Raw genomic sequence first — 121,896 nt, 5'->3', positions numbered from 1 at the left:
GCAGCCGGGGGGCCTCGGCACGGCCTGTCCGTGGTGTCTCCACATCTGCGTACGCACCGCCACGTCTGCACAAGAGCCATGAGACCTGCCGCGACCGGCCGCGCGTGGCCATCCACAGCACCCACGTGGGCACGGTCCAGACAGCCCTGGCCAGGCCGGACCCGGCAGCCGCTCCCCGCCGCGCACTCAGAAAGGACGAGCACGGCAAAACCCAGTATAAAGGATTTATTTAAACTCAACGATTAACACAGACCTTCCTTTAAACTTCGTCTTACAGTCAATAAAAGTGTGTGTATCTTACGCCTCGCCATGCATGATCACTGTGTATTAATCTACAACTCTTATTTTAAATTGTGAAAAAATAAAGTGTCTCCCCTCTTGTAATCGCCCTGGGAACACCGGGTCTGGCATCAGCGAGAAAGGGCAGATCCGCTCACTCCCGGACTGGCTGTTCGGTTAAACCCTAAAACGTCAGGTCAGAGGAATCAACCACCCAATGAAAATAAATACCGCCTTTCGAGACGTGGAAAGGACTCCCGATCCCCTCGCGAGGCCCGTCCCGAGCGGCCGTGGCCTCGGGATTTGGCACAGAGCAGCCGCCCCGATGCTCTCCGGGACACCGGTGGCCGGGCCACCGCAGGACGTCCAGGTGGTGCTGGCTGGGCGGCGGCCACCCCCCACGCCAACGCCAGGGGGCCTCCCGAAGCAAACCAGACACAGAGGACAGGGAGAGGGTGGGAGCGCGGCAAGGCCCGTGCTTTATTGTGGTCAGTCTGGAGGTGCAGCGCGGCCCAGCCAGCACAGCCGCGGCGGAGGCGCAGCCCGGGGCGGGCGCGCAGACGCCAACGCGGCCACGGCAGCCGCGGACCGGGAGCCCCCGGGCGTGGGGGCCCGGGCTCGGGGCGGCTTCGTGCGGGCCGCCGGGCGGGGTCAGTCGAGCTCGATGGGGCTGCTGTCGTCCTGACTGTCCTCGCCCTCCTGCTCCGAGGCGCCCATGAGGCTGCTCAGAAGGTTCCCTGGAAGCAAACGCAGGCGCCGTGAGGCACAGCGGCCCCGCGTTGCCGGCACCCCTGCCCGGGGAACCCCACCTTCCACGGCACCGCGTCCCAGGGCCCGGACGGGAGGCGCGGGGGCCCCACCACGCGTCCCTGGGAACGCGGATGCCTGTGCCCGGAGCCCTCGGAGTTGTCAGTAACCCGCGGTCACAGGGACGTCACCATCCACCGACACGAGGCCGTAGATTACACACGTGCTGACTTAAAGGTATCCAGAAACGGGTCGGGATGCGTCAGAGACCCCAGGGCCACACGCGGAGACGTTAATGGCTGTCGCCCACTGACGCGGTCACCACGGACACTTTGCCTCACTCTGATCTCACCCACGGAACCACTACTGTGTCACCACAGGGTCAGCAGTTTACAAAGTCCTCGAAGCCAAGCCACCGAGAAAGTAAGAACACACGCACACGGGAACGACGTTCTCGGGACAGACTGCCACGAAGGTGCAGAATCGTCCCCGATCTGCCACTAACCCGGGTCCAACGAACACACCAGCAGCACTCTGGGCGCCGGAAGGGCCGACTCTGAAGTTCTGGTGGGAAACGAGCGAGCACGAAGTATGAGGACCGCATGGCGAGGACGGAGGCTGGACGTCAGGCCCGACAGATGCAAACATGCAGCCCCCAGGCCCGGGTGAAACCACAGTGCACCTACACGCAGCTGGCACAGGAAGGAAGGTGGGTCTCCACCCCCCGCCTTCCCTGGCACAAATCCGGACGCCAGACACACAGTTTACAACGAGAAAGTCAAACCGTGTTCCCCAGGAGACGCCTTTCCACACAGTCTCAGGAAGACCTTTCCACGGTTTGGCCCACGTGCATCAAAATGGCAAACGTCCACCCAGCCCAAGCCCGAGGGACCGACGAGGCAGGGTGCCATGTGGATTCGGACAGCAGGACGGGGGCAGGGTCACGGAGCTTTGCGGGACGAGCCCGCGGCTGAGCCCGGCACCTGGGGCAGCCTCAGCTCCATCAAGAACCAGGCGCGGTCAGTGTGGAGGATACGTCGCCAGGGCACACAACAGCCATCTGTGTGTTTTTGCAGTTACTTCCAGAAGGAAGCTGAGGAAGGGAAGAAGTCTGAGCGGCAAGGCGGATTTCGGTGCGTGCTGGCGAATACGAACTCCACGAGGCAACACCTACCCGCTCAAAAGTAGCAGCACATCGAGGCTCGTAAAAGCCACTCTCAGATGAAGGGCTACAATGGTCCCTGCCCCGGTGGAGGTCGAAGTTGACATGGGACCCCAGTGAAGGCGACGGCACGTGGTGTTGAGGCCTGGGGCCGCCAGGCTAGACAGACGAGGGGCGGAGGCCTGGCCTTGAGATGCCGGGTCAGAAACCTGGCATCTAACAGCGGCCAAGACGAACCCTTGAAGAAATGCACGGTGTGCACGGGCCGGTAAACGAGTCAGGAGCCCCCTCGGGAAACACCCCCGCCCCCCGAACAGAGCAAAGTCCTGGTCCCGACGGCCTCACTGGCGAGGCCCGCCGAACGCTTCAAGGACACCCCACGCCGGTCCTTCTCAGACTTCTCCAGAAACGCTGAGGAAGAGGGAGCGCGTCCCGACTCCTTCCAGGAGGCCGGCGTAGCCCCCATACCAAAGCCCAAGGCGCCGGGAGGAGATCGGGGACCGCCACCCCTCGTGAGCGCTGATGCAAACGCCCGAGCAGAGCGCCGGCAAACAGACCGCGACAGCGCATGCACGGACGACGCGCCCCGAGGGGCCTCGCGCCTGCACCGCGAGGAGGGCTCCCCACGACAGGCCGGCGGGGGGGAGGGGGGGGGGCGCGGCCCCTGGGCAGAGGGGGGAAGACCCACGCGATCGTCCACCTCCACGGACGCGGGATCGGCCCCTGGCCGGCCCCACGCGGTCATCACGGCACTCAGCCAACCGGGAACGGGAGGAGCCACCTCCACACGGTCCCCGCCGTCTCCGGAGAGCCCACGGGGGACGTCATGCGCAGGGGCGAGACCCTGAGAGCTCCTCCTCGAGGCGCAGACAGGCGAGGAGGCCCTCGCCGCCTCCATTCCACACCGAACTGGAAATTCCAGCCAGAGCAAGCAGGGAGAGAGAGAAGGAAAAGGCACCCGCGGCGCAAAGGAAGCAGCAACACCGTGTTGGCGCAGGACGTGGTCCTGCCACGCCGAAAACCCCAAGGGCTGCACGAAACAGCCGTCGGAGCAAGTGAATTCAGCAAAGGAGCGGATACAAAGCACGTGGAGATCCGTTGAATTTCTCTACGCCAATAATAAATAACCGGAAAAAATATCAAGAACAATTCCATTCACAGCAGCATCCACAAGAATAAAACACTGAGGCACTGGCTTTAACTGAAAGGCTGAACGACTCATGAATGAAAATGATAAAACACTGAAAGTCACTGAAGTCACAAATAAATGGAAATGCTTTCCGTGTCCACGGGTTGGAAAACGTGATACCGTGTAAATGCCAATACCCTCCAATGCCATCTACAGGATCAATGCAGTCCTTGTCAAAATCTCAAGGACGTTTTTGCAAGAAAAGAAGAACCCACTCTAAAATTCATACAGAACTACAAGAGACTCAAACAGCCAAAACTACCTTGAACAAGAACAAAACCGGAGAGCTCACGTTTCCTGATCGCGTGAGCTCAAAGCGGTGTGGTGTGGGCAAAGACACACACACACACGCACGCACGCACGCACGCAAGCAAAGACCCATGGAACAGAACAGAGAGCCAGAAACAGGCCCGAGCACACGGGGGTCAAACAGATCTGACCAGCGTGACAAGACCACTCATGGGAAGATCAGTCTCTTCAACAAACGGGACACTGGACCCCGACCTCGCGTGCACACAAAAAATAGCTCAAAGTGGATCAAGGACCTAAATGTAAGCCCCAGAACAGTAAAACTCGCAGAAGACACAGAGTGAAAGCTTCCCAGCACCGGACCTGCCGAAGACTGTGGCTGGGACACGCAAGGCCCAGGGAACGGAGGAGAAACAAACGGACTTGGTGAAAATTTTAAGTTCTGCGTCAGAGGACGCTACCCAGAGTGAAAAGGCTGCTGGGTGTTGGGAGGGGCGAACAGGCAGAGCACAGAGGGTTTTTAGGGCAGAAACCACTCTGAATGACTAATGGTAGGTGTGTGTGTCTAAACCTATAAATGTATGGCATTAAAAGTGACCCTGAATGTAAACCATGAACTTCAGGTGAGAGTGATGTGTCCGTGCAGGTACAATTTCAACAAGTCCCCCCTCTGTCGTGGGATGCAAGTACCAGAAAGGGCTGTGAGGGGCAGGGAGGTACATGGAAAATCTCGGGGCCTTCCTCTTTACGTCTGTGAAACTTAAGCTACTTCAAAAAAATAAAGTCTGGGGGCACCTGGGTGGCTCAGTCGGTCAAGAGTCCAACTTCAGCTCAGGTCATGATCTCACGACTCATGAGTTCGAGCCCCACATCGGGCTCTGTGCTAACCGCTCGGACTCTGGAGCCTGCTTTGGATTCTGTGTCTCCCTGTCTCTCTGCCCCTCCTCTGCTCATGCTTTCTTCCTCAAAAATAAACATTAAAAACATTTATTACAATAAATACAGTCTTAAAAAAAACAATCCACAAAACGGGAAAAAATATTTCTGAATCTGACATCTGCCAAGTGTAGAGCATTCGTCAACTTGATTCAAAAATAAGCACGTGACTTGACCAGATACACAGGTGTACAAATAGCCAAAAAGCACGAGAAAACATGCTACGCGACCCTCGTCATTAGGGAGATGCGACCCAGCCACAGCGAGCTCCCACCTCACACCCTGTAGGACGGTGCCAGTAAAACACAGGAGACGGCAAACGTGGGCGAGGACGTGCAAAAACCAGACCTCGCGCGCAGCTGGTGGGACACGTCTGTCGGGCACAGTCGGGTAGCGACTCCAAACTTGAACACGGAACTTCAATGTGACCTGGTGAGTCCAGTTTGGGGTGTACTACCCAAAGCACTGGGCGCAGGGAGCCCAGCAGACAGGTGCACCCCATATTCACAGCAGCAAATTTACACAGCGAACAGGCGGGAGCAACCCGTGTGCATCACAGATGAAGGTAACACGACACGCGCCATCCACCCACGAAACACTATTTGGCCTTAAAAGGGAAGGAAGTTCTGGCACCTGCTCCAACATGGGCGGACCCTGCAGACACCATGGTGAGTGACACAAGGCAGACACAGGAGGACACGTACTGGGACCCACTCACACAAGGCCCCGGGGTCGTCACACTCACGGACACGGGAGGACACGCACTGGGACCCACTCACACGAGGCCCCGGGGTCGTCAGACTCACGGACACGGGAGGACACGCACCGGGACCCACTCCCACGAGGCCCCGGGGTCGTCAGACTCACGGACACGGGAGGACACGCACCGGGACCCACTCCCACGAGGCCCCGGGGTCGTCAGACTCACGGACACGGGAGGACACGCACCGGGACCCACTCCCACGAGGCCCCGGGGTCGTCAGACTCACGGACACGGGAGGACACGCACCGGGACCCACTCCCACGTGGTCCCGGGGTCGTCAGACTCACGGACACGGGAGGACACGCACCGGGACCCACTCCCACGAGGCCCCGGGGTCGTCAGACTCACGGACACGGGAGGACACGCACCGGGACCCACTCCCACGAGGCCCCGGGGTCGTCAGACTCATGGACACGGGAGGACACGCACTGGGACCCACTCCCACGCGGTCCCGGGGTCGTCAGACTCACGGACATGGGAGAACACGCACTGGGACCCACTCCCACGAGGCCCCGGGGTCGTCACACTCACGGACACGGGAGGACACGCACTCGGACCCACTCCCACGTGGTCCCGGGGTCGTCAGACTCACGGACATGGGAGGACACGCACTGGGACCCACTCCCATGAGGCCCCGGGGTCGTCACACTCACGGACACAGGGTAGGTGGTGGGACTGTGTCTGGGGGAGCGGGTGGAGGTCCATGTATAACGGACAGAATCTCAACGTGAGGAGATGGAACATTCTGGAAATGGACGGTGCAGATGGCTGCACAGCAGCGTGAACGTGCTCAGTCCCCTGAGCTGTTCAGTTAGAAGTGGTTAAAACAGCAAATTTCACGATACGTGTGTTTTACCACAAAAGCGAAAGATAAAAGGAAACGCCCACCGACGGGGCCCTGGGACGACAGGGCCCGCACAGCTGTGTGGGAGTCTACTGGGAGAAGGACCTCAGGGCCGAGCAGACACGGAGCCCGGGAGAGGACCGCACCTGCGCCCGCCCCGCTCCCTTCCTGCGCCCCCGCCCGCCCCCCCACTCACCCAGCAAGCCCCCGTACGAAGACGTCTGCTTGGGCGGCACCCCAAAGAACAGCTGTCCTATCCGGTCCAGGTACTGCAAGAGGCAGAGGCACGGGCTCAGCGGGGCGCAGACACGCGGGCGACACGACCTCCCACCCGCCCGGTCCCCGAGGCTCCCCGTGCCCTCTCCTCCTCCAGCTGTCGCCCGGCCCCACGCGCCCCTCACCTCATTGTACATGGGGTCCCGCCGGAGGGATGGCTGGTACTGCTCACACAGCACCGTGAACACGGTCAGTTTGCCCCTGAAGCGACACGGATGGCAGCACGGATGTCCAGGAGAGTCCAACGTGCAGGGCACACGCACGCGCCCCTCCACACGCGTGCGCATCCCTCTGTGCGCGCTGTACCCCCTCCCCCCCCCCACACACACGACCCCTCCACGCACACGCAACTCACCCATCTACGGCCAGCAGCAGAAACCAGATGAAATTCAGCAGAGGCTGCACAAACGGAGGGCCGTTCTCGATGGACGGGTGTTTCTGTGTGTACGTTGTGAACACCACTGACGCGCTGCTTTTGTTCTTTAAACAGAGAAACCTGGAAGGGACGCCCTAGTAAGCAGGGTACCGAGGCAGAAACAAGGGGACTCGCACAGACGCTCACGTGAGCACCAGACCTGGGACGCTTCTGGGGGCACAGCAGAAGGCCGTCCCCAAACAGCACACGGGGGCCCCCGCCATGCACGGCACCCCTCCGCATTCGCAATTTCCAGGCGAGGACGTGGAGCTCGCGAGGGTGACCGTGTCTGTGGCGGGTTCTCGAACTCCAGACCGCGCGCACCCAGCAAGTCAGCCCAGGGCCCTGGGGAGCGTGCGGGGCAGTGGGTCAGGCTCTGACTCCCGCCCCGTGGGGCCATCTCCACGGCCTTCCCGTTGCCGCTTGTCCCTCCTCGTCAAGGTGCGAGCGAGGTGATCGGGTGGTCTCGGGATCCACACACAGGCGCCGTGCACCACACAGCTGGGCTCGGGGGCTCTGGAGTCCCCGAAACTCTCCATTTAGAGGCACAGACACATATCAGGCCGCCGTGCGGCAGGGCGGGGAGCTCCGAGGTGCCGTCAGGTCCAGCGAGCGTGCTGCGACCCCCCTCCCATTCACGTGCACAGAACGTGTCCTGTCCCGACACCTGGCCACCTATTCCGGGGGTTTCCGAGGCGGGAGCGCGGGCCCACCCTGCCTCCCTCCCAAGCTGTGTGCGTGCTCGACGGTCCCGAAAAAACCACTGGCGAGGGGGCAGGAGGCGGTCCGACGGGAGCGGGGGAGCCTCACACGAGACGTCCGGGACCCACACTCGCTCCTCGACCCGGGACACCTCGGACATCTTATTAAATACGCACACCCCCCGAATGACAGCGGCCCGCCGCCCAGAAAATCTAGAGAGAATGGAACACGGGGAGGAACGGCAGGACGCCAGTCAGAACACTCCCTTCCGCGGCCGCCCGACTCAAATCCCACAAACGGTCCGGGGGACCCGGGCGACAACACACAGCCTCCCCGACAGGTCTGCGGCAGGGTCGCAGGGTGGCGACCCTGGGTGGCGTCTCGGCCAGGTGACAGGAGGCCGAGCCAAGGCGGGTACCTACTGTAGCACGGCCTGGGCCACGAACATATCCACCTCGCTGCGGAAACCCCTGGACGTGGAGTACTCCACCAGCATGTGCGCACAGCCCTCGCCGTCCGCTGAGTGCAGGAAGTGGTACCGGGACTCGCAGTAGTTCTGCTCTGCGGGAGGGAAGCGGACACCGTGAGCCCCGAGCGCTCCGCACACCCGCCCTGGACACCCCTGCACTCGGCACACCCGCCCCGCCCCCCCCCCCCCCCCCGGCCCCCGCACACCTGCCTGTGCCCTGCACACCATCCCTGCCCCCCACACACCTGAGTGCGCTCGGCACCCACCCCACCCCGCCCCCCTCCCGGCCCCCACACACCCGCCCTGGGCACCCCCTGCACTCGGCATACCCGCCCCGCACCCCCCCCCCGGCCCCCGCACACCTGCCTGTGCCCCGCACACCATCCCCGCCCCCCACACACCTGAGTGCGCTCTACACCCACCCCTCAGGCGTCCCATTCACCGCCTCCAATGCCCATGGTGGGAGGGCACGGCTTCGGGCTGAAGTCCCCACACTGGCGTCCGCATTAGCTGGCTCACGAGAGCGGGCCGACGCGAGACCCCCGGACTCATGCTTCTGACAACTGAGACGCAGGCCCCGCAAACCCCGACACGCAAACGCAGCGAAGGTCAGAGTAGTGCCAGGCCCAGGTCGGGCCCGCCTGTCCCCCAGGCCACACGAAGGCCCCTGCCGTCCTGACGGCCACCCACCCTCTGTCCACCTTCCGACGCACATTCCACATTCACTACTTCCCTCTCCGTGTTTGTGGTCCGTCCCCCTCAAGAAGCCCTGCTGGACGAAGGACTGGATGTTCCCACCAGGACTGATGTCCCAGTCAGGATGGACCCGTCCTGCGAGTGGTGAGGACACGGCTCAGCCCCACTGTTTCCCAAGAAGGGCCACACTGTCCCGCTCAACGCGGAGTCACCTAGGAGCCGGACAGACACGTGGAACCTCAGGCCCCAAACTGGAACCTGCACCCCAACAGGTGAGTTTGGGGGCACTCTGGCCTCGACTTTCTGAGCCTGTTCCCTGGGGCCACACCTCTCATCAGGGCAGGAAGCTTTAGTGCTAACAGCACAAAAGGGGGCTGGAAGGACCTTCCAGGAGAAGTGTGCTCCAACTAACCTGTTCCTGAAGCACTCCTATTGTACACTGCTCGTGGGACGAGCTCTACTGGCAGGTTTGTTAAAAAAATAACAAAAATCCCAGCCTTCCCAACGCCAGTAAATGACTCCCGCTGTACCCCTGCTCCCCGCACTCATTGCTCGGAAACCTGTCTCCCTGCCTGCTGGCCCTCGCAACAATGACGATTCGACACCCTTCGCTCTCACCAGGCGCTGGCAACGCCTGGGCACCCCTGGCTGCCATGGCTAGGGGGGCGGGGCTCGGCATCCTACAGAGCACAGGGGTCCAGAGCGTCCGCGGCGCTGAGGCACAGCCCCGACCTAGACCAAGCACCTCCTCACACCCTGGCCCATTTCCCAGAGTGGACTGGATCACGACCCCGTCTCACTCACAAGGCCTCCCGGCTCCCACACCTTTCCAGGGCTAAGGCGCCATGCCCCAGCCACCTGCCACCTTCTACCGGGAATAGTGGCCCCCGGCTGGCCAGGACTGCTTCCTGCCATTGGCCCCAGCCCCCAGCGCCCCGCACACCACCTTCCGGAGCTCAGAATGGTTCGAGCCCCCATTTCTTTGTGTACTTGCGCTCTCTTCTCTCCCTCAGACCATCCAAAAATAACTTCCGGTTTTAGAGCATCCACAGGAACAGAAAAATTGGGCAAAACCATGCCCGGATGTTCTGTCCCAGAACCAGACTGGCTCCAAGAACCGTACTGGACCCTGTATAAGAGCACCTCGGGGATACTGGGGGTCAGTTCCAGGTCACCACAACAAAACCAAGTTTTTGGTTTCCCAGGGCACAGAAAGCTGTGTTCACAGTCTGCTAAGCGTGCCCTAGCGCTATGTGAAAACAAGAAATAGAACTCAAATAACAAACGCTAACCATCACCCAAGCCTGCAGCGGGCTGTAACCTTTCTGCCGGTGGAAGGTTTTCCTGGAGGCCGCCGGCTGCTGACCGTCAGGGTGGAGGTTGCCGGAGGCTGGGGTGGTTCTGGCAAGTTCTGAAATGAGACGATCAAGTCTGCTGTGCTCTTTCCCGAAAGGCCCCTCCGTAGCGTGCGATGCTGTTCGATAGCATCTACCCACAGGAGAACTTCCTTCACGCCTGGGGTCCAGCCGCTCACACCTGCTGCGGCTTTAGCGACTCCGTTTACGCGCTGTTCTCAACCCTTTGCGGTCATTTCGACCGTCCGCGCGGCGCCTTCACCAGGAGCGGGTTCCGGCTCCAGAAACCTCCTCACTTGCTCACCCGGAAGGAGCGGGTCCTCGTCTGGTGAAGCGTGAGACGGAAGCCGTCCAGCCCCACCCGCAGGCTCCACCTCTGGTTCTGTTCTCTTCCTGTTCCCCCACATCTGCACGGACTTCCTCGCCCGTGTCCCGAACCCCTCGAGGTCGTCCCTGAGGGCTGGCCTCGCCTTCTGCCGAACTGTCACAACTGGTATTTTGGCCTCTTCCTGCGAATCACGTACGTTCTTAGTGGCATCGAGAACGGTGACTCCTTTCCGGCAGGTTTTCTGGCATCGAGAAGGGTGACTGCTTTCCGGCGGGTTTTCGGCGGACTTTTCCCAGCAGAGGAAGCACCATCCGTGGCAGCTACAGCCTTACGAAGTGCGCCTGTTAAAGAAGTCTTGAGGACCGAAACGACCCCTCGGTCCACGGGCGGCAGGACGGATGCCGAGTCAGGCATGAACACCACGCTCGTCTCACTGCCCGTGTCTGTCCGAGCTCTCGGGTGACCAGGGGCGTCGCACACAGACGCGCTGCCATCCGGGCGGCGGCGTCCCGTCGGCAGAGGACAGGCAGCGCCCACTCCGCGTGCTCGCTCGGGGCCCTCGGACTTGGGATGGGTCGCTGGGCACTGGCCCCGGCTTGCGGTCACCGGCCGCTCCGTCACCCCGGGACGGGAGGGTCGGCCGGTCCCTTGAGGCTGGGAAGCCAGGTGCCGACGTCTCTCCAACTACGCACGTCCTGACGCACGTCCTCGACCCGTGTGGCGTGCGGGCCCCTTCGTTAACGGTCGCAGCTGGATCTTCCGGACCCCCTGCGGCCGCGTCTACACCGCCGTGCACTCTTCCGTCTTGGACGCGGCGTCTGCTGGCTTCAGACTCTCCTCCCACAGCTTCCTCCCCGCCTCAGCCTTCGTGGAACTGAGGCAGTCAGCACGTGGCTCTGGGTTAGGCTGTAGCTTACGGGGATGCCGTGGCTGGTTCGCTCTTCTGTCCCGACCGCTAAAACGGGGAGGCTGATTCTTTCCCATGCTAATTTCCTTCCGGAGCGTGTCCTTTGCGCCGACCACCCGGCTAAGCGTCCGGGACGAGGGGCCCGGTTTCCGCCTTCCTCACCGAGCTTACTCGTCCGAAGCTCGTGATCTGACGTCAGAGACGTGAGACTCTTCCTTTCGCTGGGACCCCGGGGGCCTCTGTAGGGTCATTACGTGGCCCAGTTTCAGTGTTGTTGTGCCTCGGGAAACAGGGAGGCTCGAGGACGAGGAGGGAGACGGGGGAGCGGCCGGTCGGGACAGCGGTCAGCACACACACACGGTTATCGATTAGGTTTGCCCTTACGTGAACGCAGTTCCTGGTCCCCAAAACAATCACGATGGTAACGTCAAAGATCACGGTCACAGATCACCGTGACACATTATGAAAAAAAACCTTGGGGCATCTGGATGGCTCAATTAGTTGAGCGTCCAACTCTTTATTTCGGCTCAGGTTGTGGGATCGGGCTGAGCGTGGAGCCTGCTTGGGATTCTCTGTCTCCCTCTGCCCCTCTGCCCAGCTCATGCTCTCTCTCACAACTAAAAAAAGTTAACTTTAAAAAAAAATAATAAAAAAATAAGAATCTCGAAGTATCGTGAGAATTAGCAAAATGTGACACAGGGACAGCAAGCAAGCAGGCGCTGTTGGGAAAATGGCGCCAATAGACTCGCTCAACACAGGGTCACCGCAGACCGATGTGTGGGCAATGCGGGATCTGTGAAGCGTACCAGAACGAGGTGTGCCTCAATCAGCAGACCGCCACAACACAGCAGAACTGACAGCGGAGGCAAGCCGTGGAGGGCCAATCACCGCGGCCGCAGACCTGTCCCCAGGGGCCACAGCCGCACAGACATCCCTAAACACAGGCTCTGGACACAAGCCACGGACGCCGGGGCAGGACAGGACGCGGGATCTGTGCCTCAGGCACTACGCATAACTGCCTATATCCTGAATTTTAAAATCACGTTCCTAAATATGAATGCCTTAAAGCTGGCTCTCAACCCCTGAGGCCCCTGAAGGACTCTTTTTTTTTTTTTTTAATGTTTGTTTACTTAAGAGACAGCGAGGGGCGCCTGGGTGGCGCAGTCGGTTAGGCGTCCGACTTCAGCCAGGTCACGATCTCGCGGTCGGTGAGTTCGAGCCCCGTGCCGGGCTCTGGGCTGATGGCTCAGAGCCTGGAGCCTGTTTCCGATTCTGTGTCTCCCTCTCTCTCTGCCCCTCCCCCGTTCATGCTCTGTCTCTCTCTGTCCCAAAAATAAATAAACGTTGAAAAAAAAAAAATTAAAAAAAAAAAAGAGACAGCGAGTGAGCACATGCGTAGGGGAGGGGCGGAGAAGGAGAGAGAAAGAACCCCAAGCAGGCTCCCCAATGCCAGCACCGAGTCTGACGTGAGGCTCGATCCCACGTACCGTGGGATCGTGACCTGAGCTGAAACCAAGAGTCAGGCCCTCAAGTGACTGAGCCGCCCAGGCGCCCCCACCTCTGAGGGTCTCTCGGAGCCACAGACGCAGGATCACGTCTGTTTTCTGCCTGGCATCTCCCCATGGACCCCCCAAATAGACTGGGCAGAAGGGGCGCCAAATAAATGCTTGCTAGGAACACAGGTTTGCTGTAGCCGCCCCTGATCGCAGAGCAGGCCGTCCACCTGCACGTGCACACCCCAGGCCGGCCCCTGCAAGATGGGGCGGGAGTAAGGGGCAGGGGCCTCAGGGACCCCCCACCCCGCCGGGCCGGCGAACACCGACGGTCTCTCCCTGAGGGGCTTCCGGGCACCCACAATGAACGAGACACTCCAGCATCGGGTGGGTGGGAGGGCGTTCTGGTGGGGACAGACGACAGACAGAAAATGCATGGGGCCCACGCGAGGCTGGAAGGCCAGGGCGGCCCGAGGGAGGGGAAGCAAGGCGCCCCCAGGGAGTGCATGCCAGCAGAGGAGGGGCCCAAACCGCCTCAGCCCCAGCGCCCAGCTGCTCCTGCTTGGGCCCCCCTCCGGCTCTGGGTCAAAGTGGGGAAGGGATTCAGCCGCCCTCTAAGGAGAGCGTCCTGACTGTCTGGCCTTTGAACTCACGCACATCTGACCGTTATCCTCCCAGCAGCCCTCTGGGGTGCGGGCAGGGCTGGCACGCCAGCAGCTGAGGGGTCTGAGGAGCCCCACTCGTGGGTCACAGTGGGTGGGGACACGCGGACCAGTGAGCGGTGCCACCCCGAGAGAAGCGGGGAGGGGTCTGTGTGCTCACACAGCCGGCATCCCCGTGTGGGCGAGGGCTGGGTTCGTGGGGGGCGGCCACCACACGCGTGCCGCCGGACGAGAGGCGAAGCAGGGACGCGCTGGGCCCGCCGGCGTGGGGAGCAGGCAGGCCTATCTGACCACAGAGCCGCCTCTGGACCCAGGCTGCTTCCAGGAGGAGCCGCTAACACAGACGCGACCCGGCGGAAGGCCGCCTGCAAGTGAAGGAAGGTGCCTCTGTGCCCCCACCAAGGCACCTCCCCCCTGCCCAGCGGACGCCCGGTGACGACCCCCGGGAAGGCTGACGCGGTGTGAACGAGCTGCCCGCAGCGCTCACTCAACAGGACACAGCTGTTCAAACCCTCCTGAACAAACGCTGTCCAGGTCACCAAACCGAGGGTCTTTCCCGGCCCCTGAGCACCAGACTCAGAGCTGAGGGTGCGAACCACACCCAGAAACTGCCTGGCATCCCCCCCGGCCCCCTCATCAGCCAAGTGCTTAATCAGAAGCGGAGATTTAAACTTGAAGACGACGCAGCACGCCGGGCCATCATAGGGCCCGCCTGGGGAAGATGTCCCAGAGAGGAAGCGGGGGTGGCGGGGGGCGGACAGGAAGGGCCAGACCAGCGGAGGGCAAATCCTCCCCTCTTGGCTCCCCGCGGCCCAGGAGTGCGACTGCTGACAACAGCTAACACCAGTGAGAGCCACCAAGGCAGAAACAGGGGCGGCTGTTTGGGGACGGCCTGCACCCTCCCGCCGAGAGCTTTCCCCGCACCGGGCCTACCTTTCCACAGGGTGAGGGCCAGCAGCTGGTGGAGACGGGGGTGGCCCAGCTTCCCTGATCCTCCACTGGACCACTTCAGGGCTCGAGACACAAAAGCCACTCGCTCTGGGGAATTCGGGTCCATCAGACTGAACAGTTTAGCCAGATTTTCTAAAACGACACAAACACAGACCCTCATCCAGAGAAGCGCTGCCGTTCAGCGCCCCACACGCCGCAGGTCAGGGTTCACCGAAACAAGAACTATTCCGCCCCGGAGCTGAGAAATGGCGTTCTGGTGTGTCCCAGAGCCCCCCACCGCTGACCTCTCGGCCGCAAAGTCAGCAGCCTGGAGGCTCGGCCTGTGTCCTGGAGCAGAGGGGGAGGTGGACTACAGCAGGGAGCTGGCCCCCAGGGGACCCGCCCCGATGCACGCTCAGCGTGCGGGCAGGCTGGCGGGCGAGGTGCCAGCGTCCACCAGAGAGGGCGCGCTGGGGCGTCACTACTCCATGTGCACAGGTACCTCGTGCACAGTCAGAAAGCCTCACCCAACAGGTCAGCGGCCACCTCGACTTCTGCCTTCTCCAGCGACTCTAAGACCAACATGGACAAGTCCGCAGCGCTGTTTTGCTACAAAACACAGAAGTGAGTAGGAATCACAGAAGCAGAGCCCTGGCTGGTCTTTAGAAGCCCCGGCAGAGCTGGACGGCTGCTCCGGTGTCCAGCCAGAAACGCGTGGCGGGGAGAGGCACGGGGCCCCCCGGGCGGGGCGCCTGGAGGACGGAGACCCTGGCCGGCGCGGCACCCGGCACCCTCACACGGCACCCCGGACACAAGCACACCCGCCTGGCGGTGGCCAGCGACAGGGACGGTCCACGGTCGTCCGCCACACCTCTCCCTGGACGCTCCTTTTCCAACCCGCAAGCCCCAAGCAGAGGGGGAAAGGCAGGCCCGCCGCGTACTTGGCCGTGGCTGAAGAACAGGAGTGCCCCCGAGCACATGAGCTCCCGCGCCTCCGTGTGCTTGCTCTGTGACATGTACCTGTAAGACAGAGAGGAGGGCGGAGCCCCAGTTAGGTCCAGTTATGCCCCGTGCTCCCCCACAGACGTCCTCCACAGTCTGACACACTCTCGGAATCACGCTCCCCCAGCCCAACGGCTACGGTTTAGAGAGAAAATGCAAAAGATACGACGTGTGAGTAAACACAGGAACTTTATACGGCAAACGATCCCGGAAACACGCGCGTGCGCCTGCGTGCGTGACCGACCAAGAACAGAGTCGAGCTGTGTCGTCGCCTGAGGCCTGCCACCTCACCGGGTGGTCACGGCACCCCGGCCCCCACCCACTGTGGCAGAGAGTCCCTGCCGTCAACAAGGCAGGCCTCAGGGGACTGGCAGACCCACACCCCCCATCTGACAGCAGCACGGGTGGGGGGCCCGGCGCAGCTCAAAGGTCGCAGCAGAAGGACCCAGAGAAAGGCTGGATGACGTCCACCCCGAGCACACAGGCCCCACTTCGGTGGTGGGACCCGCGTGAAGGACAGAGCGACATACTGGTGTCCATCGGAGAACCAAAGGTCAGGGCCCCGCTCGGGGGTCGGGACAGCAGGAGCTCACTGGGGGACGTCGACTCTCTCTGTGGTCCCCACCCCCTCCACCCCACCCTGTCCTGCCTCACTTTCCCATTTTGGACACATTTCTCAGTTTCCTTAACTGCAGAGAGATAGACACACCGAGAAGCCGGAGCCTGGCAGGCAACTAAACACAAACGACAGGATGGCGGTCTGTCTGCGACAGGCGACATTTAGCGAAGCCGAGCTGAGCCCGAGAGAGAGCCAACAGCAGGAAGCAGCTCCCCGCAGCCCGGCGCAGAGCTAAGCGCGCGACCCGACGCTCCACTCGCTGGCCGTGCGTCTATCTCCGTGATTATCAGAAAAGAAACAGAACCAAAGCAAATTGAAGAAAGATACCAAGTGAGCAGCACAAGGTGCTCCCAAGACAGGCAAACAGCAAGCACGGAGGCCTGGGAGCCCGTCTGTAGCTCGCCCCGACCGGCAGGCCAGGGGGGACGTGAGCGCCTGGCTATTCAACTAACCACAGAAACGGTCTTTGCTTCACTAAGGTTCCACGACCGGAACCCCCCAGGAGAACACGGCCCCGCCGCGATCAGCACACAGAAGACCCATCTGCCGGGTGGGGGCGGCACCGGTGGGGGGAACCCGCAGCCCGGCCAGAAAACCACCGCCAGCCTGCGGGCTGCGCCCCCCCCCCCACGCCCAGCTCGTCGCAGCCCGGTCCTGGGGGGGCCCACACTGCCACGGGCGGTCCCGGGAAGGCGAGTTCCAGAGGCGCGCAGCCCCACACTGCCACCGGCACGGACACGCGGAACCGCAGGCACCTCTCCGTGACAATCCTGCCAGCGTGTCGCTGCTTACACGAGACGTGACAGGGCTCTAGACTCTCCCGTCTGAGATAACCTCTCAGAGCACCAGATGACAGAAGTCTCTGGGACAACAGGGCCTGCCTTCGAGCACCCACAGCTCCAGGGCTGGGGGCTCCAGGGGGAGCGGAGCAACGCAAGGGTTCCACGGCGCACACGCCCGGCTCGGGGAGCTCGCGTGTTGCAGATCAAGCAAAGCTGGAAAAAACGGAAACAGTGAAAGGCGATCGTGAGAAATGCACGTGCTTCTGTCTGGAATTCAGGGGATGGGAAGGGATTTAGTGCCGGGGCCCAAGGCGTTGGGGGGGGGGGGGAGCTGAGAGCAGGCGGGGCACCATCCACCATCCGCGTGGCCCTGACGTCAGCACACATGTGTAGGCACCAATGGAACCCGCACCTGGCCAGCACGTGATTGGGGCGGGGGCGGGGCCGGGGGGGGGGCGCCCCACCCAGCCTCGTGCCTTGTCCGTTGATTCTGCTTTTTATTAAAAGAAGCAAGCAGAAAGTAACAAAAACGTTAATACTAGCAATAGAAATTGTGGGGTCAGAGAGAGGCATGTCAGGTGCCAGCTAACAGCACCCCATGCTGTGGAGCTCAGGAGGGCTCAGCATCACCGCAGGGTCACCCCGAGAACACGACCGGAACCCCCTGGAACCCCCTGGCACAGCCCCCTCCTTTAGGAAAAGTTCCTTATTTGCTTGGAGGTTGCAGAGAACACGTGTTTTAAGTTTTTCTTTTAAAAATTTTCATTTGATTTGGGAGGCAAAACAGTGACACAAATGTCAGAAGGCCCCTGGGAAGGAAGGCGGATTTTGATGAAATCAGAGGGACGCAGGCTGGATGCAGAGGGGCCCCCCCGGGAGGTGACAGTGGAGGCACTGGGCCAAGGGAAGCCAGAAGTGGGGGGCTAGAGAACTAGTGAGTACCCATAACCCAACAGGCCTGGAAAAGAGACTCCCTCCTAGTCCCAGAGGAGCTCTGAAGACACTAAGTGGCCACCTGCTGGCACCCCAGGGGGGTGGGGTGGGGTGGAGAGGGGGCAGAGCGTCCAGCTGAACGACTGGACCTCTGCCACGGTCCACGCCTAAGGGACGCGCACCAAGTAAGCCCGACCCACCCGACTGCCCGATTCCGGGCTCCCTTCTCCGTCAGCTGCCCTGAAGTACGACAATCACAAGTGTAATTTGTGAAAGTCTCTGACAGGTGAACGGGTGCCAAGCTGTGGTCCATCCGCACTACAGAACACCACTTGGCCACAGAAATGAATTAACGCTACGCACTGGGGTAAATCCTGAATGATCATGCTGCGTGGACCCGAAAAAGACAAAAAGAGGATATGATTCCACTTACGTCACATTCTAGAAAAAGGGGAATCCATCTACCGTGACCGTGATGCAGAGATCAGGGGTTGCCTGGGGGCGAGGGGTACAGATGAGAAAACTTAGGCAGTGACGGAAACTCTTAGTATCCTGACTGCTGACGGTTTCGTGCGAGCACGTGCCAAAACTCATCAGAGTGCGTGTTCTACGTAAACTCTTACACAAACGTGTATTTACTTACACAAAGACCAAAAACCTAATGTAACTCAGTGAACCTGACTTCTCCCAGAGCCACACACCCAGGAGGAGGGTTCTAAACAGGTGCGCACGGACTGTACCCTGGGAGACAAGGACAGCTCCCGGCTGTTTCACTCAGACCTTGTGGACGCCACAAATGCCACCACCGACTTCGTCCCCAGGGAGGCCAACGGCAGATCATTTACTTTTCCCAACTACCAAGAGGTGAAGGTACACCCCACTGCCCCGCGACCAAGCCAAGGCTGAGACAGGTTCAGCAAGATGTCGTGGGTCACTGGTCACAGAGCAGAGGTGGAATTCGAAGTAGGTCAAGGCTGTGCTGGCAGAGAGCATGCTTTCTGTCACCACCCCCGGCCACTCCAGACACACACCCTGTGCAGAGACACTTGCCTCTTTATAGCTGATCGACACCTCCTTTCCCCACACGGGCAGAAGTGTCTCAAAACAAGAAACACTGTTCATTTTCGGGAAGATCCTGTTTCGCTGATTAATCACTGGGGCAAATATTTACATACAAATCCCGGAGAACAGCGAGCACCGGGGCAGATCTCCAGGCCACATGGATATCTGATTGCCAAGCGGCCAGGCGGAAGGCTTCATGTTGCAAACTTCAATGCCTAGCCTACTCAAGTCTTTGGCTGATGCCCTAAACCACAACCAACTCACTCCTACCTGGTCCTCTAAGCCAACAGAGCCCACCGTCGTCTGGGACGTGACGAGCCGCACTCGGAGCACCTCTGAGTCCCCAAGACCTTGATCCAACTGGTTATTTAAAGAAAATTTAAAAACCTAGGCCGAAATGGTGAACAGGCCTGACTCTGGCAGTTCGGAAAGAAAAAGCAGGCCACAAAACAGCTTTAACCACCTATAAAATGGTCTTTAAGGCCTATCCGACTCGCAACGAACGGCCCATTGCGTTCTGGCCTCAACAGTAGAGAAGCGGCAGAACTTACCGGAATGTGCCAAGAACCACCCAGAAATCACAGCAGCGGACGTGTTACAGCACAACTACCGAAAGAAAATAAACGCAGGCCACGCGACACTCGCCAACGCTCCAGAGCCGCACCGGAAAAGCACATTTTATCGCCCGCAACCCGCAGCGGGCCAGCTTGCACGCGTCGCGAGCCCTGAGCGCCCCCGCGCCCCGCAGCTCAGCGCCTGGGACACTCACCGTGGCGCCGGGGCTGCCGGCCGCGCAGGTGCAGGCGCAGCGCCGGGCTCGCGGGCACGGCTGGCCCAGCGCGCGGCGCAGGGACCCCGGGGCAGAAAGACGCTTAACCCGGACGACCGGACCGCCGGGGGACGCAGACCCCGAGGCTCGGTCCCGGGGTGGCCGTGGCTGGGAGAGGCCGGCCAGGGGCCCGGAGAGTGGATGTGTCGGGCCAGGCATGGGGCGGCCGGGCCGGGACTGGGGGAGGCCCGGCTGGCGGGGAGCTGGGCCGGGGCACGGGGGAGGCCGGGCTCGGCGTCCTCAGTCCTCCGCCTCCCGGCCGCCCGCCTGCTCCGACCGCCGCGGCGACAGGCAGCGGCGCGGGCCAATGGGGGCGCGGGGCGGCGCGGCGCGGCCAATGGAAGGCGGCCGGGGGCGGGGCGCCAGGCTCGGCGGAAAGCCCTGGAAGGCGGCGGCCGCGGCGCAGCGGCTACCTGAAGAACAGGGTCCGGTACATCTGGTGCGCCTCGTAGTAGTCACCCTTCTCGACGCTGGCGCGCAACTTGCCCTCCACGCGCTGGACACCGCCGCGATTCCGGGCGCCGTTCCGGGCACTCTCCTGCTCGGCCATCGCCGCCGCCGCCGCCATCGGGCCGGCGCTCCGCGAAGGGCTGACGCTGTCGCAGGCGCGGTCGGCAGCGCCTCTCGGCTTCCGTCCCGGCGGCCGTCCGACGCCCTCTACGGTGGCCCGCGAGGAGCCGCGCGCAGCTGGAGGCGGGCGCGCCGGCGGGCGACCACGTGATTGCGGGGCGGGGCCGTGGAGCCAGCGGCAGACGGCCACGTGACCTCGGGGCGGGGTCGCGGAGTCTGCGGAGGGCGGCCGCGTAGCCGCTGGGCGGGGTGGAGGCGGCGCGCACGTGACCGCGGCTCGCTGGCTGACGCCACAATGGCGGCGGCACGTGACGACCGGGTTCTGGGGCGCTGCGGGGGAGAAACTGAGGCTGAGCGGCGCGGGGCTGGGGAGGGTGGCCTGAGGTGAAACAAGCGGCATTTCCACCATCGTTGGGACGCAAAGATTCCTAAATAAAAGCTGTGTTTTCACGCTTTCGGGCGCGGGTACAGGGGAGGTGAGGGTCCTGATTTGGCCCGGGTTTGGGACCAAAGAGAGGTCGAAGTCGAGATGACACGTCATCGCTCGAGTCGCCGGCTCGCTTGGACGCAGAAGCACCTGTTAACACAGAGCTGCAAGTCTGGTGGGAGATGGGGACAAGGACAGGACAGGGATGGGGGCAGGGGACGAGGACACATACGGCGGCTGTGGACGGGGATGGGGAGAGGGTGGGTTTTGGGGACAGGGATGGGGACACAGATAGAGGCTGGGGACAGAGGATGGGTTATGGGGACCGGGACAAGGATGGGACAGGGGATGGGGACTGGGACAGGGGATGGAGATGGGATGAGGACAGTGGATGGGTTCTGGGAACAGGGACAAGAATGGGACAGGGGATGGGGACAGAGGATGGGTGATGGTGACAGAGATGGGGACACAGATGGAGGCTGGGGACAGAGGATGGGTTATGGGGACAGGGACAAGGATGGGAGCAGGAGATGACACAGATGGAGGCTGGGGAAGGGGATGGGGACAGTGGATGGGTTCTGGGGACAGAAGGATGGGTTCTGGGGAGAGGGAAAAGCATGGGACAGGGGATGGGGATAGGGACAGCGGATGGGTTCTGGGGACAGGGAAAAGGATGGGACAGGGGATGGGGATAGGGACAGTGGATGGGTTCTGGGGATGGGGACAGGGACTGGGGGTGGGGAGCACAACTGCAGCCCAGTTGGAGTTCAGTGTCAGCCAACATCAGACCCCGGAGGTTGTTGATTACAGAGTCCTTGTTTGTAACCTATTGTTCGTATAGATGATGCAAACAAATGTCCATAGATCAGTAACCATTAAATCCCCAATGGTATTGCTATTTTCTTTAAAGTTCCTTTGTGACAGATCTCCAGGTATTTTTCACAATGGAAAAAAGGGAGGCACAGCGCTGTTAAGTAGAGTACGCCGTCATTTGTCTCCTGTAAACAACAGCGAAGTATACACCTATTTTTGCTAGTGGGCATAGTGTTTCCAGAAGGGCAAAAAGAGAGTGGGAACCCGAAAACCGACAGGGAGACGCAGGTGCAGCCTTCCCCTGGGGGTCCTGGCCTCCAGGGTCCCTTCCAGGCGGAGGCCTCACGCCCCGCCACGGAGGTGCTGTGCTGCTTCCTCCCGCTTCAGCTCTTGCCGAAGAGGTGCTCTGTCCTGGCTCACTAGGGATCCTCAGCCCAGGGCCTCCCGCACACAGTAGGCATTCAGGAGGCGTTGGCTGAATGAACCAATCCCGGGTCAGACTTACAAATGAACTCCCGTCCCAAACCCATCTTTGGCAGCAGGTGCCCTGATGACGCAGATGTCCCTTGGAGGAGAGCCACCTCCTCTTTTTCCCGATTTTCTCCCTGTCCGGCCACCCTCTCTACCGTTCACCTCGTTTCCCAAGGGGCCGTCTCTAGAACTCGCAAGCGTCATCGCCCCACACCCCACGGGCAGGAACAGAGCAAACTGAGAAAAGACACCATTTATTATGCATTCGAAACATCACATGCACTTTTAAAAATTTAAACTCTTTATTTAAACATTTCAATAGCATCTTATCAATTTGGTGGCAGCAAAAGCAGCACTACCAAAGACAAGTGTTTTGAAAAGCATTTACAAAAATACCGCGCACAAAGTCCTATCTTGCATCTTTAAAAATAAATATTCAAAATACTTCCACCCAACTCCCAAATTTAGTTTTATATAGGAAATTTTGATTTATAGATTTATCCCGTAATATATGAAACATCTGTATACATTTTATCTGACTTAACTGCATAGGCATTAGTTAGTCCCAATTCTAAGAAGAGTGAAAAAAATGCTACTTTGTGTAGTTTTTATGTATCTGAGGACTGTTGTGCAATATACATAAAACTCTTCAGAAAACCAGTCAGCACCATCATTTTCTTTTTCTGAAAATACAGTATTTATGAGAACACCAAAAGAACGGTCTTAACCAATAAAACTTAAATAATTTTTAAAACATCTGTAACACTTTAAGTGCCTTGCAGATATCTCATTTATAAAGTCTGCTCAGTAAAATAGTCTAAATATTAAATATTAACTATAAACAATGAGTCTCAAGGAATTGAGAACGGCCGACAGCCATAGCAAGAGGCAAATCCCAGCTAGAGGCGGGAAGAAAGTGCCACTGTGAGAAAAAGTATAACCACAAAATGTAATGGTTTCAAGAATTTGCTACCCTGAACAACCCCCTTGGATAACCGTCAGTGGAGGAAAAATTTTAGACTCGGAAAGACAGGGAGCAGGTTAGTTAGTGTTCAACTCTGCAGCAAAATTCAAACCAGACGCAGACGACACCCACAAGCCTGGGTGTCCCGGCTCCCTCGGACACTGCGCAGACTCGGGGACAGCCCCCGGGGGGATGAGCCTCTTTGAGACCCGAGAGCTCGACTGATGTGTCCATTTAGATCCAGACCGCCCCCTTTCATGTGAGACCCCCCCTTCAGCCCACAGTAAAACAGACTAAGCAGAAAAACACATTGCAGGAATTTCCCCACCTGGTGCGGGATAAAGGGAAAAATCCTACCCTGGAAAAAAGGAGTTCACAACCGAAACTTGGTGACGCGGTTTTTCCCTGAAAGAAACGTGTGCTGGATCGAACACATGAAATCGATCTGCCCCCGAAAGTCCTTGAGAAGGGCCAGTGAAAGGCTAAATATCAAAGCTTCAAACACTTCGACCTTTTAATTTGCTTTGTTCCTGATGTCAAGAAAATACAAGTATCAAGAGCTTCATGTTCAAAAACAAATCCCCAAAACAACACATGTGTCTTTGTGACCCACACATTCAAAGGAATCTCCACAGAGATCGGCTGTTGCTGGCAGACCTCGGTGAAACTACGCATTCGACATGCAGTGTTTTCTGTGGACAGAAGAGCAAGCAGGGCGTCCACTCCCAGTGGCAGTCGGTGGCGTTTATTTAGGGGTGACAGTATCCTGTTACTCCATGTGCCCTGGTTCACAAAGGGTTCCAGTGTGTCAGGCTGTCCCAGTATATACAAGATGTACAAGAACTGACAGCGGGATCTTTACTTGATGGGTTCTCCGTGGACTCTGAACCGATAAAGACACGTGTATTCCGGATGGCCCCAGTTAGAGAAAATCCGAAGTTCCACTATTTGGAAAGCTCTCTCGGGTCTTTTCTGGAATCACAACGTGGGGAGGAAATCACGATTATCCACATGAACACCCCAAGCCTGATCACTTTCCCGACCACGATATTTGAGAGTAAGCGGTCAAGCTGGAGGATTAAGTTCTCAGTATGAACTAAGGCACGTATCCTAGGACACGTAGCTCAGGTAGAAACGGGACTCCTAGCGGGCCCCAGATTTACTTTCGGCTTCCGGCAACGGGACACATGCACATGGAACCAAATATACGCTAAGAAGGCTCCTCTGGGAAAAGTCAGGAGGCTCAGGGTCACTCGCTCGGGCTGATGCCCACGGACCCCACCGGGCAGCTTTGCTGAGGCCAGCGGGGGGTCCTGCTGAGCCGAGAGCAGGCGGAGTGCGGGTCAGGCCTCGGGAAGCTACGGGCCGGGCCGAGCCGCGCAAGTGCTTACCGGCGCGTGGAACATCTGGAGGGACTCCCCGTCTTGATCATATGTAAACCGTCCCAGGAGCCGTCCTTCCTCCTGGTGTTCGTTTTCTAGTCCCTGAGACCAAAGCCACACAGTCGTTAACAAATGGAAAAACGACACCGCGTTAACGGAGACTGCCCTCCTTCTACACAATCTGGGAAGATCAAAGCAGGAATAAGGCCTTCGCCAGAAGACCTGGTAAATGCTGGGCATTCCACAACCACACAGCTCACGACAGGCCCCCGAGGGAGGTATTGTTCCTCTCGGACGCGGACAGGGAAAAGCACAGCTGGAACCGGCAAGCTAGCAAGAGAGGAGGGACTGACCGCAGGCACCCCTCCGTGACCGCCCGGCCCGCGTGGCGCTCCACACGCCACAGCGGAGCCCCAGGGCATCGGATGAGCCTGGGAAAAGGACGGCGGCTCAGCAGGCTGTGAAGCCGCAGGAGGCCGACTCGCACGAGGGCAGACGGGGCGCCAGGAGCTAGTGTGGAACAGGGACGGAGGCTCGGTTTGGGAAGACGAAGTTCCGTGGGGATGGCGCGGCAGCGGCACAGCCTCGTGAACGCGCCGAATCCGGCAAACCACACGCTTAACGTGGCTAAGGGGTGACTTTGGTTTGTGTTTTGGCGCATCGAGGAAGCAGCCAGTGGGAAGTACGGGCGACTGTCAGAGTGGGTCAGAGCGGGAAGGGACTTCCGTGCGAAGCGTGGAAGCAGTGACAGAGGACGAGCAGAGGTGGCTACGTGCAGCATCAGGACGCACACTGGGAAGCGTGTCTGTAAGAGGGACGCGTGACAGGCGTTTCTATGTGGAAAAAGCTCAGATGTGCTTAAGGAAACTAAGACTCCCGGAAGATAAATGAATAAAAACAAAATGAACCTACAAAAGAGGAAACATGCGTGTGAAACACAGAAACGTAGACCAAGTAGGCCGTTTTTACCGGCCAGGCTAGTGGAGGTTAGGACCAGAGGGCTCAGTGAGGTGAAGCACTGGCCAGGGCACGCTCACGCCCCCCTTCCGCCCCCCGCCACGAGGTACACGGTGGTGCCACTGTGAGCGTCCAGTCTATGGGGGGGGGGGGGGGGAGGGAGACCGCGGGTACGGCCGCCAGCCCCCAACACAGAAGCTGCGGCAACAGCGGGAGAAGTGGAAAGGTACGCGAGCGCCTCGCTACGTGACGGTGTTTCACGTATTTAAAGATGCGTACAAAGCGTTTATCGCCATCACAAAATACAAACTGTGCCGTCTCGGCTGTATCTTTTACAGGGAAAAAAGTGGACAGGGCAGAAAACGCCAGGATATGAACAATGAGTTCTCTGGGTGCTGGGATTCTGGGGGCTCTTTCTCCAACTTTCGTGTTTGGGAGTTTTCTGTAAGTTCAGCAGCGTATAGTTGTCACGCCTGCCTTTATGGCCGAATGGGCAAACGTTCTCTAGACACAGAACTCTCCGGGTCGGAGGGACTGGTCCTGAGGGCAGCACTCCCACAGAGCGGGGGGGCAGCGAGCACAGTCCACACCCGCTGGCCTCCCTGAGATAGACTGGACCGTCTCCCTCCGCACGTAACCGGCTCAGAGCACTGATGGGGGGACAGGGGCCGGTGACACAGACTTGTGTCGACAGCCTTTTCTGGGCTCATCTGAGGGAGGTTCTGGAACTGAAGGGAGGGGAGAGCCGGGACGAGGCTCACTCACATAGACCGCGAAGTCCTTGGGGGCGCTGGTGATGTTGCCTGTGGGCGACAGCGTCTTTGGTATGTGCTCCAGAGTGAAGGTGGTCGGGTGGATCTCCATGGACAGCCTCACCACGAGGTACCCCTGGGAGCCCCTGAATGCCCAGCAGTTGCCTGGATAGATGTCAGGCTAGGGAAAAGGCAAAAACCGAAAACTTAATACACGTGACCCTAGAACGGCCCGGGGGCCGGGGTACTAGCTGCCTGCACGGTGAAGACCCCACGAATAATCTCTGGCTCCCCAGCACCTCTACTGACAGCCTACAGGCGGCCAGAGGGCTTGCTGCATGGGCATCACACACTTTCTGCATGGGCGATACACTGCACTCTTACAATGAAATAAACTAGAGAGAAGCAGCACCACAGAGCTCATGACGGGGAGGACGGTGCAGAAGCGGACCCGCACAGCTCAAACCTGTCGTTGAGGGTCAACTGCAGGTTGAACGAGCCCTGAAGAACGTATCTTGACAATCTGAAACTTAACACACAGCAACGACAAGATACTAGTAATACCGATGTAGTAATAAACAAACTTCTACACGGTAAACAGCCATCATAAGCAAGATCAAAAGACAAAATGCGGAAAGGCCTTCGCAACTTAAACGCCAGAGGGTGACGATCTCCAGTATGTTAATGAGTTTCATGAAAGTTAAGGTAACCAGCGCCTTAAACGAAAATAGACAAGACAAACTCATTTTTTAAAAGAAGTAAATTTAAATGGTCCTCAAACATATGAAAAGATGCTGCATGCTACGTAATAACAATAGAAATACAAATTCAAACGACAGGTGGTTACCCTTTTTCACCGAAAGGATCAACAATAATGCACGGGTTTGACAGTGTCTGTCGTTGAACCGGGGGCAGCGTCGACTCTAACACACGCCAGTTAGAACGTGCCCCTCCGTAACCTGGCGCTATCCAGCAGAGCCCGTCCTGGCATCTACCCTCTGACCCAGCTACCCTCTGCTGTCCCTATGATACACTGGCAAAATACAAAACGACACAGGCGTAGGGATATTTTTGTGAGAGAAGCCACCATGCCTGTGACGGGGGGCCTGGTGCATGCACTGTGCTGGCCAGAAAGCACCAAGTGAACGAGGCAGGGTCCCTGGCAGGCAGCTGCTCGTGAGCTGGAGCAGGAGGGGAAGGGACAGACACAGTGACACCTGTGTATTTGCTCACGCCTGTACTCAGTTTTGGTTGATCCCTCGTTCCTGATTTATCTATCCTCTGTACCTGCCCTGTGCAAATGGACTGGGACCTCAAGGGTTAAGCTCTGTGCACGGAGGGTGCCCTCACTGGGAACAGCTTCCCCAGCACCCTGGAGGGTGGCACCATTCAGTGAGCCCTGGCTGTGCCCTCTACAAGAAGGTCTGGGCCTGAGCCCTGGGGGGCTGGGGGACACTCTCTCGGCTGCCCTGCCTTGGTTGTGGAGGTAGGAGCCGGTCCTGTGTCTGCAGGCACCAGTGCCTCACATGCAGCCTCCCCGTCCAGGTTCCCGTGTGGGTGCTCCTCACAGAGCAGTCCCTTCCTCACGCACGCCTAACACAGAGTGCCACCGATCCAGTCGGCGGAGCAGGCACGACTGCCGTGGGCCAGTGTGGTACCGGGGGGACGACAGGAACATCAAGACCTCTGAACTGTTATGATGGCAAACGGCCCCACCCTGCAGCCAAGGCAGCACCTGCCGGGGTCCCGGGAGCACCCACAAACCGGTGCAGGGGCACGCGGCCGTCCGCCCCGCGCCTGGGGGTGCGCGCCCGCCGTGGAGTCCACCCGCCCGCAGCGATGGGCACCCCGCCCGACACGCACTCAGGACCGAAGGGAAGCCGGTCCCGCGCACCAGACCACAGCCAGGCTACCAGGACAGCACCCGAGCTCCGAAATGTTAAGTTTACCGATACTTAAACGTTCACGGTAATTCACGAATTCTCTAAGACTGGATGTGTTTCCAAGTGAAAGACAGCTATCCTGCGCACAGTTCCCACAAAAGGAATCGTTGGACCTTTCTTCAAAACTGTCATTAACACAAGGCAGCATTTCAGAACTGAAGGGAAACCAACATACAGTTGAAATTCCTCCCCTGAGTCTTTGGGACGGACCGCGTAAAATGGGCGCGGAGCAGCAGCGTGTGCTGAGGGCAGCCCGCGGACACCCCGGACAGAGGCAGCCGCAAATGCTGTGTGAGCATGGGCCCCCCAGGCCCCCGGGGCTCAGTCCCGCGGAGGCACCTTCCTTGAGGTGCGACCGTGTCCACCTGCTCTGCCTCTTTAAAGACCGAGAAAGCGCGAGCTTGTCTCACGAGGGAAGGTCCTCGGCCGTGAGCGCGGCCACAGCGGAGCATCGCCACTGCAGGGACTGCGGGGACAGACTCGCGGACGAGGGCACACGAGCACAGCGAGGGGATTGGAGGTATCGGGGTGGTGCCGGGGGCTGTGCGCAGACCCCGGGCCGGCCGGCTTACCTGGATCACGACGCGGGGGGACTGGGAGAAGTACCAGAGCGGGATCCCGAAGAGGCTGATCAGTGCGGTCTTGGTCTCATACGTCTCTGAGCAGCGAGTGCTCAGGATGCTTCCACCTGAAAGCAGAGGTCGGAGCTGCCTGGGTGTCTGCACCGGCCGCCGGGAAAGCGGTCACGGGGGGCCCGTCCCCGCCACGGGGGCTCACGTGCAGCTCTCTGTGTCCACAGGGAACCGTCTACTCTATGATGGGCCCCAGGCTCGCTCACTCTTCTGCCAAGCCGAGCATTCAGAGTCTGCAGCCGCTTCAGGACACAAGGGAAGCCCCCCCTGTCTGCACTACGGCGACTCTCAACGAGCTTTTTTTCCTCTTTCTAAATAAATGACAAATCAACAGGCCCCAGAGCTGCCTGACAGGTGCGCACGTGCGTCTGCTCTCAGAGGGCCTACTGTGGACAGGCCACAGCGATGGGACACGCTCGATCAGCAGCTGCTCAGGGAACGGTGGCGGTGGAGGGGGGGGGGGAGCGTGTGCTACCAGGTCCAGGGGTCTCCTTGGAGTAACACAAATATTCTGGAGCGAGACGGCTGCACGACACAGTGACACAGTGACCACGAACCCGCCACATCAGACGCTTTTCAAAGGGTGAAGCTTAGCTTATGTGAATTGTATCTCCATTAAAAAGAAGTGTTAAAAAAAAAAAAAAAGAAAGGTCCAGTTTGCCCCTCAACAGGAAACAGGGCAGACAGGATGTTGGTGGCAAGGCACATGAGCTGGCGTGGGGAACAACAAATTAAAACGTCATACAAATGCAAATACAAGCTCGTATTCTAAGAGGCCGTGGCTCCCGAGTGTGGCTGTCCATCAAACCCCTCAGGACACCTACACAAGCGCGCACATGCGGGCACTTCCCCTGACTGTGGGGGGCAGACCTGGGCGCTGGGAACTCAAAAAAGAAGAGAAAGTGATTCCGACCTCACTGATCAACAGACTTGAATTTCTGAACCTTTGTATTGTGTCTTTAAACATCCTATTCTCACTGAAAACAAAAAGCGTCCTTAAGTACAGACACCGTAAAAGATAGAGTCGACAAGTGCCTTGCATAGTGACAGAACCTTCAGTTCAACCTCATCAAAACTGCCCAAATTCCAAATTAATGACATACAAATCTGTAAGGATTAGTTATGCTTCTAAGAAAACAATGACCCAGCTGAATGGTTAGAAGAGCATTTGATGTCTCAGAATTGCAAATAGTTTCTTCATAAATCACTGAATTTCAAAAACGTGTTTATCACGATATTCTAGAACAGTCATTCTCAACAAAATACACACACAGAAGAGCCGACGGCCTTCCTGACTCCCATTCAGCACCAGAAGAACGTGGAGGACTTTGCTCGCAACAGAGGCTCCCGGCCAGCACGCGGCGCCGCTGCAGAGACACAGACGGCCGGCGTCACGGCCGCGGCTGCAGCGGGGCCAGCGGGGACCAGGCTCCTGACCAGGGGCGGCGCTCGGGTTTCCTCAAGGGCTGGGTTAGGGTAAACCGTGTCCCTGCTGCCGTGCAGGGCTCCCCGACGCTTGCACTGTCTACCGCGTGGCAAGACCCTGTTTCAGGCACCTGGGTGGCGCAGTCGGCTGAGCGTCCCAGGGTGATGGGATTGAGCCCCGCGTCGGGCTCTGTGTGGGTGTGAAGCCTGTTGAAGATTCTCTCTCTCTCCCTCTGCCCCAGACCACACGCGCACACCCTCGCTCTAAAAAAGAACCTCCTAAGAGAAAATGTTGGTCTGCTAACCCTTGGTCTGCAATTCCTACATTTTAAAAACTCAGAAAACTAAGATTTTCTCTTACACACATTGTGGCCAAACCTTCCCCGAACAGACATCATGTCACCTGGAGTCTCGACCTGTCTCGTGTGGCATGGATATAGGCCCATTTCTTCACAGAGACGCTCTGTGTTTGATCCAGGCGCTGTCCCGAACGTCCCTGAGGAGGCAGGTGACGGGAAGCGTGCGAACCACTTCACCAAACCACAATCCTCTTAAATTCTTTGTTAATTTTTTTAATTTAATTTCACTTTTTAAAGTAGGCCTCACGAAGCATGAAGCCCCACGCAGGGCTTGAACTCATGACCTGGAGATCAAGAGTCCCACGATCTACCAACAGAGCCCACCGGGTGCCCCACTAAACCGCAATTCTGTTCCTCCAAATACACCCGGGCCCTGAGCCTGGGCACGCGGGCACGCAGCACCTCCCCGACTTAATGGACCACAATTTTCTCCTTGATGTCTTTGCGGAACCAGAACAGCATCCCCGTCGCTCTACGTATTCAGCAGCCGTTTTCACGGACAGGTACCACTGGCTACTTCCTGTCTGTCATCTGTGTCCCCTACAGAGTGACAGCTCCCGTAGGGCCGGGACCCAGAACAGTCCTCACACGCAGCAGGCATTTAAACATCGCTCACTGGACACCTAAACAACACGTGTTCACGTATCGAGTGCTCTCGGAAACCATTTAAAAACCACTTTTCTGGTATCAATTACTGTACTTCATTACTTAAAAAAAAACACACCTTACAATGCAAAACATCGCAAATACTTAAGCAATATTTCTGTGGCAGTAAACTCTGATGTAGCTAGAAAAACCTAAAAGCTACTCAAATGCCCCCAAATTGGGACTTTGCTGATGCCCACAGGTACACGGGCTCACGCCCATGGACGTGTGAGCATAAACACCGGCCTTCTGTGGGAGAACCTGACCACACGCTAAATCAAGAGCACCGGGGACTACCTAGTTCTAGCAGGTTCAGGGCCACATGGAATCGGGGCAGGTAGCAGCGGTCGCGTCTGCAAGCCCGCCAGCAGGTGACCACCGTGTTCAGTCTACTCACCACCAGACTCCAGGGCGAAGTCCACCATCCCGGTCTTATCTTGGGAATACAGCTTCAGGGCGTTGTTCACAAGGACACGCGCTTGCTGGACGGAGGCAACGTGCATTAGTGGGGGCCAAACAAGGCTCAGGTGTCGATAGAGAAATGAAGGCCCGATGTCTTACTAGAAAGGCATCTTCAGTTAACTGTAGCAGAATTCACAGGCACGGGGAGTGTCAGCCCTGCGCCAGACCACAGGGCCGCCACGTGGAGGTGGGACGGCACCACCCTTGACCCGGGGCTCACACACAGCCACGACGGTCACTGCTCCAGAGACGAGGCCCCCAGGCAGCGGCTGACCGGCATCGAGAGCAGCCACAGCCCGCCGAGCTGGCACCCTCTCCGCACCCCACACGGCGCCAAGCACCTCTGCGACCACAACCACATCCCTGGGGGACCCTCGTCGGGTAAGACCTCAGGATCTGCCAGCTCGGTAACCAGATCATCAGTTCCATCACGATACACGCCTCAAACATTTCCCATCGCCTACTTACCGCTTCCGTTATCCCAGAAGCCCCGGCCTCATTCGCAGCAGACGGTGCGGTCTCAGGGCCGGAGACCCGCTGTGTCACAGAAGTGTGGCGGGTGACGCTCTCCAGCACCTGCAGCTCCAAATCCCGCAACAAACCCTGCAAATCACCCTTGCTGACGAGCCGGGAAGAAAGTTTCTGTAGCAGCCATTCCAGAGAACCGCCTTGCTCATCGGAGAACATGAGCTTGATAGTTTCTCTGACTTGGGCGTCCACCTAGTAAAATCATTAGTAAGCAGAACGTGAACTTACTGTTTTAACCAAACCATCTAAAAGCTTCATTTCTGTCACCTTAACACCTCGAAAGGACCACAAACCTTCTCCAAAACCCATAACGTAACTGTGACAACTTTCTCCCTTCACGTTAAACTCGAGGAGCTCTCCAAAAGCGTTGGAATACGTTATAGGAGGGCCGAGGGAAGGGAGGCTCCTCCAACGTGGTCGCCCTGCACGCACCCCTCAGCAGGCACTCACTGGGGGAGTGACTCATGGGTCAGGTGCACAGAGGAAGGAGCCCCCGCTCTGCAAACTCGGTGCGGTAAGGAAGCAGTCACGTAAACAACAAACGTGTGACTTTCCATGTGCCAGAAATGGCCCTGTGCTCTCGCTCTACCCGCCCTGGCTCTGTGATGGATGCGGCACGGACGGATGCACAGGAGAAAGCACAGAGTCCCACAGCAAGGCCGGGAGGCCCACCTGGCCCCTCGCACAGCTCCGCAGCGCTCCGCACTAGGGACACCCTGCTCCCGCGTGAACGGCGGCCCTCGTTCACAGGCCACAGATGTGCCACGGCCTCCAGCCCTGCGAGCCCTCCAGCACTAACCCTGCAAGGCTCCTCACGGCCTCTGTGGTTCCGTCTGCCTGTCGCTCTCATTGCTGCCGAGGGCCCCAAGCGGGCTGCTGCCAGGTTCGGAATATGCATCTGTGTAACTGGCTGATATCCCAAGATCTCCCCCACGAGGGTGGAGGTACCCAGTCCCACCAGCCACAAGGAAGCCGTCTCCCCGAGTCAGTGCTGGGGGGGTGGGGGTGGGTCTGTCCTCCCTCTCGCGGCCACTTTGAAGGCCGAAGGACAGGTGTTCACTTTTGTCTGCAAACCCGAGGAGTGGAAACGAGTGACCCGCTCACATGCTTTGCCCACGTCCCCACTGTCTTTGCTGTGGCCAATGCCAGGAGCTCTTTGCAGAGCAGAGATGATTTCATCAACTGTATCGCAGACACTTTTTCCCAATCTACTGTCCGACTCTGACTTACGATAGCTTTTGCCATTCAAATGTTTCTTTTTCCATTTTCATGCAGCATAAATGTCTGGATTTCCTCTTTTGCATAAAGAAACTGGGGCCTGAAACATCACCGGGATATATGGCAACAGGAAGCTAAGCGTCAGAGTGCCGTGCGAATCTACTCTGGTGAAAAGACGTACAAAATGGCCTGCCCCCAAACCAACATTGGCACGTGGCCACCTGCACACAAAGTGTGGACAGACGCACACCTAGGTGCTAATGTGCTAGAGGAAATTCCAGGAGAGCTGAATATTAACTATTTTATGTTAAATGTTAAATGCTATCTTAAAGGTTTAAAACTTCAGATGTAGGGTGACTCATGCGGTTAAGCGTCCGACTCTTGACTTCAGCTCAGACTGTGATCTCATTCATGGTTCGTGGGATGAAGCCTTGCATCAGGCTCTGCACTGCACAGTATTGACTGTATGGGGCCTGCCCGGGATCCTCTCTGCCCCTCCTCTGCACATTCTCTCAAAGTAAATAAATACGTACATAAGTAAATAACTTAAGATATAATAAAAGTTCTAAAGAAAGTTGAAGTTCATGAACATAAAAGTTCAACTATAGTGTTTTATTTTCTACGATAAAACATTTTACAACTTGCCTTTCCGTGTATCGTGCTGACTTCCTCACAACTGGTTTTCAAATGCTGCCACCTGGACAATTCTGATCTCAGATGACCCAGCTCCAGTTCCAGCTGCTTAACCATGGAAAGGAGGTGCGGCTCTTCCTCAAGCCCGCTGGGAAATCGGGAGGAGGAAGGAAGTCAGGCGTCCCCAGTCGCACATGCTTAAAGTAAACGCATGCGATAAACACGTGGAGGGACCCACAACCCCACAGACAAGTCAATACTGTAAACACAGCGACCTGTCCCACCTTAACATGGAAACTTAGAAGTTTCAAGTCAAATCCCAAAGAGACCTTCTTCCACAGCAGTGCACGCATGAACACACAAATGTGCCCTGGTGTTCGGGTAAGACGTCTAACACATGCTACTTACTCCCAGCGGCTGTCAGGAGCAGGAGAAAGCTCTCAAAACTACTTAGTACTTAAAACCCACAACTCTAAAAGAAATAAATAGGGGCGCCTGGGTGGCTCAGTTAAGGGTCAGACTTCAGCTCAGGTCATGATCTCACGGTCCGTGAGTTCGAGCCCCACATTGGGCTCTGAGCTGTCAGCACAGCTTCGGATTCTGTGTCTCCCTCCCCCTCTGCCCCTGCCCCGCTCGCCATCAGGCACTCTCTCTCCCTCAAAAATAAACAGACGTTAAAAGAATAATAAATAAATAAATAAATAAATAACCTGTATCTATCTCCTCAAAACTATAAAAAAGACATCTAAAATCAGACAAATTTATCAACAACCATTACAATGTTGAACATGAAATTTTCATGCTAATGGAACAGGTAACTGAACTGAAAAACGTACGGCTTCAGAGTTTGTCTTAGTAATTCCTATTTTTATGTAGAAATTGTAAATTGTGACGCAAAATATTGTGATATTGTATTTGCTTAGAGGCAGCTGTGGTTGGTAAGCCACCAACACTACATGTCTCCAGGCAGGAGAGTCCGGGAAAACCATTTTAGCATCCACATATTGGCATAGCAACAAACCTTCTTGTGGAAATACAGGCTCTGAAATGGAATTAAGATGTGCTGTTAACACTCATATCCATCCTGACGGAAGGATATATGGGGTCTAAAATAGTGATACGGGATCTAAGAGCCAGAGACAGGAAGGTGCAAAGTTAGAACTCATCGTCTGGTCCCCCACGTGGAGCCACAGGAGTGACAGGAGGGACAGAAGGGCACAAGTGTCATGTCACAAACACAAATGGGGGGGGGGGGTTGCACAGGGACCACATGGATAAAATTGGAGGGTGTGGAAAACGACGTGCAGCTTCGAGCGTATCAAGGGAAGGGAATGGCGTACTTCCAGAAGAATCCAGGGGAGCCGATAAAGGTGCCAGAGAAAAGGCCGGGGCAGTGAGGACCCCAACAGCATGCCCCCAGAAACTGCTTGGGGACAGGGTGTTTAGGCGGCCAAAACACAGCCCAGAGGTGTGGCACAGCACCCCCGTCCTGTATGTGAGGAGGCCCCTTACAAAAGGGCGGTCCTGGACGGCCAGGGGCGGCCCGCAGGAGAAGCTGCTGAGGCGGTGCGCGTCCAGGCCCAGAAGCCCACCTCCTACCGGGGCCCCGCAGGGAGCCTCTCTGTCGTCAGTGCCGCCAAGGGTCGCCTACCAAGATGCCGTGGGAATGTGTTCACCCACAAAGCCCAGTAACTAGAGGTGCACACGGGGTCCTGCCAATGACCGCTCTGTCCCACACAACAAGGAAACACAGAAGACAAAATTTTAATTTATTCAAAATTATCCTACCTAGCTGTTCTCAGCTTGGTCTGTTCTAATTCCTTCTGGATGGCCTAAAAGTGAGAGAAAGAAATCTGTTTATATACAAGAGTTACATACTAGCATTTTATAGATGAGACACTCAATTAACCACGTGTTTCCATATGAAACTACACATATTTATCTGTGAGTTTTCCCTTTAGTTCAAAGCCCAGACCTGCCTGCTAGCTGGCAGGGGAGGGATGTTCATTTTTTCAAAGAAAACTATTAACACACACACAATGTGTATTCAGAGAGCGGTGCCCGTCACATGGGACAGCCTGATGGATTTTCCAAACAAGCAGCTCCCGTAACCGGCACCCAGGACAAGGAGTGGAACACTGCCACCACCTCTGGCAAGTCTTTTCTGAACGTGGCAGGATAAGGAAATGACAAATACACACACAAAGATGTGATGATGAACAGGGTCCGTTCAGAGACGCGGGAGCTAACGAGACCACAGCGAGTCGAGAACTGCGCCTCTTCAAACTGTAACCGAACGGAGGGGGGGCGTCCTCCCGGCACAGAGCGAAGCGAAGGCCGTCCCTGCCTTCTCGCTTCCTTCTCCGGCTGCCCACCTCTCCTCAGTGCCACAGACACCCTGGTCAGCGGGTGACCTGAGCTCGCCTGGCTCCCCTGGGCAGGAACACGGCAGCTGCCCCAAGACCCCCAGGGCTGCACCACGGCTCACGCTGGGTCCGAAGGTGCCCGCTGACCCTGAATCTGAGCGCCCCATGGTGTTGCTGGCTCAGATCACTGCAAACATCCTGGCCTCCCTCCTCTGCCTTCACCAATACCTGATAATAACAGCTCTTCCACCAGAAAATTAATCTGGTCTGTCAGACACAGTCACTCTGGGGGAGGCTGTGGGACATTGAGAAGAAAGAGGGGCCCTGGAACCTGGAGAGCCGGCCACAGCTCGGTCCCCCCGCTGCCACCTGAGCGCAGGGCCCCCTCAGACACCTCGGAGTCCGTGAGGCAGACACGCTAACGCGATGAAAGGGAGCTACCAGGGGTGGGAGGCAACAGTGAGAAAGATTTTTCTGTTTTACAAAGGACAACAGCAAGCCCCCTAAAAGAGGCACTTTAAAGGCTGAGGAGCGGGACAACCGGGGCCGACCCCGATGTCCTCTCACTGCTGGGGCCACAAGTGAAAGGTCGAGAATGCAAACCTCGGATTTTTCTGTCAGCTTTCCAAGAACGTCCTCTAGGTTTGAGATTCGCGATTCGTGCTCCCGGTGGAAGGTCACGGAGTCAGTCTTGGAAAGGATTGGAAAGGAACAGGAGTGAGCACATGGTAGAGGGGCGTTAACAAGCAGCCAAGACCTGGCAGTCGTTTCTGTACGGAACCCCAAACACTCGAGGGCGCCCGGTCACGGCCTGGCATCCTGGGGTCCCTCAGGGTCCTCACCCCACCCCGAACCCCGGAGCTCAACACAGTCCCACTTCTCCAGATGCGAGCGAACGTGTGGACGCCTTGCGACTCTCAGGGGACACTGCACGGACAGCTCCTGCCGTGTGAGCCGCTCCCAGTGTGCGACACACAGCCAGGCGCCACACGTGACCTGGCGGGAGCACTTCCCCACCAGGCTGCGGAGCGCAGCCGGGAGGAAAGGGACAAAGTGCTGCACAGATGAGCTCTCCTCCGCGCTCACAACACGAGAGATGAGAGACAGACAGTTGCATCAGATGAGAAGAGTTTTCCAGCACAGGTGAACCCCAGAAAACTGCAGTTCACACTGCACACAGGTAAATACTGGAAAACGGTGTAAGACGAACCCGTGAAATCTGTACGTATGCTAATTTATAACCTAAGTTTAATAAGATGAGCCCAGAATGCGTAAAATTTGGTCATTTGTACTACACTGAAACGGACTCTTGGGTTTGTTTGTGGGTTTGTTGTTTTTAGCTACCATTTCTTTTCTCCACAAGAGAAGGAACTAAGTCAGAGGCAAAGGAGCTCGCCACTGTTTTATCAAGGACTTCACGGTCCTCTCGCCCCGCGGTGGTGACAGTATTTCAGGCTGCCTCAGCTAGGAGCACATGCTACCTGATGGGACTCTGCTCACCCACAAACGTTCTGCCCACGGGGACAGCTGGACTGTTGTCGGTGGTGCATCACGGATCCAGTCCAGCTCCCTCGAGACGGACGCGCTTCAACCCTTCCCACTATTCCCGTCCCGTCTGCAAAAAACGGGCCAAGTTCCCATTCACCCTTTCCATCTACAGAGTTCTCACCTGGCCAACAAGAACAGACCAGTCATAACTGTGCCAGCGGGACGTGACTGAAGTCATCCCAACTTTATGGTCAAGAAAACAAAAAACAAGCAACGACTGAGGAATCAATGAAGGACGCCAATGCTCCTTGAGCAGGTACAAACACTCCAAGCATGGCAAGCTGGGGGACAAGCTGGGGACAAGTGGGGGGAAAGTGGGAGACACGCTGGGGGACAAGCTGGGGACAAGCTGGGGGGCACGCTGTGGGCAAGCGGGGGACAAATGGGGGGCAAGGTGGGGGACAAGCAGGGACAAGCTGGGGGTCAAGCAAGGGACAAGCTGGGGGCAAGCGGGGCACAAGCAGGGGACAAGCTGGGGGGCAAGTGGGGGGCACGCTGTGGGCAAGCGGGGGATAAGCTGGGGGTCAAGTTGGGGGGCAAGTTGGGGACTGGCAGGGGGCAACCAGGGACAAGCAGGGGATAAGCTGGGGGCAAGTTGGGGACAAGCTGGGGGCAAGTTGGGGACAAGCTGGGGGGCACACTGGTGGCAAGCGGGAGTAAGTCGGGAATAAGCGGGGGGGCAAGCAGTAGGCAAGGTGGGGGGCACGCTGGGGGCAAGCGGGGGATAAGCTGGGGGGCAAGTTGGGGGGCAAGCGGGGACAAGCAGGGGATAAGCTGGGGGCAAGTTGGGGACAAGCTGGGGGGCACACTGGTGGCAAGCGGGAGTAAGTCGGGAATAAGCGGGGGGGGGGGGCAAGCGGTGGGCAAGGTGGGGGGCACGCTGGGGGCAAGCAGGGGCCGTGCAGAGAAGGTGCAAACTGTGCCCTGTCACCTGAGCGTCCTCCCATGTTATCAACACATCACAATGAAAACTAGTGATGTTCCCCAGGCCAAACCAGAGTTGAGAAAAGGGTCACTCACTCCACTAACATTCCTTTTGGTCCCCATCAGGTGTGAGAAGACAGTGACTTGAAAGGTGGGTGGGGAAGGTGGTGGGCGGGGCCATGGGGGGGGCAGTGCTCCCCCGAGGCCCAGCGTGGGGGCGCTGGCGCTTAGAGACAAGAGGCAGGCTTGCCCAGGGGCACGGCAGGACCAGGTTCCGCGCAGGGCCTTGGGGGTGCCCAGGCTGGAGGCCAGCGGCACCAGTGAGGGAGGGGAGATGGGCTCACGCCTTGACTCTGGTACTGAGTGGGGAGGGGGCTCTTGGTCGAGACCAGAGACGTGAGGGAACAGCAGGTTGTTAGGGCAAGGGGCAACCCGTATTTGAAAGATTTCAATCCAAAGCATCTAAACACTGAATAAACACGCATGTTGGAACCTAAGAAAATAAACATCAGCCGTGGGGAGAGTGGACTGACAGGTCTCTCCTTGAGAACATACCAAATAAACAAGACTCTCTTCAGGGTTCCGGACAGAGAAGCAGCTACTCTTAACCGCTTGATGACCTCGAGACATTTTACATCAGACTTGAACTTTTCAAATCAGTGTTGACAGGAAGTGCAAAGCAAATCCCTACTGAGATGAAACGTCACTGAATTGTGACAGGCCATTTTCAGATTAAGACGCAGGCCAGGAGCCACCTGCAGAGCGGGGTACCCGGGCACGAGATCTCCGCGCTGCCCGCCGGAGCTCCCGGTCACGGGACAGCACACGGCTCCCAACGACCGATTGGCACGGCCACCTGTCCCCTCCGTGCCTCTCCCACTCTTCATCCCCACGAAGAGAACAGACCCTGGGGAACTGCTGGGCACAACCTCGGAGCCCGACAGTCCGCCAGCACGTGTGGCCCCTGAAGGCCGCCCCACCGCTCTTCTAACCAGGGACAGGGTCCCGCCGCCGTCTCCGTCCATCTGGTCCACCCGCGCCTGCAGTCTCCGAAGCACAGCTGCCAGCTCTCGGAGCTTCTCGTCGTGGCCGTGACACTGTCCAGACAACGAGGCCACCTGCCTTTCCACCTCGCTCATCGGATGCCGGGGGAAAGCCTCGCTGCCGACCTACAACAGGGACAGCAAGTTCCAACCGCAACACAAATGGAGAACTCCGTCTGGCGTCAAATAATCTGAAGTGCAGTTTTGAGTCAAAAGCACAAACCAAACACTGCAGTGAAAGGTCCCCTAAATGCTACGGATACACAGCGTGACGATGGCCGTCATCAGGGATTTTCCCCATGTGGCAGACATGGGGGGTTATATTTTCTTCTTCATACACTCTGTATTTTCCAAAGTAGGAAACGCTGTTGTTGTTTTTTTTTTTTTTAATTAAAATTAACAGAATGAGAAAATTTAAATAGGCATTACCCAAACTATCTCCGAACATTTAAGGAGCAAGTCTTAAGCCTTGCCTATCGGATGTTTAAACATACTTTCTGACACAGGGCAGGGCACCTGTTCCCAGCAGTACGAAAACCTACTGGGAGGACTACGGATGGGGAAGGCCGGAGAAGGGGGCTTCCCGGGTGGCTACCTCTGGCGGCTGGCTCAGATGAGGGGCATCAGGTGTGAAGGTGCCCTCAGGGATGTCCACCCTCTGGGTTCCGTGCGCACGTGTCCAGTTGAACACAGGAAGGCCTGACAGGAAGTGTCCCTGGCCACACAGGGACAGACCTGCACCTAGAAGAGGAGAGGGACCAGCTGCACGTGTATGTGCAGACAACGCTCTGCACAACGTGCACCGAGGTCCGCAGCCCTTTCCCTCCTTTCACCTTTACGTGTATCTGTTAATCATCTGAGGTAAGTAGGTCGAATTCTACTTACCTAGTAAAAGCAATAATGGAATGAACAAGATTAAAAACTTGCAAATGTTTCGAAGGCACCTAGGAATAAAAAGAAAAATATTACCTTGGGAAAAAGAAAGGGCAGGATCACCGTTCCATTTTACCTCTCTGTGTAATTTCATACCAAATAACCCCACTCTTATTTCAAAATGAAAGTCGACAGTATTAGAAATGCAGTTACAGCTGTCTGTCCGTTTGCAAAGTAGGCTCCACACCTAACGTGGGGCTTGGACGCATAACCCAGAGCTCCACCGTCGCAGGCTCCCCGACTGAGCCAGCCAGGCACCCCCTCGGCGCCTACAGGGGAGCCTGTCCATAAAATGATGTCTCCTGGCCCATATTAACCATCGACTGTATTCACTAACTCTTGACATGCAAGGTGCCACGCAGGGCACTAAAGAGCTTTGGTCACTAGCCACACTAAGGTCACTGGGAGCCGGAGGAACTGCCCGGTCTGGCTCCCAGTCCCGACCGTCCCCCTCCCGACCTGGGTCACCCCTGTACTCCAAGAATGACAGTGCCTTTCCTTTCTCACAGAAGTGGTCTGAAAGATTAAATAAAAACATGAAAGCACTTTGTAAACTATGAGGTGACACAGGGGTGCCCAGACGGCTCAGTGGGTTAAGCATCCAACTCTGGATTCCAGCTCAGGTTATCATCTCACAGTTGGGAGACCAAGCCCTGCATCAGGATCCTACTTAGGATCCTCTCCCTCCGCCCCTTTCCCCCTCAAAGGCATGTGCACACATGCGTGTGCCGTCTCTCTCTCAAAAATTAAGAAATAAAAATAAAGTGATAGAAAATAGGCAAGACATTAATATACTGAACTATAAAAATGTAAATAGAACATAAATCATTATAAAACATCAAATCAGGGATGCTGGGGGCCTCAGTCGGTTAAGCGTCTGACTTAGGCTCAGGTCATGAATAAACATTAAAAAAATAAACAAAAGAGGGGCGCCTGGGTGGCGCAGTCGGCTGACTGTCCAACTTAGGCTCAGGTCATGATCTTGCGGTCTGTGAGTTCGAGCCCCGCATTGGGCTCTGTGCTGACAGCTCAGAGCCTGGAACCTACTCCGGATTCTGTGTCTCCCTCTCTCTCTGCCCCTCCCCAACTCATGCTCTCTGTCAAAAATAAATAAACAGTAAAAAATAAAAAATAAAAAATAAAATAAAAACAAAAACAAACAAACAAACCAAACACCCAACAAATCAAATTATGTCCTGCAATTAGCACAAGGTCAGTATTTTATTATAAAAAATTTTTTAACGTTTATTTTTGAGAGAGACACAGTGCAAATGGGGGAGGGACAGAGAGAGAGGGAGACACAGAATCTGAAGCAGGTTCCAGGCTCTGAGCTGTCAGCACAGAGCCCGACGCAGGGCTCGAACTCACGAACCACGAGATCATGACCTGAGCCGAAGTCGGACACTTCACTGACTGAGCCACCCAGGCATCCCACAAAGTCAGTTCTTTAAAACACCAAGTTGAGGGGCGCCCAGGGTGCTCAGTGGGTTAAGTGTCTGACTCTTGACTTTAGCTCAGACCACGATCTCATGGTTCGTGAGTCTGAGCCCTGCATCCGGCTCTCTGCTGACAGCCTAGAGCCTACTTGGGATTCTCTCTCCCTCTCTCTCTGCCCTTCCCCCTTTGCTGTTTCTCTAAATAGATAAATTAAATAAATAAATAAATGTTTAAAAACAAACAAAAAACATGGAGTTGACATGATACTGGTTTTCTTACCTTGTAAGAAGAAACACATTCAGCCAAGAAATCAAAGTAACAAACTGGTACCATCCAATCCCTAGCCACCAGAGTATTCCAGAGGCTGCCTTCCCTAAAAGAGAAAACACCAAACATTCTAAAGAAATGGTCTTTGGGAAATCAAATTCCTAAATAGACAGTTTTCGTGAAGGCCAAAAGAGAGCACAAGGCAACGTGCAAACAAGTATCACGTAAGTATGCTGAGATGAAATTAGGGATGGCGCACATTAAGACGCCGATCGTCACGGCAGGAACATCCATACGGTCAAACACAGGGACGTCATAAGCACAAAGCAATATGGAATGCTGACAGAGCCGCAGAACAGTGATAAAAAGGGGAAACCCCAAATTCATGCATTCTCAATTACAGTTAACTCAAGCAGCTAGACTTAACACAGGACACAACACAGAGGAGAGACGAAGACGCTCACACACCCTCACACACCCGAGAACACAGTGTGTTAGCACTTGTACGCAACCGAGAACGAAACATGTTATGTCAAGGATCAAAGCACGTAGCCCTGAAACGAAACTTTCATCTGGTTAGATAAGTCATCTCTTGCAGGCGCTAGCTGCCCAAAGCCCTGGAGAGAGCGCTAACACAGAGAGCCGGAATAACCACCTGGAGCAACTACGGCCAACCAAAGGAGCGACAACAGTGTCTTCGACACAAACCATCCGGAAGCTCCAATCCTCTGCAGCATCTGTACCAAGAGGTGACCTGTGATAGACAAGATGCGTGCAAGAGGGGCACACTCAAAACTCACACCGGAAAACCAGCTCTCCATAGTTACAGTACAAGAAATTCCCACTGGGATCCATTTTACCAAGACTCTCAAATCAGTTACGTCAAGAGTCTCTTCTCAAGGAGAAGAAATGATCAACTATTTAAGTCCGAGCGAGATTCTGAAATTCAATTATGAAACGCCGCCGCGTTCACTTCCTCCCAACGCAGGGAAGGCAGACTCCCCTACAGAAAGCCCTGAGGGTGGCGGGCAGCTACCCCCACGCCCACCGCTGGAGCTAACAGATAAAATCTGTAGGCACCAGCAGTTAACGTGCTCTAGGTGAGACCATGGTGACTCCAAAACCATAGACTTGGTCTTCACTTGATCATTCTACAAGTTAGCACTTTCTAGTGAAAAAGTATTTTGGAATGACAAACGGCAGTACCGCTGGGTAACAGACTAACATGATAGACTTTGGTTATCAAACACCACGCATCACATAAGGCAGCAAAACTGCTGAAAGTTATATACGCATTTGCGTGTTGACTCCTGACGCTGTTAATTCCAACATGCCTGAGAGGAAAAGAAACATCGTTGAACAGGAGTTTTTAATCTATCATTTTATGTTTTATTAACAGTTAAGAGGCCATGACTTTTGAAGTTTAGCTTTAAAAAAAAAACTCTAAAAAAGGTGCCCCTTTAGCAAGAAACTTAGGGGTGCAAGTTAGAAAACATGTAACTGTGCACGTACACCTCCTTGCCGCAAAGGCTCAGGACGCGGCGGTCACGGGAGCGATGCACAGGGCAACGGCTCCTACTGAGCTCCACCCGGGAGGACGACCAGCCTTTCTAACCCGTCGTGTCACCTCAAGCAGGTTACTTCTCAGACGTTTAGCCTGAACTCGATACGTTCCAAAGGAGCTTCCCGACAGAGACATTCTCTGTATTTCAAGCTAAAGTCAGTACTCTTCCTGTCAGTTTTTACAACACAAACAAACAAGGAGCCACAGCATTTGCGAAGAACACGATAAGAACAAAACAAAAAGGTGTGAGACACAACCTGCGTAAGAAAAGACGTGCCAAATGGCCCCCGCCACCCTCTCCGGCCTTGAGGACCGCAAGCGGATGTCTGTGTGCGTTTCAAGGAGCTTCTTCCCCTCACAGTCATCGCCTGTGGGTGGTGGTGACAAGCAGTTAATTTGACAGATTACCACGCAGACCTGGTCAATCTCGACTGTGCACAACAATGGCGGTTTGAAAACATTAGGAAACTCAATTGTGCAGGAAAATAGATGCACGGACATGTCACAGCAGACGCAACCTGGGGCTGCCGGCGCCTCTTGCGAGGGGCCGGCCCGCGCTAACCCGCGAGGGCTGCGCGCCCGGGGGGCCGTGGGGCCGTGTCCGCGGCCTCGCGCCACCACCTGCGGCAGCCCCCGCCCGTGCCCAGCGTCCCCCGCGCGGCGCGGCCATACTTACACGGGGACTCCCCGTTTACACTGAGGCGGCCGTCCTCTCTGAGAAGCCCTCCTACATCCACCGTCCCACAGTGACCGGAAAGAGCTGCAATACACGCAAAAAAGGCTCAGAGACGCTGGCGGAGGCGGAGGCGGAGTCCGGGCCGGAGGGCACGCGAGGCCAAGCACGCGGGCCTCAGGCCGGCCCGCGGCGCAGCCGCGCAGGGGAGGCGGGGCGACGGGGCGTTGCCAGGGAGACACTCGCGGGCCCCACCTGGCCGAGCCAGGCACCCACGGCCAATGCGACAGAGACGGACGGGCCTGCTCAAAAACGGCCGGAGACCACTACCTTCTAAGTGCCATTCAAATAAGCTACTTCTGCCTTCAAGAGGGAATACGAATCGAAAGTGGAGTACGTTAACTTTTTAAAAAGTGACTCGAAAAACATTTAAGCGCCGGTCCGCTTTCAGAAAACAGAACCAAAGCAGCACATGTTAGAGAGTTCCATAGCCCCTTATAGGAAGACCCGAACAAAGCACCACGAGAAAGTCCGCGGAAAGGGCGTGAGAGGAGCAACGCGGATAAAGCGCCACGCAGGAAAAGCGGTGTTTTCTCCACCTTGAAAGCATGATTAGGTGGAAAAAGGAGGAAAAAAATTATTTAAATACCTTTTGATTCATGGCTTTTTGACTTATAGCTTTTTGATTCACGATCTTTTGATTCGTAACTTTTCAATTTGTAATTTCCTGATTCATAATTGAGCTTCATTAAAACCACTCGGAAAAGGTGGGCTAAGAATGACGACAGGGATGACGAAGTGTCCGTGGCCAGCCACAAAATCCTATCCGTGTGGAAAGAGGCACCGCCTATTGAAAAACCGTGAACAGAGTTATTTCTTCCCACAGGGCCAACATCTACTCCCCTGAAAAGTCAGAGAGCCAAATTATTCATCTCGGGAAGAGCAGAACCAACTCTTCAAAGGTACATCAGAGAGGACTTGGGAAAAGCCCTGACGACAAATGTCACCGCCTCGCGTGGCACGTCACCTCCTGACAGAGGCAGAGCGACACGGCAAACCTGTAACGGTGAGCCCAATGCCAGATCTCTGGCCCAGGCGAGCCTGCACAAAACAAGCCGGTCTGAGGTAACTGCACTCCAATTCTGCTGACGTACACCCCAAATCTACATACTGCTCGACAGCCCCTCCCTTAACTGGCCTCTGGCCCACCCAGTTCACTCTGTCACCTGCCTACAAAAGGACCATCGGATACGACCAGCGGCTGCAAAGATGCCTGCGCCAGAAACCACCGGCAAGAGCGCCTGGGAGGAGCAGTTAGATTCTGGAACGACTAAGCCAGCAATCCTCAGCGGTCCTCTCTGCTTTTTAATCAGGGCCTAGAGCTTCAGAAGATACGACGTGATCTCTGCTGTGTCCATCCTATTAACCTAAAATGTGCAGGGCGATGGTCTACAAGTTCCAGTTGCCGGAACTCTGCATTCCTGACAGCTCCCCTCACACGGAGACCCGGTGGCAAGGCCAGGGCCTGCCCAGAAGCGCTTCTGAGACCGGTCCCCGTACCGCCCGGTCAGGGGCCCTTGCGCCAGCGTGCGGCAGGAGGCCAGCTGGGACTGCCGAAGTCTGGGTGGGTGTGATTTTAAATTTTTTTTTTTTCAACGTTTATTTATTTTTGGGACAGAGAGAGACAGAGCATGAACGGGGGAGGGGCAGAGAGAGAGGGAGACACAGAATCGGAAACAGGCTCCAGGCTCTGAGCCATCAGCCCAGAGCCTGACGTGGGGCTCGAACTCACGGACCGCGAGATCGTGACCTGGCTGAAGTCGGACGCTTAACCGACTGCGCCACCCAGGCGCCCCATGGGTGGGTGTGATTTTAAAGAAATAAGATGAGGTGTTTTTTTGTTTTTTTTTACGGAGGCCATTTGTGGCCTAGAGTCTGGTGCCAAAAACACCGTGGAACCCGTGGACCGTGGTCGGTCCCCACTCTGCTCACTCTCCTGTTCTACGCTCCAGTGAAAACTGGCTACAAAGCTCCGTACAAAGAGAAAAAACTTACTGAGAGGTAATATGTGGTCTGGTTCCCTGATAATCAAAAACACTGAAACTCCATTTTTTACCCACCAAGTTGGCAGAAGTTTAAAAGGAAAAACGGAGCCCTGGCGAGAGCACACGGGGCGGGGACCCGCATGCTGCCGTCCTGGGAAAACAGTGCGGGTCAGTCTCTGGGGAGTCAACTGGAGAATCTATTTAAACTGAAACTGCACATGGGGGCGCCCGGGTGGCTCAGTCTGTTGAGCATCCGACTTCGGCTCAGGTCATGATCTCACAGCTCGTGAGTTCGAGCCCCGCGTCGAGCCCCGCGTGCTGATGGCTCAGAGCCTGGAGCCTGCTTCTGCTTCTGTGTCTCCCTCTCTCTCTGCCCCTAACCCACTCACATTCTGTCTCTCTCAAAAATGAGTACACGTTAAAAAAAAATTTTTAACCTGAAACTGCACAAAACCATTTTCTTCCCAGAGTGACATCAACGTAGGAAGTGCAAGTGGAAACGGGTTTTAACTACTTAATTGCTAACTGAGGCATCTTCAGGACAGAGGCTTCTCCTGACTTAGGGTCCAGCCCTCGTGTCTCAGCTGCCCAGCTCAGGGAAGGCGCCTGCAGCTGGTCTACCACAGCTGTGTCTACACTGCATCTGCTCGCTTGGTGACAGCCACACCCTGCCTGGTGGCTCCGCTCACTCACCCAAAGGAAGCAGGCATTTAAGTCCTTCTTTCTCTAGAGCCTGAGGCTGGTCCAATAAGCAAAATTCTGCTGTAAGCCACCACGACAAGTGACAATTTTTCAGAGCAGCGACCTATCTTTAACTTCTACCTTTTGTTGGGGGCTTTATGCGTTGCCTTAGGCAAGACAGAGACTACAGAAGAGTCTGTTTCCAGATCCCCTGGGTGCTTCCCTGGGAACACAGGAAGGACTCAGGTCAGCCTCAGGCCCAGGAAGGCCCTGCAGGCGCTAGGCTCCTCCCAAGCTCCCAGCTTCCTAAGGGGACTCCAGTCTGGCCCTCTGCACGCACCCCATCAGTACCCTGCTCTGGAGAGGACGGCTGGATGTCCCAAAGGAAAGACGTCCGAGCCTTTTAAATGTAAAGCCTTTTTGATGTGAACCACATCAAGGGTGTACTTCACCCGAACCTCAAAAGGTCCAGTCCTCAGAACCCACATGGCTCTGCGGCCTCGAACGCACCCGTTCTGGTTTTTCCACCGCACGGAAGGATCTGCCCACGTACACACATAGGTACGCAGAAGGAGACACACCCGAAGAACGCTGCTTTTAAAGGGATACAAACAGAAAAACCTGAATGTCTGTCTGGATACGAAACTGATGAACTAGAATTTGGCACGTGCACCTAGTATCAGAGCTGTCAGAAATCAAGTCACTCTCACTTGCCACATAAAATGAAGAAAGATGCACAGCCATACGCGTGCATTTAAGACAAAACACAGCACGTAATTCCATAGGTACAAAAAAGCAAAATTTAGGTGGGAGTTGCACAACATTGTGAATGTACTAAAAAATGCCATTTAATCGTCAGCTGTAAAATAGTTACTGGTTAATTTTTGATGTTATGTGCATTTTACCTCATTTTTAAAAGCAAAAGAATCCCCCATGATCTACTCCTCTCAGCACCAGCTCCTTCTAGAAGGGAGACCAGAGGGGGTGGAGGAGGAACAAGGAAAAGGGAAAGGAACTTATTTTAGCTGTACCCTTCCGAAGTTTTACAACAAGAACATAATTAAAAACAAAAATACTGACACAAGGGGCGCCTGGGTGGCGCAGTCGGTTAAGCGTCCGACTTCAGCCAGGTCACGATCTCGCAGTCTGTGAGTTCGAGCCCCGCGTCGGGCTCTGGGCTGATGGCTCAGAGCCTGGAGCCTGCTTCTGATTCTGTGTCTCCCTCTCTCTCTGCCCCTCCCCCGTTCATGCTCTGTCTCTCTCTGTCTCAAAAATAAATAAACGTTAAAAAAAAAAAATTAAAAAAAAAAAAAATACTGACACAAAACGAGTGTGGGGTTAATTCACGCAGCGTGGTCTGGACCGGGCCATCAAGGGAGAAGCCTGCTGGCCCCACCGTGTAGCGGGGTTAGCTCTGGGTGGAAGGGTCCAGGAGACTGTAATTCTCCTTGTACATCTCTGTGGTTTCCAAATGTTCTTCGATAGACACTTTGCCCAAATAATGAGAAGTAGACGTTTGTTAAGAGTAGTAAATTAGTGTCGGTCATATGATCACTGTTCTAATTTAAAAGAACAAGGCAGGTGATAAACACAGAAGCCCAAAGCAAATAAAAATGTGTTTTCTCCACAAAAACATTCAAGACCAGCTCAATGAGAAAGTGCAAGGGGCTCCCTGCGGCGACTACCAGATCCGCACTGGCTCCTCCATCCGAGCGGAGCTCGGGCTGCTGGCCCCTACCTACAGCGTCAGGATGAGGACAGGTGGCTGTGGGTAATAGACACACGTGACCTCTACTATGCTACGAGGGAGGGGCCATCCCCACTAGTATGTAAGCACCGTCGCTGCACCAGGCGATGGCTGTGGAACGCACTTCCACTTGAAGAACGACGTTGTGTTCCACTTGGTGGGTGACAGCGGGCTTCAAAATGCAGCCTCAATGTAGCCACACACACAGCACCTTTGATGGTGACACAGAGTTCAGTCAAGTGCCGGGCTTTCCCCCGGATGGTGAGCCCACAGGAAGTGGCGTGGCATCTCGGGGACAGCGCCCTGGAGGCACGATACCCGGGTCCAGGTGCTAGCCCCGTCCCTTCCCAGCGAACTTCCTAAGCTAATGCCTGGTGCGCCGGTCTAGAAGACATGCATGGCCACGCTGCAGGGGGCTGCGGCGCAGGCCAGAGCACCAGGGGCGGAGAGCGCCCCGTGACACTGGCTCCACAACCCGGAAGGTCCAGCAACAGAATCCTCGTGTCCGTTCGGCCCCTCCCTCTCCCCTTCAACCTATTCTGCTAGGTTAGAGCCAACAGTGTCAATGACCTACAGTAGACAAAACCAGAAACTTGAGCCACAGGGTAAGATGCTAAAATGGGAATAACTCTCAGTCCTGGGACCATCCTTCATTACCTCAAAACAATCATCTGAAAAGTACTGCGTGCCCTTACATGCGGGGCACAGCCGGGAACATGGCGAGACACAAATGACGGGCCACCCTCCTGGCCACTGGCCCTGCCCTGTCCTCCCGAGGAGGACCTCGAGTCTGGCCCAGCATGTGGGCACTTGCATTAAACAGAGGAGTGGCGGAAAGCTGGGGAACAAGGTCATGGCTCCCTGGCCTCTCCATGCTGGAGGTGAGCGGGAATCACGGGGCAGGAGTCACGGACGGAAGCTGGCCGGGGATCTGCAGCCACGCTCCCCTCAGGGACCCGGGCCAAGAGTAGAGCCGGGAATGCCGGGCCAGGAGGAAGCCCGCAGGCCCGCCTGGAAAAGCCACACAGCCCTGGCAGTTCTGAGAGGCAGCCGAGCGCCTCCAGGGCCGCCTCCGAGGACCTCCCTGTTGGAGCGGGCGCAGCCGAGACTCAGAACGGGGCCCACCTCCACCGGGCGAAGGGCCACTGCCTCCCGCGAGGGCCTCCCCCAACGACTGCCTCCACCCCATGTTCCAGCCGAACCATCCCTGGAGCGGAAGTAACAGCACAGACCACAGAACACACTTTGCTCATCTCCTGCACATAAGCCCCTGTGGCCGTCAAGGCCAAAGCACCACCATGAAGCTGTTCCCGCCACACGTGGGAACGCCTATGATCTCATGGGAAAATAAAGTGGCCGTGTGGCGCCACTACGGTTTCAGGGAAGGACTCTTCTTTGCTCACCCAAAGTTCAAATTCACAGAACTTCACGCACTCCTGGGTATAAAACTACAAGCCACAGAAAATGTATTTATTCAAAGAGGACAAGGAAGAACAAAGCTAATTTGGGGCGCATTTCTTTTTTTTTTTTTTTAATTTCTTTTTATGTTTTATTTATTTTATTTTATTTTATTTATATTTGAGAGAGAAACAGACAGAGAGCGAGTAAGGGAGGGGCAGAGAGACAGAGACAGAATCTGAAGCAGGCTCCAGGCTCCGAGTTGTCAGCACAGAGCCCAACGCGGGCCCTGAACCCACGAACCGCAAGATCATGACCTGAGTCGAAGTCAGAAGCCCAACCGACTGAGCCACCCAGGCGCCCCTTGGGTGCATTTCTTAAACTTTTATCACACAGTTTTGAATTCAAGTCAATAACAGAAAGTAGTGTGGGTGGATGCTAAAAGGCCTACAAAAGTAGGGTTATGTACGTATATCTTAAAATATTCGGACATGCAATCTTTTTCTAACCTTTGAGAGAGACAGACTCACGTTTCTGACTCTCGTCCCTCGAGTATGTTCGCGACGACAGTCCGTGGGCAGTGGAGCGTGCCGTGAGCGTGTCCTTGTGTTCAGAGAGCAGGATGCAGTCTCTGCAGGTGTAGCCGTTGCTCCTGAAAGTTTCTGCTGCCAGATCCCCATTTCCCTGAGCGGCAGCTTTATTTCCCCCTGAAGTTTTCAGAAAGTAGAGGGAACCTGTTTATCACAACCTGCAGATACCTACAAAAACTTCCATCTTGAAAAGTGTATTTAAAAAAAGAACTGAAATAATTACCTTTGAGATCTCCGTCATCGTCAAGACCTAAAACACACACACATACGCGTGTCTGTTCATGAGCTCGAGTTATCAGAACAAAACCCACACACACAAAAAGTAAAGGTTACAATGGTTAATATGTCGGCATTTTGGCAACGGCCAAGATTCACTTCCTGAAATGCCTACAACTAACAGAAACTCCTCCAGACATATGCAGACGCCATCTTTTGGTTCCAGGAGAAAGCACATCTTTGCAGACAGCACACACCTGTACACGCACACCCGCGGACCCCAAGGGCAGACACGGAGGAGGGATCGGGGGAGAAGAACGTGCTCCCTCAAGCACCGGCAGGCAGAAACCTCACCGGTGGCGTCCGCCCCCTGTGCCGCCTACGAGCTACCCTCGCCAGCTGAGCGCCAACTCCCAGGCTTGCCCGAATTAGCACACAACATTTTGGGAGCTAATCTGGATCTCCTCATCCTCTCAAAAGGGCCGCCGTGAACATCCAGTGGACACAGGCAAGCAGCCACGTCCCTCTGAAAGCTGCGGCTCCCCGTGGCCATCGCACTGTCAGCGGCAAGGACCAGGTCACACCGTTGCTGCCTAAAGTCAAGAAGGCTCACGAGCCCACGCTGCTTTCTAGTGTCAAGACATCCACGTGGACTGCTTCCCAGTGACTCGAAAATACTGTGTCTGCCTGGCTGCTTAGAGCTGTCTGAACCTGAAACCACACCAGTGAACCTCTGTGACAACTGTACTCAGCCAGCCTACGCAAGTAATGCCCTTAGCAGGAGAGTTCTCAGGCCACTACCAGACCGCTTCAGCTTCCACGTCACAACAGACGATTCCACGTGAGCGCGGCCAGCAGAAGTGGCAGAGGGAAGCCGCTGCCCGCATTCTGTATTTGAGTCTGGAGGAACGCCTGGAATCTTCTAGGAGCTCCTCCCACCCTGTACGGGGCAGAGGGACAACCTGGCCCGGGACTTCCCCCTCCCCAAGACAACCCGAGACCCCAACAGCAGCCAACTCACCCCAGAAGTGGTCCACTTTGGTCTGCTCACGGATCAGAGACTCATCCAGCACGGAAGGCCGCACACAGGCCGCGCCTGACAGCGAGCCGGCGCCGCCCTGGCCCACGGCCGAGGACACGACCCGCCTGGAGGCATGGTGGACGCTAAAAGCCGGCTTGCTTGCACTTCTGCGCTGCTTTGCAGTTCTAAGAAGAAAGGAACACAAGGGACAAGTGGACAGACTTCTCAGAAATACAAAACGATGACATTTTACCGATACAAAATCTTTAAGAATGTAGTATTTTTAAGGCAACGTTTCCTTATGTCTTCTCTGCTGTAGTGAAACGCTTATTAACCTGCAACAGGAATCCTTGAGCCAGGGTCCCAGAGCTGCTTCTAAAATTGTACATACAGGACAGTTTTCAGAGTATTCTGGGCCCCATGACCCCAAAGTGATTAAAACTTAAAATAATCTAATAAAATGACCTAACAATAAAAATTATGATGTATAAACTTAACCCTTCTGCTTTTTAGAACAAGTGTGTGCACAGACACGCACATCCTGCACTATTTCAGGGTCCCCGGTGAAGCCGGCCCTGCATTAAGGACAGCGAGGAAAGGCTGTAACCTCATTTCTGTCCTCCTGTTTGGCACAGACAACAAAGCCCCAAGCACCGAGCTGGGGCAGGGAGAGGACCTCCCTCCTCAAGGGAACGAGCAGTGGGGGGACAGGAACACAAGTCTGCACATGAACACAGCACATCAGGAAACCGATCGTGGCATCGCCCGGCGGCAGAGAAACAGGCGGGCCGAGGCCAGGCAGCTGAGGCCCCGTCTCGCACGTGGAGCCGACTGGAGCCCTCAGGTGCGCTCACGACCACTCATGAGCCCACTGAACCGCGGGCCCATCCTCTAACCAACCCACAGTGAGTGTGAGGCACATGGGAACCTTGGCAGGGCACCTGGCTTCAAGCTGGCCTTTCACCGCCTCTTCTAACACAACCACCCCATTCCTGAGTGAAAGACGACCATTTCCATCGGAGACTCATCATTCGTACGTGAGCAACAGAACACGATCTTTAAATGGCACAAAGATCGTGCACTCTGCTTCTTCTTGGCCATGCGCGTGGTGGTGGGCACGTGCAAAGCTCAGGAATCGAGTGAACATAGTCAAACGGCTGGCCGTCATGATGCATCTGTTAGTTCACACAGACTTTAATACACAGACATGGCTGTTAACCATGCAGAGCTCATCCACGGTGGCCACAGTGCCACGCAATCGTCGGGGGAAGGCACCCCTCGGATGACAGCAGAGGACAGCCACATTTGGCTCCCGCTACGAGGCCGGCCGTGCGGACGGGCACTGCGCATGTTCCAGGGTGTCCGCGCCCCTGCCCGAGTCTGAGTACAAACACAAAACTGGAAACCGTGGCCTGCACGAGACCGTCCACACCAGATAGGCCACACGGTCCAGAATTAGGTTCAGTCCTCACCGTAGCACAGCGACGACAGTGTGAGTCTCCTGTGTGTACTTAAGTGCAAGAGTGTGGTTCTACAGACCAAAAAGCTGGTACGTTTGTTTTAATGTTGTTAGAGCATGTGCGGTAACAAGGAAGACAGTGCTTACCTGGCCGCTCTGTCCTTCAGGGAGGCAGTGCTACTGGCACAGGAGTGAGCGTCCCCAGCCTGGCCATCCTCAGTGGCACAGGCTGTGGTGACCAGGCGCAAACTGCGGCGGGACATTCTTGGAGAATCGAACACAGGGTCCAATCTGTGCTCAGTCTCAAAAGTCAGAGCATCAGACGAATAACTCGAACTAGAAGGAAAAAAAAACTCGTCAGAGGTAAGTAACGCTGACGGAAGTTTCTGAAACAAACTGAATAATGAACAGGACACATAACAATCCAGTGCAAATTCTGAAAAATAGCCATGACTGCGTGATGACTTTTCTACAAAGCCGAAGTCACCACAGACACTCTGGCCACACCCTCTGTGAAATAAATCCCCAGGCGCCCACATATTTCACTCTAGAGCTGGCCCTAAGAACTGCTTCAGGACACGCTCATAAGAACTCCACTATGCGGACCTGTGTCAAGATCACTGAAAATCAGAATGCATTTACAATAGACTCCACGCCTGACACAGCAGTTCAGGAGACAGTGACCACACGGCATCTAATCCACTGTGAGGAGAAACGCAAACAGCAAGACGCTGAACCGTAAAGCCACTTTGCGTCTAACTCACCATAAAGCCAGAGACAAGCTCATGACAAAGTCACTTCAATACCCTTCCATGGAATCATCTTAAATCAAAAGATACATTCTTCTGTGTCGTTAGCAACTTTTTCTAAATCAAGAAATATTAACCCACAAGGAGGCATCCAGGAGGCCAAGGGAAAACCACTCCTGCCTGGGAGAGCAGACTGGGCAGAGGGTCTAAAACTCAGCAGGAACCAGGAGTCTCTCAAGGAAACCAAGAAGGCTAAGGGCATTTTAGCCTTATGTTTTATTAGAAAAATATTTTCAGGATCACGTTTACGATAAACGTATTAGACCAGGTGTGTCTCTGAGTGGTCAAGCTAGGCCACGACAGAAACGTGTGGAAGCAAGCAAGCGGCCAACGTGCACAGACCTCCACCTCCCAGCCCACCCCACGGGCCCCGGGGGCTCCAACGTGGGGACACTACAATACTGTACTGTGTGGAAGGGGTCCCGGCTTTCCAACACAGAACCTGGGGTGCCTCTGCCAGCAGAGGGTGTCCCAGATCCCTGTTAGTGTCATTAGAAAGACCCCGAGCAGAAGGAAGTACAAGAATATTACAACGGCAGACGATAGGAACTGTCCATCAGCAGGGGAATGGTTCAATAAACTGGGATACGTCCGAATTCTAGAACACTGTGAGGCTGTTAAAAATCATGAAAGATCTGCATACACTGTTAAAGGAAAATATCCTACTATCATCTTATTTCTGTTAAAACCAACTATAAAACAGAACCACATGGGGTCAGTAGAGCATGAGACTCTTGCTCTCAGGGTCACTGAGTTCAAGCCCCACGTCAGGCCTAAAGCTTACTTAAAAAACAAAAGAACCCCATAAAAAAACCCAGAAGCACGTATTCTCATACATACAGAGGTAGGTAAAGTCATAGAGACCTGGAAAGTTCTCTTCAAACTGTTAACAGTGGGAACCTTTGGGGCTGAGACCAAGTGGGGCAATGGGTCCTTTCAGTCTGGACCCACCTGTCTGGTCACACCCAGGGACGCACACCCAGGGACGCTCGTCTAATGCATTTGGTACCCACACCTCTGTCAATGCTGTAGTCCGGGGACCCACCCTAGCAAGTGTGCTGTTAAGGTACTTTATTCTAATACTAGGATAGAAAAGGAGACGCCAGAAAGACCCCAAAGAAAATAACAGACTGAATCCTTCAGAGCAGCTTTTAGCTCTGTTCCTTCATCAATCAAATGTTGTTTTAAAAATATGTTACTTAGATGCACTTAAAAAACTTTTTTTAATCTTTATTTATTTGTGAGAGAGAGAGCATGAGTGGGGTAGGAGCAGACGAAGACACAGAATCTGAAACAGGCTCCAGGCTCTGAGCTGTCAGCACAGACCCCGACATGGGGCTTGAACCCACGAACCGTGAGACCATGACCCGAGTCGAAGTCAGACACTCAACCGACTGAGCCACCCAAGCTCAGATGCACGTTTAATTAAAAGGCCAGGAAAAAATCTACCACCATTGAAAGCTGGAAAATATGGACACGTGGCAGCCACAAGGCGCAAAACAGGGCAGCGCCACGGGGCAGGTGGTCCTGCCTCCCGCCAGAGCCGCGCGGAGCTAAGTGGTCATAAATGAGCAGTTCGGCCACTGGGCAGGGGTGAGTGGGCAAAGCAAGGCCCACAAGGGGGCAATTCTAGGAATCTGACCAAACCTCCACGGGTCCGAGTTCTGCTGACCTGGGTGTGTGACCCCAGTGGCCGCCCATCTGACCCCTGACCCTTCGTCACCCACCGGCCGGGATCCTCCACCAATGCGGTCCCTCAGCTTCGCCCGGGGCTCCAATCCCCCACCCTGCGACTCCCCTGCCCTGTCGGTGCTTCGGTCCCAGCTGTGCCCCTGGATGGTGCCGACGGCTGCACGCCCCCGAGCCCATGGCCCTCTGCACCAGTGGCGCTCGGGTGCCACCCCTGCCCCGACAGGCCTCCTCCCTCCCGCCTCACCTCCTCCTCTGGCTCCTCAGCAAACCAGCCACACCAGAGAACTGCTGACTCCTCTCAGGGGAGCCTATGAAGGACCCACGTTCAGACGGCCCTTCCTCCTCCTTCCGACCACAGCAGACGTGCCACCCTAACGCCCACCTGTGCACTCTGGACCGGATCTCTCCCACTCTCCAGAAGACCTTCTCCATCTGGTACCTCTTCTCTCTCCGAACTCTTCAAACTCCCTGTGGTGCCCAACCATCAGCACCTAGACACTCACCTGTCCCCACGGTGGAGAAAAACGACCCTAAACAGAGCCGGGCCCTTTCTCCTCCCAACCAGCCACGCTTGTTGTAAGAGTTGTCTACACTCACTCAACCCGTTTCATTCCGACTCCTGCCCCCGTTGCTGCTGCCTCTGCCCATGGCCTCCCACGGGGCTGAATTCACGGCCCGTGTCCCAGTCCCACCACTTTGGCACGGGACCCACCTTCTCGAAATACTCTGCTCTCTTGGTTTCCGTGGCAGAGACTGCGGCGCACTTATGGGAGGCTGACACGGTCAGACACGGACTTTTCCAGGCTGCCGGCCTCCGGGGCACGGGCTGCCACCTGACCTGGGTCTCCTCCTCTGGTTTGTGTGTGTGTCAGGGGGCGGGGGTGAGGTGGTGGGGACAGTGGGTCTCGATGGGCTTCTGGGAAAGTCTGCCTCTTGCCCAAGCAGTGTCCCTGTGGCTGCATCCCCATCGTGTGGGGGGCTGTGGGGGCTCCTCAGCGGTGGTGTGGCCCAGCCGCCAGCACTGGGCAGCCTCCGCACACCCTCAACAGGAAGGAAGTGAGCAGTCATGCCAACAAACAAAACCTGGGACTGATCGAACCTCCGCATCTAACCACCGTCTCACAGGAAGCAAATAGGTACTATGGGAAAATCCTGGTTAGGCTCACTTCAAGCAAAACTGAGGATCTGGTAAATTGGAGCACCTACTGTCTGGTGTATTACAGAGATATCAGGGGTTGTTTTAAGTTACCAGGGGCTTTTTGGTGTGATACTTGTATTTTGGCTAGTTGTTTTTAAAATATCTTTTTTTTTTTTAATTATTTTTAACGTTTTATTTATTTTTGAGACAGGGAGAGACAGAGCATGAACAGGGGAGGGGCAGAGAGAGAGGGAGACACAGAATCTGAAACAGGCTCCAGGCTCTGAGCGGTCAGCACAGAGCCTGAGGCGGCGCTCGAACTCACGGACCGCGAGATCATGACCTGAGCCGAACTCGGAGGCTTAACCGACTGAGCCACCCAGGCGCCCCATGTTTTTAAAATATCTTTTAGGGGTGCCTGGGTGGCTTAGTCGATTAAGCGCCCGACTTCCGCTCAGGTCATGATCTCACACATCGTGGGTTCGAGTCCCGCATCGGGTTCTGCGGTGACAGCTTGGAGCCTGGAGCCCGCTTGGGATTCTGTGTCTCCCTTTCTCTCTCTGCCCCTCCCCCACTCGTGCTCATGCTCGCTCTCTCTCAAAAAATAAACATAAATAAATAAATAAATAAATAAATAAATAAATAAATAAATAAATAAATAAGCATCTTGTGAAGATTTGCTTCAGAACAATCCACCAGAGAGCGAGGGAGGGAAGGGGCCCAGCGCCAAACAGCAGAAGGTGGGAGGAGGCACAGGGGATTATTACCACCACCACCCCTGACTTTCACCTAACAGTCTCCACAGCAGGAAAACATTTCAGTTAAACAAACGGACCGACCAGGATGGTGGCGGACCCTCCAGGTGGGTACTCAGGGGCTAAGGGGGAAGATCGGGGCGGGGCCAGACAGCCGTGGGCCGGGGTGCAGAGTCCCCAGAACTGAGGGGAAGGACCAGCCCAGGTAGCCGTGGGGCGCATGCGTCAAAGTGGGGCTCAGGACGGGGGAGGGAGGGACATGCAGTGAGGTCAGGTGGCTTCCGGTAGAGCCGGGTGGCACAGGCAGGTTTCAAAGACGGGGGAACACAGCGGTGACGCAAGTGGAAAGACCAGAGACAAACAGGCAGGGGCAGGTCCCCTCCCGCCGCCCCGGGGGCCGCGGGGCCTCAGCCGTGGGCTCCACCCAGCACGACCGCCGGACACTCGCCTCGTGACCCGCCACCCGGTCCTGCACTACACGCGGCTGCCCAGACCAGAACCCACCAGCCACAGACCGCCCCGCTGTCCCCGCCCTCCCCTCCTTCATCTCCACCCCAGCCGCCCAAGCTGGGCCGGGCCCCTTGTACAGGCCACCACAGCGTCACACCTCGGGCCCGCCATGGTCTCCGGCCGCCCCCACCCGCCCTACCCACCCCTGCAGGCTGCAGTCCCTCCAAGCACAAGCCTGGTCACGCGGCTCCCAGCTTAACGCCCTTGCCGGGTTCCTAGTGCCCTCCAAGTCTAAGTTCCCAGCACGGTGCACCAAGCACACCGGCCGCCTCTGCCACTTCGGTCCGCCCACACTTCCGCGTCTATGCCCACATCTCACTGGAGGAGGGCCGCGTGCACTGAAATTAGCCGGGCGACTTTCCCGGTGCAGAGACCCACACGTGTGCATTTTTAAAAAACTGTATTTAAAATAGATTATAAAAGCTAAAAATAATTAACCGAGAGTAATTATTTTTATGCTCCACAATACAGAACAAGGAACAGTTTTGAGTTGGCCCACTCCCTTTGTTCTAACATATTTCAGAACTTTTGACAAAAACAGTCAATGATCTAGAATCGTGAATAAAAACGCAATCATTCAATGTGACGTTTGACTAACACTGTTAAAAAACAGTTAAAAACGCTGCAAAAACATCTTTGCCAAGGGCGCCTCAGTGGCGCAGTCGTCTGAGCATCTGACTCTTGATTTCGTGGGATTGAGCCCCACGTTGGGCTCCGTGCTGAGCATGGAGCCTGCTTATGATACTCCCTGGTGCATGCGCCCTCTCTCCCCCCACCCCCCCGCCTCTGCTCTGCTCAGGCACTCACTCTCAAATGAAGAAACAAAAACATCTTTGTTAAAATACCTTCCGATTTTCTTAAGTTTTAAATTATATTTTTCTCTTTTAGAAGAGAAGTCATTGAAAAAAATTACATGAGCATTTTCCTCGTGTGCCTTAAAGGTCTTTCCAGAACACAACAGGTGTTTTTCCTTTTTAAAAAAAATTTTTAAATGTTTATTTTTGAGAGAGAGACAGAGACAGAGCACGAGCAGGGGAGGGGCAGAGAGAGGGGGAGACTCAGAATCCCAAGCAGGCGCCTGGCTCCAAGCTGTCAGCACAGAGCCTGACGTGCGGCTCGAACCCGTGAACCACGAGATCACGACCTGAGCTGAAGGTGGACACTTAAGCCACTGAGCCCCCCAGGGACCCCCACAACAGCTTTCCTACCTGCCAAACCCTAACCCGCCCAGTAGCGTATTTTCCTTTGGCACAATCCCATATTTTATAATCCATCTTAATAATCACTCCTACCTGGTGAACTAGACATGCAAAGGGCTACTCAGCAACTCTTAGACTTAGCCGTGAACTTCAGTATCATGTCAGAATAAAAACTGAAAACCTCGCATCTGAGAAAAGCCGTGTTCTTCAAACCTCGGGCTTCATCAAAATTCCGTTTAGGATACCTCCTCTCAAAGGCAAATCATTTTCCAGGTTATTTCTACTAACTTTAAAATACCCGGCCATCGGTATAAATCACAAAACCCTACCCATAACCACAAAGGTTTATTCTAGAGACCACAGCCACTTGGGCGGGGTCCGAAACAGCAGTACATTTGCAATGACTCATCCCTGAGTCATCAGAAATGTTCGGTTTTCAAAACCACCTCACAATTTCCATGTCAGTTTAGCAGTTTTGCAAAGCCATAGTATGATATAAACTCCGTAGAAATTTTCACTTTCAGAAGACAGCGTGTGGCTGCAAGCAGCAAGAAGCGCCCACAAATCCACGGCATTCAGGGGCAGGAGGCGACCGGGAGGGCGACGGAACGCAGGCACGCTCACCTGAGTGCGTACGTGTAGCCAGTGTTCTCGGGCGCACACTGAGGAGGGGTGTACATGTGGAGCCGAGAAAAGTCCATGGTCACGGTCTCATACTGCAGAAGGTGGGGGAGAAAGCAACGCAGGGTGTTAGGAGGGTAGAAACACAGAGAAGTGCTGTCTGTCACAGCCAACCCACGGCACATAGTCGGTGACCAAAACGTCACCACCGAGATTTTAGTAAAACAAAGCTAGTCGTTCTTTGTTTTTTATTTTTTAGACAAAGGAGACAAAATCTTCTCATCGCTACAAACCCTTATGTTAGGCGTAGTTTCCTACAGCAACATACCCTGGGAGTAAAAGGGGAAACCCGAGATCAACTCACTTATAGTTACGAAAATTGGGGCACTTTCAGAAGAATACAGAAAGTGACTCAGACCCTTTTCAAAATGTATTTTTAAATTCTTAAAGGTGTCAAAATGTTCTCTTTCTTATGTAGCAAGTATTCGTTGTTATTAACTAAAATAGATGGGATTCTTGGGGCACCTGGCTGGCTCAGTTGGAAGAGCATGCGACTCTTGATCTCAGGGTTGTGAGCTTGAGTCCCACGCTGGGCGTAGAGATTACTGAAAAAGGAAAACAAAACAAAACAAACTACCTAAAAAAAAAAAATAGAAGGGATCCTTAGTCCCCGGTCAGACACTTATCACAGATGCTGACGCTTTTCCAAGCACCTCAGAACCAGAAAACTGCAGGCTGATCGACACACGAGCTCAAGGCACGGCTTACACTTTTATTTTTCCCCAAAAGAACTTTTTTTTTTTTTAATTAAATAGTTTTAGGGCACCTGACTGGCTCAGTCAGTAGAGCATGCGACTCTTGATCTTGGGGCCGTAAGTTTGAGCCCCACATTGGGTGTAGAGATTACTTAAAAGTAAAATCTTAAGGGGCACCTGGGTGGCTCAGTCGGTTGAGCGACGGACTTAAGCTCAGATCATGATCTCGAGGTTCATCGCATTCGAGCCCCACATCAGGCCCTCTGCTGTCAGCGCAGAGCCCACTTTCAAAAAAATAATAAATAATAAAAAATAAAATCTTAAAAACACGTTTTGAGCACGCTGTTTTTCAGATTGTCATCTAAATTTCCCTGGAATGACTCAAACTTTCCTCTGGCTAAAAATATTCTCTCTCACACACACACTCACCACACACCCACACACACTCCAAATTAAAAACAAAAAACAAAAAACAAAAAACACACCTCATAGTAGTAATGTGAATCATAACCCATTGTTGAAAAATCTAAGGAAGACAAAACTAAAAATACAGACCAGCCTGGACAAAAAATACTTATGTGTAAATGACCGTCTCCTATAAACCAAACCAAAAGTACTTCAATTCACATCATTTTCTAACAATCCAAATATTCTTTAAAGGATTAAGAACCACAGAAATAAAAAGCATTGTTTATGTTATAAAAATTGTACTGTGCCTACTAATGTCAACAAACACACAAAACTCCTGCATGTAAAAAACTTTTCAACACTCTTCAGAGCTTCTCAGGGACTCGGTCTACTGGCCCACAGAACAAACACGTTATTTGGCCCTCTAAACGCGCACTTAACCCTCGGGCTACAGACAAATGACCTCTGGCCACTTACAGCGTGCCGGTCCACGACGCGTTCCCCCGCCCGACCTCCTAGAGTCGCCTCCGGCCCACGTGGGAGTCCAGGCCAGAGTCCGGCTCGGGCGCGGCAGGAGGGCACAGCCAGGCGGCCTTGTCCCCACAGCCCTCCGAGTGTGGCTCACCTGCCTGGCTCCCCTGCCGGTGCGGATCGCAAGCCACGCCCCGCAGCGTAACCGCGGCTTCTGACTACCCCAACTTTACCAGGAACTTACTAAGCAACCATGAAAGGCTTATATAAATACCCCATAGTTGTTCTCACTCTCCAGGGTGGAAACGGACTAACTTTTTTATTCCCTCTTACTCAATGATTAACAAAACCCAAACTTTCCAACTTCATTCCCAGTGACCTTTCACCCTAACATTCTCCAATACCTGCTCTACTGACATTATTAAACCTCAGTGTCAAGTTACCATCATCATTAATTTCCACCAACTGTGCTACAGTTGGTATTTGATACATCCTCAGTGAACGGAGTCTTGGGTTGGTTTACGTTTCCCCGGAGTTTACAGAAATCAGTGTGACAAACACGAACGGCAGACGCCCCCCCCGCCCCAGGCAAGTACTTGAACAGTCACCTCAGAGATCAGGACGCACAGACATGAGAGCATCCAGCTGAGAACAGGGGCGGAGGCCTGCAGATCTGGGCTCGGTCCCAGCTCGGGCTCGGCCCCACTGGCTGACTGCGGTGGCTGGCGGCTGACACGTGGGAGGCTCCAAGCGTGGAGCAGGGGCGGCTCTCCCCCTGACAAGGCCACTGAGGGCCGAAGGGGCTCCAGCCTGTGACTCAGCACAGAGGCGGCAGTTCCGGGCCCTGGCGAGGGCATAGGCAAGAACTCACAGCCTTACTTGAAAAGTTACATTTACATGTTCTCACATTTTTACCCCACTACAAGAACTACACTAATTTCTAATGCGCGACAAATGGTGTTTTCAGAAGCTAACAGGGGTGGACGACCAGCTACCACCACTTTGAACCACTCGACGAGCCCGACGACAAAGCTGAGAGCCATCCCACCTGTAGCCAGGTTTAACGTAGGCCTTGTGACACAACTTGCAAATAAATTTAATTTCTTGTCGCTGAAATAATTTCAAGCCCAGAACCACGCACAGCTACTGCCTGTGGCAGGAATCCTAGGAATGACAGGATTCCAGCAGAGGGTGTCAAAAATCCGACAGGTGAGAAAGGGGACAGGGAACCTGGGGAGCAGCAGACCCGCTGGCTGACTCTGGGTGAAACGTCTGATGAGAGGAGATACAAACGTAACAAAATGCCCGAACACGACACCCTCAAGAGGGTGCCAGTGTGGACAGACGCCAGGCTCTAGGAACAGCCGGCAGCCTGGCTCTGGAGCAAAGACAGGAGGGGACGGTGGAGGACACACCAGGATGCTCACGGCTCACCGGCTACGGCTACGACCGCACGAGGGTGAGGGTGTGGTCGCTCACCACTAAGTGGGACCTTTTCCCACCCACTCCTATAATCACGTGAATTTCACCTCATGCTTTTCAGTGAGATGCACCTAAGTCTAAAACTCTACACAGTATCTGGCCCCGGCTTAATCAGACCCGTGGCCCAGGGAGGTGTTTTTGCCACTGCTTACTCCACAGCCCAGAAAACCACTTCTCCCTGGAGAAGCACACGAGGGTCAAACTCCTGCACAGCAGAACGTGCGAGGAGGCAGCACTGGTCAGTCTCGGGGGGGGGGGGGGGTGATTCCGGCCCTCTCCCAAGCTCACTGCAGAACAGAACTACTGGAGGTGATGGTTAATGTTACTAGACTTATCTGGGTCCTTCCCTCCATCGACCCCACTCTTTCCTTCTTTCCCTCCCTCTCAAACAGATCGTACGATGGCTTCAGAACACTGAAATTATTCCTCAGTTCCCTTCATTAAATGTGAGCATTAAAAATAATTACAGAATGAAAATGAAATCAAGTGGAAAGGATTTTAATTTTTTTTATTTTTGAGAGAGAGAGCGCGCGAGTGCACAAATGGGGTTGGGTCAGAGAGAGAGGGAGACACAGAATCCAAAGCAGGCTCCAGGCTCTGTGCTGTCAGCACAGAGCCCGACGCGGCGCTCGAAGCCACGAACTGTGAGATCATGACCTGAACCGAAGTCGGACGCCCAACTGACTGAGACACCCAGGCGCCCCTAAAGCAGAAAGGATTAAATGAAATAATGCACGTAAGGCAGTGACCATGACAAACACTCAGATACTAGCTTTAGTATTTTGTAGAATAAAGTTAGATGGCCTGTATTTTAAACCTTTTAAAAACCAGATTGTTTTTCTTCAGTTAGCAACTCTAGAGGTGGAAGATGCACTCAACCCCCAGCCTAAATAAAACACAAAGTCGACCGGGCAGCTCGGACAGCTCCAGCCCGGAGGTGAGGCCAGCCCTCTCCCAGAAGCGGATAGGAACGCGTAACAGCAAAGCAGCAATTCTGATACTAGACCCACTGATAACTAAACCTAAGTGCTAAGCATTTTCCAAATGCTGTTCCCAGCTTCCATTTCCATCGCTAAGTCAAGTCCACACGTAACCTTAATCTTCCTACTGTGCCGCAGCCCTGCCCCCACCAGGCTCAGCCTGAGACCCAAGGGAAATCACACGAACAGTAGGTGAAAAAGCGGACTGGAAACGTCTTCAATGACATCAGAAAACCCTGGAAAGAATTTGAGGTCGACATTTTGCAAACAGATGTGCTACAAAGAGGGACACGGTCCAGGCTCCACTGCCCTCATTTCCCCAGTCCCTTCCAGGCTGCTCCCTTCTCAAAGCGTCCTTTGCTGACTAATAGGGCCTTATCAGGCCCCATCTGCAGGGCCAGAGCCCCAGGGCAGGACTCCCCCAGGCTGTCCCGCCTGGCAGATTTGCACGAGGGGGCTTGGGTAAGAGCCCCACAGTGCAGGAGGGGCCTCCTCTGCCCTACTAAGAGAAGCCTCTTCAGAAGGGGCAGCTTTCTAAGCTCAGGGGACAGAGGGCCAAGAGCGTCCTGGGCAAGCGGGAAGGAGTACGCCCCTACATCACCCCAAGTGTCTCCCTTGCTCTTGGTTGCCGAGTGGCTAAGACAGCATGCAAGTCAGCACACACAGGCAAAGGACAGGTCCTCTGTTTAGGCTGAACTTTGGCTACAAACCTAAGGAACTGAGTATCTTTATAAACATGCAGTTCTTAGCAGGCTTCTAAAATCAGATTAAAAAAAATTTTTTTACCGTTAAGGGCCACATGGGTGGCTCAGTCGGTTAAGTATCTGACTCCTGATCTCAGCTGAGGTCTTGATCTCAGGGTTGTGACCTCGAGCCTCACACTGGGCTCTGCGCTGGGCAAGAAGCCAATCAATCAATCAATCAATCAATAAATAAATATAAGATACTCTTAAGTTATACGATGCTTCTCCTTTAATGCCTCTTGAGTACATATGGTTCTATTGATATCATATGATAGAGATGAAAACATATAGCTTAGTTTTTGTTCTTCAATGCTTTAACCAAGAATGAACTTGAGGCACCTGGGTGGCTCAGTCTGTCGAGCATCCCATTCCTGATTTTGGTTCAGGTCACCATCCCAGGGTTGCGGAAGCGGGAGCATGGAGCCTGCTTGGGATTCTCTCTCCTTCCCTCTGCCCGATACCCTGCTCACGCACACTTTCACTCTCTTTTTCTCTAAAATATATTTGTATATATATATTTAAATACATATATGTTAAAAAGAATGAATTTTAGTTCTATGAGCACATACAATTTGAATTTTTACTATTTAGAATGTCCATACTAATCTAGTAACCATCCAGAAAACATGCCTGAAAAATCATGAAAATTACAAGTCACACAAGGTTGAAAACAGAGCTTCAAGCAAAAGGCAAAGCCAGAGACAGAAAAAACTAATATCTCTGAAATATCAGCACACAATAATTTGTTAGGAAACGCTATCCGTTCTAAAGAAAAACTGGAGACAAGAACCTCCTCTCACCCTACAGACCACAACTGCACCACCCAGTTGGTAACGGTGTATAAAGCACTGTCTACAGAGATGGACAGGTCAAGTGGATTGAGACTCAACGAGCCCAAGCGGAACAGACCAGTGCAGCTTTCCAACCGGAAATCCCCAGAAACAACCTGCCGTGGGTCCACCTCATCATCCCTGTGCAAAGCGGCCCTCTCCCCAAGGCAAAGGTCAGAACCGGCGGCTCTCGTCCATGACCTGTCCACGGGGACAGCAGGAATCAAAGGGGACAGTGACAGACTCTCCTCCCAGCTCTGGGCGCAGCTCCAGACACCGCCATCTGCCACAAGAGCCGTCCCAGAGGGACGTTCTGTGCTGACGGCACAGGGCTCCTGCCGCACAAGGCAGGCCCACAGTGGCCCCAGGACGCGCATGCACGCCTAACAAGCGTTCTAACGCCACCCTCACCCGCCCTTAATCACCCAGAGCTCTGTTTTCAAAGGGCAGCTGCCCTGCAACTGGGTGTTCCATTTGTTAAGTCCTCTGCAAATATGAATTGCTTTTCAAACTAAAATGAGTCTTTAAAAATTAGAACTAAATCTTAATGTAACTGTTCTGCTCAGATCTTAATCCTGTTAAAATTAGATAATGTAGAGACTAATAAAAACACCAGTTATTTCTGTCTACAGATTAAAAAAAAAAAAGCATAATGCAGTCTAAGTAAAAGTATAAAAAATCATAATTTGGGTTAGAAATTGGCATTCATCTGTTTTTATCTTAAGAAATAGAACAATGTTAGTTTATGAAATACTATAATTCATACTAACTCAGAATCCTAAAAATGAACTGGGTATTTAAAACAGTGAATCAGGGGCGCCTGGGTGGCTCAGTAGGTTAAGCAACCGACTTTGGTTCAGGTCACGATCTCGCAGCTTGTGAGTTTGAGCCCCTTATAGGGCTCTGTGCTGACAGTTCAGAGCCTTCAGCCTTCTGATTCTGTGTCTCCCTCTCTCTCTGCCCCTCCTTTACTAGTGCTCTCTCTCAAATACAAACATTTAAAAACTAAAAAAAGGTTAAAAATAAAATAGTGAATCAGATACAAACGACTAACACAAAAATACTTGAAAGGCCCTCACAGAATGCTAAATGTTATGTGTATGTACATACTGTCTATATCCACACCCACACACACACACGCGCGTATTTCAATGTTTTTTAAACTTGTAGAAGACACCACTAAACTTAATGGTAAAATTATAGAAAATGGGACTTCCACGTTTCATTTACACTCTTCTGCTCTGCTCAACAATTTTCTTAAAGAGTAGGTATTGGTCTTGTAATTTCAACAACTAACCCAGTAAGTACAATTAAAAAAAAAAAAAAAAAGGCTTTTCTGGTCTTCATTTGTGAAGCAGGCTCTGAAATTCAGCCGAGAGACCCCAGAGCGAAGGGGAATGACGGTGCACTTACACCTGAGTGGTGCCATCAAATGGGAGTGTCACCCGAGGAGTGGACTAGTGACGGCCCCGAGCCTGCTCGTGTTGACTGGCACAGGGTAGAAGGACTCCATAAAAGCCATCAGCAGCAACAAGTCTGCACTGAGAGATAGTTTTCAGCCAAGGCAAGTTTCTCTTGGCGAGGAATGTAAGACACAGGAAGAGACTAGGCTGATGGGTTTGTTTTCGTCAACACAGCTCTGGGCTTGTAGAGAAGGTGATTGCTTCTCTGCACCCCTTACATCTCCTGATGATAAGGGCTCTTGATGATAAGGGCTCTTTTTAAATAACAAGCCAGCTTCCTCTCACATTGGGATTATCATGACGTTTCAGCAAAAGCCCAAAGTCAAGCCACTTATCTGTACATGTTAACATAGACAGTCCTTCATCTGAGACCTCAGGGCACCGACAACATAGCTTTACTGTGTTGCTTCACACCCGGAAGTCACCACACCCCCTTACAACCAACACAGTTAGCAGGCCTGCCCGAGGCGTCACTTCCACAAGCAACAACTGGGCGTCCTTTCCCAGGCTCCACCACGCCCGATGGCGCCGCCACTGGGAGCTCGGACCGCGTGCGGCCACTGTGACACGGGAGGAAGACCCAACTGGGAGGTCTGCTTTTTTCTTACTGTTTTATAGGATGTCAACCATATGCGTCACACAGGCCTGGGACGTCCCCATTTGCCAATGAACTGGCCTACGGTGACCTGGGCTGTGCTGTCAGTCCTTCCCTGACTCTCATGTCCATCGGGCTCAGAAAGGCCTCCCCCAACCCAAGAACACACGAAGAGTCTGTTACGGATTCTAGTACTCTGACTTGATTTACCTAACCCGTAATTCCTTTGTATCTAAGTCAGGCAAGCATCCAACTTTACTTTGTGTTGAGCATTTCCATCAGGATGGTCTGCCATAACTAAATCCAGGCTGTCCAGATCACCCACCAGCCTGCTTCTCTCCTTCCAGTGGCTCACCCCCTCTTCGGTCCTGCTCCCCCTGCTTGCCATCTCCTGCTGGCTTCCGGCAAGCACTGCTGACTAGTTCCGCCCTCTAGACCTGCCCCCTCAAGCCAGAATACTGCCAGAATGGTCTGTCTACAAAAAGATCAACCACCTCACTGCCTTCACATGCCACCATGGCTCCCTAGCACCCAGACACAAGACGTAAGAGACTGAATGCACAGAACCCTCCACCCAGACGCCCCACTTCCCCTCTCCATCTGCCAGCAATCCACAGGGCAGCCTCACTGAAAGCCTGGACTCAAGACAACCCTCCTCTCCTTATCCCATTTACACACTGTTCCTACACTCTTCCCTCGTCTGGGATGTCCTCCTGATTCCCCGTCCTCATTCCCTTGGGCTCTTTCCACCCCAAATGCTCCTGGCTACCTTCTACTCATCCTTGGAGTTCAGAGCTGAGACACCGCCTCCAGAAAGCTCTCCTGGAGCTCCCAACCCCCATGTCCAAGTTAGATGCTAGCTTTAGTGCTCCCCAGCAGCCCTCACTTGACAGAAACTGTAATAACTACCTATTAATGGGTCTTTCCCTCCACCTCAACCCTGAACTCTGAGCCAATGAACCCTTCGTAGGTGTCTGCACCGTGGGGCACTCACTGCTGCGTGCCTTTAGACTGAAAATCCTCGAGTCCCTCAGTGGTCTCTCCACTGCTCATCAGTGTGCTTGGCAAAACCACGGTCGAGAGCTACACACGTGCATGGACAGGGAGGGTCGTGCATACCTGGGCCACCTCATTCTTCCCAATGCATTCAAAACACTTTTCCTGTTTCCTCATCTGATCAAAACAGCTGTATCAGCTTTGTTTTATTTCCAACTGTAATTGGCAACAGCAATTATAGGATTTTAGTTGTGCCATGAACGTAAACACTTAACGCACACAGTTCTCAATGACCCTTTTGATGCTCTGTCCTCCCATCCGTGAAGCACCAGGCTAAAAATGAGGGTCTTCTGGTAGTGAAAAGGTTTGCAGCATAAGCAACAAGTGAAGACACCATCCAACGGATCTGTTTTCCATATTCTAGATATAGCTCACATCTTCTAATAACATTAATTGAAGATCAAACAAAATAAAGACAAGGACTAAAAAAGCCCCCAGGCAAAGCACCGCTGTGTTCTGAAGCTACTCAAGTGCCCAGAGAGGCTTCTCCCCCCTGCTGGGAATCGCTGATCTATACTGAGTGTTCTCCCCACTCCTTACATCTGGGACCCCCACTTTCATTCTGCACAAACATCAGAAAGCATCTGTCACATAGTTACCTCTTCAACGAAAATTTGCAACCAGTGACCAATCACTGAGTGCCCGTGTGACTAGACCAAAGACGACACGCCCAAATAACAAGCATGGTTAATTACAGATGTGATTCAAACCGCAAGACCGCCTAATAATCACACAAGTTACTTAATGAAGTAGAACCGACTACAACATACGATTATGACAAACAGCGCATCATAAGCAGCAGAAGTTCCCCTCTGCCAACCCTGTTCATTTGGGTCCAGTGGAAGTGAACCGGTTTCACACGCACATCAGCAGGTCTACGCTCCTCCGCACGAAATCCAGAGGGGCGAGCAGCCCTAACAGCAGTGAGTTCCGAGGGGAGGAAGACAGAGAATGGGCACAGCTATTCCACTGAGAGGTGCAGCAGCACCTCAGGTCCCACGTCACTCCTGCTGGGACACGATCAGTGTCTTGTTCCTGCCCGCCCTGTGAACCCAGATGTGGGCGCTCCTTCCTGTGGTGTCCTCAAGACCGCCGCACCTGAACCAGCAGTGGGCCTCATGGTCACTGCAATTCCCTGGGCTCTTGCCTCACCCTGAAGTATTTAGGTGAGGACAGGAGCTGCAAAGCTGAAAGATGCAACTTTCATCCCCCGTCACTTCTCTCAAAAATGTCGTCTGGCATTTATACGGTTAGCAAATTCAAACTGGCTCTATTTTCAGAATCTGGAGACCATCTGACCATCATAAATTCAGACCAGAAAACAATGGTTATGAGCAGACACTCCATCAAATGCCAGCTTTCTCTGAAAATAGGTCACCCAAGAATTTCCAGTTTAAAATGGTGCACTGGGGGGGTGGGGGGGGCACCTGGGTGGCTGGGTTGGTTGAATGTCTGACTCTTGATTTCGGCTCAGGTCATGATCCCAGGGTTGTGGGCTTGAGCCCCACGCTGGGAGTGGGGAGTCTGCTTGGGATATTCTCTCTCTCTCTCTCTCTCTCTCTCTCTCTCTCTCCTTCTGCCCAGATCGCTCATTGGGCACACACGCACTCTCCCCAGCTTGCACACACACGCTCTCTCTCCTCAAAATATAAAATAAAAAAATGTTTTAAATGATGCACTGAACAAAGATGGCACACCCCTCCTAAAAAGGCATACTTCCTAAAGGCATATATCCACAGAGCAAAACAAAGGAGGAGAACACAATTAATAGCAAGAACCTGGAAACTAGAAAGCAAAGGGATAAATGAAAACACACCTATGCCACAAAAAGCTGGATCATAAGCTTACAATGAGGAACATGGAGAAAGAACGCGATTGTCACCATGGAACCCCCAAATGGTTAAGACAGTGGCACCTGCGTACGTCTACAAGTGAGTGTGTAGAAAAGAACCAAAAATACAGGAAGAATCAAACGCTGGAAGTCTGTTTAAGAAGCAGTCAGACAAAACCACGTGATCATGCCGGAAAAGCACTTGTCAAAACGCAACATTCTTTCATGATAAAAATGTTCAACAAACCAGGAACGGAAGGGAATTTCCCCAACCTGATAAAATGCATTTACTTAAACCCACCGCTAACGTTATACTCTATGGTAAAAGACTGAAAGCTCTCCCCTAAGATCAACAAGACAGGGATGCCCGCTTCCACCACTGCTATTCAACATTGTCCTGGAGCTCCAGCCAGAGCAATCGGGCAAGAACAAGAAACAAAAGGCATCAAATTGAAAAGGAAGAAGCAACGCTATCTCCATTCACAGATGACATGGTCTCATGTATGGAAACTCCTAAAAAACTTACAAAAAACTATAAAAACTAACAAATTCAGCAAGGTTGCAGGATACACAATCAACACACAAAAATCAGTGTATTCCTACAAACTAACAATGAGCGATCTGGAAATGAAATTAAGAAAAATATTCCTCTCACAACAGCATCAAAAAGAACAACACATTTAGAAATAAATTTGACCAAAAAAGTACAAGAGTGGTACGCTGTAAATTACAAAACACTGCTGAATGGAAGAAAAATACATGGAAAGACATTCCTTGTTCCTAGACTGGAAGAGTTAGTATTTTGAAACACAGAAACACACTCCTAAGAGATCTACAGATTCAATGCAATCTCTATCAAACCCCAACGGTCTGGTTTTGCAAATACAGTAAAATTAATCTTTAACTTCATATGGAACTGCAATGGACCCCCAAATAGCCAAAAACAATCTTGAAAATGAATAACAAAGTTGAAGGACTCCCACTTCCCGATCTCAAAATGCACCACAAACCAGTGTTGTTCCTTGCATAAGGATAGATATGTAGACTAACAGCACAGAATTGAGAGCCCAGAAAATACATCCATACATTTATGGTCAACTGATTTTCTACAAGGATACCAAATCAAAGAACAGAGTTTTCAACGGTGATGCTAAGACAAATGGACATCCACATGCAAAAGAATGAAGCTGGACCCCCACCTCACAGCACATACAAAAATTTACTCAAAATCAATGGAAGGCATAGATGCCTTAAACTTTAAGACTCTTAAGTGAAAAATAGGGGTAAATCTTCATGATCGTGGATTTGAAATGGTTTCTTAGATATGACACCAAACACATAAGCAACAACAAAAAACAATGGATGAACTGGACTTCGTCCAGAAAAGATAAAGAATCGGCAAAGAAACTGAACACACATTTACCCAAGGAAGATACACAAATGGCCAACCAGCACGTGAATAGACGCTCATCAGTCATTAGGTAAATGCAAATCAAAATGAGACCCCACTTCACCTCCACTAGGAAGACCATTACAAACAGAACAAAGCAAAAACAGAAGATTACAAGTCAGGAGAGGATATGGAGAGACTGGAACCCTTACACAGAGTTGGTGGCAATGTAAAATGGTGCAGCAACTGTGGAAAACAGTTTGGTGGTTCCTCTACACGTTAAATAGAACCACCATATGACCCAACAACTCCACTCCTAGATACATACCCAGAAAACTGAAAACAAGTACTCAAACAAAAACTTGAGTACAAATATTCTCCGGAGCATCATTCATAATAAGAAATGAAAACAACTCAAATGTCCACTCACTGATGAATGGATGGGAAACGTGGTACATTCGTGCTGTGGAATATTATGCAGGCATAAAGAGGCACGAAGTACTGACACATTATACAACACGGATAAACCTTGAAATATGTATGCTAAGGGCAAAAAAGCAGACACAAAAGATCACATATCGGATGGACCCGCGTATATAAAAAATCCGGAATACACAAGTCCGTAGGCAGAAAACAGATTAGCAGACGCCAGAGCTCGGAAGCAGTTGGCTGCAGGGATGTGCCTGCTACCGGGTTGGGGGCTCCCCCGGAGGATGCAGAACAAGCAGCTGTGAAACTAGACAGTGGTGACGACTGTGCACGGCGCTCAATGCCACTGAGCTGTACAGATTCAAGTGGCAAATTCTGTGTTAAGCGTCCTACCACAATAAAAAAAAAAAAGTAGCAGTTAGCTACCAGGCGTCAAGTCCCTTCCTACCTTCCCGTAAAAAAGACCGGAGGATAAAAACCAAGGGTTCTCTACACCAGAGGGTAAGAGGAAAACTCAAGTTCCAGGATGTCTTCCTGAAGAGGGAAAGGAGTGAGCACTTCCTTACTAGTTTTGGGAGGCCACAGCCACACTCTTCCGGCCAACTTTGAAAACAAGGCGAGAGGCTGGAAAGCCCTTCTTTGAGAATATAAAAAGCCCATTAAAAGGACCTAAAGATACGAAAGCCAACTGCTATCAGCCAACAGCCCTAAGACCAAAGCAGGTGCACAGAACCTCCAAAGGACCGTGCGGGACCCCACTCTCTTCGGGATCACCCAACATTTCGGCCAAGATATACCAAAGCGAGCAAACGCTGAGGTTACAGAGGGAGACGATGAGGTGCTACCACATTTACAAAGTAAGTGTGTCACTAAGTTTTAGAGGAAAAAAGCTCTGGGAAATTGAAAATATGTTGGCCAAGGGGCGCCTGGGTGGCTCAGTCGGTTGGGCGTCTGACTTCGGCCCAGGTCACGATCCTGCCGTTCGTGGGTTCGAGCCCCACGACCGGCTCTGTGCTGACAACTCAGAGCCTGGATCCTGCTTCGGATTCTGTGTCTCCCTCTCCACCCCCCCCCCCCACTTGCACTCTTTCTCCCTCCCTCAAAAATAAATAAAACATTGAAAAAAATGTTAAATATGGTGGCCAAAATAAAATGCCAAATAAAAGAGTTAGGGGAAGATTGAGGAAATCGCCTACAAGGTGAAACAGAAAGACAAAAATGGAAAAAATGGGAAAGATAAAGATTTTATGTCTGAGTAGAAATAAGGTCCAAGAGGTCCAATGCCAAAGTAACAGTATTTCTAAAACACACAGAAAAAAGAAAACTGAAACAAGATAAAGAGGAGAAACTTGTCAGAGGAACTAATCTGGGAAAATACCCCAGAACTAACCAAGCATCATGAGTTTCCCGACTTGGAATAACTGTATAAACCGAAATGGATGAAAACAAACCCAAACCCAAGGTTCTGGGCCGAGGCGTCCGGGGGCACAAACGGCTTGTAAACCCAGGCCCCAGGGCAGCTCCCACCTGGGCAGCAGCCCCGGAAGCTCAGAAAACGCCCACGAGCCGAGCCGAGCCTTTCCGACGTGGGGTTAGGGGCCCGGGCACGCAGCCGAGCGAGGGGGGCGCTGGGGAGCCCTGCCCACCAACAGCGGCAGCGCGGCAGCAACCGGGCTCCCCGGCGGTTGTTCCCTGCGGCCGGGGACCGGGGACCGGGCCTGGGGCTCGCGACTGCGACGTGGGGTGACGGCCCCGCCCGGCAGCACAGGTGCGTTCTGTCTGCGGGCCGCAGAGCAGGAAAAGGGGGGCGTCCCGAGCCGGACACGCAGGGCGGCCCCCCCGACCCAACCCAGGACTCCTGGGAGGCCGAGCACCCCGAGGCCGGGAACCGGACGAGTGAAAGGGGGGACAGAGGTAAGGGGCGCCCGAATGAGGCGGGTGCGGGGGGAGGCGGGGTACGGGGGCGCCCGGGGGTGTGTGTGTGGGGGGAGGGCTGGGGTCGGGGCAACGCGGGTGAGGAGGGTCGGGGGCGCACGGGTGTGGGGGGTCGAGGGTGCCAGATCGCCCAGGTGTGTGGGCGGGAGCGGGGATCCACGATACGTGGGGGGGGGGGGTCGCCCGGGTGTACCCGGGGCGGGGGGCGGGAGCACCCGGGGCGGGCGGGGGGCGGCGGCGACAGAGGCTTTCGGACGCGCACGCGTCCCCAGCGCCCCGCCGGGACCCCAGCACGCCACTGACGTCGGGCGGAGGGGACGCCCCGGGCCAGGCCTGCTCCGAACCCGGGCCAGGTGCGGGGACGCTCGGGGCTGAGGAGGGGGCGGCGGCCGTTGGCCGCCCAGGCGGCGCCCGAGGCTCGGCCCGCGCCGGTCGCCGCCTGCCCGCCGCTCCCGCCCGCGTTGAGGGACGCCTTGGCCCCAGTCCTGTGCCCGCAGCCGGCCTCGCCGGGCCCCGGCCCTCCACCCCCACCCAGGAGCTCACCTGCCTCGCGCCACAGCCACCTCCGCCGGGCGCCTCTGCTGCCGCCCCGGGCCTGGTCCGCGCCGCCCAGACTCGATCCCGAGAGGAGACCTTGCGGACGCCAGCCAATCGCGCGCCGCGCCCGGAGGCGGGGCGGGAGCGACACGGACTTCCACCAATCTCGAGCGCGCCGCCTGAAGCTCCTCGGTCAATGAGGAGGCGGCCTATCCAGGGGCCTGGCCTATCGGAAGCTGAGGCCGGGTCCCCGAGGCGGAGAAGTGGGCGGAGGTTCAAGGCGCCGCGCCGTACGGCGGGAGGGGCGTTACGTCGCGGGGGCCGTAGAGCGGAGGCGGGAGCGCGGCCGCGGCGAAGGGGGGCCGCTACGGTCGCCCGACTCCCTAGTCCCGTCCCGGCCCCGCGGAGCTGGGGGCCGCAATGGCGCCCCGCCCCGTGCCTCCCGGTCCACTTCTGCCCGCTGTCCGGGCGGCGCCGGAAGCGACCCTCCGCCCCCCTCTACGGAAGGGGAGACAGACTGGCGGGCGGGAAGGCCGGAGCGAGTACTCGCCTCTCCGCTCCGAGCCGCGCGCTAAGGCCGCGTCTGCAGGGCCGCGGATGGGCGCTCACCCCGGAGCTCACTCCCTGAAGGGGAGTTCGGGGGTCCGCGCCCGCGCGTGCGCAGGAGCAGCCAGCCCAGCTGGCCGCACAGGTCGCCTTAGAGGTGCACAGATAGCTGCACAGGTAGCCGTTTTGGTTTCGAGGTGGGGGCAGGAGGGCAAAAATATCCTTGGCCAAAACAATAGAAACGGAGGCACTTACTAGAGTCACGTGCAAAGGGGAAACCGAGCAGGATGGGATGCGGTCGAAGGGAGAAGCGGTCGAAGCAGAGATGACAGTGGCCTCTTCTCCGCGAAGCCCACCGCCCGCGCGCACACACAGTGATGGGAGGAAACCCACAGCCCCCCTCCCCTGTATCTTGTCTCTGCCACCTGGGGAGTATCAGTGATGGGGAAAGAGGCAGAAATCAGGGAGGAACCCAGTGGTGCCGACTCAGGTGAGCACCTGAGCTGGGGAACAGCTTCCACACCTGGAGCGCTTCCTGCGACCCTCACCACCCTTACGGGCTTCCATCTGGCCTGTGTTGCTGCGTCTGGACTGAACTGGCTGCGACCGGAATGTACCAGTGAACCGGTTTGAAAGAATCCATCTGTTACCATAGCTGTGCGAGGCGGGTCAGCACCATGACGAATACCCTGGAGGACGCTAGTCCAGCCTCTCGAGACAAGGCCTGAGAAGGGAGAGACTTCTCTATGAGCGCTGTCGGGGCGATGGGGGCCCTTGCATGACTTGCCTTGTTTGCCCCCCTTCCCTCTCGCTGTTGGCCGCCTACTCCACTAGACCTTCCCCACTCACCCGGCCGGTTGGTGATCCCTTTACCCCAAACCCAGCACACTCTCTCCTGGACAGTTCCTCAGTCCTCTGTGTCCTCCTTACTGGGATTGCACTGATTGAACGCATGTCTGCTGAGTGCCAGGTACTGTAGCAGGTGCGGAGGTGCAAATTCTCTGTCCCCGTGTTCCAGGGGGCAGAGCTATGCGGGAACAGCACCGTGTGTTTCTGTGGTCTGGGAATGTGGTGAGCACCTTGGAAGAAAACAAAGCAGACTCAGGGCTAGGATGTGGGGGGCCTGCAAATTTAAATGTGGCGGTGCCACTTGAGACCCAAAGGGAGGGAACGAGCAGAGAACTTGGGAGAGAACATTCTGGGCAGAGAAGAGTGCAGGTGCCAGTGCCCTGAGGTGGGAGTTAAAGACAGAGAGGCCTTCATTCACTGTTCAAGGAAGCAGTGTACGTGTGGACACTGGCTTCCAGGTGGAAAGAAAAGGAAAGAATTCTTCAAGTGACAGTCAGTGTGAGATCACAATGAGAGAACTTGACTGGAACGTGACGTTGTAGACTTAAATCATGGGAGGAAGACACAAGTCCAGGAACAAAGCTAGTTCTTGAAAAAGAGACAGCGCCTTACGGTGTCACGTAAATGCAGAGGCCAGGACTTGAAACGCGCTTAGGAAGCGACGAGCGGTTCACCGCAACACGCATGGGCCGTAGGACTCCGTGGCTCACGCACACACGGCACAGAAAACCGACAGCTGTAATTCTGTCCAAGTAGGGGCTTTTCTCTTCCTACTTGATGTTATCTGTATTTTGCACAATTAACTCAAAAGTTTTAGAAATTTTAAAAGTGGGTGCCTGGGTGGCTCAATTAGGTGCCTGACTTCAGCTCAGGTCATGATCTCGCAGTATGTGAGTTCGAGCCCCACACTGGGTTTTGTACTGACAGCTCAGAGCCTGGAGCCTGCTTCGGATTCTGTTGTCTCCCTCCCTCTCTGCCCCTCCCCACTCATGCTCTGTGTCTCTGTCTTAAAAATAAATGAAACGTTAAAAAAAAAAAAAAAGATAAGATGCTTGAGTTCACTTGTGATCCAAAGAATGCAAATGGAAGTAAGTAACTTCTTCTCTCTGCACCTCCGTCCAGCGGGCAGCAGAGGGTGGGTACCACCAAGCGCTGGTGCGCAGGTCGGGGGCACAGGGATGCTCGCGCCCCGTGACCTCACACCCCGCCCCAGACCCGTGGGAAGGGGACCTGATCAGGCCCTCCCTTCCAGGACACCCATCCTGACACCCTAGGGAGGAACGAAAAGCTGTACTCGGCAGTGGGTAGATGGGCACTGGCCGTGTCGAGCGGGGCAGTGAGGACACCTCTGGTCGTGCAGACCCCGACACCCTGGCACACAGGGGGGCCCTGGCCCAGTGGGGCAACAACCTGGATCAGCCTAGGCGAACTGGGAAGATGGTGTGCTGGTTAATTTTATGTGTCAGCTGGACTGGCCACCGGGGGCCCAGATATTTGCTCACAGATTATTCTGGGCATGTCTGTGAGAGTGTTTCCAGATGAGATAAACACTTGATTCAGCAGACTGATAGGGCAGATGGCCCCCTCCAGTATGGGTGGGCCTCGTCCAATCCACTGTGGCCTCGATAGAGCACAAGGCAGAGGGAGAAAGGATTGTCTCTCTCTGCCTGCCTGTCCTTGAGCTGGGACATTGGTCTTCTGCCTTTGGATCAGACTCAGACTGGAGCTCACAGCATCGGCCCCCTGGGTCTCCAGCCACCGGATGTCTGAGCCTCCATAATCATGTGACAATTTCATATATTTATATACACACACACACACATATATATACATACATAAACTTGTTATATATGGTACATACATCCAGATGTCCTGTGGGTGCGTACCTCGCGTACATGACGTGTCTCCCACTGGTTCCGTTTCTCTGGAGAACCCAGACTAACACATACTGACTCCTTCCCGCAGCAGGACACCATTTAGGTAAGCGAAAACACACCCAAACAGTGCTGTATGTCTAATGAGGACACTGGCAACAAGAAAGACACCAAGCATACGGTACAGATGCCTATGGGGACGGGGGTGGCAATGGAGTAGGGAAGGATACGGAGAATAAATGGGTAAAATGAGAAGGGTTCAACGATGATGGCCATGGAGGAGGGTTTAATTACCGCCTCCTTCCACACTTGATGGGGAGGTGGCGGACGTTACACAGATTGATGGTAGATAAATAACTAGGTAAGGAGAAGACAGATGGATGGATGGATGGATGGATAGATAGATGATAGATAGATGATTCATAGGGCTAACGTCCCCTTCTCAGCCCTCAATGTCTTCCCTCAGCTAGGAGGCTGGCGGACAGATCAGCAGTGGCTGTTCCTCCAGCACACGAGCAGGTACCTGTAAGGACGCGCAGCCCTGGGTATCAGTGCACCTGGAGCACCAGTGCGTGCCCCGCTCTGCTCAGCGAGCCCCCCACGTTAGGATTTGAGATGGAACCCCTTGATTTCGAGGGCTCGACTCCATCCCCGATGCCGGATGTGTCGTATCCCACACTGAGGACAGAATAAATCCTACCTGATGTTCTCGTAGTGGTGGGTGTTCAGTCCCCTCCCAGGGTGTGTCTTGTGCGGAAGCTTCGCTAGCGCGTTACCCACAAGTGGGGCCTCTCAGTGCAGAGACGACACGTTGCCAATTTTAGGCACAGCTATCTTCATAATAAATGTTTGACTTAATGTGGTTATGTGTTCTATTAAGAATTATTATTTCAGGGCGCCTGGGGGGCTCAGTCAGTTAAGTGTCTGACTTCAGCTCAGGTCATGATCTCACGGTTCATGAGTTCCAGCCCCGCATTGGGCTCTGTGCTGACAGCTTGGAGCCTGGAGCCCTTGAATTCTGTGTCTCCCTCTCTTTCTGCCCCTCCCCTGCTCACATTGTCTCTCTCTCTCTCTCCCTCTCTCTCTCCCTCTCTCTCTCTCTCTCAAAAATAAACATTAAAAAAAAAAGAGTCATTATTTCAAGGGGTGTCTCTCAGCTCATGCAGGGCTTGATCTCAGAGCCCTGGGTTCAAGCCCCATGTGGGACCCTACACTGGGTGTGAACCCTACTTAAAAAAAAGTTATTATATTGCATTTAGAGAAGTTATTAAAACATGACTAAATACAGACTATGTTTACAAACAGTACATTTATATATCATGTAAATATCTACATGTATCATAGAAACAAATGAGTTCAGTATGTTTGTGTATCCTATGAGTGAATACAAGTATAATTTATTTATTTACAACCACATAAATTCCAAAGAGTTAATGAAGAAAAACCCGCCAGATTTCAGTCAAGGTAGAGAAGCAACAGAACCAAACTTTCTCTGATACTTTCCCATTTTTTGGAACTAAACATGATTTTTTCAAAGTAATTTCACGCCACTCAAAAACCCATTTTGCCTTAACCCACAGGTGCGGAATAAAGTCGTGAGAGGTGCGGAGAGTGGAAGATTGTAGGTTGTTATTCTCCCCCAAGGGCTAAGCGGGGGGAGTGTGGGTTGGGGGGACCGGCGGCTCCGGCCTCACACCCACCCTGAGTCAGCCAGCTGGAGCTGTGTGGCCCAGGCCAAAGTCCTCGGCCTCTCTGAGCCCCAGGGGCCTCCCCTATCAACAGGATTCATAATGTGTACCTGCAGGGTCTGTGCGAGAATGGAGGTAAAGTGTTTGCAGTGGCCGGCCCTCTGGAGGTGACCGGTAAGGGATGTCCACTGCTACACAGCAGTGACAGCAGGAAGTACATGGGATGGAACCTAGGGTCAGCTCTGGAGCAGACAGGCTGGAGTCTGGGGACAGCCTCAGGACCCACGTCGTGGGCTTGCGGGCAGGTGGGTCGCTCACCTCCGAAACCCCATCGTTCTGCAGGCCTGAGGCGTCACCTTACACCCCGGCTCACCAGGCCAAGGGACACTCCTGGTTGTCACGTATCATGTGCGTGAAGACAAGGGCTTTCAGGAGCATGACTCAAGTGGCCTCTGCACCCAGAGCCCACGGCCTGGTCTCCACACCGGAGAGGACCTTGCCCCTGGGGGTCCTGGAGGCCTCCGCATAAGGGAGGGACCAGGAGAGGCAGGCGGGAGGGTCTGGGGGGCCTCCCCACAAAGGGCAGCCAGGGTCTGCTTCTCTGCCGGGAAGCAAACAGCCTGGTGGGCTGCCAGCCCATCCACCACACTCCCAAACTGCCGGTGCCTGCGATGCCCGCCTCCCCGCTGCTGCTGGTCACAGCCCGGCAGGAGTGGAAACAGGGCGGTGACACGGCTGCTCACGGTCTCATCTCGAGGCCAGGGAAGTAGACGGAGGGCAACGACCGCAGAGGGAACAGTTCTCTCTCCTCCGGGAGCTCCTGCCTCCAGTTTGGCACGGTTGCTTTCAGTTGTAAACAGAACCTGACTCCAGGGAGAGGAGGAGGAAAGCCTTGTAAACAGAACCTGACTCCCGAGAGAGGAGGAAAGCTGGGGTCAGAAACCCAAGCCAGGCTCCGAGGGCCAACATGAGATCAGGGGGCGGGGCTGGCCGGGAGCCGGGTTAGGAAAGTTACCAGGGGCAGCGCCCGCCCGGAGAGGGGGAACAATTTCCCCTCTTGCGCTGGTTCCTGCCCCTGCTGCTTCTGGGTCCTCCTTGGGCCGGGGAGGTGTCATCCACAAAGGACCTGCTGGCCTCTGCTGTCTGTGACTGTGCCCCGCGGCCGGCCACGGTGGCTCCCAGGCCCCGGTGTGGTTTCACACGCAAACAACGTAAGGATGCCTAGAAGGAACGAGACAGACAGCTGTGGCCGTCCCGCTCCGGCCAGCTTTCCCAAACTGCAGAATTCCAAGATCCGTGTAGGGGTGCGCTCACTGTCGACAAGGGGTTCTCTCTGTTTTATTCACCCTGCGTCCCTAACAGCACCAGCCAAGGGCTGCAAGGAGCCTCGTGAGGGAGGCTCTTCCAGGCTGCTGTGCCTAAGTGGGGAGGGTCCCTCCGTGTCTCTCCAGCTTCTGGAGGCTCCTGCCGTCCTTGCTGTGGCCTCCTGCTTCCGGCTCTTTCCCCTTGTGGGTGTCTTTTTCTGCCTTTCTCCTCCTGTAAGGTCACCCGTCAGTGGGCTTAGGGCCCGCCCTAACCCAGGGTGACCCCATCACGAGACTCTTACTGAAATTAGATCCGAAAAGACCCTTATTCCAAACGAAGTCATGTTCGGGGTTCTGGTGGGCACACTCATCACCCCACCACGTGTGTTTCATAAACCTGCTGAGGGACATCTTGTACCCCTCCCCCGTCCTTTGCTAAGCAAAATCGCTCGCATCCGAAAAACCGAACCACAAAACTCAAAAACCCTCCCAGGCCCTCCTCTGCCTGCCCCCTCGTTCCTCTCCTTGGAGGAACGATCCGCTCCCCCAGCCTCCTCTTGCTTTCTCTGGAGCCCTCCTTGCTTCTGCTGAGGCCACCGCCGACCTCTGCCTCACGGAGGCCAGTGCTTGGCGGCAGCCTCATCTGGATCGTGCTCCGCCCCAACCCCGCTCCACGCGTCCCCTGGCTCTCCGGCTCCTCCTCGGCTTCTTCGAGCCTCCTCATCCCTCCAACCCCTCGATGCCCATCCCTGGACGTCGTATTTCTGTCCAACGCGCATTCCTTTCAACACGTCGTCGGCTGAGGGTGCCAAGATTCGTGTCTCCAGATGGGAACCATCCCTGACCTCTGCCTGCAGACGTCCGATCACCTACAATCCACCTCTTCTCGGGTTCCCCTCTACCTTGCGGACAGATGCAGAGTCGGACCGCGTCCCCTCTCTGTGGCCATGACCCTGACCCAAGCCACTACCGCTCTTTGCTCAGATTACCACAGGAGCCTCCCAGCCGGTGTCCCTGCTCCGGCTTAGCCGTCAGACCCTTCTTGGTCCCATGACCTCTCCCTTCACAACCACCCGTGGCTCTCAGGTCACTCAGAGGAAAAGCCCGAGTCCGTATCCTGGCCTTGAGCAACTCCCCCCTTTTAACTTTTCTTTTCATTGAGGTGAAATTCACATAATGTAAAATTAACCAGTTTATGAGAAGGCAAAATGGTGCCATCGCTGTGAAACAGTCTGCCAGCTCCTCAGAAACTTAAACGGATTCCCGGGTGACCCAGCGATTCCACGGCCGGGTACGTGACCAGAAGAACGGAACGAAGGACTCGAAGAAATGCTTTCGCCCCACGTTCACAGCAGCGTGGTTCCCAACGGCCGGGACGTGGGAGCCACCCAAGTATCCACTGACAAGCGAGCGGATGAACAAAATGTGGCCCGTGCACACAGAATGTCAGCCTTAGAGAGGAAACCTGACACCACATGGGTGCCGCTCGGTGAGGTAAGACAGACGCTGTAGTATATTGTGCTTCCGTGGGGTCCCGGGGTCTTCAGACTCACAAAGACGGAATAGGCGGTGGGGGCAGGCGTGTTTAACGGGGACAGGGTTTGTTCTGCAAAGAGCGAAAGCGCTTTGGACACGGACGGTGGCGGCGGCCGCACAATACCACTGAACGACCCACTTAAAAACGGTGAAGGGGGAGGGCGCCTGGGTGGCTCAGTCAGTTAAGCGGCCGACTTCGGCTCAGGTCATGATCTCGCGGTCTGTGAGTTCGAGCCCCGCGTCGGGCTCTGTGCTGACAGCTCAGAGCCTGGAGCCTGTTTCAGATTCTGTGTCTCCCTCTCTCTGACCCTCCCCTGTTCATGCTCTGTCTCTCTCTGTCTCAAAAATAAATAAACGTTTAAAAAAAAAATAAAAAAACAAAAACAAAAACGGTGAAGGGGGTAGACTGCACGTGAACCATCACGAACCATCTGGAAAGCAGCCTTCCCCAGATTCTCTGCCTGTGGATGAAATTCCCCCACAGATTGTAACACCACCTGCTTGGGGACTTGAACCGGTCCAGAGGAGAGAGGGCGGCCTGCACACGGCGACCCGGGAGCCAGACGGGAGAGAAGCGAGGCTTTCCTCTGATGGGGCTCTAGGGCGTCGCTCAGGCCGCAGTGGGGCCACACCCGTTGCAGGTGGCGGCCGCTTTTCAGCTTTTATTATTTTTCCATTTCGCAGGCAAGCTGCGTTGTAGCGAAAACGGGAGGAAAAACCCATTATGGGAGGGCAACCTAATACCACCTTAAGACACCCCTGCGGCAACCCACGGCCAAAGTCAAAGACGAGCTGCTCACGCCCACCACGTGCTCAAGCTTTTGTACTTTTCCCCCAACCTTCCAGACCCTTTGAGGAACTCTGGCACTCTTTGCACCCCCAGCTGGCCTTCCTGGGGTGTAGGACGCTCAGAGCCAGAACCCTGGTGGTTCCGGGTGAACCATGACGGTTCAAAGTCCTATCGGTCGTCAGAGAGACGTGCTGTGTGTGTAAACACCCGTCAGATTTGAAAAGACTCAGTATGAAGAAAAGAATGTAAAATAACTCATTCTATTTTAGGTTGACTACTGAGATAATTTCTTTATATACTGGGTCTGGGTGAAATAAAGTATGTTATCCAAATGAATTTCCTCCATTTCTTTTTTTCCCCTATCGCAGCCATTAGAAACATTTCGATGCATACATGTTACATGATGCTTCTGCTGGACACGATGTATCTGACTCTGGGTTCTGGGAGGCGGTGGGGGGGCGGACTGACCCACGTGAGGCCGATGGATTCTGTACAACAAATGGACCCTGGGCCTATTTGTTTGCATGGACACACACCCTTGGAAAAACTATGCCAGGAAATATTTTGTAATGTTTATTTTTGAGAGAGCGCAGGCAGGGGAGGGCCAGAGAGAGGGAGACACAGAATCGGAAGCGGGCTCCAGGCTCCAAGCTGTCAGCACAGAGCCCGACGCGGGGCTTGAACCCACGAACCGTGAGATCATGACCTGAGCCCAAGTCGGACGCCCATCCGACTGAGACAGAACATTAGGGATAAAAAAGGATGTTAAAAGCATCCAGAAATTGAACTCATGACTCTTACAAAGGAAGCGTCATCAAACTGTCAACAGCAAGACACTAACAGAGCTGCGCCTTCACAATCTGAGGGGGAGACTTGGGATCTACAAGTCTACGTCCGCTAGGACGGCAAATTAAAGGCCTTCTTAGTGCGCAAAGACTCCCCTTTCTGAGGACCTGCTTGTAACGTATGTCAGAGAACCGAGGACACCGAGCACAGGGGAAGCATGGGACCAGCTGAGCAGCGGGCCAGTCCGGAGGCTCGTGGGGTGATGTCCACACTGATGGCCGGGCAGCAGGCCTGGACAGCAAAGAGGCTGGAGAGCTCTGGGACTGACCACTCCAGGGGAAAAGGCGGGCATCTGGGGCAAGATCTAGCATGAGAGGCCGTGTCAACATGATGATATGATGAAGGCATGCTCTTTAGAAAATGAGAAAAAATTGGGGCGCCTGGGTGGCGCAGTCGGTTAAGCGTCCGACTTCAGCCAGGTCACGATGTCGCGGTCCGTGAGTTCGAGCCCCGCGTCGGGCTCTGGGCTGATGGCTTGGAGCCTGGAGCCTGTTTCCGACTCTGTGTCTCCCTCTCTCTGCCCCTCCCCCGTTCATGCTCTGTCTCTCTCTGTCCCAAAAATAAATAAAAAACGTTGAAAAAAAAATTTTTAATAAAAAATAAAAAAAAATGAGAAAAAATAAAGGCAATCAGAAACTCAATAAATAAAATGAAAAGCTGTAACCATGAGCTGTGGAAATATGGCCCAAAGAAAGCTATGGCAACATCTTGGGCTATTCATGGAATGTAATCATTTTCCTTAAGGCCATCGGGCATTAAGAGAGAAAATGCTCGTTCAAAAGGTTGTTTGAGAAATAAAACTCATATAGCAGCCATAAAGGGAAAATATTGCTGATTGACTTCTAGACTTTGGCATCAGCCTACAAGCAACACAATCTCGTCTAATGATAAGCAGCAACCTGGACAATGTCCAGGCAAAAGCATAGGTGACGTGAGCCAGGAGGCGGTGGAGGCACGGGAGGCCGAGGGGAGGGTGGGATCCCTCTCTTCTGTGGTGGGAGAGGACGCAGAAACCATCCAAGCTGCGGGACCAGATACAGAGCTTTAAGTAGGAAACAGGACATAATGCTACACAGGTAATTGAGAAAAACCCAAAAGGATACTCAAACCGTACTAAATGGAGGTGGGAGATACGAAGGGGTGGGTGAGGATTCCTTCTCTAACCTCACCTGATGTGGCCCCCATGACACGCTGGCCAGCTGTCCAAGCTCGCCTCCTGCCACCTTCCTCCTGCTCATCCGTAAGCCCCCCAACCTGGGCTCCTCGCCGCTCTCCAATCTCCCGAGCTTGTCCCTGCCGGACACATCCGGACTCGCCAAGCCGGTAAAGGCAGGTTGGGCACCCGAGAGCCCATGAAGGGCATCCACCCGAGCTTCCCATCAGCTCGCCCCATTCCGGGACACGAGGGCAGCCCGGACGTGGACTCCCCTTGCTCCCCCAGCCCAGGAGAAGGATGAATTCACCCTGGCCCACCTGAATCTGGCAAACAAAACAAAGCAAAGCAAAGCAAAAAAACCCACAAAAAACAAAAAACAAAAAAACAAAGCAAAGCAAAGCAAAGCACAGACAATTCGCAAATGCTTTGCCCAGCTTTTCCCACCGTTAACGCCTTACAGATCTATGGCATAAATATCAAAGCCAGGTAGCTAATTCTGGTGCAATACTGTCTCGGTCTGGTGGGGCCGCCGGAACAAAATAACACAGGCCGGGGAGCCAGAACGACAAGCGTGTGCTTCCCACGGTCCTGGAGGCTGGAGTCCAAAGCCAGGGCTTCGGCAGGTTGGTGCCTGGCGAAAGCCCGCCTCTTGGTTCACAGACAGCTGTCTTCTCTCGGCGTCCTCGCGTGGCACAAGGGACACGCTGGTTCTCTAGGCTCTTCTATGAGGGCGCGGGTCACATTCAGGAGGGCTCCATTTCTTAGGACCTCAGCACCTCCCGCAGGTCCCGCCTCCAGACACCATCACACTGGGGATTAGGTTTCGAAGGCCAAGTTTGGGGAAAACGTGAATATTCAGTACGTGGCGCACGCTGTCAACTGACTCCGGACTTGATTCAGATTTCATGTTTTCCACTAACGCACTCTTCCCGGTCTGGGCCAGTCCAGAGCCCCACGTCGCGTTCGGCTGTCATGCTCCTCACACACCTCCGATCTGGGACAGCTCCTGAGGACTGCCTTATCTGCCGGGAGCGTGGCCCTTTGGGAGAGCACTCTGTTCCGCTGAACAATGTCTTGCTGTATTTCTCTGACCTGTTCCCAGGATCCTGGCGAGAAAACCACAGAAGTGATGTTGGGCCTTTCTCAACGCGTTGCTACATCAGGGACTATGCCGTGGCTTCATCACCTGGCTGCGGGGCGTCGATCAAGTTTCTCCACTGTGAAGTCACTATTTGTTCCCGTTAATCGGCAAACGTCTTGGGGGAGAGATGTGAAGCAGTTCAGCTTCTGCTCGCTGATCTTAGCACCGTCCGATCTGGCGGTGACCGCCACGGCGGAGGCACCATGGGGCGTCTGCCTCGAGTCGCTCCCCGGCTTCCCTCACCCCTACTACATCTCTTGTGATATTTCTACGGGAAAGGGCCGTTCCTTCTCCCTCACCGACTCGGCTGCTGTTTCTTTATAGCGCTACGGACTCGTGGGTGTTCAGCTAGGAAAACAGTTATCGTCCAATAGCACTACCTCTGTGCTCATCATTGCTCCAGCCTGGGGGGCCGGGAGCTCCTCCGGGCTGGTTCCTGAGCCCTTGCACACCCCATATCTGTTGGTGAGCGCCTCCTTCCCTTCTAGCGACACAGGACGCCTCGGGCTCATCCTGTGCTCTCCCGAAGGTGCCGGCCCTGGAACCCGCCCGTCCGTTTATAGGCTCATTCGGAAGCAGCAGCAGGGTGTGGTGAAGAGGGAAGGAAGGGCACTCCCGACCGCCTCCTCCCACCCCAGGTCCCCGAGGGGTGTGCTTCCCACCCGGGAGGCTGCGGCGGGCAGCAGGTGGACTCCCCGCAGCGGAGCGCGGAGGGGGTGTGGGGGAGGGGGCCCTGCGGCTCTTCTGAGGGCGGCGTCTGGGGCGGGCGACTGCAGTCGGAGGTGCGGGGCGAGGCCTCGACGGGCGGGGCACCCTGGAGGAGGAGGGGCTAAGTGCCCGCGGTCCGGGCCGCCCTTGGAGGTGCAGGGTGTGGCCTCGGCTCCCGGCTCCCCCCTCCCCCAGGAAGAAGGGCTAATTGCCGCGCTCGGGGCTGCAGTCGGTCGGCACCACCTCCCCTCGCCCCCTGGGCCCCTCTCCGAGTAGGGAGGGAGGGGGGAGTGAGCCCGGTGAGGATGGGCTCGAAGCCCAGTGGCCCAAGCACCTCCTCTGGGTCAGACCGACGCTCGGGAGACGGACACTCTGACCTCGAACGGGTCGTTCTGACCGCGGTTGGCCGCTGTTTCGAGGGAAGAACGCTCGGCTGGAACCGGCGCCAGCAGCGCAGGCTGCGAACACCCGGGGGACTGCAGGTGCATTTCTCGGAGGTGGAGGGGGACAACGCCACCCTCGCACCAGCCACTGCCGAGGCGGCGCTCGGACCCCGGACCTCCACCCTCCAGAGGAGGGGCGCGGCCACGTGACCCGGACGCGGCCAATCGGGGACGACGGCGCAGAAGCGCCCGCGCCGTTGTCTTCCGGAGCGTCGGCTGCCGCAGGCGCGGGGCGGCGCTCGCCGAGTCGTCGGCTGGTGGTCACGTGCTCCAAGCGACAGCAGGGGCACCTGTCAGGCTACTCGGAGGCGACAGGGCCCCGGGGGCTGTGGGGGCGGGCGCCGGGCGTGCTGGGGGTGCTAGGGGCGCGAGCGCTAGGGGAGCTGGGGGCCGGGGCGGGAGGGCTCCGGGGACCCTCCCAGCAATCCCGGGCGCAGGGAACGCCGGCTGCCCCCAGTTGCCCCCAGCTGCACCCAGCCCTGCATGTTGGGCGTGGGCACCGGCTGCTAGGTGACGCTGGCGCCTCCACCATGTCTGGCGGTGGGCTCTTGGGCTCCGATCCGAGGCATCCCAGGCCACGCAGCTGGGGGAGGAAAGGGTTTTGTCCTAGAGCGAGTCCTATACAAGTTGGTAGTGCCTAATCGTGGTTTTGCCACTACGTGTTTTATCAGGGGTTTCAAGTCGTGTGTGAAATGTTCACAGTGGTTTCTCAAGAATAAATTTCACATCGTGAATAAGGGGAAGATGTGCAGGTTACAGCCCTTTGATGAGAGGGTTAGTGGCAAGGGCCGTCATCCCACCAGGAGGCCCAGGGCCCCTTCTCAAGGACAAGTGAAGCCTCCCCAGGAGGACCGTTTCCAGCAGTTTGTTGACCTGCCCAGCCTCGGTCACCTGCCGGTGTGCAAGCGGCAGGACTGGTGGGTGTGCTCGACTAGAACCAGGACGCCCCTGCGTGCGCACACAGCCCAGAACAGTTGATTTTGTTGCTTGTAGACCGAAACATTGCCAATGTTGCACACCAAAGCCAGTTTGCCTGCGTTCAGTGTTTCCCGGTTTTACGTTTGCCGTGGTCGCTGCACCTCTTTGCGCTCAATCTTAGCCAAAACGGCCAACTCACATTCTGAAGGACAAAAATGTAAACTAACGAAGTCCTAGAGGATAAAGGCGCCCGGCAGTTAGGCCCGGGAGAGAACACTTAGACTTCTTCATAGGTTCTTCTGTCTGTGGTTATCTTTCTCGTCCGCCAGCAACAGGCACTGCCGTGTCTCCAAGTTACACTGTCCCAAACCGGAAAACCCCGCGCAGATGCCTGGGGACAAATCAGCCAGTGCCGCTGTCCTCGCAGCAGGTCCCAGGCCTCCCTGCCCCAGCCAGGAAGAGTCACAGGAAGGAGGCTCAGACCCTGGGGACAAGGCCAAGGACACTCCCAGATCACAGGAGGGGCTGGGGGAATAGAGTCCAGGCTGCAGCCTCCCTTCTGGGACAGCAGTTCTCATCCACGACCGCACTGCCCGTGGCCTCTGAAAATCCGTAGCCCACCCTAAGTAACACGTAGTAATTTTCCCTTGTGTCTGACATCACACAGGCAGTGACTGGATGTCCGGATGACCCTGGCTGTTTAGACAGTCCGGAAGATGGAGGAAAGTCAGGAAGAAAGCTTTTTCTTTAGAGAAAACTTAATTTTCCACCGATTGTAAGGCGACTGGAAAGGTGAGTCTAGTAAAGGGGACACCCCACCCCCCGCCCTGGGGAGTGGTGGCCTCAGCACCAGTCTGAGCCTGTGCCTTCCAGATCGTCCCATGATTGTTTTTCAGGTTTGTAACACTTTCAATTATGGAAATGTTCACACAAAGTTTGCACATGTGCGAGTAGAGAAAAGAGGGTAACGGTCCCTGAAATGGCCATGTTGATTCAGTGGTTGAAAAACAACTGGGGGGGGGGCGCCTGGGTGGCTCAGTCGGTTAAGCGTCTTGACTCCTGATTTCTGCTCAGATCATGACCACATGGTTCCGGAGATCACGCCCTGCGTTGGGCTCTGTGCTGACAGCAGGGAGCTTGCTTGGGATTCTCCCTCTCTCTGCCCCTCCGCAGCTCACTCTCTCAAGATGAACAGACATTAAAAAAAAAATTTATTTATTCTTGAGAGACAGAGAGACAGACAGTGCAAGCAGGGGCAGGGCAGAGAGGGAGAGACAGAATCCGAAGCAGGCTCCAGGCTCCGAGCTGTCAGCACAGAGCCCGATGGGGGCTCAACCTCCCCAACTGCGAGATCATGACCTGAGCTGAAGTTGGACGCTTAACCGACTGAGCCACCCAGGCACCCCAACAAACATTTTTATAAGAAAGTAAATTCAGAGACACCAAAGGGCACAGATAGAACTCTCACGGCAGCTGTCACGCAGGTGCCCTCCCCGGAGGCCACCACCCTCACGAGTTTCTTCTGTGCCCTTCCAGAACTAGTTTATGCGCATGAGAGCAAACAGGCTAGCTCTCTCCTCTTACATACGGTTCATTCTATACAGCGTGGTTTAGTCACTACTGCACTTTATACGGGCATGTCTGGGGCTACATGTTTTATCTTGCACCAACTGCCCCTAGAGACATGCCGTGTTTTCATAGAGGCCACACAAAGGAGATTTTCAAAGCAAGTGAAGCTTGCCTTTGATTGGTGCTGTAGGTAGGGGCAGGCAGAGGAATCATCTTTGTGTAAAGAACTTTCTGAGCTTCTTAAAGTTTAGAGATGAAACTTTCATTTCAGTGAAGATTTCTTAGAGGACAAAAAACACAATAAAATAACATATTGATACGCTCTTTCGAAACTAGTTTCTGTTTTTCGAGAGACGTTGTTGGAGGGTGAAAGCGGGCGCCCGGCTGGCCCCGTTGGTGGAGCGCACGACTGTCCATCTCGGGTTGTGAGTCTGGGTCCCGCGCTGGATGTGGAGGTTACTCAAAAACAAAAGCCCAAAGAGGAAGATGAAAATAAGCTCCAGAACGAGCGGTAGTATTTGCAAGCCGTACGCGACGAAGCTCTCGTATCCACAACATCTCCTATTCAATATGAAGACCTCATTTTGAAAAAATGGGCAAGAGATTTTAAGACATACAGACAGACAGACAAGCACGTGGGAGGGGCTCCGCATCGTTAGACGTTAGGGAAATGCAGACCGAAGCCATCCCGAAGTCGCCCTCCGTGCCCGTTAGAGTGGCTCCGGTTAAAGACGCTGCCGTGTCACGTGTCGGCAGGACAGTGGTGCTGGTGGGCGGATGAGGTGGTCCCGCCGCTCCGGCTGGACGTTCTCCCCTCCTGGGCGTCCACCCCAGAGAGATGAGAGGCGTGTCCATTCGACGACGTGCACACAGTGTCCCAAGAGGCCATCTCTGTGACGGCCACCAGGTGTGGCGTAGACACAGGGCGGAACACTCCTGCTCAGCAACGAAAGGAACGAGCCGCCACCCACCGGCGCTACAACGTGGGTGCATCTTGGTTATGCCTCGGGAACGCGGGCGAGGAAGGGAAACCAGAAACACTGTGTCCACTTACGTACAGTCCCACGGAGTGCAGACTGCGGGGCAGTGACCACGGCAGATCAGAGTTGCCTGGAGGTGGGCAGAGGGGCGGGAGAGAATGCCTGCGGGTGGCGGGGAGGTTGGCGGTCTGGCCTGTGGTGGTGGTTCCGTGCGTGTACGCGTGTGTCGGGATTTCTCAAAGTGCCCACTTAAGTCTGTGCAGTGAATCGTAGGTCAGGCATCCCTCAGTGAAGCAGTAAAAAATAGCAATAAATCAGTCAACCAGGGCTACAAACACGTATCAAATATGACCTGGTAATTCTACTCAGAGGTACCCGCCCAAGAGCGATGGCCGTGAATCATCTACGCGTACCACAGAGCTCAGAGTGGTTTTATTCATAATGGCCTCAAACCTAAATGCCCATCAACAGGTGAATGGAAAACAGTAGAGTTGGGACAATTGGGTCCACAAAGCCTAAAATATTTACCCTCTGGCCCTTTCCAGAAAGAGGTGCCGATCCCTGAACCAGTGCATGAATAGATAACCTCAAAAACTATGCTAAGTGAAAAAAGCCAGACGCCTAAGACCACCTATCATATGGTCCCACGTATATGAGGCATCCGGAACACACACCACTTTGGACACAGAGCAGCTCGGTGCTTGCTGGGGCTGGGAATGTGGGCAGGGATCGGCTGCACACGGGTTTGGGTGGGTGGGGGCCCTCGCACGATACAGTGCTGAACCAGCAACGGTGGTTGGCACACAGCTCCGTAAATTACATCTCAATAATGCTGTAAACTTTCAGGGACCAGTTTTTTTCTTAATGTTTATTTTTTATTTATTTGAGAGAGAGAGGGAGAGTGCTAAAAGGGGAGGGGCAGAGAGAGAAAGAGAGACAGAGGATCCCAAGCAGGCTCTACACCGTCAGCACTGAGCCCAATGCGGGGCTTGATCCCACAAACTATGAGATCATGACCTGAACCGAAATCAAGAGTTGGACGCTTAACTGGCTGAGACCCCCAGACACCCTTCAGGGACCAAATTCTACGTGTCCCTGTCCTCGGCCACCAGCACAGGGAGGGTAGGGCTCCATGAACATTTGAGGAGTTGAGCGAAGAGTGCATAACACTTGCCAAGGACACGTCGGTTCTCAGGCACTTAGATCGCTAACCCCGTCAGCTGAGCCTGTGTGTCTTTCTCTGGACACACACCTGCTCACGTCACACCAAGTGGTACTGACTCACTGTCCTGCTGCCTCTGCACACTTCCCCTTGAAGATGTGCAGAAACAACGTCCTGCCTCTCCCTGGCGGCCGGCGTGGTTTGGATCCCGCTGCCTCTCCAGGCCCGCTTTCCCTGCCTGCGCCGCACACTCAGGCGCGCCCGCGGAGGGCCCCACGAGCTTGGCGGCCGGCCTCGTGATGGGGTTTGGAGCTCCTGCCACCTGGTGTCCAGAGAGGACACTGCACCGAGCAGTGGGAGAGCCTGGGGCCCGCCACCCAGATCTCGGGGCGGGGGTCGCCGGGAGATGAGATCTAAGGAAAAAATAAGCGATTTCTAACTATGTTGATTAACTACTAAAGCACATTAACACAGGCATACAAAATAACTGTAATAAATATTTTTAATTAAATTTTCAAACACCTAAGCATAAATGTTCATATTTGATTGTTAGAAAATACACACAGTATTTTTTTCCCTGGTAACATAAATATTTGGCTTATGGAAATAATATCCATTTAAAATAAAATTTTTTAGGCACTTGGGTGTAGAAAGTGCTAGAGAATAAAACCCCATTTTACTTTACTGCCGCTTATATGAGAGAGCTACCAAAATTACATCTGATAAAACATTGTATTTTCAACACTGTTTGCATAATGACCGAAGAAAAACACTGTTTGCATATCATGACCGAATGTATCCACTAACACTCCGAGTTCCAGGATATTTTACACGGAAAACTGTAACTGATAAAGATTTCAAGTTCCTTTTAGACTGTTCACTGTGATGCTAAGTTTTAGTAGACACAACACAAAGAAAGAACAAAATTTCTTTTTAATAACTTTTGCTTGAAAGAAAAATAATCAAGAACTTTCTCGGTGAGGCGGGCATTTACGCAAGACAGAGATACTGACCCACGAGCGTAGCAGGTGCACGTAGCTTTGAAACAAACAGGATGCTTTGGCTGCCAGGGTGAGCAGGTGCCATCTCGTTCTACTTTCAAATTACCCGCAGATTTTGGGGAGACCTGTCAACGGACTGTAATAAATGAGACATGACAGTACAGAAGCCGCTCAGCGAATGTTACTTCAGAAACTGCCGGGCCCGAGAAGGGTCTTGGGAGAATCTTGCACACCACACGTTTCCTGCAATACTCTTGCTATCAAAGTCTTGCCTGTGAGTGTCCAAGGTCGTTGACACAAAGGTGCCGTGTTGTGAGGTGGAGAGGCCCCAGCCCCGGCCCAGGGGAGGACGGGAGCTCGGGGCTCGCTCCGCGCTGGCTGCTGCTCACTGGGCGGGCGGCTGGGCCTGCAGGTGCTGTAGCAGTTGCTGGCAGAGGGCAGGAGAGCGGTGCTTGTGGATGACAGCCTCTGTCTCTCTAGCCAGGAGCTCAGGGAACAGGACACTGCCTGCTTTGAGGACCTCTGTAAAACAGCAAAACACCATTAACACGCCAGAAATAAACACGAAACCAATTCCTGTTTATGAAAAGGGACTGAGCGGCCACACGCTACCTAATGACAAAGGGTCAGATCTCCACGCGACCGACGAGCCTGTGCACGTACGTGCCTAATCGCAGAGCGCCAAACCACGTGAGGCAGGTCAATCCACACTGTGTCTAGAGACCTCCACACTCTCTGTCAGAGATGGACAGACCTGGCCAGCAGAGAACCAGCGAGGACGTGGCTTAACAACGGCACCACCCATCACTGGCTACGACGGATATGTGCAGACGACTGTCCAACGGCATCCGAATACAAGTCCTTCTCAAGCTCTTGTGGCACACTCACCAGGACAGACCACGTTCCGGGCCATGAAAAACACCGCAACAAATTAAAAAAACACCAGTCCTACGATGTCTGCTCTCAGAACACAATAGAGTTAAACCAGAAATCAATGAAAGAGACGTAAGCTGGAAAAATCCCCAAACACGTGGAGATTAAACAACACGTTTCTAAATAGCACAATAGTCAAAGAAGAAATCTCAAAAGAAACGAAACGCTATCTGAACTAAATGAAAATGAAAACACAACTTAACCCAAAATCGTAGGATGTGGCGAAAGCAGTGCCTGGAGGGGACTCACAGCATCGAGTGCCTGCGTGAGGCACGCAGAAAGATCTACAAGTCGATACTCTCCTTTACCACCTTAGGAAACTAGAAAAAGAAAGGCAAATCCAAAGTAAGCAGAAGAAAGGAAGTAAGAATTCTAAAAGCAGAAACCAATGAAGAAAATCAACAAAACCAAAAGCTGGCGTCCTCTGACCAAGTCCTGGACCGCAGATGTGATGTGACCCCGATGGGGCGGACGAACCCCTTCTCTGAAAGACACTCACACAGGAACAGACAATCTCCACAGACCTACATGGATCCAAGAAACCATCAATAATTAATAACCTCCCCAAGCAGAAAGCCCCAGCCCCAGATGGGTTCGCTGGTTCACCAAACTTTCAGGAAGAAATTACACCAACTGCCTACCATCTCTTCCAGAGGACAGAAGCTTCCGAACTCACTCTACGAGGCCAGCATGACCCGGATACAAAACCAGACAAAGACATCACAAGAAAAGGAAGCCACGGATGGTTACCTCTCATGGACACAGATGCAAAAATCCTCAACAAAATAGTAGCAAATCGAATCCAATAGTGTTTAAAAAGAATGATGCATGAAGCCCAAATGCAAGATGGTTCAATATTCCAAAATCAATTAATGTAATCCATAGCATCAATAGGCTGAAAAAGAAAATCATATGGTCACATAAATAGCATTTTGACAAACGCTGGTACCCATTCACGGTAAAAATTCTCAGCAAACTAGGAATAGAGGGGCACCTCCTCAACACAATAAAGAAAATCTATAAAAAACCTCAGAGCTAAAGTCATACTTAATGGCGAGAAACTCAAAGCTTTTCCACTAAGATCCCAAATTGCCACTCCTTTTCAACATCGTACAGGAAGTCCTACTGAGTACAATGAGAAAAAGAAGTAAAAACTAAACCAAAGGTGGTATATAAATGAAAGGAAAAAGAACAAAATAAAATAAATAGGACAGCCATTATGTGAATTTCATGTTCAAGGATAGGAAAGCTCAATATTGTCAAAATGTCAGTTCTCCCCAACTTGATCTATAGATTTAAGGCAATCACAATAAAAATGCCAGCAGGTCATTTTTCAGATACTGACTAAGTGAATGTAAAGTCCCAGAAGAGCCAACGCAACACTGAAGGAGAACGAAGTTGGAGAACTGACACATTCTGACTTTAAGAGTGTCTATAAAGCCAGAGTAGCGAAGACAGCGTGGTCCCGTTGAAGGAACAGATAGACTGACGGGCCAGGACAGAGACCCAGACGCAGACCTGGTCACCCAACAGGGCACAGAGGCTCCGTTCCAATAAACGGAACCGGGACGAGTGGGCGTCCACGTGCCGGGGGAGAAAAGAATCTAGACACAGACTTTACGTCCTTCACAAAAGCTAACTCAAGACGGATCACAGACCTAAACGTGAAACGGGGCAAAGAATGAAAAAGTACAGGACTCCTGGAAGAGAACGCAGAAGAGAACCTAGGGGACCCTGGGTGTGGCGATGACTTTTGGACACAATACCGAAGGTAAGACCCACGGAAGAAGTAACTGATGGGCTGGACGTCATTACCTTCAACACTCGTGCTCCACAAGAGGCAGCGTCGAGAGACTGAGAAGGCAAAGCCTCGGGCCGGGAGACAGTTCACAGAAGGCACGTCTGATAAAGGACTGTTATCCAGATGCACGAAGAACTCCAAACGCTCACCAACGTGAGAACAATCCAAGCAAGAAACGAGCCGAAGACCTAACGACACCCCAGCAGGGGAGAGACACAGAGCGCAGACAGGCACCGGACACGAGGCTCCACGTTGCGTGTCCTCCGGGAAACGTGGAACAAAACAGCAAGGGGACGCCACCACGCGCCTGTCGCAAGGGCCACGGCCCACAACACGTCACGGCGGACGCTGGCGAGGACGCGGAGCAGCAGGAACCCCAGGCCCTGCCGGCGGCAACGCGGAACGGGGCAGCCGCCTTGCAAGACAGGTTGGCGAGACTCGTGACAGGACTAGCACGTTCTCACCACGCGACCCCGCAATCGTGCCACTTGCTATCTACCCGAAGGAGCTTATGTGCACACATGTATTTACAGCAGCTTTGTCCGTAACTGTCCTTCAGCAGCCGGACGGGTGAATAACGGGTGGTCCGTCTGGACAGTGGATTATTCAGTGCTGAGAAGAAGTGAGCTATGAAGCCACGAAAAGACGCGGAAGCACCGTAAACGCGTTAGCAAGTGAACGAGCCGGTCTGGGAAGGCTTCATACTGTAGCACTCTGACTCTGTGACACTCTGGAAAAGGCCCAACTATGGAGATGGTAACAGACCAGTGGCTGTCGGGGTGGGAGGCTTCAGGCAGAGCACACACGGCACTGGGACTATTCTGTGTGGCTCTGGAATGGTGGGCCCGGGTCACACGTCCGTGCGCGGCCACCTAGAGAGAGCCTCACGGAACCTGGTCTCTGGGTGGTGCTGGCCTGTCAGTGTGGGTCAACAGCCGTGAGGGACAGGTGCACCGCCAGTGGGGAGGGTGATGCGTGTGGGGGGCAGCTGGTAAGTGGGAGAGTTCTGTACCTTCCTCTCAATTTAGCTGTGACCCTAAAACCACTCTAAAAAAAACCAAAGTTTTAAATAGAAAATTGTTACAGCATTTAAATCCATCGGATGTTGCTGGGTCAGCATACAATGGTCCCAGTGTAGACAAACAGAACTTAAAAATAATCTTGGAGGGGCGCCTGGGTGGCTCAGTCGGTTGAGCGTTCGGCCCAGGTCACGGTCTCACGGCGTAGTAGGTTCGAGCCCCGTGTCGGGCTCTGTGCTGGTGGGCAGGGCCTGCCTGAGGTTATCTCTCTCTCTAGCCCTCCCGAGTTTGCACTCTCTGTCTCAAAATAAATACACTTAAAAAAAAAAAAATCTTGGAGTCGTTGGTGGACCACAAAAGTCCTCCAAAATCCCCAAGGGTGATTTATGTGTGTCATTTTGGCCTTAGAAATAGCTCGTACATTAGTAGATAAACTGGCCCAGAGATATGGTCAACCCTGTCATCACACTGACTGATGCTGATTCATTCAACAAACACCTCCTGCAGGCCTGCTGTGTGCTGGGCTCCGTGGATATGGCAGGCAACAAACGTGTGTCCAGGGACCCTTCGCACTGTAGTCTGAGAGCAGCCTCTGAGAGTCAGGAGGAGGAGGGAAGCCGGGAGCAGCACGCGAGAGTCAGAAGGAGGAGGGAAAGCCAGGAGCAGCATGCAAGTGTCAGAAGGAGGAAGGAAGCCGGGAGCAGCACATGAGAGTCAGAAGGAGGAGGGAAAGCTGGGAGCAGCACACGAGAGTCAGAAGGAGGAGAAAGCGGTACATGAGAGTCAGAAGGAGGATGAAAGGTGTGAGCAGCACGTGAGTCAGAAGGAGGAGGGACAAGCACACGCGAGTCAGAAGGAAGAGGAAGGCTGGGAGCAGCACACAAGAGTCAGAAGGAGGAAGAAAGCACAGTGTTCCTGGTCACCACTACAATGGGCACGGTGGGGGGCTGGTGGGGGCTGGACTCTGGGTGGGAGGGGAGGTGGCAGGTGCCGTGGGCCGAGCACTGGAGTCATCCAAGCCATCTTGCAGGAGTGCCCTGGCAGATGCAGGCAGGGGTGGACGGAGACAAGCCGACTTAGGAGGTCATTGGACTTGGCTCCGAGGTTTCTGCCGTCAATCACAAGGAGGACGGAACGTTGCTGGTGGTAATGGGGACGTGGTGGGGGAGCAGGGTGGCCAAGCGGGGGCAGTGGCCCCGGGGGTGGCCTGAACGTTACAGCTGTTGTGCCCAGCAGACGCTCGTGTCCTCTGAGCACCTGGGTATGTGCGTATCTAGATTCTGGGGCAGACGTCTGGCCTGGACTTCGGTTTGGGGGACCCCGGCACATGGGTAGCATCTGAAGCCAGGAGAGGAGACAAGGTCACCAAGATGCCATGTGCAGAAAGAAGCAGCAGCCAGAGGGACACAAGGCAACCCAGGAGCCATGGGGGTGGTGACCAGTGGCCCCGTCGAGTATATGCAGGTGCACAAGAGTCCCGAGCAGGAGGCTCGGGCAGCAGGACAAGAATGGCTCTTGGGGGGGGGGGTGGGGTTAGGGGACACGCGGGACCAGCCGTGGGAGTGGACATGGAGGAACTTCGCCTTGTCAGTGGGACAGAAGCACCGTCATCGGTCAAGAGGTCCCCAGGCGTGAGGTGCTGAGGGGAGGCCGGCAGGGGGAGCCAGTCCTCTGGAGGGGAGGCCAGCAGGGGGGAAGACCAGTCCTCTGGAGGGGAGGCGGGGAGGGGGGAAGTCCAGTCCTCAGGAGGGGAGGCTGGCAGGGGGAGCCAGTCTTCCTCTGGAGGGGAGGCTGGCAGGGGGGGGAAGGCCAGTCCTCTGTAGGGGAGGCCGGGAGGGGGGAAGACCAGTCCTCCGGAGGGGAGGCTGGCAGGGGGGAAGGCCAGTCCTCAGGAGGGGAGGCCGGCAGGGGGAGCCAGTCCTCCGGAGGGGAGGCCGGCAGCGGGGAAGACCAGTCGTCCGGAGGGGAGGCCAGCAGGGGGAGCCGGTCTTCCAGAGGGGAAGTCCAGTCCTCCGGAGGGGAGGCCGGCAGGGGGAGCGGGTCCTCTGGAGGGGAGGCCAGCAGGGGGGAAGGCCAGTCCTCCGGAGGGGAGGCCGGCAGGGGGAGCCGGTCCTCTGGAGGGGAGACTGGCAGGGGGGAAGGCCGGTCCTTCGGAGGGGAGGCCGGGAGGGGGGAAGTCCAGTCCTCCGGAGGGGAGGCCGGCAGGGGGGAAGACCAGTCGTCCGGAGGGGAGGCCAGCAGGGGGAGCCGGTCTTCCAGAGGGGAAGGCCAGTCCTCCGGAGGGGAGGCTGGCAGGGGGGAAGGCCGGTCCTTCGGAGGGGAGGCCGGGAGGGGGGAAGTCCAGTCCTCCGGAGGGGAGGCCGGCAGGGGGGAAGGCCAGTCTTCCAGGAGACGTGCCTGGTCTGCTGGAGCAGAGCAACTGGGGCGTTTGGAGCTCAGGACTCTAAACACGGCCGGCTGGCCGCCGGGACAGCAAGGGCGGGACGTGCTAAGAGCTGGCGTCGCATGAGCACCCAGGTTAGGGTGCACGCCGAGGTCAGGGTGCAGGAGCAGAGGAGCAGAGTGGTCGGCCTGCCCCAACGTCTCTGCCACTTCGAGTCCCGCCAGCTCTGGCAGGCAGAGGACACTCGCACAGGGTACACGCCGGTCCCCTGGGCCCTGGACCCCTGGCCTCCGCAGCAACCAGGCTACAGGCCAGGGAAGATGGACACAGCTGTTCTCTCTCTCGCCGGCGGGGGCGGTGGGGGTGGGGGGGAGCAGAGAGGAGAGCGAGGTGGGGTCTGCGAGGACCCGGCCAAGCGGCCGGACCCAGCCCACGCACTGGGAACGGCCGCGGAGCCAGCCCGACACTGCCAGCGCCCGCCCGACACTGCCCAGCTGTCGCCCACACCCGCTGGGGACGGCCCTCAGGGGTCTGGGAGTCAAAACTGTGTCCGGGACTCCCCCGGACAAGGCCGCCGACTCGCTGCGCGACACAAAGCAGGGCGGGCAGCTGTAGGGTCAGTGAACCTTCTGCTGCCAAGTACCCTCAAGAATGTCCTCGATAAAGCAGTCAAGATTCTTCCGTTAGATCAGTTCTCAGGCAGCCCAGCTGAGTCGTGATCATCTCACCGACTTGACACTGTCTGCCTTTCACCTGGAACGTCCAGCTCGTTAACGTTCAACGAGACTGCAGCGGAGACTGCACCCGGTCTGTCTGTCTCCGGTTGGCCGTGTCTCTGTGTTCTTCCTGGCCTCCTTTCTTGACTTCCTTTGGGTTATTGGAGTATCGCTGGGAATTCCATTCAAATCTACTTCTTGGCACAACACTGTTCGTGCTGCTCTGGGGACGACACCCGATGTCCCTGCTCTGCGGCATCTGCCGTCGGAGTGTCCTGCGTGGTGGGGCGGGGGCACGGCGGGGTGTGCCTGGGCCCCCAGGACGCCGCTTCCACGACAGCACGAAGACTCAGGTTCCTCGCACTTGGGTACCAGGCAGGACACCGTCTCAAAAACGAACAGAGTGACGGTACTTGTGGCCAACGAGAAGATTTAAGCTTTCAAGCGGAAACCACAATCACGGTAACTTGTTTCCAACGCCGTCAGCTGAACGGCTTCCTGCAACTTTTCTTCCCGAGACTTTTCTGAGCTCGATGCCGACAAACGTGACTTCTGGACACGGCCTGACAAAACGGCAACGTGCAGGACCGACCAACAAGCGAGAACGTAGCCGGAGTCAACCCCGCTGGACCCTGGAACGACCGCCTGGGCAGGTCGGGGCGGTATGAAGGCATCTCTGTGGTTACACACAACGGGTACCCCCGCCTCCGACAGCGTACCTGTCCGGGGCCAGGTTCCTTCACACGCTTCCCTGGACCACACGCACCACGGTCAAGAACGCGGAAGCCGCAAACGCCCAGCTGCTTCTACCAAGACGTGCGGAAAGGTAAAGCGACGCTCCTCTGTCTGCGTGTTATTGTCTTAGAAAATACGTCTTCCAGGGGCACCTGGGGCTCTGTCGGTTCGGCTTCCGACTTTGGCTCAGGTCATGTTCTCACGGTTCGTGGGTTCAAGCCCTGCATTGGGCTCTGTGCTGACAACTCAGAAGCTGGAACCTGCTTTGGATTCGGGGTCTCCCTCTCTCTCTACTCCCTCCCCCGTGCCAGCTCTCTTTCTCAAAGAAAGACACTAAAGAAATAGACACTAAAAAAGTTTTAAAAAGAAGAAGAAAACCTATGTTTCATAACCACACATTATGTTAATATATGATGGATTTATAGTCATTCTAAACAAATTAATAGACACCTAAGATTTTTCTCCACTGTAACTTCTACCGCGGTAAGTTTCGAGGGCTGTAACCCACCAGGAGGCCAGTCCACAGAGGCCCTGAGGCCGTGGCCCTGCCCCCCGCCCTCATGTGGCCAGCCCATGACTCGGCTGTGAGAAGCCGCGTCCACGCTCTGGGGACAGCCTTCATGATGCAGCACACGTGGTGGAGACTCCTACCTAAAACCGCATCCTGGACAGTGCCGTCCGGGTCATCGAGGTACACGAGGAGCTCTCTGTACAGGAACTGAATGTGGCTCTGGTAGCAGGACTTCACGTCGTCGTCGCTTCTGACACACGCCAGCCACGTGACCAAGGCGGAGGTGGCCGCGAGCCTCACTTCGTGGGAGACGTCGTCCAGACGCTTCAGGAGCTCTGGAGGAAGGGCCGGATGGGACAGTGAGACAGAGGCCGGCACAGACGGAGCACTGGAGCTTCCAGAGTGGGGACCTGACCCCACCCCTGGGGCACTCGCCCTCGGGCCATGGTAAACCCATCCTGTGGGGAGACTGGTGCTCGCGTGCCAGGGGCTGGGGGCGGCTCCCAGTGTGCCGGACCCCTTGACCGCACTGGCCACAGGGTGGACCCTGGGCCGGGTGGGAGGAGGGGTGGGCAGGCCTGAGCTGCTCTCCCTGTCTCACCTGCCAGGTGCCCCGGGCTCTCTGTGGCTCCAAGATGCTCCGTCTGTCACCATGGGCATCACACCCTGGCTGCCCGTCCCCTGGATGTACACACCGCCCTCCCAACTGGGCTCTAGGGACAGAGCTCGTGCCCCAGCGACATGATCGCCACCACCTGTATCAGTTGTTTCTGCTGAGCTCTGAGCCAGACCACTCGGCTGCTGAAAACAGGAACCACCTCTCCAGTTAGCAGAAACTCACCGTTCACCGGTGAGGTTTTTATCAAATGTTTACTTTTCTCCCCCAAACTGTGAGAAATCCCTGGCCCTGTGGCCGGGTGTCTCTGGAGACTCAGCAGTCGCTGGGGCACTCCGTGAGCAGGGCAAGAGGTAGCCGGGGGCAGGGAGCAGGGCTGCAGCCCCAGGTGGTGGGAGGCCCGGCCCCCGGAAGTGAGCAGGCAGGGCTGTGGGCTCGTGGCACTGTGGCCTCCTGCCGGGCACTAGCTCATGGCAGAAGGGTTTTCCTAAGGGTCTGGGCCTCACCCAGTCCTGGGACGGTGGCCTGGCGGGCACACCACCACCCGAGTCCCGCAGGGACTCCTCCCACGTCCTCACTCCCTCCGGCTCAGGCCGACTCTGGCATGGCGTGTTTTCCTCTGACGGTAATTCCCGAGTTTTAAGAAGTGGCCTGGAAATTCACTTTTGTGATTGGGGTCAGCCGTCACGTGCAACTGTGGGCTTGGAACAAAGGGTGGCTCTCTTGGGGCCCGTGCTGGGTGCACATGCAGCCTCCATACGACAGACCTCGGGGCGTCCTGCCCTCTGGAAACACATCGCCACCCAGGGCCCTGAACTGGTCCCGAGAAAGGAGCCCGCGAGGAAATCCTTTTGCATGAAAACAACCCCCAAAGCCCAGATATGTGTAATCTTTTCGCTGGCTCTTTTTAGATGTGAGCAAAATCCCAACGGACTCTGACAGTCACCAACTGACTTGGCACAAACAGAACTGTAAGGGTCGCCGGGAGGAATACGGTGTTTGTTGTCACAAAAGTAAACACAAAAAGTGAAAAGAAACTTGCAAGAACGCGTGAGAAAGGGGACTTCAACTCTGCATTTCAGCAGGCGGCTTCCGGCTCAGCATCAAGATGCACCACCTGCAGTTCCGGAATATTCTGAGCCACCACCTCTGCCGGTATCAGCCGTCCATCCCTCCCCCCGGAGCTGGGAGCGCTGGAGCCCCTCTCCCCGCAGACGCGTGTCTTCCTCTCACGGCGTCCCGAGTGGACTCCGCTCACGAATCCCGTCCCCACCACGCTCCGTCTTGTGCACCCAGTGGCTCCAGCTCTGAACTTCAGGGACTTTTCATTTTTGGGACTTCTGAAAACCACCTTTTAGGAATCACTACATCAGCTAAACGCTGCGGCACAGAGGACAGCCCAGTGCGGCTATGATGGGCCGTGGAGACCAGCCACAGGTGCGCCCACAGACGCTGCACGCCCCACCTGAGGCTGACCGCCCCCCTCCTCCTCCTCCTCCTCCTCTTCCTCCTCCACCTCCCCTACCTCTTCCTCCTCCTCTTCTTCCTCCACAGGACCCTCCCTCCAGTTGGCGTGCACAAGCCTAGAGCGTCTGCCGGGCTCCTTCTTATCTGCAGCTTCGTCCCGTTTGCGTTTTTGTCTGAGCTCTGAGCTGGGCTCTAGAACATCTATCCCTGCAGCGTTGGGATCCTTGTTCTCCTCCTCAACGCGGTTTTCTCTGTGTTCTTAGGAATCCTCTGCGTTTGCTACTCTGCTCGGGGCCGGGGTGGGGGTTGTTCCTCTGCTTCTGATCTGGGACTCGCCCGGTGCTGAGGCTCCAAAGAGGCGGAGACGCGGGACGGAAGGCACGGCTGCCGCAGAAGCTCTTGCCGCGCCCGTCCTCGCACCCTGGCCTGGCTGCAGCGCCTGCTCTGGGGTGGGGGTGCGGGGCCCCACTGCCTGGGCACGGGCCGCCTGCCTCGCTCTCTGTTCAGTGACGGCTCACCGGTCACGGCTGCATCTGGACTCCTGGCCCCAGGCCGACCAGAAGTCCAAGTACCAGCTTCCATCTCCCTCTAGAAGAAACAGACCCACACAGTTCGGGAAAGAAAAGCATCGTACCAGGATAAACCTTGATGAGCTTGTCGGCATCAGCCACACCACCGGAGGTCTTTAGAAATGTGTTGATGATTTGGCACGAAATTAATCGAGTCATCTGGGAATCTTCTTCCAGGGAGGTTAGAATCTGCGGCATCAGTGTCTCCTGAACTTTCCGGATCTGTAATCGGAAGACAGAGGAGGGTCCTGATCGGCTCTGTCCCGGAGGTGACAGCGCTGGTCCCTCTCTGTGCACACGCTGCCCATGATGGAAGGAGCTTGGCTCTCGTACAGATATAAAGGAGTCTGGAATGTTTTTAAGATTTTTATATGAGAACTCAAACCTTGATTTTAAAATCTAGATGACTTAGGGCGCCTGGGGGGCTCAGTCGGTTAAGCGTCCGACTTCGACTTCAGTTCGTGTCACGATCTCGTGGTTTTCAAGTTCAAGCCCCACGTCGGGCTCTGTGCTGACAGCTCAGAGCCTGGAGCCTGCTTCTGATGCTGTGTCTCCCTCTCTCTCTGCCCCTCCCCTGCTCGCATTTCTGTCTCTCTCTCTCAAAAATAAATAAACACTAAAAAAGAAATAAAATCTAGATGAACAGTTGAACAGTTTTGTTTAACTTGGTCAGTGGACAAGCCCATCGCTCACAAAGCCGTGGAGACAAGCCTACAGCCTGCTCCTTGCTAGCGTGGCTACATGTTGTGTCCATACAATTTGGGGGACGTTTTAACTCAAATCATGGTGGTTCACGTTTGCAACAACGTGGATGGAACCAGACATATCATGCTAAGCCAAATAAGGCAGTCAGAGAAAGACAAGTATCACACGATTTCACTCGTGTGGAATTTAAAAAACAAATGAACATAGAAGAAGGGAAGGAAAAATAAGATAAAAACAGAGAGGGAGGCAAACTGTAAGAGACTCTTAAATACAGAGAACAAACTGAGGGTTGCTGGCGGGGTGTTGGGTGGGGGGATGGGCTAAATGGGCGAAGGGACGTTAAAGAGGGCACTCGTTGGGATGAACACCGGGTGCGATACGTAAGTGATAAATCGCTAAGTTCTATTCCTGAAATCACTATTACGCTACATGTTAACTACTTGGATTTAAGTTTAAATAAATCAGTAAAACAAAACCTACTTTATTTTTTTATATATTTATTTTTTTTTCAACGTTTATTTATTTTTGGGACAGAGAGAGACAGAGCATGAACGGGGGAAGGGCAGAGAGAGAGGGAGACACAGAATCAGAAACAGGCTCCAGGCTCTGAGCCATCAGCCCAGAGCCCGACGCGGGACTCGAACTCACGGACCGCGAGATCGTGACCTGGCTGAAGTCGGACGCTTAACCGACTGCCCCACCCAGGCGCCCCACAAAACCTACTTTAAAAAAACTCATGGCAGTTCAGTGGACCAGGAGGTGGAGCTCACACACTAGATGAACACCTGGCCGGATGCCTGCAGACCTGGGGCCGAGCGCAGAGCAACAGCAAGGCCTTCCGACAGCTGCCCCTCGCCCCCCGTTTCCCTGATCCCGTTGCGCAGGTGGAGTAACAGTAGCGCAGAAACCCCGAGATCGGCCAAGCTCAGGGAGAGTTCTGTGCATATGTTCTCTGCATACGTTCTCTGCTCCGTAAAGAGCCACGTTCAATACATATCAATACATACACCTAACGGCAGCCCCAGCTGATCAAAACAAAATGCTACGGGTCACGATGGCCGGTGGTGCCCTGCCCTCGCCCGCGGCCCCAGGCTCCCTCCCCTGTCGGTTTCGGAAAGCAGTGTCTGGCGGCTACACGTGTGTGTCCCCACCCCCCGCCCCCCGGCAGGTGTCCCTGGGAGCCCCACCTGCTCGTCCGACAGGACCTCACTGCTGATGAGCGCCCAGAGGCAGGACACGGCTGCCGTGCGGATGGCTGCAGCCGTCTTCCCTGCGTGCCACTGCAGATTGGGGACCAAGATGTCCTTCGTCACAGTGTCGAGGTAGTGGTGAAAATGCCTGGGGTGGACACATGAGATAGCAGGTGAAGGCGAGCGCGCGGGGCAGAGGGGAGCCGGAATAGGAGGACGGCTGCCTCCCTGGGACGGGAGCCCTCCCTGCAGGGGAGAGGGGGCCGGGGGGAGAGCCAGCGGCCTTCCCAGCTCCTGCTGGCCTCTGCTGGGCCTGCAGCCTCCAGAGCACCCCCCCGCCCCCGCAGGGGTGAGGCTGTGGGGGCCCCACCCATCTCTGCTGGGCTCTAAAAGAGGAGACGTGAGGTCACCGGGCACATTGACCAGGCCAGCAAAGTCATCTGCACGTGTGGCCATCCTATGCACGCACACCCGACACCCCCCCCGTGGGCACGCTCCCCTCTGCACCCAGGGCCCGAGCGCCACGGTCACAGAGATGTGGACGTTCCTGCCAGCAGTCTGGGCACTTGGTCTGGATGTAAACTCACACATCCTGCTGTGCCGGGCGGCTCGTGCTGCGGAGCCACACTCTGAGCACCCCGTTGAGAGGCACCCAGAGAAAAGCCCGAGCATCCTCACGAATCCCACTGCGCTGCCACCATTAGACCGAAACACGTTTGCTTGAACGAGTAATTCATCAACTTATTTCCGAACCTTATTCCAAAGTGTATTTCAAAGGTGGCTCACGTCTCAAATACCAGCTGTTCTGGAATACCGAAAAGGTGTAGTAGCCTCCAAGGCGAGGCCAGAGCTGCGTGGTACCGAGGCTCTCCCTGCACCCTGCCCTCCGGCCTCTGCTTCTGTCCCTCTCTGCTGCCTGGATCCTCACTCAGGGACTGTCCCTTCTGGGGAAGGCTCCACCTGCTTGCTTCCAGCAGGGGGCATCCAAGAGCCAGAGATGTAGGTACGCGGCAAATCTGGTTCTGGACTTGCACACACACGCACACACATGCTCGCTCACACACACACGCACACACTCACACAGTTAGGTTTTTAACGTGCTTTAATTTTTACACAAAGGGCTGCTATTTCCCGCAAAATGATTTACAAGGGGGCTCTGTGGAAAGACCCAACAGTCCTGTCCTCTGAGGCGTCAGGTGAAGTGGCTGGAAAAGCGAGGACCACTTGCTGGCCAGGCTGCCGCTCTGCCGTGGGAGACAGGCAGCGACCCAGGGCCTGACTTTGCGGAGCAGCTCCATTGCGCAAAGCAAGGTCCCCGCTGGGGTCTGAAGACAGACCTCCTACCGCTGCTGGCTCCCCTCCCCCAGTCCCCAGTCGACTCGAGGAGCGGGCAGAGCCCAGGTGGTGGCCAGCAAGGTCTGTCGCGTCTCCACAGACGCCCTGGGGAGCAGAGGCCACAGGATTGGGGGTGCAGGGACCACCAAGAGCAATAACCAAACCCAGGACAGGTGGGGGCCGGCACCAAGGGCCCACGCTGGGGGCGCTCTGTGGAGGGAGCAACCCGTCCATGGAGGGTCCCCAAAACAGCACCTCCTCAAACTGAGGAGCCCGACTTGGCGCTTCAGTAGGACATCGTGAGGCCAAGGACTCAGGGCAGCCGATCAGCGCCCGTGTTCGGCCACCTCGGCCTCAGGTCGGGACCCGCGGGCGGCCGGCGAACACGTTCTGGCAGAAGAGGGTTGGCAGTGCATCCCCAGGGCTCCCCGTGCCCGGGGGCTTGTTGAGGCCCCTCGCGAGGTCGTGGGGGAGCACAGGCTGTGAGGCGCCAGCTGGCCCGCGCCCTTGCGGCTTATCCACGGGAAGCTCCCCTGCCGGGAGGCCTGCGGGCCAACATCGTCTCTTTATGGCCCTTGTAAGCTGGAAGCTTGGGCAGAGGAGCAGCAGACAGGATTCCCTGCCCGCGGATGGGCCAGCAGAGCCCGGGGAGAGGAGGAGCCCCAGGGAAAGGTCCCAGCACACTCGTGACATGGCAGGACGTGCTCCTTCTGAGGGGACAGGATCCCCACATGCCTTACCGCCCACCCAGCCGCTGGGGGCCTGGGGGCGAGGTGCACCCACGCGGCGCCCGACCAGCCAGGGTCTGCCGCCGGCCCGTCATGGGTTTGCTGCCCTAAGTCCTTGCTGGCAACAGGGTTTTCCTCACGCTTTAGCCACTAATGGCGATTCAGCCCATTCTCTGTTAGGTTTCACAGGTACCAAAGGCATTTAAAACTGAGAATAGCTAACGTATAAACCATTAACAGTTAATGTTCCCTACAACCTCTTCGTTCGATGGAATTTTAATGGCCACGTGGAAACGACGTAGACTTCGTGTCTGTCCGGGCGGGTGCTCGCTCCCGCGGCCAGCGCCAGAGCCCGGGGTGACCCCAGCTCCCACCTGAGAGCACCCGCAGAGGCTGGAGGCCGGGCACACCTACCCCTGGGAGTCGACTGTCTGCTTTGCGCTCAGCAGCACCCGCGACAGGGAGGAGAAGAGCCGCAGGCGCATCTGCGGGTCCCGGGCGGGCTGGAGGCAGCTCCTGAGGACGGGCACCAGGTGGGGGAGCACTTCTCCCAGCGCCGGGCCTGGAAAACACACAGCTCACGGTTCCCACGGCTCCTGCTCGTGGGACGACGCAGCCCCCACCCCGCCGCCGGGTCGGCGCCGGGTGCCGGGGAGGGGCCGTGGGCACAGGGGCGGTTATGGCCCGTCCACCACCTTCCTCTCCTTTCTGGATCGAGGGTGTCCCTGTAAAAGCAAACACTTAACCCCCAAATCGTGCTAATTGTTCAATACGGCGACTTTCTATTTCCTCATGTTTTCCCAGATTCTTAAGAAAAAAAATGTTACAGTCAAGCAACACTTTAAAGATCAACCAAGGTAAATTATTCAGAACACGTACGGTGTTTAATATTTGCCCCTACACTCGGCAGCCACCGCCCTTCCCGAGCTGCTGCTGGACAGGTGCCTGCGCGGCTTCCCCGGGACCGCGGGCCTCACACACGGGCAACGAGCCTTAGTATCTGGAAGGGCATCGAGTCGTGATTGGAATAAAGAGTCCCCGGGGTGCAGACACGCGCTCGGGTTGCACGGACCCGGGTCACGGAGCGCCCTCCCCTCCAGGCGGGCCCTCTCCCAGCCACCCTGCTCACGATGCGCTTGCTCGTCCCACGGCAAGGCCCAGATGCACTGTTGCACACTCGGCGTCAAAGCTGCAAGACGGAAACGCAAGGCCGCGCATTAATCCGAGGGCAGGTGTGGGTCTGGGGGAGAAAGAGAAACAAAGGCAGGAGGAGGACGTGGCCCAGGGGCAGGACACTGCCAGCACCGGTGGGCACCGGGTCTGCTCACACCCTCTGGGGTTTGTTTTCCTTGGAGATCGCACGGAAGACGGAGCCCCAGACCTCTCACCGCAGGAGGAGGGAGCGATCTTCCGGGAAGAGACCCCGGTCTCCCGAGGCCGCGTTTTCACGGAAGACAGAGTGCAGGAGCGAGAGGAGAGAGGGGTTTCAGGGAGCATCTTCCGGCCCCTCCTATAAAGACACTTTCCGCTCACGTGCATCACTGTCCCCTCATTGCTATCCAGGCACCAAACGCCGTTTTGAACAAGTCCGGTCTGTTGAACACGCTCCATAAAAACAAAGTCTCCTCCAGACAGCAGGGTGTCTGTCACGGCTGACGGCGTAACGAGACACGTAAACGGGAGCGTCCTATGGGAAGAACGCCGACACCGAACAGACCCGGGGGCGCAGCGGCGTGCTCTCAGTGGGACGGCGCCGCGTGGGGTGCGGGCACCTGGCGATGAACGCCGCCCGAGCACAGCGCGTGTGAAGCAGGACGCTTCCGGACACAGGACAGAGAAACACGCCATCGACACTCTGAGAAAGCACTTGGAAAAGCGCACCGAGGCCGCGTCCCCTCTTCCTGATTGGCCGGCCTCAAGGGTGCACAGGTTTTCGGTTCCGGAGCCTTGGGACGCGGCCTCTGGCCGTTTTCTAAGCTGGGGAGGGAGCTGCCGTTCAGAGTCTAAGATCTTTTTTTTTTTTTTTTTTTTAAGACTCATCTTTTAAAATGAAATCTGTCCGGTGAGACCTCTACGGACGTCCCGAGGCAGGGAGAAGGCACGGGTCTGAGCATAAGCTCTGCCTAAGGGACGTTCTTTCACCCACCCCACGGCCCGGCGGGGAAGGGCCTGAAGACACTGGACCGCAGAGGCCCACGCCACGCGTGAGGCTCTGCAGGGACACTGTGGACTGTGCGAAGAACACACTGCGCCCAAGGCCATGATAAGCACGCCTCCGAGGCTTAACGTAAACACCGTATGCCTGGCAGACTTTCTTTTCTTTACGTTTTTGTTTACTTCGGGGGGGAGGGGCAGAGAGAGAGACACACACACAAACACACACAAGCCGAAGCAGCTCCAGGCTCTGAGCTGTCAGCACAGACCCCGATGTGGGGCTCGAACTCACAAACTGTGAGATCATGACCTGAGCCACCCAGGTGCCCCTGCCGGGCAGACTTTCAAGGGCCACATTACACAGTTTCGGGAGCTCACCTGCGTGGTTGACCACCACGACGAACTGCAGAAGCTCTGATGAGTGGATGGTCCAGTCGTGGTGCGACGCGGCCAGCCACTCCACGAGGGGGCCCGCGTGCTCCCGGTACAGATCCTGGCGTCCGTCGATGTCCTGTGCCGTGGCCAGCGCGTCCATGGTCTCCCGGACCTGGAAATGCGAGTCACTGGCTGGGGAAACCCCACTCCTAAGGCTCAAAAGCCCAGGGGAGACCAATCGTCATCATCAGAGAGCGCTCTGTCACACGACGGGCTAGGATGACCCGGCCGACCGCGAGCGCTCCACCTCCACCGTGGAGGACGCGCGACACGACAGAGCCCCTGGAGCGCCCGCGGGGGCTAGGACTGCAGGGGCCCGTCTGACGGCTACTGTTCACTCTGGGTTGGCGCCATCTGGACGACAAAGAACAGACTTGCATTTATGAGAGATTCAGCCGCCGTGCCCCCAGGCTGCACAAGGCTTCTCCTGGGGTCCTCAGGCCCCCTGCGGTGGGAGAGCTCGATCTGTGAGGAACAAGGGCACCTGGGGGCTGCAGGGCACTGAACTGAGGGACATAAACTATGCTTGCCCGAGGCCACCCTGTGACCAGGCCTTCCGGTGGTGACAGTGATGACAGAGGTGACAGCAGGCCAGGGGATAGGAGATGGGCCGGCAGCCACCTCCCAGCAGCCTGTGCCTACAACCTGGCGGCTGCTCGGTTTCCTTCCCGTGGGTCCCAGGCACGTGGATTCGGCTCTTGCTAGTGTGTGTGGCTTTAAGGTGACAAGCCGCCTGCTGAGGTATGTGCCCTTTGGAAAAGTGGAAAGGTTGTCTTTAAATGAAAGAAAACAAAGTTCAGATGCCCAAGAAAGGAAGGGGAGGGCGGGGGGCTTCCCGGACACGGGGCCTGTGGCTTTGTGAGCCTTCCCGGCACGCCTCCTCCATAGGTGAGCCCCAGAGATCTGTGCACGGCTGTAGGAGGAAGACACACCCCCCAAAAGGTCCCTGGAGCCCAAGGGGAACTGGACGTCAGTAGAGCATTTAAAGCCTAGACCCAGAGCTGAGAGAACAGAAGTAGTTCTGTAAAGCTGGCCTGTGATTAAACAGGACACACGATGCTATTTTCTCTCTAGACGGTCAGTCACCTACGTGTTTACCACAGACGGGAGGCGAGGTTACACGTGTCCGTCTGTCTGTCTGCAGCTGTCACCCCTGAGACACAACGACAGGCGGCAGTTGGAGGGAATCTGAAATTCCCTGCGTCCCCGAGGCTGCCTCACGAGCAACTCGTCCCACACGCCCTTCCACGCTTCCGGTCAGCCGAGCCAGGCAAGCCCGAGGCTTCCGATTCCACGGCAGGATTTGTGGATGGTGGTCCCACCTGCTCAGGGCCGAGCACCCTCCTCAGCATAAGCTCCGTCCCCCGCGCAGCCTCACCTTGTCGCCGAGGCCTGTGGCACCCCAGAGCGCCTCTATGGTCACCAGCACCTCCAAGAGCTGTAAGCTGCACTGTCCGCAGTCTTCGCGGCACACGGAGACCAGAGTCCGCACGCACAGCAGCAGGTGCTCCCCGTAAAGGTGCTGCCAGGAGAGCAGGGAGCACCTGAGCCAGCTCTCCCCCGGCCTGTGTGCTCCTGCCCCCTGCCGCGCCCCCAGGGCCCCCCTGCACCCCCAGCCCCGGTTCCCTCCCCGCTGCCCTTCTGCCCCCCAGCCCCCTCCCCTTCTGCCCCCTCCAGCTCCTGTCTCCCCCTGCCCAGCACCCAGCCACAGGACACAGCACACTCTGGCCGCAGATTAGAACACACGGACCATAAGGAGGGCATTCCTCGACGGGAAAACTTTATGGCGTTCTTTTCCAGGGGAAACTGAACACAGCCCCGGAAAGAAACGCTTAACGGTCTCTGAGTTACGCTTAAAGAAGTTCTCATGCGTCAGCAACACATCCCCTAGAATTCACAAGGGAAACGGATCTGCTTGCAAACACCCAGCCCCCACCAACCTGCCCCCAAAGGTAAGAGAAACAGCGGAGGGAGGTGGACACACAGCAGAGTCTGAGCCCACGGCCGCTGAGGCTGTGTGGGGGCGCACAGGGTTCATTCTGCTCTTCTGCTGCTGTGTGTTTCCGAGTCTTCCCATGCTACCGTTTTAATAAAAAGAAAGAAATTCCGTGGCTCAGGAAGTGCTTCCTGGTGGCCGGGGAGACAAGGGGATGCCTCCGCTGGTCCGTCCAGCCGCTCCCCTCCTGGCCTCCCAGCCTCGTCATCTGTGGGCCAGGAGCGAGTGTCCACGTGTGCTTCTAGTGCGTCCCTCCACACGTCTGCTTCACGCATTTCACGAGGGGCAGGAAGGACAGGGTCGCGGTCACGGAGCAGCGCACAGAACACGGAAGCGTGCTCACCGTGCCGCTGGCGGGGGTGGGTCCAGAGTCCCTTCTGGGGCCCTGGGGCTCATGCACAAGTGACGTAAGCCACCAAAGTTTAAACAGATCTCACACGGGATCACAGAGGAGTGTGATCTGTGCACGCGGCTCGGGAGCAGGACAGGACGAGGCCTTGAGGGCTGGGCGTCCAGCTACCCCGAGAAGCCAGGCGGGTGACTTTGCTCAAATCCTCACGTGCCCTACAGCCCAATTCCTCTGGTCCTGGACTGAGAGTAAATGAGTTTCTGAGCACGTGAGTTCAGCGAATTTTTTCGTTGTAAATATTCACCAAGGGAGACAGCGAGAGACAGCGCGTGCGAGACAGGGGAGGAGCAGAGAGAGCGAGCGAGCGAGAATCCCAAGCAAGTTCTGTGTTGTCGCGCAGAGCCTGACTCGGGGCTCGACCCCCTGAACCTGAGCTGAAATCAAGAGTCGGGCGTCTACCCGACTGAGCCCCGCAGGCCGCCCTCAGCTAACTTCTGAAGTGACCTGGACCAGATGCTTCGGGAGCGATTCCGGGAGGAGGAAGCTCCCTTCTGGAGGCGCGAGCTGTTCCATTCTGGGTGGTCTTGAGGCTGCGACTCCCGTGCCAGTGAGGAGTCACGTTCCCAGGGGCGCCGTCGGAGAACGGTCCCCACCTACCTGCCCCCCAGAGGCGGAAAGGGCGCAGGCCGCACACGGACACCCAAAGTCATGTTTTAGCCTCTGCTCCTGAAGGTGTCACCTGAGGCCTCCGACTTTACTGCGAGAAAGTGCCCGGGGCTGACGTTTCGGTAACGGCACGACGCCCCCGCACCCCGGGTCTCCGCTGGTCCAACAGACCGCTGACTTCTCTTTATGCCATCAGACAATTTCCTCACCTGGAGCTCCTGTCACAAAGCAAACATTTCAAACGGAAGGATCCGATCCCTGGGCCCGGGCCCGGCCCCGGCCAGACCACGCACCTGCCGCGGGTCCTCCGACTCACCCTCCCCCCCCTCCCCCCCCAGGCCCCACTCCTGGACGGACACGATCGTGTCCACCCCTCGGCTGGCTCTCGGGAAACAGCCGCCTGGGGACGTCTGCGGGAAGCACGTGCCGTGTGTCCTGGGTCACCACAGGAGCACGAGACCCTCCCCGCCTGGGGCTGGGGGCGACAGGGCTGCGTCCACGAGCGAAGGGGAGGAAGGCGGCTGGGTCTCCCCTGCGGCTGGAGCGCGTCCAGAGGGACACTCGGCGCCACGGCACTTCCTCCGCGAGGCATCTGTGTACAAACGTCATTGCAGAAACGCCTCCTCGAAAAAGCTGGACGCTTAATCCAATCCGCGTGGGTTAAGGGACTGGTTTTCCCGTGGACGACACTGAGGCGTGAAGGTCGTATCTTCCCTGCCGTAAAACGTGGAAGATCTGTGTTTGAACACCTGTGCGGGGGCGCCTGGGGGGCTCGGTTGGTTGAGGGTCCGACTTCGCTCCGGTCTCGAGGTCGGTGACCCCGAGCCCCGCACTGGGCTCTGCACCCTCTCTCCGCCCCTCGCTCATGCACGCCCTCTTTCTCGCTCTCAAAACAGATAAATAAAACGCTAACGAAAAACAGAAAAATAAACATCTATGCTCCTTCTCAAACTTAATTTTCTGGAAGGAGAAAAGCTTCTGGCTCACACATCTATAGAGGAGTCAGAACCGTTTCCAGACCCGCCTGCAAACACGTGCACAATTCACGTGGATTTGCTGACTCTGTGAAAACCAGGTTTGGGAAGAGGTGAATCGTCCTAGAAGCACCAAAAGCCGGTGGAGCAGCTCACGGCCACCTCCCGCCGACACAGCCCCGCTCCCTCCGTTTAGACGGCCTTGCACGTGGATGTTTGTCTGAGCCCAGACCACCTTGTCACCTGGGAGCGAGGCGGGGAAGGGGCCGCGAGGACCAGATGAGCCCGCGCAGAGCACCCTGGTGGCCGTGCGGAAGGCGTGGCCGGGCCCCAACCCCCCCGAGCGCCCCGAGCGGGGTCCCCAGGCCGGCCAGGCCCTTGTCCACACAGAGGAGAGGGAGGGCAGCACCCAGGGCTGGGGACACAGGGCTGAAAGCCTGTCACCGCCGCACACAAAGTCCTCATTTTTTCTCAACGGGAAACGATTACGAATCATTCCACACGGCTAGGCCCGAGCGCCCAGACCGCGTCGGGAGCAGAGGGAGCGGACGCCGTCACTGCTTCCCAGCGCGTTAGTAAAACATCCAGGGACGCGAGCAACGCCCCGGCTCCTGGGGACGGGCTGCGGGCCACGGCGGGGCGGGGGGAGGTGCCCCCATGCCTGGCCCCGCGGCCGTCCCCGGCGTGGACGTGTCCCGCTCCGTGCTGCCCCCCCCCCCCCCAGAGGCCTCTGGGTAGATGGGAGGAGGCCAGCGTGCACTTTCAACATGTCTTTTTAAAAACGTTTATTTTCGAGAAAAGGAGGAAGAGTGAAAATGGGGGAGGCGGGAAAGAGAGGGAGATGCAGAATCCATGGCAGGATCCAGGCTCCGAGCCGTCAGCACAGAGCCTGACGTGGGGCCTGAACCCACGAACCTCGAGATCGTGACCTGGGCGGAAGTCAGCCGCCCGACCAACCGAGCCACCCACGTACCCCCCTCCCCCCACAACGTGTTTAGTTTTACCATAACAGGCTACCGACTGGACAGAGCGGAACGTGACAGTGGGCACAAGAGTCCCCAGACCCTGGCTGCCACTGTCAGGCGGAAGCGTCTGACGGCTGGAACCTGACGTCATAACCATCCGCAGCAGTGCATGCCGGGACCTCATCTGATAACAATCTGCGGCGGTGCGTCCGGCCCGGCTATAACCATTCGTGGCAGTACATCCGGGACCTGACGTCATAACCATCGTCATAACCGGCGATGCGTGCTGGGACCTCATCTGATACCCATCCGCGGGGTTGCGTCACGGCACCTGATGCAATAACCACCCGTGGTGGTGCGTGCCAGAACCTCAATTGATAACCATCCGCGGCGGTACGTCCGGCCCTGACGTCATAACCATCCGCGGCGGTGCGTGCTGAGAGCTCATCTGATAACCATCCGCGGCGGTGCGTCCGGCCTGGCTGTAACCATTCGTGGCAGTACATCCGGGACCTGACGTCATAACCATCCGCGGCGATACGTGCTGGGACCTCATCTGATAACCATCTGTGACGGTGTTTCCGGTACCTCATCTGATAACCATCCATAGGGATTCGTGACGGCACCTGATACAATAACCACCCGTGGTGGTGCGTGCCGAGACCTCAATTGACAACCACCCGCGGCGGTACGTCCGGCCCTGACGTCATAACCATCCGCGGCGGTGCGTGGTGAGAGCTCATCTGATAACCATCCGCGGCGGTGCGTCCGGCCCGGCTATAACCATTCGTGGCAGTACATCCGGGACCTGACATCATAACGATCTGCGCGGCGATGCGTGTTGGGAACCTATCTGATAACCATCCGCGGCGGAGCGTGCCGAGGGCCTAATCTGATAACCATCCGCGGGCCTAATCTGATAACCATCCGCGGGGATGCGTCCGGACCTGACGTCATAGCCATCTGCGGCGTGCGTGCCGGAACCTCACATGGTAACCACCCACAGCTGTGCTTCCGGCCCTGACGTAATAATCATCTGCGATGGTGTGTGCTGAGACCTGACGCAACAACCATCTGCGACAGTACATCCGGCCCCTGACATAATAACCACCCGCGGCAGTGCGCCCGAGACCTGACGTAATAAACTAGCCGCGGCGGTCTGTGCTGGGACTTAACGCAATAACCACCTGAGGCGCTGCATCTCGGTCCTGACATCATAACCATCCGCAGCAGTGCATCCGGGACCTGACGCAGGAACCACCCGCGGCGGTGCGTGCTAGGACGTCGTCTGATGACCGTCCGCGGGGGTGCGCCCGTCCCTAAGGTCATAACCGTCCCTAAGGTCATAACCATCCGCGGCGGTGCGTGCCGGCACCTCACATGATAACCATCCGCAGCGGTGCGTCCGGCCCCCACGTAATAATCTGGGCAGTGTGTTCTAAAGCATGACGCAATAACCATCCGCGGCAGTACATCCGGGACCTGACGCAGAAACCATCCGCGGTGGTGCGTCCTGGCACCTGACACAGTAACCCCCCCATGGCGGTGCGTCCTGGAACCTGACGTCATAACCATCTGCGGGGATGCATCCCGGCCGTGACGTTATAACCAGCCGCGGCACTGCTTCCGGAACCGGATCTAATAGCCGTCCGCGGCGATGCGTGGACAGTGTCGGCAGGGGGCGCTGTCCACCCCTCACGACGCGCTCCACCCGCCTCCCTTCCTACAACTTACATTTTCAGAGCCTTGACAGATGTGGGGCCGGGCCAGCTCCGTAGCGATGAGCGTCAGGTGCGGCCGGAGGGCCTCCCTAGGGCAGCCTCTGACGATGGACGCAAGGATCAGGAGGCCCGAGGGGGAGGGCGACTTCTTCAGCGCGGGCAGAACCAGCTTCAGAAACACCTCCGGGCTGACGAACGCCCCGACCAGCTCGGCAGATCGGGTGCACTGTGCGAGGAGAAGAGCCTCTGGCGGGCTGCTCCCGGCCCTCCCGCGGCTCCCTGCAGGCCTCCCGGCCCCCCCGCGGCTCCCTGCAGGCCTCCCGGCCCTCCCGCGGCTCCCTGCAGGCCTCCAGGCCCAGCACAGACAGGGAGGTCTGTGCCCGGCATGTGTGCCACAGTTAGTGCCCACCGGGTCCCACAAGCCTTGGCTGCTGCCGGTGACCCAAGCTTGCTTCGAACAAACAGCCGCTCGCTGGCACCACCGTGCCATGGGTGCCACTGGGCAGTCAGGACAGCGGGCCCTAGGGCATCGGGAGGAGTGAAAAAAGCCGACCTCTAAAGGGCACACTGCACGATCCCATCTACACAGTATCCCCTGGTGACAGAATGGGACGACCACCAGACTGTCAGGTCACTGTTGCAGGCCCACATACGTCGGAAGTGAGGTCCACGTGGGCTGTGGCTTGGCAAGGTGGGCCAATCAGGACAAGGGAAGTAAACCCGAGGCTCGACTGGCTGCACACGGGGTGGCGCTAACCGCCAGCCGTCACACGCCGGGCCGCACCCCTGCCTGGCTTTCCCTGCAGAGCCCGTGGGTGTGACGGCCATCAGGGCCAGGGAGGCGCCCTCCTGCCCAAGCTAGACTCTCAGGAACAAGCCCGTGGATGGTGTCCCCGGCTCACTGGTGGGATCGATGCATCCAGAGCCGTCGCCTGCACATGCTGGGAGCGCAGCTGTGGGGAGCGGCAGGCTGGAGCCTGCTGAAGAGGGACCCTACGTGTCCCCCCTCCGCGGGACCAGAAACCAGACATGGGTTGTGCAGGGGCTGTGAGCGAGGGTGCGGCTGCCAAGACCCCAGGGGATCTTAGGCGATGCGAACGTTATCTTGGCCCTCCCGTTTGGTAAAACCCACAGACCCGCGACCTAACCAGGGGGAAGTCCACAACCCGTAGCCACAGCTTCCGTGACCGTTAGAGGCAACTCACGCTGCGGACCACGGCCCTGTCGTCGTCGGCACAGGCCCGGTGCAGGGTTCGCAGGATGACCTCCAGGTGCTGCGTGACGTGGTCCTCGGCGTGCAGCAGCAGCACGGCCAGCAGCTGCGCGGCCTTCACCCTGGTCCCCGCCACCCAGTCAGTGACATCATGACAGATGGCGGGAAGGATCTTGGAGAGGTTTCTGAAGACGAGCTCCCGACAGCCCAACCCGGGGCGGTTGTCTGCAGGTGGAAAACACAAACTGCAATTCACAAAGCACGTCTCACAACTCCTAGGGAAGGTCATTCGTCACACATCCCTTGTTTGAGGTGCGCCTGCAAGTCCCATTTCATTTCGAGATCTTAAAAACGCAGGCTGACTCTGAGGACGGAGATGGAGCCACGTGGCCTCACTTGGCTTAAAAGTTTTGTATGGCGACTGAGGTCTAAGTGACACACAACCAAGTGCACTGCGTGCCTAACCCGATGTGTTCTGACACACGGATACACCTCCGCACCAGTGCTGCAAGCAGGATGCAGCTACCCGTCGCCCCAAAGCTTCCAGCACCCCTGTGGTGCTCCCAGGCTCCCCACTCCGCTTCCCGTCGCTGCACACAGGCCGTCTCTAAGCGGGACCGTGCGGCTCACACCGGCTTCGCCGGCTCCCGGCCCCCTCCCCCCATCCGTGTGGCCGTATGCCTTCATCCCTCTGCCTGTCCGTCACCTGCCGGGACCTCGGGCTGCTTCCCGGGCTGGCTGTGGCCAAGAAGGTTGCGTGGACGCAGCGGCCGCTTCCACGACAATACTTCACCGAACGGGCAGCGGCCTCACCCCTTCCAAAGTGGCCGCGCCGCTTCGCATCCTGCCTCCTGGGCGTGTGGGGGGCCAGTGCTCAACGACAGCCACTTAGAGCGTGTGTGGAGCCTGCTGTGGTTCCTGTTGCTTCCTAAGGACGCGGAGCAGCTTCTCGCGAGGTTGTTTGTATCTTCCGTGGTGAGGCGCTCTACAAAATCTGCCCACTAAAAAATCTGTTCTTGTATCATCGAGTTCTGAGCGTTGTTTCTGTATTCTGAATGCAGCCCTTCAATCTGTAATTTGCAAATCTTTTCCGTCTGTGGCTGTTGCTTCACTCTGTCAACAACGTCTTCCACGGAGCACAGGTCATCAGTCTGGTGAAGCCCACTTCATTGGCTCCCCTTCCACCCACGACGCTCCCCACGATGTGCGAGAGAATGCCCCAACCCCCGCTCACAGAGGTTTACAGGCTTAGGTGCTACATTTAGGTCCAGGATGCAATTCAGGTTAATTTTTGAAAATCATATGAGGAATGGACCCAAATTCATACCCAATTATGTGCAAATCCAATTCTTCCAGCACCAACGCTGAAAGACCATCCTTTCTCCGCCAAATTGTCACGGAACCCGTCAAAGATCAGCCGTCCACATGCGTGGGTGTCTACTTGTGGACAAGTGACCCCTGCCCTGTTCACCACCCCCCCCCCCAACCTGTGGGTTGGCCCCATGCAGTCTGGAGTTCTGTGCTCTCACTCTGCAGATTGTTCTGGAAAAGGAAGCGTTAGCCTTTCAACTTTGCTCTCCGTTGTCAACGTTCTGGCTGCCCTAGGTCCTCCGTATTTCCATGTGATCTTAGAGTAACTTTGTTAATTTCCACAAAAACAGGTTCAAAGATTCTGATTAGAAGTCTGATCTTAAAAATTTTAAACTCTGTTCTCAAACTATTCCAAAAGTAGAAGAGGAAGGAAAACTTCCAAATTCATTCTGTGAAGCCAGTACCACCGTGATACCACACAAAAAAAGAGAACTATAGGCCAGTATCCCTCATGCACACAGGTGCAAAAGTCCTCAACAGAATATTAGCAAACCAAATCTAGCAGTACATTAAAAAACTCACTCACCACAATCAAGTAGGAAGGATTCCCGGGCTGCAAGCATGGTTCAATATTCAAAAATCAATCAACGTGATACATTCCATTAATAAAAGGACAGGTAAGAACCACATGATCATTTCAATAGATGCAGAAAAAACTTTTGACAAAGTACAACATCCATTCGTGATAAAAACCCTCAACAAAGTGGAAATAGAAGGAACAAACCGCAACATAATAAAGGCCATATATGAAAACCCCAGGGAACATCATACTCCATGGGAAAAAAACCGAGAGCTTTTCCCTAAGGTCAGGACCTAGACAAGGACGTCCACCCTCACCACTGTTGTTCAACACGGTACCGGAAGTCCTAGCCTCAGCAATCAGACAACACAAAGGAATAAAAGGTATCCAGATTAGTAAAGAAGAAGTAAAATTTTCACTATTTGCAGATGACATGATACTATATATGGGAAACCGGAAAGACACCACCAAAAAAAAAACCCTGCTGGAACTGATACATGAATTCAGGAAAGTTGCAGGATACAAACTCAATGTATAGGACTGTGTTGCGTTTCTATACACCAATAATGAAACAGCAGAAAGAAAAATTAAGAAAACTATCCCATTTACAATTGCACCAAAATACTAAGACACCCAGGAATAAACCTAACCAAGAAGGTAAAAAAAGACCTGTATCTGAAAACTATAAAACATTAACGAAAAAAACTGAAAAGGACACAAAGAAATGCAAAGACATTCCATGCTCATGGATTGAAAGAACCAATATTGTTGAAATGTCCATACTACCCAAACCAATCTACAGATTGAAGATTTTATTAAGTATTCTTGAGACCCAACATAGAGCCCAAACTCACAACCTCGAGATCAAGAGTCGCACACTCCACTGACTGAGCCAGCCAGGGGCCCCAGCAATCTACACAGTTAATGCAATCCTATCAAGATACCAACAGTATTTTTCACAG

At 55.4% G+C, this 121,896-nt stretch overlaps 3 protein-coding genes and 2 long non-coding RNA genes across 28 annotated transcripts in view; all 5 read right to left on the bottom strand.

Annotated features, from left to right (window-relative positions):
• Nucleotides 1-210: 210 nt before the first annotated feature.
• GET4 (guided entry of tail-anchored proteins factor 4) lies at nt 211-20,282 on the bottom strand. 4 transcript variants are annotated; one of them, XM_045047769.1, is made up of 10 exons: nt 19,570-19,910; nt 16,816-17,018; nt 15,344-15,422; nt 14,930-15,011; nt 14,406-14,555; nt 7,985-8,123; nt 6,801-6,941; nt 6,571-6,646; nt 6,366-6,438; nt 211-1,016 (listed from the first exon to the last, which is right to left on the bottom strand). In XM_045047769.1, the coding sequence occupies exons 1-10, from the start codon at nt 19,786-19,788 to the stop codon at nt 931-933; spliced, it is 1,248 nt and encodes a 415-aa protein (XP_044903704.1). In that variant the 5' UTR covers nt 19,789-19,910; the 3' UTR covers nt 211-930. The 4 variants fall into 4 exon arrangements, with proteins under 4 accessions (XP_044903704.1, XP_023102000.1, XP_023102001.1 ...); XM_023246232.2 differs by lacking the exons at nt 16,816-17,018; nt 19,570-19,910 and adding an exon at nt 20,043-20,282; XM_023246233.2 differs by lacking the exon at nt 16,816-17,018 and having other exon boundaries at nt 19,570-19,701.
• On the bottom strand, nt 8,384-12,528 carry LOC123382560. Its single transcript, XR_006591106.1, has 2 exons — nt 10,020-12,528; nt 8,384-8,939 (listed from the first exon to the last, which is right to left on the bottom strand). It is a non-coding gene; the product is annotated as an uncharacterized LOC123382560 (long non-coding RNA).
• Nucleotides 20,283-22,190: 1,908 nt separating the features above from the next.
• SUN1 (Sad1 and UNC84 domain containing 1) lies at nt 22,191-75,492 on the bottom strand. 19 transcript variants are annotated; one of them, XM_023246231.2, is made up of 23 exons: nt 75,358-75,492; nt 60,450-60,541; nt 53,870-54,058; nt 52,264-52,448; nt 51,250-51,276; nt 50,946-51,143; nt 45,215-45,412; nt 44,569-44,652; nt 44,150-44,260; nt 42,984-43,082; nt 42,341-42,434; nt 40,577-40,635; nt 40,287-40,432; nt 39,641-39,817; nt 36,780-36,866; nt 35,599-35,642; nt 33,823-33,958; nt 31,900-32,151; nt 31,367-31,451; nt 28,481-28,596; nt 25,979-26,146; nt 24,266-24,358; nt 22,191-23,846 (listed from the first exon to the last, which is right to left on the bottom strand). In XM_023246231.2, the coding sequence occupies exons 2-23, from the start codon at nt 60,524-60,526 to the stop codon at nt 23,733-23,735; spliced, it is 2,739 nt and encodes a 912-aa protein (XP_023101999.2). In that variant the 5' UTR covers nt 60,527-60,541; nt 75,358-75,492; the 3' UTR covers nt 22,191-23,732. The 19 variants fall into 19 exon arrangements, with proteins under 19 accessions (XP_023101999.2, XP_044903696.1, XP_044903697.1 ...); XM_045047761.1 differs by lacking the exon at nt 75,358-75,492 and adding an exon at nt 62,689-62,707; XM_045047762.1 differs by lacking the exon at nt 75,358-75,492 and adding an exon at nt 62,689-62,707 and having other exon boundaries at nt 33,823-33,955.
• A 10,107-nt stretch (nt 75,493-85,599) lies between these two features.
• On the bottom strand, nt 85,600-88,434 carry LOC109495071. The gene is made up of 2 exons (XR_002150265.3): nt 87,127-88,434; nt 85,600-87,046 (listed from the first exon to the last, which is right to left on the bottom strand). It is a non-coding gene; the product is annotated as an uncharacterized LOC109495071 (long non-coding RNA).
• Nucleotides 88,435-93,345: 4,911 nt separating this feature from the next.
• Nucleotides 93,346-121,896, bottom strand: part of DNAAF5 (dynein axonemal assembly factor 5) — a 49,240-nt gene continuing 20,689 nt past the window's right edge. The window contains exons 5-13 of one of the 3 annotated variants that reach the window (XM_023246633.2): nt 119,036-119,268; nt 117,844-118,056; nt 112,538-112,681; nt 111,103-111,271; nt 108,985-109,132; nt 106,505-106,655; nt 104,678-104,834; nt 102,101-102,295; nt 93,346-94,384 (exon numbers count right to left, since the gene is read on the bottom strand). In XM_023246633.2, coding sequence (XP_023102401.1) covers nt 94,248-94,384; nt 102,101-102,295; nt 104,678-104,834; nt 106,505-106,655; nt 108,985-109,132; nt 111,103-111,271; nt 112,538-112,681; nt 117,844-118,056; nt 119,036-119,268 — 1,547 coding nt within the window. In that variant the 3' untranslated portion in view covers nt 93,346-94,247. Of the gene's footprint in view, nt 94,385-102,100; nt 102,296-104,677; nt 104,835-106,504; nt 106,656-108,984; nt 109,133-109,449; nt 109,760-111,102; nt 111,272-112,537; nt 112,682-117,843; nt 118,057-119,035; nt 119,269-121,896 lie in introns of those variants that run through there. The other 2 variants (XM_023246634.2, XM_045048063.1) reach the window with 2 other exon arrangements.

This window comes from Felis catus, chromosome E3, assembly GCF_018350175.1.
Source record: "Felis catus isolate Fca126 chromosome E3, F.catus_Fca126_mat1.0, whole genome shotgun sequence".
Lineage (NCBI taxonomy): Eukaryota > Metazoa > Chordata > Mammalia > Carnivora > Felidae > Felis > Felis catus.
The sequence above is the reverse complement of the archived record's forward strand: the minus strand, read 5'-3'. Positions and strand labels throughout refer to the sequence as shown.

What these genes read in the sequence shown, in the direction of transcription:
- SUN1 (XM_023246231.2), bottom strand. Translation starts at nt 60,526, where the DNA reads ATGGACTTTTCTCGGCTCCACATGTACACCCCTCCTCAGTGTGCGCCC. An exon ending in CTGAAGGACAGAGCGGCCAG is followed by an intron (nt 52,449 to 53,869) that starts GTAAGCACTGTC and finishes CTTTCTTCTTAG; the next exon opens with AACTGCAAAGCAGCGCAGAA. An exon ending in CCAAGGACTTCGCGGTCTAT is followed by an intron (nt 24,359 to 25,978) that starts GTGAGTGAGCCT and finishes CTTTGGTCTCAG; the next exon opens with GGACTAGAAAACGAACACCA.
- GET4 (XM_045047769.1), bottom strand. Translation starts at nt 19,788, where the DNA reads ATGCCTGGCCCGACACATCCACTCTCCGGGCCCCTGGCCGGCCTCTCC. An exon ending in GGCCCTCACCCTGTGGAAAG is followed by an intron (nt 8,124 to 14,405) that starts GTAGGCCCGGTG and finishes TCCCTCCCGCAG; the next exon opens with AGCAGAACTACTGCGAGTCC. An exon ending in GGGACCCCATGTACAATGAG is followed by an intron (nt 6,439 to 6,570) that starts GTGAGGGGCGCG and finishes TGCCTCTTGCAG; the next exon opens with TACCTGGACCGGATAGGACA.